We start from the raw sequence: 144,179 nt of genomic DNA on the forward strand, positions 1-144,179 counted from the left end.
AGCCCCGTGCAGAGCTCCCTGTGCTCTGCGGCAGTGTCCCACTAGCTGCTCGCTTACACGTGGTCGTGTACACACGTCAGACCTCATCTCCCAGTTTGTCCTGCCCTTCCCCCAACCGTGGTGTCCACAAGTCCCTTCTCAAGGGCGGCCTCTCTATTTCTGCCCCAGCAAACAGGCTCATCTGTATGTTTCTTAATTATTGACTTGTCATTTCCTATCTCATTTGGTGACTCATCTTTCTTTTCGCAGCCTTGGTTTTGGTGTGCTTCACCCCCACTCATCTTTCTCTAAGTTCTTCCTTTCAACTAGGTTTCAGTATCTTTAGCCATCACCCCTGAGTTCATAGTTCTCAAATCCCCAAGTTTACAAGATTCAGTCTCTGCTTTCACCTCTCGGGTGTCTAGAAATCATTTGTCTCCAAACGGATACCCTGTCCTCTCTTTATATGCGTCAAACAAACATACCCTTTATGTCTTACAATCATACAATCTTTAGTCTTCAAAATTGGCTTGATAACTCAGGTCTTTTGATTTTCATATAAATTCTTGAAACCCTTTGTGAAATTTTACACGCACACACACAAATCCTAGAAGGATTTTGATTGGGGTTGTGTTCAATGTATAGACTGATTTGGGGAGAAGGTGGCTCAATGGCAAGGAATCTGCCTGCCAGTGTACGAGATGCAGAGACTTTGGTTCAATCCCTGGGTCAGGAAGATCCCCTGGAGAAGGACATGGCAACCTACTCCCATATTCCTGCCTGGAGAATTCCATGGACAGAGGAGCCTGGTGGGCTACAGTCCACGGGGTCGCAGAGAGTCAGACACGACTGAGTCAGATACACACTCATACCTCTATTTATTTTCCTTATTTTATTAAAGGGGCAGAACCACCAGTACACTGTTATATAAAATTCGTAAGCATAGGCATGATTTTTTCTTCTTCTTAGGATGTTATAACATGTAGGATTACATAGAATGCTTCCTGTAGGTTTTTTATGGCTATTTATCAAGTTGAGGGGTTTGTTTATTCTTAGTTTGCTAGAATTTTTTATATTAAAATATGCAGTTTTTATATTTTAAGTATATAAATAGAATTTTCATATTTATTTAATTTTCATTAAATTTTAAATTTTATAATGAGTAGACCCTGAACTTTGTTGACTGCTTCTTCTGCATCTTCTTTTTCACTTGGCTTAAGCAGTCTTCTTCTTCTCTCCCTTCCTTTTTTATCATTCTTATTTGAGGACTGGCCATTAATTACAAATACCAATAGAGACTGAGGCGTATGGGCATGTCCTTAATCACTAAGTTGTGTCTGACTCTTTGCAACTCCACGGACTATGGCCCGCCAGGCCCCTCTGTCCATGGGATTTCCCAGGCAAGAGTACTGGAGTGGGCTGCATTTCCTTCTCCACCACCCAGGGATCTGAAGCCGCGTCTCCTGTGTCTCTCGCACTGGCAGGTGTTGGCCGCTGCACCATGTGGGAAGGTCAGAGACCGCAGGCACCACTAGCATGCGTACTAAGTCGCTTCACTCGTGTCCAACACTATGCGGGCCCATGGACTGTAGCCCACCAGGCTCCTCTGTCCATGGGATTCTCCAGGCAAGAATACTGGTGCCACGCCGTCTCCAGGGGATCTTCCTGACCCAGGGATCGAACCCGCCTCTCCTGTGTCTCCTGCATTGGCAGGCGGGTTCTTTAGCGCCACCTGGGAAGCTCCAAGGACTAGCACCTTTGCCCTTAATGAGTACACCTGTCTTTTCCCAGAGGGCTCCAGTGGGTCGTGGAGCCCCTCTAGTTACTAATCAATCAGACTAGGCTTGGCTGTTGCTAACTGCCTTCAGTGGACAGAGCCTTGAAATTCCTCTGGAGCTGAGCAGCCAGAACCAGGGGCGTGCGCAGCCTCTATGTGGCTCAGGCTTTTCCTCTGCGTGCCGGCCCGACCTCAGCTCCCTGCGGGTCCTGCCTGTCGTCCACAGGTCAGAGTCCTCTTCAAGTTCTTATTCGGCTCTCTGAGACATTGCTGTTGCTGGTTACCCGGTGCAGGACTTGCGGTGGGCAGGGAGTCAGTGCCCCGGTCTCCAGTCTGAGCCTCGGTCTCAGGCAGGCGTGGAAGACCTGCAAGTTTGGGCATCGCTAGCGTTCTTGCTCTTCTGCTGGGCCAAGCAAAGTCTGCCTGGTCCCTGAGGCAGGGGAGGGCGTTTCTCTCGGGCAGGAGGAATTTTCCTGTCTCACAAGGGCTTTGCTTCTCTTTCTTCTCCAGCGGCTGGGTACCAATGCCCTGAGCCGGGGATGGTGAGGCCTCTACCCCGGGACGGGCCTCCCTGCCTCCATGCTGAGGTCCCCTTTGCACGAGGGCTTTCTGTCTGTCCTGTAGCCTTCAGGAGAGGACGCCTTTTGTTGTCCTTCTCTCTGAGGCAATGAATCTTTAACCCTTTGGGATTAAAAAGGCTGTCGGCCCTTCCCTAGCGACTAAGGATGGTTATTTCACAGGAAAGAAAGTTCCAAGAAAGGCGGAAGTGGTCTCACGCCGAGGGCCTCTGAAGGCAGGTGGGGGTCCCCCCGGGTCTCCAGCCCTGTCTCCACGTCTGAGGAGCACCGCGGCTGCAGGTGCTCCTGTGGGCTCCCTTCGGGCCGGGGCTCCTGTGTATTCTCAGCGGCCCGATAATTGGCTTTTAAAAACTTGCTAAAATTTTGGCTGCTTCTTACTACCCTTATGGTGGCTGGTGTGTTGTCTTTACTCTGCCCCAGGGGGAAATGTTTTGTTTGGTCTCTGCTTCCAGTTGCCGTTAATTCTGCTCATTCAGTTGCCATGTAAACCTTTACTCTCTGATAAGCTCAGAAAAGCTTATGATGTTATCAATTATCTGGCTTCCTCACCCCCGTCCCCCATCCTTAGGGTGGGAGCCACATTCAGTTGCATCTTCATTTTAAGAGCAGGCAGAACCTGAGTGGTTTGGCCACTATGTTTAAAGTCTGTACATGGTAAGGTTTGCCAGGCCAGTCAGAATTTACTTTTGTGGTTTTCTTTTTTTTTTTTTGGTTCATCTCTCTTCCACATTCTGGTAAAAAGTATTTCTTATGGCTCTGTATGTTTTTGTTTATCCCATTGCCTTCTATAATCCAACTGAATTTCTCTTTCTTAATGGTTAACTAATGGCTTCAACACCATTTATTAACTACTTTCCCCAATGATTTGGATCGTACAGTTAAACACGTACTAAATTCCTGCATGTATTCCTCCCCTCCCCCACCACCCTGGCCCCTGTGTGTGTATCTCCAGCGCTCTTGCTATGATATATGTGGTCCGTTGTCTGCAAAGATAAATGCCAGTCATTCCTCCCATTTTTGTATGTGGATGTTGCTCTCTCTCCAAGAGATGAAGACTTTGGCCTCTTCCCTCGAGTATTCTCTGGCCTGAGAGTTGCTTTGGCTGGGATTAATAGAAGGTGGTAGAGGTTATAGATGCCCTTTCTGGGCCTAGGGCTTAAGAGGATTGGCGGGTTCTGCGTTTTGTGGCTTCGAGTCTTGATTTACCATGGAAGTAGGTTTGGCTACTGTGATTGAGGGACCAGGTGGAATAAATGATGTCCTGAAGGGCGAGAGCCGCAGGAGGAGGAAGGATCTAGAAGATAAAAGGGGATGCATGGCCTGAGGCACCCCAGCGGGCTCGGCTGAGGGACCAGGTGTGTGCAGGAAGCCATCTTGGCTCATCCAGACCAAACTGCATCCACCTGACCAAGCCCGCTTGCAGTTAAGGCTGAAGAGGGGCTTTCCCAGCTAATCCTGGGCAAACCAACCCACTGGTTTTGTCTTGCTTTTAGTCAGTAAGTTTTGGGAGTGGGAGTGAGGGCTTCCCTGGTGGCTCAGTGGTGAAGAACCCGCCTGCCAGTGTAGGAGATGTGGGTTCAATCCCTTATTCAGGAAGATCCCCTGGAGAAGGAAATGGCAACCTGCCCCAATATTCTTGCCTGGAGAAGCCTATGGACAGAGGAGTCTGGCGGGCTACAGTCCATGGGGTCACAAGTGAGAGACTAAACAGCAGCAAAGTCTTGGGAGTGTGGTTATGCAGTGATAAGTAATGTGGCCTGCATTTTTTTCAGTAAGGAACCAGAAATTGAAAGTGAGAGCTGATGAATCAATGGTAGGAAATAGACCAGCACTGGAAATATTTGTCAGTAATTTTGGGGGAAATTGCTAGAGGAATTCAAAGGAAGTCCTTGTGAAAGCCCTCAGGATTAGTCAAAACTCAGAAAAGATGGAAAAGAGTCATTTGCAAAAGACAGACCCATGCAAATTTGGGGGTACAGTTATACCCAAATAATCACAAGACAAACCAGAACATCTTGAAACCAGATACATCAGCCCTTGGTTTCAGCGAGCAGAAAATGGTGTCGATGTCCTTCTGTTCCATTGTGAGAGAGGTCCCTTCACAGTTGGAGATCTTGACTCCACTTGTTCTCCAGGTAGCTGATTACAGGTGTGGGGGTTTTCTTCAGATAAGGCTGACCCCTGGCCAAGTCAGGCCTTGTTCTCAGTCATTTTTAAAAGAAGATTTTCATTGGAGTATAATTGCTTTGCAATGCTGGGTGTGTTTCTGCCGTACAACGGTGCGCATCAGCTGTGTGTGCACGTATGTCCCCTTTTCCTGGAGCCCCCAGCCCAGCCCAGCAGGTCCTCACAGGGCAGCGCGCTGGGCTCTGCACTCTGCTGCAGGCTCTCTTTCGTCACCTGTTTTGCACATGGTGGTGTGTATACATCAGCGCTGCTCTCTCAGTCCATCCCACCCTCCCCTTCCCCGCTGTGCCCACAGGTCCGCTCTCTAGGTTGTCTCTGTTGCTGCCCTGCAAATAGGTTCATCAGGACCATTTTTCTAGTATATTGTATATATGTCACAGTACATAAGCGTTAATATACGATGTCTGTTTTTTTCTTCTGACTGACTTCACTTGTATGACAGACTCTAGGCTCACCCACATCACTGCAGCTGACTCCGTGTCTTTCTTTTATATGACTGAGTAGTATTCCCCTGTGTGTATGTACCATGGCTTCTTTATCCCTTCATCTGCTGATGGACATCTGGGTTGCTTCTGTGAAGTCCCCATTTTTTAAAGGACTCTGTGTATGCGGAGCATCAGGCACGATGTGAGGGGAGAGACTTAAAAACCGCCTGCGTCCCCAGCTACAAAACTCAGCAGCCTGCCGGGTGGCGAGGCGTACACGGGGTTTGTGAAGGCAGGTTTAGGCGTGCCCTCTGCTCCTGTCCCCTGAGGTGTTGAAACGAGACAGCAGCCCTTATGAGGCAAAGCCGGGCAGCTGGCAGCTGCAGGGCCTGCCCCTCTGACAGCTGAGCCGTGCGGGCACTGAGTCACCTCCTCCACCCCCAGCACAGCCCAGAGCCCGACGGAGGATCCTGAATGCCTGGGTTCCATGCAGCTGCCTCACAGCATAGCAGCCCTGGAGTCATGAAGGGAAACCGATGGTCTCTGGGAAGAGTTCCAGGGGCCTCGTGAGACGTGCTGTGGATAAAAAGGGCGGGGGTAGGGAGGGTGGATTGTGTTTGCCATCACTCAGGAGTTATTTCCCATTTACAAGCCTGCGATCGGATCCTGGCCATTTGTTCTACCCACAATGACACGCCAGGAAAGGAGACTTGTAATGGAAAATTCTTTTCGACCTGTTTTTTTTTTTTTTTTTTTTTACGATTTCAGCAAAGATATAAACATCCTCATTTTTCACAGGAGAATAAAACTTGTGAAACATACATCCAGCGAGGCTTTACAGCCTTTCAAGTGAGAAGGATTACAAAAGTTGCTGCTTCAGAGTCTGAGCCTTTTCAACCTAAAAGCTGCTACTCTGAGGTCATCTACTTTTCATGTTACCGAAGGCATGGGTGAATCTTTAAAAAGCAATAAAATTCAAATAGCACCCACTGGGGACTAGGAAATAGGCTTTCAGAACAGGTGGATTCATTTAATTTCAGTCATGTTCAGTTTAAAAAGAAAGCAGGAGAGGGAAGTCCAGACAGAAGCTGAGCGGAGAAAAAGCAGTCGGATTTGAACGAGATGACCTTCAAAGGTCCTCGCCTTGGATACAGCTTCTCACAAACCCACAAAGGTAGACAGAAAACCAGAGCCACTGGGGAAGAAAAAACTCTGATAGGGCACACCCATAACAAACATCTCCCACCCATCACAATTTGTGCATCTTTTATTTTTCTCTACCTTTTTGTTTCATATTGGCATATAGACTCTGTGGCGTCAACCAAAAATATGTAGTTAGAGAGTTGCTTTATTTGGTGGGAATATTTAGGACTCTGATCCCAGGAGCCCCCATCTCAGTAGCTCTGAGAAAACTGCTCCAAGGAGGCAGGAGGGGGAGTCAGGCTGTATACAAGTTTGCACCAAAGGGAGCAGGCAGCCTGAACATCAAAGATCAGGTGTCTAGTTAAGGAATTTAATGCAAGCCTCTGGGCTTACTGAATTCTTTCTTTTCAAATGCACCTAAGCTATCTGAGGCCTATCTGTTTGCTTGTTCACCTCACTTCTTGAGTTCCCCTAGTTCCTCAGGAATCACCATTGGGAAGTGGCAGCCTCGGCTAGATCAGTTTTGGAAGCCCTCATTCCCATTTGGAGGCCAGAAATCACTGAAGGCTGTGACATTTCTTGTTTGTTAATAATGGTAGGAGATATTTTCATTCCACACACGTGTTTATGTACAATATTTGCTTTTCTGATGTCACTCTGTATGATGGTCTCCGGGTCCATCCACATCTCCCAATTTTGCTCCCTTTTGTGGCTGAGTAATAGAAGGAATTCATTGTTGAACTTGTGTTCTACAGGGCCTAGGAATTTAGACTTTGAGATTCGCTGGAGCAAGCTCTGAGTTTTCCAGCCGTGACACAGTGGCTCAGAGTCACTAAATGCTTGTCTAATTTTCTCATCTAAGAAAGGCCCTGATTCCCTTGCTACAGATTCAACCAAATTTTAAACATGGAGACCATAATTCTGTCATCAGAAGTCTTTTCATTACCACGCATCCACCAAAGATCCCGAAATAATGGCGCTGAATTTGCCTACGAACAGAACATGTGTTTCATGGGTTGTGAAAATGCCCACAGAAATGGCTTTCTCCATACGGTCAGCCTGCAGTTTTGGAGGACGCCGACAACCCTGCAGAGACGAGATGAACTGCCCGGGCTGGCAAGCCTGTATGCTGCGGCTTTTGCATGAAGTAGTCGAGCAGGATCTTAACCTGAGTTTTGCATTTGAGTTCCCTACTAATGCCAAGAGGTCTTTAGGAGCAAATGTGTATCTGACATCTATTTAGCCCTGTCAGGGGTTGTCATGGAAGCCAAGGTGATATTGATTTCAGCAAGGTCCTTTGAGGAGAGGTGTTGCGGGGGGTGGGGGAACTGGATGTAGCTGCTGCTTCTATTTTCATGTCTGTCTGCCATTTGCCAACAGGTTAAGTTTCTCCCACCTCCTTGTCAGCACTTCCCAAGGTCTCCCCTCCTGCAGGGCATCTGGTGATATTAGAGGAGTTCGGGCTTAACTGGTGGTAGTGATGACAACGGATATGCCAGAGATCCACACTTCCTCTCCACTTGCTGTAGTTGCAAGTTTTTTCCCCCCCTCGGCCTTTTAAATTTTATGATGGTTTAGAAGGAGAAGGCTCAGTCTTTTAAAAGAATATCCTGTGTCATATTTCTCAAGTGTGAAAGAGCAGAAAAAGAAAGATAACAGATGTCAAAGAAGTTTGAAAGCTGAAGATGTCCAGTGGAACTGAAACGGATAAAGACTCACAGTAGCCTGTGCATAATAGCCGGAGCAATCTATGAGGGCAAACATTGGAATTATAAGAGCAGCAATTTACCGACCTATCACTTAGAATCTAAGTCTTTAGGATTGAGATTTGAAAACTCTGACATGGCTTTATTTATTATTGTAATTCACTGCTGGGTAATGCATTTAAACCAAGTTTTCAGTCTCAAGTTCCAAATTTGTAAATGAGCTCTCCAGAGCTGTTTCCTGAGCTTAAACAATGACTAAATACTCTCGTTTTCTGAAAGCAAACACCTGAGATACTTCTAAAGATGAAGGTTATTTTGCAGCACTCTGGGCTTGAGTACCTGCAGGGGCACACTCATGCCCATAGCCGCTGCCTTTCCTCCTCCTCCCCTAGCAGGGTTTTGCTCCTACTTCTAAGTTTAAATTCTTAATATGTGCTAAGTCCTCGCAAAATGGGTTACCCAGCTTGTCCCAGGAATCCTCCAAGGTATCCACTGGCTGTATCTCCATTTTACAGACGAGACACCCAAGGAATAGAGTGGTGACCCAGCTAATAGGGGAAAGCTATTTCCTGAAACTGTGTTTTCACTACCATACAGCTGTCCTTCCCAACCAATAAGACTAGCAACCCATACTCTGATAGTTGCCTTTATTTTCATTATAAACTGCATTTAAAAAACCTAATATTTTAGGAAATTGTTTTAAAAGGTTTTCCATCTATTTACCTGTGGAAAAGTGGATTTTTACCCATCATCTCCCAAATGGTTAGGTATATAGGTATGTAGATTTATAGATCTACAGCTCGATATAGCCATATGAAAGTAACTGATTGTCTTCAAAGAAATAAAAGTTAAGTAACATGGATGAGGGTGAGAGGGTTAATATATTGAAATTTTATATATATATATATTATCAGATGCTCAGTTGTGTTCGACTCTTTGTGACCCCATGGACTGCAGCACTTCAAGCTTCCCTGTCCATCAGCAACTCCTGGAGTTTGCTTAGACTGAGTCCATCGAGTTGGTGATGCCATCCAACCATCTCATCCTCTGTCATCCCCTTCTCCTCCTGCCTTCAATCTTTCCCAACATCAGGGTCTTTTACAGGGAGTCAGTTCTTTGTATAAGGTGGCCATTTAAGTACTGGAGCTTCAGCTTCAGCATCAGTCCTTCTCAAAAGCAATTTAAAATCTAATCAAATAATAACAACAACATAGCAATGTATTCCCCTAGAAGAATGTTGGCTTTCCAGTAGATAAGAAATTACAACTGGGATACTCTTTATGTACCATCAGTAACACAGTATTAGTCACATTTCTTCCCAACTTAATTGACATTAACAATTCAATTCCAGGGATCAATTCATTACATTTTAATTATTCTAGCACGTGTCATACTTTCTTACCCTTAAAAAGAAATGAGTTTTTTTTTTTTTTTTTCCGTGCCTTGGCATTTACCATTCTACAAACGAATGCAACTCTATTAAATCTCACTCAAAGAATGCAAGCTTCTAACTCAGAGTTCAGCTTGATAAGCTGGATTTCAGCAAAGCACTACCCAGTGCCTACACAGTGCCTGACACAGGGCGGAAACTCAGGGCGGGTTTCCTGGAGGGCTTTAGCTAATGTCACCATGCTGCTCTCGGTTCTCTGAACGTGTGCTCACTCACTAGTTCACTCACTTTTTCAGCTTTGCTCAGGAGTAATTAGGTTCTTTTCAGGTGTCCAGTCACCCTCAAGTCGTGACAATATATGGAGAGTTATGGGAGCGAAAGAAGGCGTTTCAGCAGACACAAAAGCAGTTCTGCTAACCTATTGCATTCCAGGAGCTTCAGCCGCTCCTCACTCTGGGTCAAATGGTGGGCATGGCAGGCTCCGTCTTAGCATAAAATGCCAGGCATTCTTTTAGACTCAGATGCAACTTCGTCTAGCCTTCTATTTGATCACTGCATCATCCTTTTTGTGACCAGCTGGAGTTTTGGGCTATAATACAGAAACAATTTTTGGATGAATCATGCTGGAGCCACTATAGACATTTCATCTGAGTAACTCGATCTGTTTACCAGTTTCATCTTTAGAGGAGTTGAGCATGCATCACTTCTGTTGTGCCTAATACAATACGCATTTGCACAATATTCTCCAGGCAGGAAAAACAAATTGCATATCTGTTCATCATGAGCAACACTTGACAAAATGGCTTATGACCTCTGGGCTCTAGGACTTCACGGGCTGCATGTGAATGCTGGATTTGCCACTAGTTTGTCCCGTGTCCTGGTACGAGATCATCCAAGCTCCCTAAGTCACACCTGACTCATTTCTAAAGAGGGTTTCTTGTGAGGATTAAAGCATACAAAGTAAATACGGCTCTTAGTACAGAAGCAGGACATCTAGTAATCACTGAATACGTAATAACTCTGACGTATGTGGTTGATGCTCTTTTTTTTTTAACCCCCTCCAGTTTTAATGAGAGAAAATTGACCAGACAGTATCTAAGTTTAAGATGTAGGATGGTTTGATTTGTATATATTGTGAAATGATGACCCTTAATTCCTGGGGAGTACCCTCAGATCCCACGTTCTTTTCCTCTGTGGTTCGTCACAGGACGTTGAGTATAGCCCCTGTGCTACACAGTCGGACCCTGTTCATCTATCCTGTATATCATGGCTTGCCTCTGCCGATCGCAGACGTCCAGCCTGTCTCACCCTACCTCACCCCCCACCCCCTGGCAACCACAAGTCTGTTCCCTCTGTCTGTGAGTCTGCTTCTGTTTCATGATTATGTTCACTTGTGCAGTATTTCAGCCTCCACATATAAGTAATATCATGTGGTGTTACTCTTTGTCTTTAATTCACTTAGCGTGATAATCTCTAGATCCATCCATATTGCTGCAAATGGCATTATTTCACTCTTTTTATGGCTGAGTAATATTCCACTGTATATGTCTGTGCTGTGCTTAATCGCTTAGTCATATACACACACATGCTACATTTTATCCATTCATCTTTCAGTGAACATTTGGGATATTTCCATGTCTGGGCTATTGTAATTAGTGCAGCTGTGAACATAGGAAAATATTCAGACTCTTAATTTGAGATCTTAAATAGTCAAACTTTTAGAGGATTATTTTATAACTGGGAGAATAATCTGAAATGCCTTCTGCTGCAGAGCTCTTTTTTTTTAGGCAAGTGCCATGAACATGACTATGCTTGCACGGACTTAAGTGACAGGTGTCATGATCTTGAAACTGAACGTCAAGGTTGAGTGTACTGGCTGAGAAATGCTTGCTGAGGCAGATATATTAAACTCATGCATTGCAACCATCACAAAGGAGAGTTTTCATTGCGTGACAGACATTTCTTGCCCAGGAAATTGTATTTAAATGTCCTTCATGTTTACACAATTTACGAGTGGGGCACCCTGAGTAATCTGTTAAAATACTAGACCCTCCCTTCTCGGCCTTTCCTGCTGCTACTCCCCGCTAATTCTCCCTACTGTCCTTGACCCTAAATGTGTAAAGCAATTAAGAAGGATTTTTCAAGGTTTTACACAAGTTTTTTTTTTTTTTCCCCCTAGAATTTTATTTCTTCTCATTTCTCACCAGGAAAGCTACTGTCTGTTGAAACCCCACTAAAGTTTTTCCAGAGGGAAGCCTTCCTTTCTACCTTCTTACCTACATAAAAATAGAATGCACATCAGAGTTATCTTGAGTTCCTAGAAATGAATGCCATATTAACACCATAAATACAAAATATGTGTGTGTCAGTTGACTAACAGCTATCGTTGAAACCTGAACAAATATAGGGTCAAGGTTACATCTTTCGACTTTTGCTTTAGAATGGTATCCTAACCGGGCTTCCTTGATAAAGAATCCATCTGCAATGTAGAAAACCTGGGTTTGATCCCTGGGTTGGAAAGATCCCCTGGAGAAGAAAATGGCAACTCACTCCTGTATACTTGTTTGGAGAATTCCATGGACAGAGGAGCCTAGCAGGCTACGGTCCATGTGGTCACAAAGAATCAGACAGAACTGAGCTAATTAATTGTTGGCTTTTCCTCGGTGTGATATTAATTTGATTTTGCTTTTTTGCTCAATATTTATAAGAATTCTTGGAATTATGGGATCTAACAACTTTAGAGAAATTTTTCTTCTATTGAAGACCAATTAAAAACACTATTCTAAAATATTCTCTTGTGACACAAATAAATATTAGATCTAGTCAAAGAAACAGAGTGAAACTATTTATCCCAAAACTAATAAAGAACTCTAATGGTCAGTTCACCTGATCTATGACTGAGCGTCTATGACAAACTGCATCTCACCCTCTATGTAAGATGGAAATGGCCTGAGTCATCACAGACTAGTATTTATCACTCTGTGGCCAGTGGACGCCCATGTTTAACCATGGCAACCTTTCATCCTAGGTTAAATTTTTTAAAAAGTAGCTTGGATGTATCGTATCATTTTGCATCTTTCCAATGCAAAACAGATCTACGGTTTGACTTTTTAGTGACCTTTTATTTTTACATTTTTGTTTATTTTTGGCTGTGCTGGGTCTTCACTGTGGCGTGGGCTTCTCTCTGTGTGAGTGGGGTCTGCTGGGACGTCTCACTGCAGTGACTTCCCTCGGGTGCTCGGGCTTCAGTAGTTGCGGCTATGGGCTCAGTGCTCGTGGCTCCCGGCTCTAGGGCTCAGCAGTTGTGGTGCAGGGGCTTAGTTGCTCTGTGGCATGTGGGATCTTCCTGGATCATGGATCTAGCCTGTGTCTCCTGTGTCGGCAAGCTGATTCTTTACCACTGAGCCACCAGGGAAGCCCCTGAATGACGTGTTAAGTTCCCTTGTTAGGAGTTGGTCAACTTTAAACATTGGGAGGTGGAATGGAGTGAAAGGTCTCCATATAAAAATACGTATTTGCTTACTAATTAATTTCTGTAGAACATTCTGTTCCAAGGCAAACCCTCCCTATAATAAAATCATTTGGGGAAAAACACCTACTGCCAGCTTGCACTTGGCGAGTGACTATAGATCTGAATATTGTATTCTCCCAGAGACCAAAAAAGAACAATGATCTCAGAAAGGCCTGTTGTTTTGGCAAGCAGTGAAATGCAATTGCATTTCTACATGTGGCATAGCAGTTGGTACTTTATAAATGGTTAATGCTGGTATGATTCCAGGAGGCATTAGAAGTAGTAGTTGGTAGCACGTTACAACTCAGCAATTCTGCACATAACCAGAGCTGGGTAGCATCCATAGAGAATATTTACTATGTAGCCAGGAACTTGAGAATATGCTTCTGGAAGCAAAACAAGATAGTGATGAGAAAAATGATGTAATGAACAGTGTGCCAAAATAGCTATAAAAGAAAATTATTCATTGGAAAAATAAACGCACGTGGACATGGATGATAGTTCTAATGATCATTATACCTGTTCAGATTTTTAAAAAATAAAATGGTTTTAACAATGGCTATCCAAGTACTGAAGTCTAGTTGACATTTGACGTTTTTCCCCAAATTTCCCACTTTGGAATTTGTACATACACACATGCATATAGGTGTCTGAATACATAGGTACATGCATGTACCCTTCTGAAATTTTATATTTTAATTTTTTAAAAATGTTACTATTGTGTGATAATTAATGGAGGAGAGTAGAGAATCTAGAAACACACAGATAGTCTTTCATTTTTACTAGTGTGGTCAATTTAATGCTACATGTTTTAAATATGTGCTACTTTCAATAAATGTTTACGATTTTATCATAAATACTAATATATGTGTATTCTTTTTTCACTTATTTTTATTGGCGTATAATCACTTTATAATGTTGTTAGTTTCTGCTGTACCTCAAAGTGAATCAGCCATATGTATACACATCTCCCCTCTCTTGGATTCCTTCCCATTTAGGTCACCACAGAGCACTGAGTTAGAGTTCCCTGTGCTATTCAGTAGGTTCTCATTAGTTACCTATTTTATCGGAGGAGGCAATGGCAACCCACTCCAGTACTCTTGCCTGGAAAATCCCATGGACGGAGGGGCCTGGAGGGCTGCTGTCCATGGGGTCACTAGGAGTCGGACATGACTGAGCGACTTCACTTTCACTTTTCACTTTCATGCATTGGAGAAGGAAATGGCAACCCACTCCAGTGTTCTTGCCTGGAGAATCCCAGGGACGGGGGAGCCTGGTGGGCTGCCGTCTATGGGGTCGCACAGAGTTGGGCACGACTGAAACGACTTAGCAGCAGCAGCAGTAGAAAGGAAAAGACAAATACCGTGGGATATCACTTATATGTGAGATTTCAAATACAACACAAGTGAACCTATCTGGAACGAAAACAAAATCACGGACCCAGAGAATAGATTAATGTGCCCAGGGAGGTGGATGGGGGATTGGGGAGGGGTAGAGAAGGAGGTTGGGGTAGAAGATGTAAGTTTTTACATATATGGATAAACAAGGCCCTACTGTATAGGACAGAGAACTGTCCTCAATACCCTATATAAACTATAATGGAAAAAATGTAAATGTAAAAAACTGGATTGCTTTGCTGTACAGCAAAAATGAAGACAACAATGTAAATCAATTACACTTCAATAAAAATTGATCACAAAAAGTTCTTAAAAGAGAACATCTATGTCTTGACTGAGTGCTTGCTCCTCCTACTCTGAATGAAATTGGTTAATTACACCTCCTGCAATCAAATTAGATTATATCCGTCTACCAGTTCCTTTTATATTTGGCGTATATTCCTTGGGCAAACATAATTTCGACAGTATTTTCCTTGTTAATAGCAGTTTGCTCCTAGAACTAAAATTCTTTACTCTGTCTCTCAAGCCAGGCAAACTAAGGCTTCACACACACACTTAAAAAAAAAAAAAAAAACAAACCCTGTTTCATACCACTGATTACTGCTTAGGCTGGAAAGCCCACAATTTAATTATTGGATTAACCACACTAATCATCTCCTTGAACCAGCTGTCCAATTGCCAAATTGTCCAACAGAGAGGAGTAGCATTCAGCTTACAGAGAAATTCTAAGTCATTACAAGCAATTAGCAGGAAGCAGTATAGCAATGACTAAAGATTTATTTTGGACTCAGACTCGCTGAGATGAAATTCTGGCTGGCTGCTGCTGTGGGCTTTTGAGCATTTACTGTACCTTGCTGTATTGGCTTCTGTTTCATTTTTTTTTTAATCTTGAACAATCACTCAAGTGTATAAAGTGTTAGTCGCTCAGTCAAGTCTGACTCTTGAGACCCCATGGACTGGAGCCTACCAGACTCCTCTGTCCATGGAATTCTCCAAGCACGAATACTAGAGTGGGTAGTCATTCCCTTCTGCAGGGGATCTTCTGACCTAGGGATTGAACTCGGATCTCCCCCACTGCAGGCAGATTCTTTACCATCTGAGCCACCAGGGAAGCCTGAAGTGTATAAGTGAAGTATCTATAAAATTACTCAGCACAGGTTCTGTCATTTAAGCATGTAAAACCTAAATGATGTTATAATTATTATGATTTATCCAAAGCTATGTTATCTCTGATGGCAGTTCCTAAATTCTGTTCTCTTTCCTGTAGAGTCACAAGTTTCTCCCTTTTCCTTATATTTTTCTAATGTGAAATTAAAAAAAAAAACAAATTGGCACAATTTCAAGCGAGTCAACCCCAATCTTTTGGAAGGCAGTGGGGGGCAGGACCTACAGCAGTGGGTGAAAGGGCTTCCCGAAAAATGTCTGCACTTAGGAATACTAGATATGGAGCTAAATGACTTTAAAAAATCCGTTACTGCATAAATACCAAATTAGGACACCTGTTACGGGTGGTATCTGAATACGTGTCTACTAACAATGACTAGAATGTTCTTTGCCTTTCCATAGAGGGACTCTTGTTACCCTTGGGGCTGTACTAAGAGTTGGCAAATCAGTGCCCTTCTGGAGAATGTAACCATGCTTTGTGGAGTTGGCCCACAGGCACTCAATTATTTCGAGACTCTCGGGCACATGGCCTATCAGCTCTTGGATGGTAATTCAGAAGTCACGGGGGCGGCCTATCTGAGCTGCTGAGAAGAGGACTGTTCTACATCAGACATTGATGTGCAGCACGTGATGCCCTGAAGTCTCCAGTCATGCTCTGGTCTAGCCTTTGCCTCGATTGTGTAGAGATTCATAGAGCGCACTGTGGATTCTGTAGTTCCCTACGGTATGAACTTCTAAGTCACATGTGGCTCTTTGGTCAGATACATTTCTATAGGATTAGATCTGCTGTACTATTGGGTTGACCAAAGAGGTCATTTTAGCTTTTTGGTAAGATGTAATAGGCTTTCCAGTTGGCAAAGTGGTAAAGAATTTGCCTGCCAATGACAGGGGGATGTGGGTTTGATCCCTGAGTCGGGAAGATCCTCTGGAGCAGGAAATGGCAACCCACTCCAGGTTTCTTGCCTGAAAAAGCTCATTAACAGAGGAGCCTGGTGGGCTACTGTCCATGGGGTCACAAAGAGTCAGGCATGACCGAGCACCAGAGCACACACGCATGCATGGAAAAACCCAAACAAACTTTTTGGCCAACCCAATTTTTAAAAAAAATGTATTTAGAAACATGACATTACATGGAAGATAATCATTATCACTTTACATATTTTTGACCCCCGCCTAGTCAAAGCTATGGTTTTGCCAGTGGTCATGTATGGATGTGAGAGTTGACTATAAAGAAAGCTGAGTGCTGAAGAATCGATGCTTTTGAGCTGTGGTGTTGGAGAAGACTCTTGAGAGTCCCTTGGACAGCAAGGAGATCCAACCAGTCCATCCTAAAGGAAATCAGTCCTGAATATTCATTGGAATGACTGATGTTGAAGCTGAAATTCTAATACTTTGGCCACCTGATGCAAAGGGCTGATTCATTGGAAAAGCCCCTCATACTGGGAAAGATTGAGGGCAGGAGGAGAAGGGGATGACAGAGGATGAGATGGTTAGATGGCATCATCGACTTGATGGACATGAGTCTGAGTAAACTCCAGGAATTGGTGACGGACAGGGAGGGCAGGCATGTTGCAGTCTATGGGGTCACAAAGAGTCATCCATGACTGAGCAGTTTAACTGAACTGAAACCTTTGTATAATGAGTTCTGCTGCTGCTGAACTTTATCCTTAAAATCATCTTGGATGTGTGGCAGGTGTCTTGCCAAAACAATGCAGCCAATAAGTGGCAAACGGTGCTGTGAATCCAGGACTTTGACTTGAAATTCCCTGTGCTTCACTATGGGCTTCCCTAGTGGCTCAGATGGCAAAGAATCCCCCTGCAATGCTGGAGGTCCAGGTTCAATCCCTGGGTGGGGAAACATCCCCTGGAGAAGGGAATGGCTACCCACTCCAGCATTCTTGCCTGGAGAATTCCATGGACAGCCCAGTCAAGAATACTGGAGTGGGTTGCCCTTTCCTTCTCCAGGGGATCTTTCCGACCCAGGGATTGAACCTGCATCTCTTGCGTTGACAAACAGATTCTTTACCAACTGAGCCACCAGGGAAGCCCCTATCTTACCTCTCCTCCCAAATGTCCATGCTCTCTGCTACCTGCCAAAGTCATGGCATTCATTGACTTCTCCACTCCCTTTTTAGCGACCAAGATACCTGAAAACTACTGTAGAGGAAGGAGGTTTGCAGTGCTGAACAGAATGCAGGTGTCTAGAGCTTTGCGATCCAGACAGTCTGGTACCACTTCCTGAGAAACCTGCAGTCAGTGCTGATGCTAATGACTACGCCTCTTGACCTCTGCCTCCAGGTAGATTCCCAAGCCCTCAGTTTCAATACCGCCGCCTCTCCTGACTCACTGCGCTTCTGACTTCCACAAAGGTCTAAACCAGCATCCTCCTCTTCCTCTTCATTCCACCTCTGCTTTCTGTATTTCCATTCTAATATACAGTGAAACACTTTCCGAGAAAGAAACCCGACCTGTTACAAGCAAGATAATCAGGTTTATGTCTTCTTAATTATAGTTGATTTATTATTGCCTTCCTTTTCAAACCAGTCAATCCTAAAGGAAGTCAAGCCTGAAGATTTCCTGGAAGGACTGAAGCTGAAGCTCCAGTCCTTTGGCCACCTGATACAAAGAGCTGACTTACTGGAAAAGACCCTGATGCTGGGAAAGATTGAGGGCAGGAGGAGAAGGGTGAGATGGTGGATTTGAGCAAACTCTGGAGATATGAAGGACAGGGAAGCCTGGCACTGCAGTCCATGGGATGGCAGAGAGTCAGACACAATGTAGTGATTGAATGCCAACAAAGTATTGGCCTCAGAATCTCATCCCCTAGGAGCTGGTCCCCTCTTTCCCTGGGCCTTCGCAGTTCCCTCAAGGGTAATGATGCTCTAGACCAGGGGTCTCCAGCCCCCTGGATCTAATGCCTGATTACCTGAGGTGGAGCTGATGTAATAATAAAAGAAGGAAAGTGCGCAATGAGTGTAACGTGCTGGAATCATCCCCAAACCACCCCCACCCAGGTCTTCCATGAAACTGGTCCCTGGTGCTAAAAATGCTGGGGAGGGATCTCTAGGGCTTCCTTTTAGCTTCTTTTGGAAGGTCCAAGGAATATGCAGCCTTTCATGGGCAATTGCACCCTAGTCAGAGATGCATGAAATTGTCAGCCTTGATTCTTGGACCACTCTCAGTCCTGCTTACAAAATGCCCCAAACCAGAGACCCGCCACGTACGAGAAAGTATAAGATGTTAATGTTTTCAAACAGGGCCTGAGTGTCCTTTCGGCTCTCCTCCGTGATGATTCATTAGTCATTCAGCTTCAGATCATTGTCGCTGTCTGTGTGTTTTCCAGGTCCTAATTAAACATGTTGACTGTACATCTGATGAGCCAAAATCACTGATGCCTCATCCACAGGTTATGTCTCCCATAATTACCAAGCTGCATCGGTCAGAGGAGGAGCCCAGCAGCAGCTTCATCTTTCCAGATTGAGAGTTTAGAGTCACATGACTGTATCCCTGTTATTAGCACACCCTGACATCGGCTGTGGATATCCCCTGCCCACTGAATCACGATCAAGTCCTCTTCTGACATAGTGACTTGTTGGATGGACTAGATTTCTGCTTTAATACCCCACCGAGATATGCACTGGAACTTCTCTGAGCTTTTTTTTTTTTTTTGAATAAACACTCAAAGTTCATTATTTAGATCAGATATAACTAGAAGAATAGATACATTGACAGGCCACTAAATTTATACAGTAGGTACTAGCTCAGTGACAAGGTGCTCTGGTTGTTTGGAGGGGCTGAACCCCAAATATAGGGCTGCTCCTGAAGGCTTTCACGGAGGTTTCTTCTCCTAGGAAGGTTTCCCAGATCTTTCTCCTCATTTCCCTTCACCAAAGTGAAGTAAACTGTCTCCTCAAATGTTCACATAACTTGATTTCACCTGCTTTCCTGTACTGGAGTTACTTATTCATGTCTTACCTCTCTATTACAGAGAAGTTGCCTTAGAGAAGATTGTCTCTTTCACTTATCTCCCCATGGACACCTTGATTAGCACAGCGTGATGTAAGTTGAGTAGATATTCTTGAATGAATGAATGAATGAGTGAATGAATTGATAAGCATTTTGAGCTGGAACTTGAAGGACAGACAGGCAGGTTGAGATGCTTTTTATTTATTTATTTTTTTCTGGGAATTCAATCTATGTTGCTTTATTATACATCTTTTTTTAATTTAAATTTATTTATTTTAATTGGAGGCTAATTACTTTACAATATTGTATTGGTTCTGCCACACATCAACGTGAATCCGCCACGGGCATACACGTATTCCCCATCCTGAACCCCCCTCCCACCTCCCTCCCCGTACCATCCCTCCAGGTCATCCCAGTGCACCAGCTCCAAGCATCCTGTATCAAACCTGGACTGGCGATGTTTCTTAAAAGATATTATACATGTTTCAGTGTATTGGGGTACAGCTGATCAACCGTGTTGTGATGGTTTCAGGTGAACAGAAACGTGACTTACCCATTCGTATACCTGTATCCATTCTCCCCCAAACTCCTCTCCCATCCAGGCTGCCTCATAGTACTGAGCAGAGTTCCCTGTGCTGTGAGTAGGTCCTTGCTGATTATCCATTTTATATAGAGCAGTGGGTACCTGTTCTGGTTTGGCAAGGACATCTGGTGACTGGGATGTGCGATACTGCACTTTTGACTTGGGCTCTATTCTACAGACCAGAATTCCGCTTTTCATGTCCTACTAATAAGATGCAGCATCACAGACCAACCCAACATGAGGTGGGAGCCCTCCATATTTCTCCCTTAGACACTCTCCACCTTAGAGGGTGTGGCTATCTTGGCAGAGTCATGTTTTAGACCAAGGTGAGCCCCCTTGAACCTCTATCCCACCCAGTTTTTCCTTTCTGACCAAGAATTGGGTTGGCCAGAATGTTCATTTGAGGTTTTCAGAAAAACCAAAACGAATTTTAGGTCAACACAATGCCTAAAGCCCTGGAATCACTCTCATCTAGTGATGCTGAATTTTGAGATAAATTGCTCATCTTTCACATGTATCATCAGCAGATACCATCATTTAAAAAAAGTAAATGTAGCCATGTAACTTGGGTCTAATGTCTTCCTTAAAACAACGGTGGGCTGAGAACTTGGCCCTGTCTCGTGTTCCAAGAGCTAGAGTGGGAATGGAGTATGTTTGATTGGCTGACCGTGGCTAAGATACGGAGAAAAGGGCAAGATCACTTCTGGCCCAAGAGCATGAGTGAACTGAAAGGCAGTTAATTGTAAAATACCCAGAGCGGCAGAGGAGTTAGTGAAATCCCAGAAAGGCACCTAAAATCATACGATTGGCTAAAACAAAAGTTGAACTGCAACCTGTGGGGGAATGGGTGGGTTTAAAATAGTGAATTCTGAAGGCAGAGCAGAAATGTTCCAGAAAGCTACAAAGCTCACAGCGGGTCGGGTTTTTAGGGAGGGCTCGTGGTGGATCCCTTGACCTGGGAGGCTGAATCCAAACCCATGCACCAGCTTGAAGAAGGCTGGATGCCTCGACTCTCAGAGAAGCATCTGATCTTTCTAGAGCTTTCTGATTACTTGCCTAAACCGATTAATTTCAGTTGATCAAACCACACCACTGGCCAGGGTATTTGGCAAAGATCTCTAAAGTGACATAGTCTCAACTGTTTGAGAAATGGATTTCAGTGACTGGCTGAGCTTTGATCCTGTAGTCTTCTGGTACTTTGGTGATGATAGACTTAGTCATTTTCAATGTACTGGTACTATGAGAACTAGACATTTCTACCTTTCTCTTGCATTTAGGTCACTTATATTTCATGTATTTGCACAAGTAATTGTCTCTAAGAGTATTGACTCCCTGTCATCTTGAAAAATACACCAACAACTAGCAAAGAATTAACAGGTAAGGGCCATTAATCTCAAGAGAGACTATGTGTGGGCAATTATTCCCTCTTCTGCTTCACTGGCCCCAAAGGGATTTCTGTATGAGAAATTAGGAAGTAGCTGCTAGTCAGTGTAACGGTTCCATTGCTTTGTTTTGACAACTTCTACCTACACTGTATTAATTTCTTCACAGTTGTGCTAGCCGTCATAAATTTCCTAGTGGAAGCTACTTAGGGCTCTACAGCCTACGTGGTTCTTTATTCCATTCAAAGATCTTCATTGTTGATCACTACCATTGGGGGGGGCTGTTTTTGAATAGATGTAGAATTAGCACATATAAATGGGATCTGGAAAAATGGTACCGATGAACTTATCGGCAGGGCAGGAATAGTGACGCAGACATGTGTGGCCCCAGCGCGGGAAGGAGAGGGCGGGGCGAGGGGGGAGGAGAGGGTGGGGGGGCGGGGAGAGGGCGGGGGGGGGGAAGAGGGCGGGGCGGGGGAAGGGGGGGCCGAGGGGGAAGGAGAGGGCGGGGCGAGCTGGGAGATGAGGGTTGACAGGCACTACCATGTCAAATGGCTAGAGGGAAGGTGCAGTATAGTAGAGGGGGCTCAGCTCGGGGCTGACCAACAGGGGTAGGATGAGGAGGGGATGGGAGAGCGGCTCCAGAGGGAAGGGATATATGTACACCTAGCCTGGAAAATCCCATGGGCAGAGGAGCCTGGTAGGCTGCAGTCCATGGGGTCTCTAAGAGTCGCACACGACAGAGCGACTTCCCTTTCACTTCTCACTTTCATGCATTGGAGAAGGAAATGGCAACCCACTCCAGTGTTCTTGCCTGGAGAATCCCAGGGATGGGGGAGCCTGGTGGGCTGCCGTCTATGGGGTCACACAGAGTCGGACACGACTGAAGCGACTTAGCAGCCCCAGCAGCAGCAGAGCTGATTCAGGTTGGTGAACAGCAGAAAACGAACGTAACGTTGAACGTCAACTACACTCCAATAAAAAAAGGAATGAGTCGGCATTGCGGATAAGATCAGTTTGCTATCACTGACAGCAAAGAGTTTCTTTCTTCCTGTGGTCACTTACTTCCCACGTTGATACTGCTGCATGCAGGGAGTTCACAACTGAGAAGATAATGAGTTGCCTACAGTGTCATCAGCCTTATTTTAGATAAGTGGCTCAAATGACGTATGTATACAGAGCTAAGGTCAGCGTGTGTTTATATTGTTTGTCATAAACGGAGCATCCCAGGAGACTCGCGATCATGACAAAGAAACAGCTTCTGATCCAAAACAGAGATTACGTGTACCCCACACTGGGGCCACTCCCCCGTGAGTTGTGTGTCACAGCACGGCACTCCAAGGCCAGCGTGACTGGGTGACTGCTATCGCTGTCTTGGACTCTCGGCTCTACCCAGAGGAGACTTCTCTTTCTCCATGGTTTTATCATAGTGACTATTCCAGAAACTACCAAGCCTTATCATACATATACAACTAAGCAATTGCTGATTCTACCTGCTGTCCTCCAAGTCTGAGAATGGCTGTTTAATACACAGCAGAGTCGAAACTGTCATTAAAGCTGAACCAACAGTAAAGTTATGACCAACCTAGATAGCATATTCAAAAGCAGACACATTACTTTGCCAACAAAGGTCCGTCTAGTCAAGGCTATGGTTTTTCCAGTGGTCATGTATGGATGTGAGAGTTGGACTGTGAAGAAGGCTGAGCGCCGAAGAATTGATGCTTTTGAACTGTGGTGTTGGAGAAGACTCTTGAGAGTCCCTTGGACTGCAAGGACATCCAACCAGTCCATTCTGAAGATCAGCCCTGGGATTTCTTTGGAAGGAATGATGCTGAAGCTGAAACTCCAGTACTTTGGCCACCTCATGCGACGAGTTGACTCATTGGAAAAGACTCTGATGCTGGGAGGGATTGGGGGCAGGAGGAGAAGGGGACGCCAGAGGATAAGATGGCTGGATGGCATCACTGACTCAATGGACGTGAGTCTGAGTGAACTCCGGGAGTTGGCGATGGACAGGGAGGCCTGGCGTGCTGCGATTCATGGGGTTGCAAAGAGTCAGACATGGCTGAGCGACTGAACTGAACTGAACAGTAAACAGCGAGATGAGAGATGATTTCAGGAGCTACTAGACGTGGTCACTCTGCTTCGGCTGAGCTTCGTTTCACCACCTTATAAGCACATGGAGGGACATGACTCACTGTTGTCACTGGAGCTCGGCGGGGAAGGCAGGGCAAAGACCGTCGTCTCTATAGTGTCGGTCATAGGGGATTCACGTATCCACCAGCCCTTTACAGTGAAACTACAGAGTCAAAATCCTACAGAGGAAATCTGCAGCTCTGAGGTAGAAACAGACCTTTTAATTCTGCTTGAAGAATTACCTGGTGAAATCACAGCTCAAAATTATAGAGCTAGGAAGTGGTTCAATTGAAATGGAAACCCAGAAAGTAAGGCTTCAGAGTGTCTGCAGTTAACTTCTATTTTGCTTCGAAATAACAAATGTTTATTGAGCAATTCTTGGTTCCTCACATGAAACATACAATGCCTGTTTGAATTTCTGGTGGCTCAGATGGTAAAGAACCTGCCTGCAATGTAGGAGGTGTGGGTTCTGGAGAAGGGAATGGCTACCCACTCCAGTATTCTTGCCTGGAGAATTCCATGGACAGAGGAGCCTGGTGGGCTGTGGTCCATGGGGTTGAAAAATCGGACAGGACTGAGCAACTAACACCTTCCCATATTCTGTGTCAGATGCCCCGAGGTAGGCACTGATGATAAAGCAAGAAGCAAGGTGTAACCACGTATGCAGGTACCTAGTTATTTCTAACCCACTGCAATTCTGATGGCGCTCTGGGGAAAAAGAAGACGATGCTAACAAAAATGCAGCCTTAAGTTCTGACATAGGTCAGAAGAAGCAAATTTCCAGGTGTGTCTTCGAAGATAAGTTGGAGTTTCCTGGCAGGGTGAGAGGAGGGAATGCAGAGGCATCAGTCAGTGTGAACACATGTGACATAAATAATTGTGGAAGATATACATTCTCCCAGAATTCAAACTCTACCACACACTCTCTTCCTAGTTCCCGATCCAGTCACTGCGTCGGGTACTGTCTGGAGTGCTTTAGTGTTACAGACCCAGTTAATGTTCCCAGACATAAATAATTGTGGAAGATACACATTCTCCCAGAATTCAAACTCTACCACACACTCTCTTCCTAGTTCCCGATCCAGTCACTGCGTCGGGTACTGTCCGGAGTGCTTTAGTGTTACAGACCCAGTTAATGTTCCCAGAAGTACTATGAGCTAAGTATTACAGATTCACTTTATGGCTAAGAAGCAAAGGAACCCTTGCAAAAATTGCTTTGTCACTGGCCGTGACTAGGGGTTGACAGTACAGGGTTCTGAGCTCTTTGTGCTGCTCTGCTGAGTTTTCATTCTTTGCCTGAGGTCCTGTCTCTGTCCTCATCCATCCTTACCAGGCACTGACCCCAGGGTTTGTGCAGTTCAAGCTGAGATGAATGTTTCTCTTCTGGCATTCAGTGTCTCATCTGAGACATGTGTTACTCATTCTGCTCTGGGGCCACAATCCTTGGAAGTTCAAATATTCCAGCCAACTCCTCTCTTCAAATAAGAAACGGGAGCATCCATTGAACAGAAATACAACAGCACTCCCTAGGCTGATGCAGTTTGAAAAATTGTAGATGCCATGATTGTTCTGAACATACACGTGGCTATCCTAAAAGTGGGGTCTTCCCTGGTGGCTCGGTTGCTAAAAAATCCGCCTGCACTGCAGCAGAACCAGGTTCTATCCCTGGGTCGGGAAGATCCCCTGGAGGTGGGTACGGTAACCCATTCCAGGATCCTTGCCTGGGAAATCCCAGGGACAGAGGAGCCTGGCGGGCTACACTCCATGGAGTTGCAAAGAGAGGCACAACTTGGTGACTTATCCACCACACATCCTGCAAGGCTGTTTCTTTTTCTTCTTTTCGGTCAGCTTTGTTCTCTACATCTTTTCTTGCTCTTTTGCTTCTTAGGATAAGCATAGCATCAGTAGTGGACAGTTTCCTGTGCAAGTGAAACCACTCTTCTGTTTCATACTGAATTCTGTTGTAAATGTCGTTGCTATGTACCTCCGTATATTTGACTCATTTATGGAGGTGTTTAAAGCTCATGCTTCCTGAATCAGATGTTAAAAACAAAAAAAAAGTATATGCCAGTAAAATTGAAGCTCTGGGAAAAAATGCAGGGAAAAAAGTGTAAGTCTGTTTGAGTGATGTTCTACAAGCAATGTAAATCCAGTTGAATAAACCTCTGCATGCTTTGGGGTGAAATGAGATTCCTACACCTTCGAGGTGGTTCTGCAGATGAAATGGAGTTTCCCCGGCTCACTGTGACCTTGGGAAGTCACCAGGCAGAACTGAAACTTCCTTCTCCCACCCAATCCATTAAGATTTCTGTTCTAATTCCTTTATCAAAGCTTCCTTTCCCATGGTGCAGATACAGTGCAAAAAGCTTTGAAGATAGACTTTGTTTAATCTGTATTTCCTGTTACCCTTGAGATTAGGGGCTGTGCTAAGGTACAGAAGGGGAATCAGGTTCACAATTATTCTAATAGACCTCAGAGACAGGTTTAATCTTTACTTCAATCAAGTTAATCAAGAAAATCATACTAAAGTTCTTTTCATTCTTTTTTTTTTTTTTTCCCTCTTGAGGAAAAGAGAAAGAAATAATGTCCCACAACTCTGGAAAACATACAAAAGTCCTCTTGGGATAACAAACATATTTCATTCTCACTTGGGCAACCACTGAGATCACTTCCTGGTAGTTGGGCTTATAGGTTATTGAAACCACTGGGATTTTGTTAAAAATAGCCATCCAATGAATCTGGCCCTTCTTTTAATTAGAATCCTGGTAATAACTTTTTTGTGGGTTGTTTTCTCCCTTTCAGGATAACTTAAAAAATAATCCCTCATAATGCATATGTCATATAGAGTTGAGTGGAAAAAAAAAAAACAAACCCTGACATACTGATTTCTGCAGATTGCTGAGAGAAGGTTCTAAGTAATTTAAGGGCTAAGTCAAGACAATGCACTGTTTCCTTTGAGAGTATTTAAACTTTTCTAAGTGGCTTCCCTAGTGGCTCAAGTGGTAAAGAATCTGCCTATGAGTATAGGAGACACAGATTCGAACCCTGGGTAAGGAAAATCCCCTGGAGAAGAAATGGCAACCCACTCAGTATTCTTGCCTGGAAAATCCTATGGACAGAGGAGCCTGGTGGGCTATAATCCAGTGGGTTACAAAAAGTAAGACGTGACTGAGTAGCTGAGCACACATATCCTGGCTACCCTGAATAGTACTTTTGTGAACAGTGGGGTTCATATATTTTGTTGAATTATGATTTTCTCCAGGAACCAATAAAAATGAAAGACAGAAAAAACAAAACCCCACCTTATCTACAAGGGGAAAAACCATCTTCTCATATTTTCAGGCCAAATACAGGTGTTTCCCTCACTGTACATGTTCAGTTCACTTCAGTCGCTCACTCGTGTCGGACTCTTTGCGACCCCATGAATTGCAGCACGCCAGGCCTCCCTGTCCATCACCAACTACCAGAGTTCACTCAGACTCACTTCCATTGAGTCAGTGATGCCATCCAGCCATCTCATCCTCTGTCATCCCCTCTCCTCCTGCCCCCAATCCCTCCCAGCATCAGAGTCTTTTCCAATGAGTCAACACTTTGCATGATGTGGCCAAAGTACTGGAGTTTCAGCTTTAGCATCATTCCTTCCAAAGAAATCCCAGGGCTGATCTTCAGAATGGACTGGTTGGATGTCCTTGCAGTCCAAGGGGCTCTCAAGAGTCTTCTCCAACACCACAGTTCAAAAGCATCAATTCTTCGGTGCTCAGCCTTCTTCACAGTCCAACTCTCACATCCATACATGACCACTGGAAAAACCATAGCCTTGACTAGATGGACCTTTGTTGGCAAAGTAGTGTCTCTGCTTTTGAATAAGCTATCTAGGTTGGTCATAACTTTCCTTCCAAGGAATAAGCATCTTTTAATTTCATGGCTGCAGTCACCATCTGCAGTGATTTTAGAGCCCCAAAATATAAAGTCTGACACTGTTTCTACTGTTTCCCCATCTATTTCCCATGAAGTGATGGGACCAGATGCCATGATCTTCGTTTTCTGAATGTTGAGCTTTAAGCCAACTTTTTCACTCTCCACTTTCATCAAGAGGCTTTTTAGTTCCTCTTCACTTTCTGCCATGAGGGTGATGTCATCTGCACATCTGAGATTATTGATATTTCTCCCGGCAATCTTGATTCCAGCTTGTGCTTCTCCCAGCCCAGCGTTTCTCATGATGTACTCTGCATGTCAGTTAAATAAGCAGGGTGACAGTATACAGCCTTGACGTACTCCTTTTCCTATTTGGAACCAGTCTGTTGTTCCATGTCCAGTTCTAACTGTTGCTTCCTGACCTGCATATAGGTTTCTCAAGAGGCAGATCAGGTGGTCTGGTATTCCCATCTGTTTCAGAATTTTCCACAGTTTATTGTGATCCACACAGTCAAAGGCTTTGGCATAGTCAGTACAGCAGAAATAGATGTTTTTATGGAACTCTCTTGCTTTTTCCGTGATCCAGCCAATGTTGGCAATTTGATCTCTGGTTCCTCTGCCTTTTCTAAAACCAGCTTGAATATCTGGAAGTTCATGGTTCACGTATTGCTGAAGCCTGGCTTGGAGAATTTTGAGCATTACTTTACTAGCGTGTGAGATGAGTGCAATTGTGCAGTAGTTTGAGCACTCTTTGGTATTGCCTTTCTTTAGGATTGGAATGAAAACTGACCTTTTCCAGTCCTGTGGCCACTGCTGAGTTTTCCAAATTTGCTGGCATATTGAGTTCAGCACTTTCACAGCATCATCTTTCAGGATTTGAAATAGCTCAACTGGAATTCCATCACCTCCACTAACTTTGTTCGTAGTGATGCTTCCTAAGGCCCACTTGACTTCACATTCCAGGATGTCTGGCTCTAGGTGAGTGATCACACCATCGTGATTATCTGGGTCGTGAAGATCTTTTTTGTACAATTCTCCTGTGTATTCTTGCCACCTCTTCTTAATATCTTCTGCTTCTGTTAGATCCATACCATTTCTGTCCTTTATCGAGCCCATCTTTGCATGAAATGTTCCCTTGGTATCTCTAATTTTCTTGAAGAGATCTCTAGTCTTTCCCATTCTGTTGTTTTCCTCTATTTCTTTGCATTGATCACTGAGGAAGGCTTTCTTATCTCTTCTTGCTATTCTTTGGAACTCTGCATTCAAATGCTTGTATCTTTCCTTTTCTCCTTTGCTTTTCGCTTCTCTTCTTTTTACAGCTATTTGTAAGGCCTCCTCAGACAGCCATTTTGCTTTTCTGCATTTCTTTTCCATGGGGTTGGTCTTGATCCCTGTGTCCTGTACAATGTCACGAACCTCCGTCCATAGTTCATCAGGCACTCTGTCTATCAGATCTAGGCCCTTAAATCTATTTCTCACTTCCACTGTATAATCATAAGGGATTTAATTTAGGTCATACCTGAATGGTCTAGTGGTTTGCCCTACTTTCTTCAATTTAAGTCTGAATTTGTCAATAAGGAGTATGATCATGATCTGAGCCACAGTCAGCTCCTGGTCTTGTTTTTGCTGACTGTATAGAGCTTCTCCATCTTTGGCTGCAAAGAATATAATCAGTCTGATTTCGGTGTTGACCATCTGGTGATGTCCATGTGTAGAGTCTTCTCTTGTGTTGTTGGAAGAGGGTGTTTGCTGTCACCAGTATATTTTCTTGCCAAAACTCTATTAGTCTTTGCCCTGCTTCATTCCGTATTCCAAGGCCAAATTTGCCTGTTCTCCAAGTGTTTCTTGACTTTGTACTTTTGCATTCCAGTCCCCTACAGTGAAAAGGACATCTTTTTTGGGTGTTAGTTCTAAAAGGTCTTGTAGGTCTTCATAGAACCGTTCATCTTCAGCTTCTTCAGTGTTACTGGTTGGGCCATAGACTTGGATTACTGTGATATTGAATGGTTTGCCTTGGAAACGAACAGAGATCATTCTGTCGTTTTTGAGATTGCATCCGTGTACTGCATTTCAGACTCTTTTGTTGACCATGATGGCTACTCCATTTCTTCTGAGGGATTCCTGCCCGCAGTAGTAGATATAATGGTCATCTGAGTTAAATTCACCCATTCCAGTCCATTTTAGTTCGCTGATTCCTAGAATGTCGACGTTCACTCTTGCCATCTCCTGTTTGACCACTTCCAATTTGCCTTGATTCATGGACCTGACATTCCAGGTTCCTATGCAATACTGCTCTTTATAGCATCGGACCTTGCTGCTATCACCAGTCACATCCACAACTGGGTATTGTTTTTGCTTTGGCTCCATCCCTTTGTTCTTTCTGGAGTTATTTCTCCACTGATCTCCAGTAGCATACTGGGCACCTACTGACCTGGGGAGTTCCTCTTTCAGTATCCTATCATTTTGCCTTTTCATACTGTTCATGGGGTTCTCAAGGCAAGAATACTGAAGTGGTTTGCCATTCCCTTCTCCAGTGGACCACATTCTGTCAGACCTCTCCACCATGACCCTCCCATCTTGGGTGACCCCACAGGCACGGCTTAGTTTCATTGAGTTAGACAAGGCTGTGGTCCTAGTGTGATTAGATTGGCTAGTTTTCTGTGAGTATGGTTTCAGTGTGTCTGCCCTCTGATGCCCTCTTGCAACACCTACCGTCTTACTTGGGTTTCTCTTACCTTGGACGTGGGGTATCTCTTCATGGCTGCTCCAGCAAAGCGCAGCTGCTGCTCCTTACCTTGGACGAGGGGTATCTCCTCACCACCACCCCTTCTGATCTTGCATGTGGAATAGCTCCTCTAGGCCCTCCTGCACCCGCGCAGCCACTGCTCCTTGGATGTGGGGCTCTTCCTCCTGGCCACCGCCCCTGGCCTCGGGTGTGGGGTAGCTCCTCTCGGCTGCTCCTGCGCTGTCGCAGCCTGGCAGTCTTGGCTGCCGCCCCTAACCTCGGACACGGGGTAGCTGCTCCCGGCCGCCGCTGTTATATGTGTTAGGAGTATTCTAAATGGTGTGCCAGCAAAAGTCAATGTAAATGGCCTACAAGAACATCGGGGTACATTCTTGTTTAGAGGAGGCAGGTGGTGAAACTGAAAGCTGATTTCTTACAGGAATTCACTAGACTCCTTTCCCCGGAAGTGTGGCAGCTACAGCACAAGGCACTGAACCTCTCTGTGGAGTTCCTAGTCCAAAGCCGCTCCCACATTTGGGACTTGGGTAATGGCCAGACCTCCTGGCCTGGAGCCTCTTCATCTGTAAAAGGTGAATAATAGTACCAGTCTCAATCTTTGGGTAATACATATCCATCATTCAATATTGAGCAACCAGTAGAAAAAGATACTTCAGTGGAAACTAAGCTTTATCAGGGCTTCCCAGGTGGCACTAGTAATAAAGAACCTGCCTGCCAAGGCAGGAGACTTAAGAGATATAGATAAGAGATGTGGGTTCGATCCCTGGGTCAGGAAGATCCCCTGGAGGAGGGCATGGCAACCTACTCCAATATTCTTCCCTGGAGAATCCCATGGACAGAGGAGCCTGGCGCGCTGCAAAGAGTTGGATATGACTGAGTGACTAAGCGCACACATGCTCTTATTTACCAACCCTTATTGGAATCACCATTAATCATGTCTATCAGAGAATTCTATTCAATAGTTCACTGCTGATTTGCAAATGGCCCTGTACACAGAGGGCAGAGAGAGGCCCAAGAGAGAGGCAGCTGCTCCAGATCCGTAGATGGTATGTTTAAGAAGGAAAGAAACTTCTATACAAGGTTTGTTTTGGTCGCTGCAAACAAGGAGACACACCTACCCACCAAATTATAGAAGTTTATATAGAGGCCTTAACTGGGTTCAGTCATGTATATCAGGGGTCCCCAACCTCTGGCATCTAAACCTGGGGATCTGAGTTGGATCTGATCTAATAATCCTAGAAATAAGATGCACCGTAAGTGTAAGGCCCTTGAATCACCCGGAAACCATCCCCTTCTGCCTGTGGAGGGGGGAAATTATCTTCCATGAAACCCGCCCCTGGTGCCAGAAAGCTGGGGACCACTGGTGTAGACCATCCACATGGTCTCAACAACCCCTACCATTCCAAGGTTGTGCCCTTAGAACAGCTTCCACTATGGAAACAGTGGGCAGAATGGACATTCCAAGGATGGGGGGTGTGCTGAGGAGCCTCTGAATGCAGGGTCCAGGCCACAGGTCATCCACTGGTGAGGCTGTCTTGCTGACTTTATTCCTTCCTCCTCTGTTGCTATTGTTCAGTCACTCAGTTCAGTTCAGTCGCTCAGTCGTGTCTGACTCTTTGCGACCCCATGGACTGTAGCACATCAGGGTCCACTGTCCTTCACTGTCTCCCAGAGTTTGCTCAAACTCATGTCCATCGAGTTGGTGACGCCATCCAGCCATCTCACCCTGTCGCGCCCTTCTCCTCCTGCCTTCAGTCTTTCCCAGCATCAGGGTCTTTTTCAAATGAGTCTGCTCTTCGCATCAGGTGGCCAAAGTTTTAGAGCTTCAGCTTCAGTTCTTCCAGTGAGTATTCAGGGTTGATTTCCTTTAGGACTGACTCGTTTGATCTCCTTGCTGTCCAAGGGACTCTCAAGAGTCCTCTCCAACACCACAATTCGAAAGCTTAAGGAAACTGACAGGATTTTACTTCTTGCCTAGTGGAGGTAGCTTGGCCCAGTGAAGGGAAGTGACCCGACTCAGTTCTGCGTTGAGACTTCAATAGCCTCTTGTCATTGCGGCAGGGATGACAAAAGGCCGGGTCACGGTGATGCCAAGATGTCAACCCAAGTGTCATCTGGACAGACCACGTTGGGTAAAGCCGTTTTACCTAGTGCTTGTCATGTGACCTAAATGTACACTCTGGTTGTTAAGACACTAAGGCTTGGAGGAGGTTTGTAACCACAGCCCAGGCTCTCCTGAGACAGCCAGCCTGCTGCCGAATGTATCGTAAGCTGTCAGCATCCTGCCAGTAACCCATCCTCAGCGGGGGAGGCCGCCTTCGTCTGTAACACTGGGCGGCACTTACGGTGCAAATACTCCCACTGGGGCTGGTTTCAAGCTGATGACACGACCACCCCTAACGTAGACTTGGGACAAGAGGGACAAATCCAGATCTGACAAGCCAGGAGGAGGCCGACTCCAGGTCACCACTGCCTCAGGATGCAAAGTCACCAGGGAAAGAGAGGACTTACTGGTCCTTTGAGCTTGCAGCCTGGAGAAGCAAGCCTAAATGGGAGAGTAGAGAAGATTGCGGAGGTGCCCTATCCTATCCAAAATACAGTGACTAAAGTTAGGATCTCTTCTATCCTTAAGAACAAATCTTTCTTAACCTGGCATCCACCGAGAGGAAGGTGCTGAGACTGCTGCTGTATGACCTACTGACAACATCATCAATTCCAGACCCTAAGGTTCACTCCTGGGATAAGTACCAAGCCCAATTTTAGCTAGTGGCACTAGAAATAGACAGTGCCCAGATGCATACTGAAGCACTCATGTTTTCATGACACCAGATTCTCTTTTGGATCCAGTTGAACGATTGTATGGACCTAACAGAAGCAGAAGATATTAAGAAGAGGTGGCAAGAATACACAGAAGAACTGTACAAAAAAGATCTTCATGACCAAGATAATCACAATGGTGTGATCACTCACCTAGAGTCAGACATCCCGGAATGTGAAGTCAAGTGGGCCTTAGAAAGCATCACTATGAACAAAGCTAGTGGAGGTGATAGAATTCCAGTTGAGCTATTTCAAATCCTGAAAGATGATGCTGTGAAAGTGTTGCACTCAATATGCCAGCAAATTTGGAAAAGTCAGCAGTGGCCACAGGACTGGGAGAGCTCAGTTTTCATTCCAATCCTAAAGAAAGGCAATGCCAAAGAATGCTCAAACTACCGCACAATTGCACTCATCTCACATGCTAGTAAAGTAATGCTCAAAATTCTCCAAGCCAGGCTTCAGCAATACGTGAACCGTGAAATTCCAGATATTCAAGCTTGTTTTAGAAAAGGCAGAGGAACCAGAGATCAAATTGGCAACATCTGCTGGATCATGGAAAAAGCAAGAGAGTTCCAGAAAAACATCTATTTTTGCTTTATTGACTATGCAAAAGCCTTTGACTTGTGAGGATCACAATAAACTGTGGAAAATTCTGAAAGAGATGGGAATACCAGACCACCTGACCTGCCTCTTGAGAAACCTATATGCAGGTTAGGAAGCAACAGTTAGAACTGGACATGGAACAACAGACTGGTTCCAAATAGGAAAAGGAGTACGTCAAGGCTGTATATTGTCACCCTGCTTATTTAACTTATATGCAGAGTACATCATGAGAAACGCTGGACTGGAAGAAACATAGGCTGGAATCAAGATTGCCGGGAGAAATATCAATAACCTCAGATGTGCAGATGACACCACCCTTATGGCAGAAAGTGAAGAGGAACTCAAAAGCCTCTTGATGAGAGTGAAAGAGGAGAGTCAAAAAGGTGCAACATTCAGAAAACTAAGATTGTGGCATCTCGTCCCCACCACTGATGGGGAAACAGTGGAAACAGTGTCAGACTTTATTTTTTGGGCCCCAATATCACTGCAGATGGTGACTGCAGCCATGAAATGGAAAGACACTTACTCCTTGGAAGGAAAGTTATGACCAACCTAGACAGCATATTGAAAAGCAGAGGCATTACTTTGCCAACAGAAGTCCATCTAGTCAAGGCTATGGTTTTTCCTGTGGTCATGTATGGATGTGAGAGGTGGACTTTGAAGAAAGCTGAGTGCCGAAGAATTGATGTTTTTGAACTGTGGTGTTGGAGAAGACTCTTGAGAGTCCCTTGGACTGCAAGAAGATCCAATCAGTCCATTCTAAAGGAGATCAGCCCTGGGATTTCTTTGGAAGGAATGATGCTAAAGCTGAAACTCCAGTACTTTGGCCAGCTCATGCGAAGAGTTGACTCATTGGAAAAGACTCTGATGCTGGGAGGGATTGGGGGCAAGAGGAGAAGGGGACGACAGAGGATGAGATGGCTGGATGGCATCATTGACTCGATGGATGTGAGTTTAAGTGAACTCTGGTAGTTGGTGATGGACAGGGAGGCCTGACGTGCTGCGATTCATGGGGTTGCAGAGTCGGACACAACTGAGCGACTGAACTGAACTGAACCTCCCCTAGACACACTTTTCCAAATAATATGTTGAAATCACAGTGTTAGGACAGACAGAGAATACGTCAGCACTTACATATATACAATGACTGTGTCGTCCTCTACAGTAGAGACTGGATAGATAAACGCTTATTCATTTTATTTTATTTTTCCGGACACACTAGAAGTCTATGCTTTCTAACCTCTCTTGCACTAAGTTCAAGGTTAGGAAAGAAGTGCAGGCCATGGCTGGATATGGCCCTACTCGACTTGCTGTCTGTTTGCTGGTTGCACAGCTGAAGGTAGGAGGCCCAGGAAAGGACTCCATGGAAACCCTGGAAGGGAATGGCAGCCACAGAAGAGAAGAGCCCGGGCTCCTGTGTCATTGGTGCAAGCCCAGTAACTAAATTCCAGCTGGACTTTCCACTGAGTTATTCTGTATTACTGTTGTAGTTAGTATTTATTACCCAGGGTGATATGTCTCTTATCTGGGAATCTTATTTGGCTGGAACTAAAAGGTTAGTATGTCATTTTGGAATTTTATGTGGATGAAGAACCTAGAATACAGACAATTACAATCAAACAAGTCGGGTAAGTGCTAACACAACTTAGATTATCTAAGGAGAAACAGAGGTAACTCAGAAAGGGTTAAGAATCTAATCTGGCTTGATTCAGAGAATTCATCATTACTGTGGGTAGAAATAAATAATTGCTTCATGCATTTTCCAAGTCAAAGAGTTGAGTTCTTTCACCCTCTTCATTAACTTTTAAAAGGTATCTGTGGAGCTTTAGAAGATGAAGTTAATTTTAGAAATATTTCTATTGTCAATGGTTAGAAGAACATGATGGCCTGTTGTTGAGACCAGCAAATGTTGAGATTAATCAAAATGTTCCAGTTTCTAAATGAAAAGTTACTGCTTAAAGACTCCTGATCAGTTCCTTGCAGGCTCACAAGATAAAGCAATTACTTGCTAAATCTTTGTAACAAAAAGGATTCTTACGCATTAAATAACTAATAGCCAATGGCAGGCAGTGTTGCACCACCCAGATGGCCCTTCAAGGAAGGACCTGCTGACTGGTTGAAGATGGTGTGGTCAGTCAAGTCCTCCACCCATGGGTTCCTGCAGTGGTAGCTGCAGACAGCTGCCTCACCCGTGGCTGGGCAACACCTGAATGCCATCCATCCAATGACCCACAGTGGCTGAAGTGACCCAGAGCTCCCAGGGGGCTTGACTGAGGTTGTGTCCAGCCACATCCCACCTGTCTTCTCCCTCCTCCCAAGTCTGCCTTCTGCCTCTTTCAAAGAGGTGGACCCCTAACAGACATCATTCACCCCAAATTCCATCTCAGCATCACCATCCGGAGAACCCAACCTCTGACAGAGACTATGAGGAACTAGAGAACTGACCGGGAAATGTATACTTACAAATCCAAAGGAGAGGTGGGACAAATTAGAGTAGCGTTGATATATATGTCTGTCTGCATCTTCAGTCGCTAAGTTGTGTCTGACTCTTTGTGACCCCAAGCAGCCAAGCCTCCCTGTCCTCCACTGTCTTCCGGAGTTTGCTCAGATTCATGTCCGATGAGTCAGTGATGCTATCTAACCATCTCATCGTGGGCCGCCCTCTTCTCCATTTGCCCTCAATCTTTCCCAGCATCAGGGTCTTTCCCAGTGAGTTGGCTACCCTATGAGACAGAGACAGCAGGTGGAAAGCCGCTGTAAATCACCAGGAGCTCAGCTCAGCACTCTGTGACAACCTAGGGGGTAGGATGGGGGATGGGAGGGAAGTCCAAGAGACAGGGAGATGTGTGTACGTATAGTGGATTCATGCTGCTGTCCAGCAGAAATTAACAAGACATCGTAAAGCTGTTATACTCCAATAAAAAATAAATGGATAAGCAACAAGGAAACAGAATTGAAATTTAAACATAAATCCTGCTCCACAGAGGAGACACAGACCAGTCTCAGGCCTCCGCTGCTTGCTCTGGTCACTCTGGTCAACAGAGGATGAGAGGGCTGGATGGCATCAAGAGCTCAATGGGCATGAGTCTGGGCAAACTCCTGGAATGAGGGGAGGACAGAGGAGCCTGGCGTGCTGCAGTCTGTGGGGTTGCAAAGAGTTGGACACGTCTTAGCAACTGAACAACTGGAATACAGGCTGGAGATTCTTAGTCCTATTTCAATATTTGAGTGACTTTTTCCCTTTACATTTCACAAACCAAAGTGTTAGAACATGTTTTGAAGAGGTTTCTAGCAAAGGATACTATTTTCTTCTCCTGTTCCAATGGAGGGAAGGAAAGTAGTTGACTGACTGACCGATTCAGCCCAGAGCCAGAGTCTGTAGCTATAAATGGTATATTGGTATCTCATTTCTTTTTAATTAAAAAGACGAGCTCATAGATGTTGATGAGAGTCATTTTTACTTAGATCTATGCTTTGGTTTAATTCTTTCTCCTTGTAATGATTGTACATAAAAATATAAGACAAGAGAGATCTATATATATCTTTAAGTATTTGTCTTTACCATGATTTTAAGCCTCTATTCATATAATGGCGTATGATGGTTGCTCTTGGAATTACAGCCACTGAAGCCTGACTTGGTTTTTTGTTCAAATAATCTTTTTATCCCAGTTTGTCACTACTGTGTATTTCTGGAGATTATGACTGAGACCATTCTTCTACAGAGCTAAGAAATTTATCTATAACTTATGAAATGGAGAAAACTGTGAACTATCCCCTTTGCAAAAACAGTCTCTAAATTGTCAGTTATCAGCTCAGCTCAGTCACTCAGTCGTGTCCGACTCTTTGTGACCCCATGGACTGCAGCACGCCAGGCTTCCCTGTCCATCACAAGCTCCTGGAGTTTACTCAAACTCATGTCCATTGAGTCGGTGATGCCATCCAACCATCTCATCCTCTATCGTCCCCTACTCCTCCTGCCCTCAATCTTTCCCAGCATCAGGGTCTCTTCAAATGAGTCAGCTCTTAGCATCAGGTGGCCAAAGTATTGGAGTTTCAGCTTCAGCATCAGTCCTTCCAATGAATATTCAGGACTGATTTCGTTTAGGATTGACTGGTTGGATCTCCTTTCAGTCCAAGGGACTCTCAAGAGTCTTCTCCAACACCACAGTTAAAAAGCATCAATTCTTTCGTGCTCAGCTTTCTTTATAGTCCAACTCTCACATCCATATATGACTACTGGAAAAACCATAGCCTTGACTAGACAGACCTTTGTTGACAAAGTAATGTCTCTGTTTTTGAATATGCTATCTAGGTTGGTCATAACTTTCCTTCCAAAGAGTAAGCATATTTTAATTTCATGGCTGCAATCACCATCTGCAGCAATTTTGGAGCCCCCCAAAATAAAGTCAGCCAGTAGAATTATCAAATTATCTACTGTTGCCTTGGGAGGCTGGGATATGGTAAAATATGATTTAATTTGGATGGGGAGGAAAGAAAAGGGGGCAGGATGGATCTAGAATATAAACATCTCTGGAAAAGGGAGCTTGAATAGGTTTGAAGATGGAGCTTGAATAGGAACCACACTGAACAGGTTTCTTGGAGCCAGGAGGGAAAAATCATGAGACAGTGAATGTCTTGTGATGTAGGTGTGGAATTCATTCAATGCACAGAAGGAAAAAGCACTCTGCCTAGAAATGATTTTCATCCTGGCTCCTCTTTTCCAACACGGTTTCCATTTCTTTCCATAGCCCTGAAGCACAGTGACAGTACGATGAGCCACCTCGGGTTCAAATATGTTTGAAATTCTGAATCTATAGAGTAATGTTATCTTAAAACAACAAAATCTGTAAGTATTTACTTTCCCTACATGCCTACTAGAACTTGGGCATGCAAGTGACTTTCAATAGTTAGGTAATGGGAGGTTATTTAAATAGAGTTTGAATGGAGTTTGAGTCTACATTAGAGTGTCGTTTCTAACCAAATTCAAAATGCAAGTTCTATGGATTTTGGTGTTTCCTTGTTCAATATACACTTCTTTACAAGTCATTCTGTAATTCTTTGAGTTTCAACACTAGATGAATCACATTTTACTGAGATCATGTGTTAACATTTCAGCACACTAGATCCTGAGAAATTAAAGGTATGTTTTTTCTTTTGATTTCAAACAGAACCAAATCTCAAGACTATCAGGTGGGTTTTTATATCTCAGATCATCACTTACCTAAGGTATTCAGTTCCGCTTTCCTCAAAACATTTTTATGATTGAGCAAGTGCTTTATTAACTAGCTTTGCAGAGGGGGGCGCTTTTTGTAGGGGATGATTACACTGTTGATGTAAATTACTTTGAAGTTTGGCAGCTCTCTCTAGAGACAGGGACTCTTCCTGTTGTTCTTTTGCCAAAACCTGCCTGACTCTCTGATCTTTGTATTATAAAAACAAAATGCTTAAATTGAATCCTGACACGTCATAAGCTTGACAGTGTTAGATTACCTTTCAAAAGCTGCAAATGTTTCAGCCTGTCTTCTTTAGAAAAAAGGAATCTGTTCTAATTTCTTAACTGCTGAAAAAGAGCAGAGCTCACATCAAGTGTGACTCATGATAACAAATCTGATGGCTTTCTTCCTCCTCTCCCTGTCCCTTGAACATTGATCAAATACCCAGTCACTTTCTGACTAGAGAGAAATTGTACAAAATTCTTGAGCAGGAGGGAAGGAATGTTTGGCTCAATTTTCATGATAATTCAGCCAATCAATCCAAGAATTGGGGGCGGGGAGGTAGTACAATCACTGTGTAATGATATTTCAAGGTGTATTCTGGTCATCTCCCATCAACTAATTGCTAAACAACCAGTTAGCTCTGAGATGGGTGTAAAGCCCATCTAAACTGTGGTTTAGTTTACCCCAGTTCCTGCTTTAAACTCAAGTCTCCAGGATAGAAATGCACACATGTGGCAAATAGTTAAACCAGCTTCTCTCCCTTCCCTTCAGCGATTCTGTCCAGAAACACTGACAGCTGTTCAGATGGACAGCTGCTCTTCTCTGAATCATGGGAACTGGTATGATGGTTTAGGAATAAAATTGTGTGTATGCTTCCGGCAGCTCTGGGATGGGTAATTCTGACAGGTAACCAAAGCTACTTTAGAGGTCTGCCTCTCCTGCACATAGGAATCTGTGTTTTAACTGACCTTTGATCAGGAAGCTGGTTATGGTAGATAAATATGCTCTTTCCATTTTAATGTCAACTTATCCACACTTTCATGCTGATGTATACTTAATGTAATTCCTATATTAAAATTTTAACCAGTACTTAGTATTTACAGTTTGACAGTTACTGGGCTGGACTTTATTGTTGTTCAGTTGCTAAGTTGTGTCTGACTCTTTGCAACTCCATGGACTGCAGTTCAAACTCTATTGATAAATGCATAAATGACGGGGATGTACTGACTCATAGAGTCAGATGCATCCTCAGCTTGAAGAATGTCCATGGATGTCCCTTCCAAAATCTACTGGATCTATCTAAGGGGCCATGAACAAGGAAAGGACTTTGTCTGTGTTGTGGGGGGCAACATGTGTCAGTGTCTAGGGGCATTTTGGACATTTTGTAACAGCTGGGGCAGGGTTAGTACCATGGACATCTAGAGGCACAGGCCATGGATGTGGCTAAACATCCTGCGATGCACAGGAATGTCCTCCCTAAGATGGAAAGATCTGGCCCCAAATGTCAGTAACAATGAGCTTGAGGAAACATGTCATAAAATTCCACAAACAGTAGGGGTGGTGTAAAGAACATCTGGCATTTCTCTAAATAAAGTTCTTTTGAAAGAAGGAAATAGTGATTGCTGATGGACAAAGGAGTGGACAAGGGTGCAGAGCAGCCTGCCTTTCTCAGGTGTCTCACTGGCAAAGAATTCACCTGCCAATGCACGAGACATGGGTCTTCCTGATCCCTGGTCCAGGAAGATCCCCTGGAGGAGGAAAGGACAACCCACTTCAGTATTCTTGCCTGGGAAATGCCATAGATGGAGGAGCCTGGAGGGCTATAGTCCACAGGGTCACAACTTAGCAGCTGAACAACAACACTACCTTGATTATCAATTCAGTTCAGTCACTCAGTCACGTCCTATTCTTTGCAACCCCATGGACTGCAGCACACCAGGCCTCCCTGTCCGTCACCAACTCCCGGAGTTTACCGAAACTCATGTCCATCAAGTTGGTGATGCCGTCCAACCATCTCATCCTCTGTTTTCCCCTTCTCCTCCTGCCCTCAGTCTTTCCCAGAATCAGAATCTTTTCAAATGAGTCAGCTCTTCGCATCAGGTGGCCAAAGTATTGGAGTTTCAGCTTCAAAGTTAGTCCTTCCAATGAACATTCAGGACTGATTTCCTTTAGGATGGACTGGTTGGATCTCCTTGCAGTCCAAGGGGCTCTCAAGAGTCTTCTCCAACACCAGAGTTCAAAAGCATCAATTCTTCGGCACTCAGCTTTCCTTATCATCCAACTCTCACATTCATACATGACTACTGGAAAAACCATAGCCTTGACTAGATGGACCTTTGTTGGCAAAGGAACGTCTCTGCCTTTTAATATGCTATCTAGATTGGACATAACTTTTCTCCCGAGGAGTAACCGTCTTTTAATTTCATGGTTGCAATCACCATCTGCAGTGATTTTGGAGCCCAGAAAAATAAAGTCTGACACTGTTTCCACTGTTTGTCCATCTATTTGCCATGAAGTGATGGGACCGGATGCCATGATCTTTGTTTTCTCAATGTTGAGCTTTAAGCCAACTTTTTCATTCTCATCTTTCACTTTCATCAAGAGGCTCTTTAGTTCTTCTTTGCTTTCTGCCATAAGGGTGGTATCATCTGCATATCTGAGATTATTGATATTTCTCCCAGCAATCTTGATTCCAGCTTGTGCTTCATCCAGGCAAGCATTTCTCATGATGTACTCTGCATATAAGTTAAATAAGCAGGGTGACAATATACAGCCTTGACATACTCCTTTTCCTATTTGGAATCAGTCTGTTGTTCCATGTCCTGTTCTGACTGTTGCTTTCTGAACTGCATACAGGTTTCTCAAGAGGCAGGTCAGGTGGTCTGGTATTCCCTTCTCTTTCAGAATTTTCCAGTTTATTGTGATCAACATAGTCAAAGCCTTGAGTACAGCTGGCAAGATCCTTGGTATTTTCGCCATTTACATGCATAACCCGTGGTCCCGTCACTATTTCTCCATCATCCCGTCCACCTTAGTCTCTTTCTCAAACAGCTTAGCTTGCAGATCTCAAAACTCTTTCAACTTTCTCCCCAGGCAAAACCTTCCTACATTCCCCTGCAAATTCTAACCCTGGCAAAACCCAATTATGCCTATTCTGGGCCTGGACCCAAGAAGTCATACATGTCTGGAAAAACAAACATCCAGGCTATCTGTTTTCACTTTAAATATATGATAAAAATAATTCTCAAGGGAGGTTTAGCACAGTTGTAATCCAGTTCTCTGTTTTGGCAGCTCGGAGCTGGGTAAGAGTTGAGAGGGATACTCAAAGCCTCAGAAGGAGGCAGAATAAAATGGTAGCCAGATGGGATTCAGGAGTTGATTATTTCTGAGTCTAAGCCTGTCTCTGACATTTACTAATTGAGTGGCCTGGAGCAAGGTATCTACTCTCCTTGTTGCTTTGTTACCTTATCAAGAAAATAGTAAAGTTCAGTTCAGTTCAGTCACTCAGTCGTGTCCAACTCTTCACGACCCCATGAATCGCAGCACGCCAGGCCTCCCTGTCCATCACCAACTCCCGGAGTTCACTCAGACTCACGTCCATCGAGTCAGTGATGCCATCCAACCATCTCATCCTCTGTCGTCCCCTTCTCCTCCTGCCCCCAATCCCTCCCAGCATCAGAGTCTTTTCCAATGAGTCAACTCTTTGCATGAGGTGGCCAAAGTACTGGAGTTTCAGCTTTAGCATCAGTCCTTCCAAAGAAATCCCAGGGCTGATCTCCTTCAGAATGGACTGGTTGGATCTCCTTGCAGTCCAAGGGACTCGCAAGAGTCTTCTTCAACACCACATTTCAAAAGCATCAATTCTTCGGCGCTCAGCCTTCTTCACAGTCCAACTCTCACATCCATACATGACCACAGGAAAAACTATAGCCTTGACTAGGCAAACTTTTGTTGGCAAAGTAATATCTCTGCTTTTGAATATGCTATCTAGGTTGGTCATAACTTTCCTTCCAAGGAGTAAGTGTCTTTTAATTTCATGGCTGCAATCACTGTTTCCCCATCTATTTCCCATGAAGTGATGGGACCAGATACCATGCTCTTAGTTTTCTGAATGTTGAGCTTTAAGCCAACATTTTCTCTCTCCACTTTCACTTTCATCAAGAGGCTTTCTAGTTCCTCTTCACTTTCTGCCATAAGGGTGGTGTCATCTGCATATCTGAGGTTATTGATGTTTCTCCTGGCAATCTTGATTCCAGCTTGTGTTTCTTCCAGTCCAGCGTTTCTCATGATGTACTCTACATATAATTAAATAAGCAGGGTGACAATATACACTCTTGATGTACTCCAGAAAATAGTAAAAAAAAAAAAAAAAAGAATTTTTTTTTTTGGAGGTGTGAAGAATAAATGGTATAAAAACATATAAAGCACTTAGCATACTCAGATTCAGTCTCTAGGTCAGAAAGATCCCGTAGAGGAGGAAATGGCAACCCACTCCAGTATTCTTGCCTGGAGAGTCCCAGGGACAGAGGAGCCTGGCGGGCTATGGTCCGTGGGGTCACACAGAGCCAGACAGGACTGAGCACATGCATTCAATCAATTAAATAAGCACTTGGTAAAAACAGGCTGTTGTTGTCGGTTATGTCACTGAACTTAGAACCTGTACCTTGGGACTTCCCTGGGGGCCCAGTGGTGAAAATTCTGCGCTTCCCCTGCAGTGGGTACAGTTTTGATCCCATCAGGGAAGTTCCACATGCTTCGCTGTGTGGCCAGAAAAAAAGCCAGAATCCCTACCTTCATTTCTTACCAGGGCAGACTCAGTGTTGGAACTTTAAAGTCTTCACTAATTACGATCCTTCCTTATTTCTCATATTTCCAATATTGATTCCTGTAAATGGTGTCTCAGTGTTTATGGGTATTGTCACAGCACAAATCTAATTGGCTAAACAGAAGGATTCAGGTGCTTGAATGTTCTGTAGTTTGGAATCAATTTTACAAGTTGGTTTTTGGAGAGTCAGTGTCTCAGCACGTCTATGAATGCTTCTCCTGGGATGGTTAAATATTTCTCAAGCTCAACAATGCCTCCCCCACCGTCTTCTAACAGAGCAAAGTGACAACAATTTAGAGGAAGCAGTGATGCACAATAGGCCTTTCTTTACGTGGTAGTAAATTCTCGTTTCCTTAACAACCATTAAGAGCTCCGTTCATGAAATGTAGTCACATCTTTACGAAAAGAGATAACAGGTGCAAAACCATTTCCAGAACCCTGCACCATCCACACAATCGGATGATGTAAGTCAGTTCGCAGGTGACGTATGAAAAGGGGGCGGTGGGGGATTAGGGACAGCTAAGAGTGGACAGAGGTCTGGCAAGAATATTTTTTTAAATGATCAGGACCTGACATATATACACTGCTTTATTGAAAATGGATAGCCAACGAGGCCCTACTTTATAGGACAGGTAACTCTGCTCAATGTGTTGTGGCAGCCTGGATGGGAGGGGAGTTCGGGGGAGACTGGATACATGTATACATGTGACTGAGTCCCTTGCTGTCCACCTGAAACTATCACAACATTGTTAATTCGCTCTACTCCAGTAAGCATGTAAGCAGTAAGTTAAAAAAAATAAATTTAAAAAGTGATCAGGAGAAAAAGAGAACATGGAAGGACACTGCACAGGTCAAATTACAAAGGGTCACCGCTGGGAAATTCCCATTACTGATGGCAAGAGAAAGATGCGGAGGTAATGATTAGTGATAATGGCTACGGATTTACTAATGGCTTTTCTCCCATCTGTCCTCAATGCCAGGGAGCCACACTCATCTAATTATACTACATTTAATGCCTTGATTAAAAGCCCTTGTTTATTCCTTTGTTCTTTCAGAGAGCAAATATTTCACTTGGGCAAAGGTTATTATATAATAGAGACACTGTGGCTTGCTTTGTTAAGCAATAGGTTTTCTCAATAGATCTTGGGGAGTGGAGGAGGGGAAACAGCTGATAATTTTAATGAGGTTTAGAACATGACCATATCGTAATCTATAACTACAACATGAAAAATCCCTGCAATTTACAAATGCTTTCTCTAGTCACAAAACAAAAAAGAAATTAATATACCCAAGAAAAAATAAGGAGACTAACAAGAGAAAAGCAAATGAAGGAACCCCTGTGTTCAGGGCAAAGCATAGTTAAATTGACTGTAGAATAAACAACTTTTATATTGGTAAAATCATTTTTGTGATAGAAATATATTTCTTACTTAGTGTTACACATCGTTTTTATATTTTTCAAATGCCCTAAATACATTAAATCAATACAAAACTATATAAAAAAATAACCCAATCAAAAAAATGGGCAGAAGAGCTAAATAGACATTTTTCCAAAGAAGACATACAGATGGCCAAAGAACACAGGAAAAGATGCTCAACGTCACTAATTAACAGAAATGCAAATCACGTCTTTAATGAATTATCACCCCGCACCAGCCAGAATGACTATCATCAAAAATCTACAAACAGTACGTGCTAGAGAGGGTGTGGAGAAAAGGGAATCCTCCTACGCCATTTGTGGGAACGTAAATGTTCTACTAGGGAGAACGATATGCAGGTTCCTTAAAAACCTAAAAATCGAACTCCCGTATGACTCAGCAATCCCACTCCTTGGCATATACCCGGAGAAAACCATGATTCAAAAAGAGACATGCACCCCAGTGTTCATTGTAGCACTATTTACAGTAGCCAGGACATGGAAGTAACCCAAATACACATTGAAATATGAATGGATAAAGAAGAGGTGGTGGTGTATGTACACAATGGAATATTACTCAGTCATAAGAAAGAACAGAATAATGTAATTTGCAACAACATGGATAGAGCTAGAGACTGTCATACTGAGTGAAGTCAGACGTAGAAAGACAAATATCATATGATATCACTTATACGTGAAATCTTAAGGGGTGTAAAAATGAATTTATTTATAAAACAGAAGCAGAGTCACGGATGTAGAAAACTCATGATTACCATGGGGTAAGTGGGTGGGAGAAGGATAAATTAGAGATTGGAACTGACATGTAGCACTACTCTATATAAAAGAGGTAACTAATAAGGACCTACTATGTACAGCACAGGGAACCCCTGCTTAGTACATGGATAATGGCCTCCCTGGGAAAAGAGTCTAAAAAAAATAGTGGATATATGTATATGTGTAGCTGATTCACTTTGCTATACACCTGAAACTAACTCAACATTGTAAATCAACTATCAGTTCAGTTCAGTTGCTCAGTCGTGCCCAACTCTTTGTGATCCCATGGGCTGCAGCACGCCAGGCTTCCCAATCCCTGGAGTTTGCTCACACTCATGTCCATTGAGTCGGTGATGCCACCCAACCACCTTATGCTCTGTCATCCCCTTCGCCTCCTGAATCAACTCCAGTCCAATACAAATTAAAAAACAAAACTAGCAAGTAGCAGGACCACTGATATCTTTCGAAGTGTGTTCTTATGTCACTGAATGTTTGCAAGGATAACAAGTTAATATATGAAGGTGATTTGAACACTTGTGATATAAACTACCAGCAAACCAGTGAAGTCGCTCAGTCGTGTCCGACTCTTTGTGACCCCGTGGACTGTAGCCCACCAGGCTCCTCCATCCATGGAATTTTCCAGGCAAGAGTACTGGAGTGGGTAGCCATTTCCTCCTTCAGGGGATCTCCCTGACCCAGGGATCGAACCCAGGTCAACCACATTACAGGCAGACGCTTTACCATCTGAGCCACCAGGGAAGCCCAATATATACTAAGTGGTCGATAAGTTATTTTTTTTAACAAGTTGCCATCTGAGCTTCATGATCATCATTGTTCACTGTGAACAATAAATATATCCTGCCTTGTCAGATAAACCAAACAATTACCATCTTTTAAAAGATTGTAAATGTATTTTCCCTTATGATGACATTTTTAAAAATTAAAGACATTTAAGGAGGTTCTGGTCTGCCAGGCAATAAATGGTATTAACAGAACTTGTGTGAGTGATAAGATAAACAAGCAGAAAAAAACATTATCCTACAGAGAGCTACTATCCACAACATAAATTCCTACTATTGTGAGCAATACTTTGAAGGAAAGGAAAGTATTTAGAGATATACCACCAATTTCTTTTCCAGGGTTTTTTCTTGTTTTTAACTGCAGTATAGAGCAGTTGCAGACAATTGCACAAAATCACAAATACGTTTGATGAAATTTTATAAGACCGTGAAATCATGACTCAGATTAAAATATAGAACATACTGGCACCTCAGAATTTTCTAAGGATCTCTCTGTAATTACTTCTGCACAAAGATAATCACCATTTTACTTTGTAGTGCACATATTAATTTTACTTAAAAAAAAATTCTTAGGCAAATGGGATCTTCTGAGTCAGACAACTTTTCTCAACATTGATCTTCATCATTTTTCATTTCCATTGTTATATAATTTATTTTATGTATATGGAGTAGCCATCATGGTCAACAAGAGTCCAAAATGCAGTACTTGGATGCAATCTCAAAAACAACAGAATGATCTCTGTTCGTTTCCAAGGCAAACCATTCAATATCACAGTAATCCAAGTCTATGGCCCAACCAGTAACGCTGAAGAAGCTGAAGTTGAACGGTTCTATGAGGACCTATAAGACCTTTTAGAACTAACACCCAAAAAAGATGTCCTTTTTATTATAGGGGACTGGAATGCAAAAGTAGGAAGTCAAGAAACACCTGGAGTAACAGGCAAATTTGGCCTTGGAATATGGAATGAAGCAGGGCAAAGGTTAATAGAGTTTTGGCAAGAAAATGCACTGGTCATAGCAAACACCCTCTTCCAACAACACAAGAGAAGACTCTACACATGGACTTCACCAGATGGTCAACACTGAAATCAGATTGATTATATTCTTTGCAGCCAAAGATGGAGAAGCTCTATACAGTCAACACAAACAAGACCAGGAGCTGACTGTGGCTCAGACCATGAACTCTTTATTGCCAAATTCAGACTTAAATTGAAGAAAGTAGGGAAAACCACTAGACCATTCAGGTATGACCTAAATCAAATCCCTTAAGATTATACAGTAGAAGTGAGAAATAGATTTAAGGGCCTAGATCTGACAGATAGAGTGCCTGATGAACTATGGAATGAGGTTGGTGACATTGTACAGGAGACAGGGATCAAGACCATCCCCATGGAAAAGAAATGCAGAAAAGCAAAATGGTTGTCTAGGGAGGCCTTACAAATAGCTGTAAGAAGAAGAGAACTGAAAAGCAAAGGAGAAAAGGAAAGATATAAACATCTGAATGCAGAGTTCCAAGGAATAGCAAGAAGAGATAAGAAAGCCTTCCTCAGCGATCAATGCAAAGAAATAGAGGAAAACAACAGAATGGGAAAGACTAGAGATCTCTTCAAGAAAATCAGAGATACCAAAGGAACATTTCATGCAAAGATGGGCTTGATAAAGGACAGAAATGGACCTAACAGAAGATATTAAGAAGAGATGGCACTAATACACAGAAGAACTGTACAAAAAAGATCTTCACGACCCAGATAATCACAATGGTGTGATCACTCACCTAGAGCCAGACATCCTGGAACGTGAAAGTCAAGTGGACCTTAGAAAGCATCACTAAAAACAAAGCTAGTGGAGGTGATAGAATTCCAGTTGAGCTATTCCAAATCCTGAAAGATGATGCTGTGAAAGTGCTGCACTCAATATGCCAGCAAATTTGGAAAACTCAGCAGTGGCCACAGGACTGGAAAGGTCAGTTTTCGTTCCAATCCCAAAGAAAGGCAATGCCAAAGAATGCTCAAACTACCACACAATTGCACTCATCTCACATGCTAGTAAAGTAATGCTCAAAATTCTCCAAGCCAGGCTTCAGCAATATGTGAACCATGAACTTCCTGATGTTCAAGCTGGTTTTAGAAAAGGCAGAGGAACCAGAGATCAAATTGCCAACATCTGCTGGATCATGGAAAAAGGAAGACAGTTCCAGAAAAACATCTATTTCTGCTTTATTGACTATGCCAAAGCCTTTGACTGTGTGGATCACAATAAACTGTGGGAAATTCTGAAAGAGATGGGAATACCAGACCACCTGACCTGCCTCTTGAGAAATCTGTATGCAGGTCAGGAAGCAACAGTTAGAACTGGACATGGACCAACAGACTGGTTCCAAATAGGAAAAGGAGTATGTCAAGGCTGTATATTGTCACTCTGCTTATTTAACTTATATCATGAGAAACGCTGGACTGGAAGAAACACAAGCTGGAATCAAGATTGCCAGGAGAAATATCAATAACCTCAGATAAACAGATGACACCACCCTTATGGCAGAAAGTGAAGAGGAACTAAAAAGCCTCTTGATGAAAGTGAAAGTGGAGAGTGAAAAAGTTGGTTTCAAGCTCAACATTCAGAAAATGAAGATCATTGCATCCGGTCCCATCACTTCATGGGAAATAGATGGGGAAACAGTGGAAACATTGTCAGACTTTATTTTTCTGGGCTCCAAAATCACTACAGATGGTGACTGCAGCCATGAAATTAAAAGACACTTACTCCTTGGAAGGAAACTTATGACCAACCTAGATAGCATATTCAGAAGCAGAGACATTAGTTTGCCAACAAAGGTTCGTCTAGTTAAGGCTATGGTTTTTCCTGCGGTCATGTATGGATGTGAGAATTGGACTGTGAAGGCTGAGCGCTGAAGAATTGATGCTTTTGAACTGTGGTGTTGGAGAAGACTCTTGAGAGTCCCTTGGACTGCAAGGAGATCCAACCAGTCCATTCTGAAGGAGATCAGCCCTGGGATTTCTTTGGAAGCAGTGATGCTAAAGCTGAAACTCCAATACTTTGGCCACCTCATTCGAAGAGTTGACTCATTGGAAAAGACTGATGCTGGGAGGGATTGGGGGCAAGAGGAGAAGGGGACAACAGAGGATGAGATGCCTGGATGGCATCACTGACTCGATGGACGTGAGTCTGGGTGAACTCCGGGAGCTGGTGATGGACAGGGAGGCCTGGCATGCTGCGATTCATGGGGTCACAAAGAGTCGGACACGACTGAGCGACTGATCCCATCTGATCTGATATGCCTAATTTGATTATCCATTATCACTGATGGATTGCTTCCAGGTTTTCAACATTACATTTACAGTTTGGAGTATTATTTATTTATTTTGTTGCTGTTAATGTATTGTTGTTCAGTTGCTAAGTTGTGTCCAACTCTTTGTCATCCTGTGACCTGCAGCACGCCAGGCTTCCCTATCCTTCACCATTTCCTGGAGTTTGCTCAAACTTACGTGCATTGAGTCGGTGATGCCATGCAGCCATCTAATCCTCTGTTGCCTTCTTCTCCTTTTGCCTTCAATTTTCCCCAGCATCAGAGTCTTTTCCAATGAGTCAGCTCTTCCCGTCAGGTGGCCAAAGTATTAGAGCTTCAGCATCAGTACTTCCAATAAATATTCAGGGTTGATTTCCTTTAGGATGGACTGGTTTGATCCCCCCTTGCTGTCCAAGGGACTCTCCAGCACCACAATTCAAAAGCATGGGTTCTTCGGCTCTCACCCTTCCTTATGGTCCAACTCTCACACCCATACACATGAGTACTGGAAAAATCATAGCCTTGACGATATGGACCTTTGTCGGCAAAGTGATGTCTCTGCTTTTAAATACACTGTTTAGGTTTGTCATAGCCTTTCTCCCAAGGAGCAAGCTTCTTTTAATTTTATGGCTGCGCTGCAGTCACCAGTGATTTTGGAGCCCAAGAAGATAAAATCTGTCACTGTTCAACATATAGCTGCCATGCTTTGCTTTTCTTTTAGTGATCAAATACTTCTTTCTTTTCCTCCTCTATTAGCTTGTTAGCTGTATGTAATTCTACCACTCTGTTAATTTTCGGAGTACAACCTGCGTCTATAACAAAGAATTAGTGCTCCTCACTTTTTGGGCAATGCAAGGACTTCGGGATCCTGTTCATTATTTCTCTTCCTTTTTGTTCAATGTTATTTCATCACATGTTTTTAAGTATATCTTGGCTCCCATGTGTCATTATTTATTTACACTTATCCAATTACTCTTCTTTTGTGCTTTATTTTTTAATCGTAGTGCTTCCAACTTGGATTCTATTCCTGCCAAGAACCCCTATTCATCTTGTTTGGAGTTGGCTAAATTTTTTTTTTTTTTTTAATTGGAGCATGCTGCTGCTGCTGCGTTGCTTTAGTCGTGTCCAACTCTGTGTGACCCCATAGATGGCAGCCCACCAGGCTTCCCGTCCCTTGGATTCTCCAGGCAAGAACACTGGAGTGGGTTGCCATTTCCTTCTCCAATGCATGAAAGTGAAAAGTGAAAGTGAAGTCGCTCAGTCGTGTCCGACTCTTAGTGACCCCATGGACATAGTTGATGTATAATAGTATGAGTTATAGGTGTACGGTGTAAGTAATTCGTTTTTAAAGGTTTTGCTCCATTTATAGCTATTATAAAATATTGGTTATGTTCCCTATGTTGTACAACATATCCTGGTAGCTTATTTTATACATAATGGTTTGTGCATCTTAACTCCTAGCCCTGGTTGCCCCTCCCGCATGTTCCTCTTCTCCACTGGTAGCTGCTAATTTGTTCTATGAGTCTGTTCTTTTTTGTTATGTTCACTGGTTTGTTGTTTTTTTGTGTGTGCCCACATGTCAGTGATATCACACAGCATTTGTCTTTTTGTCTGATTTGTTTCACTTAGCATAATACCCTCTAGATCCATCCGTGTTGTTGCGAATGACAAAAGGTCATGAAATGGCTAAGTAGTGTTCCACTGCATACAGATGCACATCTTCCTTATCCATTCATCTGCTGATAGATACCTGGGTTGCTTCCGTGTCTTGACGATTAAAAATAATGCCGCTGAACTACTGAATATGTGGATTAATGTATTTAATCATTTTAGGGAAATTATCAGCCAGTATTTCTTCAAATGCCGTTTCTGACTCATTCTCTTTCATCTATTATTCTTGGAATATATTCTTGGACTTTTCCACCTCTTATCTATTATGCCCTTTTCTGTATTTTCTCTTTCTGAGTTTGTCTGATATTTTACTTATCTTAAAATTGAATCATTCTCTTCCCTTCTATCTAATTTATCACAGTCTATTGGGTTCAATTACATTTTTTTCAGTTCAGGGACTTCTGTTTGATTTTTAAAGTAAGTTCCAGCTAATTTTGAAATTGTCTAGCCTGATATATAGCGTTCTAAATATCATTTTAAGATATTTAACATGATATTCCCCTTTGGAAACACCAATGACTGTATCATCTGTTTTCTGTAACCTTTTTCTGATCCTGTTTTATGGCATGGCTCTTGGATTTTATTTTTTTATTGGATATCAGCTATTGTGTACGAGCAATTACTGAAGCTTTGGAAGACATTCTCCTTCTATAGAACATATTTACTTCTCTTATGTCCGCCTAAGTTTTTAGAGGTTATGAGAGCCATCTATTTCCAGAGGGTCTGTTCTCTTCATGTGTAGACCTTTAGTGGATTCACCACTGAAAGCCTGGCTTAAACCCAGATTATTATTTCATGTGGTGACATGACTACCAACGTCGGCGCTGTGGAGCCTGAAACTGCTGCTTTATGCTTGGTTTTTCAGGCTCTCCACCTGCCATATGTGATGTAAGCGAATGCCAAAAAGGAATATCTGTGCAGAACGTTGGCTTTAGATGGCTGTGACCCTTTTTTCTGGAATCTGGGTCCCTCACGTCCTTGCTGCCTTGGTAGCCCTGATCTTTGGCTCCTGTTATAAGACTTCTGAAAGTTCTAAGCCTCCCCTGCTCATGGATGAGCCTCGGATGGAAAAGTACCAGAGAATGTCTGACTCACCTCAGTGTGTGTGAACCTCAAGTTCTTTCTGCACTGCTCGCTTCCCGAGCACTTCCCAGAGCTTTGTTTGTGTTGTTAAATGTTATACAGCTTTTGTAGTTGCTCTGGATTCTGATCAGTGAGTAGGAATGATTTTGCTGTATCAGTGTATACCTACCTACTCTCAGGGTGATGCCTCTTACATCTGTCAGGCCACAGGAAAAGCACATGTTTACTAAAAGAATTTTTAATCCTAAGCAACTAATATGAATAATAGTTTTACTCAGAGGGCATAATGCCCTAGGAAAACTATGTGAAGTGAATTAACTATGTGAAGTGTGGCGTTAAAGACCCTACAAATGTCAGTGTTATAGCAGCAACTGCTGTAAATGTGCCCAAGTGTTGATTGCAGTCTTTCAATGCCTTTAATTGTGCCAAGATAAATTCAGCTCTTCAAGAAAGCACCAGAAAATGAGCGAGTATCCAAGAATGAGTGTCTGTTTTAAATCAGTGTCACAATGTAAGAGTGTATATGAATAAAGGAAATGTCAGATAGCAGGAAAGGATTATTTTATACAGCATTCTAGGACAATTCATTTAGTGTTGGGGGGCCTTAAAAAGATGTGGAAATACTATACTCTATACCAAGATAAAGTTGAAATAAAGAATAAGATATCTAAACTTAGTCATAGACTTTTTAAGATAATTATTTATAAAATTACTGTGGCAAGGATTACTTTCTGCACTTAAAGGATTTTGTTTTGTTGTTGAGTCACTAAGTCATGTCTGACCCTTGTGGAACCCCGTGGACTGGAGACCACCAGGTTCCTCTGTCCATGGAATTCTCCAGGTAAGGATACTGGCGTGCGTTGCCGTTTCCTTCTCCAAGGGCTATTCCTAACCCAAGCATCAAGCCCGTGTCTCCCGCACTGGCAGGCAGATTCTTTACCACTGAGCCACCAGGGAAACACAAAAGAAAGGGTGGATCCCCTGAAGTCGTAAACAAACGGGACCTTGTTTTTCTGGCCTTGTATAGGGCAAAGAGAAATATTTGCAATATGCAGAGAATTCATACAAGCTTACAATAAAAACATTCAATGGGTAATAAGATAGCACTGTAGACAGATCTATTTTTACATAGATATGATCATTCCATAATTTGTGAATTGCCGTCAAAATCAACACATCTTCACCACTGTTAATTTAAGCTCATTAGTGGCCAATCCAGGGCTTCCAAAATTCCAGTTTTCTCGCAAAAGCTCAAATTTTATCACTGGCAGCAAATACTGTCAGTTTAGTTCCTTGAACTGACAGTCTTACTTTTTTCATTTTCAAGAAAATTTCTGCCAAATACCAAAGTCTGAATAACCATAGCTGTCTGTCAGCTGTTCTTTCAAGTAAAAATAGTGTTTCTTACAAAAAAAAAAAAAGGAGGTAGTTCAGCTCGTCACTCAATTGCATAAGCCAAAGACAACCACTGTACTTTAGTAGGCAGATGATGTATTTCAGAAATGTTTCCAATTGCCCTTACACATATAATTTAAAATATATATACTGAGCAGTGGGAATTTAATGAAATTAAGTGTATTGCTTATACTCAAGGATGTCCCTAAGTGAAACTGTTTCTTGTTTTTGTTTTTTTTTCAATTGGGAGTATAGTTGTTTTACACTGCTGTCAGTTTCCGTTGTACAGCAAAATGAATCAGCTGTATGGACACACGTGTCCCCTCCTTTTTGGATTTGCTCCCCACTGGGGCCACACACAGCACCGAGGAGGTCCCCTGCTACCCAGCGTGCTCCCAGCGGCTCTCTGTTCTACGCGCACTATCTGTAGTGTCCGTACGTCAATCCCAAGCCCCCGGTGCATCCCGCCTGCCCTCTTCTCCCTTGGTGTCCATACGTTTGTTCTCTATGTCCGTGTCTCTGTTTCTGCTTTGAAAAAAGATCACCTCTACCATTTTCCTAGATTCCACATATGCGCATTAATACGTTTTTCTCTTTCTGACTGACTTCACCCCGTTAGTCTCTAGATCATCCACTTCTCTGCAAATGACACAGTCTCATCCCTTTTGGTGGCTGAGTAATATTGCATGTGCCTGCGTGGCCATGCAATGGCAGTGACTCCAAATACAGTGCAGGGCCCCTGCCCCACATTTCACACCCGCAGCTTCAGCCCTCGTTGTTTTCCTACCATCAGGAAAGACATGTAACATCTTAGTATTATCATAAAAATATTTTGACTTCTTGGACTTCACGAAATGGCCTTGGGGATGCCCAGGGTTGGGCAAATCAAACTTTGAAAACTGTTGAAATAATTCACTGAGTTCTATAATAACAACATCCCTGTTTAACAGATGAGGAAAGGGTCACGGAGGAGGGTTAATACGCACCCCACGTCACAACGGAGTGCCCTAGTGTTAATAATATGGTGCCCTGCACCCCAAAATATAAAACAGTCGCTCTCATGTTCAGTGTCCATCTCTCTCTTCCTCTGCCTCTCTCTCACACACACACAGACACACATGGACATAACCCAGGGAAACTCGGGGCGATGTTGGGTGTGTCTATTACCTTGACCATAGTGATGGTGTCCTAGGTGGGGCCATGGTAATGGACCCGGCTGCCAATGTAGGAGACCCAGGAGATGCAGTATTGAGCCCTGGGTTGGGAAGATCCCCATCCCCCAGTAGGAAATGGCAACCCACTCCAGTATGCTTGCCTAGAAAGTCCCATGGGCAGAGGAGCCTGGCAGGCTACAGTCCATGGGACTGCAAAGTCAGACACGACTGAGCAACTGAGCGCACCACAAGTGATGGTATCACGGCATTTTTTGCACATGTCCAGAACTCATCAAGTTGTGCTCATTAGATATCAAGTATGCCTCTAAGTATAAAGAAAAAACAAGACTTTAAACCAGGAAGCCTGGCACCACTGTTAGCTACTGTACTATATGACCACTCATCGCTCAGTTAGTAAAGAATCTGCCTGCAATGCAGGAGACCCCAGTTCGATTCCTGGGTCAGGAAGATCCCCTGGAGAAGGGATAGGCTACCCATTCCTGTATTCTTGGGCTTCCCTGGTGGCTCAGAAAATAAAGAATCTGCCTGCAATGTGGGAGACCTGGGTTTGATCCCAGGGTTAGGAAGATCCCCTGGAGAAGGGAAAGGCTACCCACTCCAGTATTCTGGCCTGGAGAATTCCATGGACTGTATAGTCCATGGGGTCGCAAAGAGCTGGACGTGACCGAGTGACTTCCACTTCACTTTCACTTTCATGACCACTAAGAGCTGGAGGTTCTAAGACCGAGTTAAGGAACTGAGTTTTGGGTACAGCTCATGGCCATGATTCTCAGAAATAACGTAGATGGTGACGAGAGGACTTGGCCTGAAAGGAAAATAGGAGCTAAATGTGGAAACAGTGGAGGAAGATGAATATGTGTCTTGGGGCCTGGCTTTTGCCAATCATCAAATGTTTGAAGAAATTATAGACTTCACAGGAAGGCATGTGATTGAGCTGGGGCCAGGGAACAATTATTCACAAGTGGGAATAGGACCGGGGGCTGAGCTTTTCTCCCCAAAAGATCAGAGGGGCAATAAAAAATAACTGGAGAGAATTGTACAGGAGATTTTCTTTGGAGACGGTTGTCTCAGGTGAAAGAGTTGTGAGAAAGGTCCTGGGCACGGGATTTGCACATTATTAGAACAGGATATAAATTACAGTGGTTCCATATGTTGTATATTATGGTAATGGTGTATATATAAGAATGCATATTGTATATTATAGTAACACTTGTATGCACAGCATACAGGAATAGCGTGTGTGTGTTGGAATTTTCCCTTCACTGGACATACTTCTTCTGAAGAGAGTTGACCAACCGTCTACATGTAGCCTCTCCCCTCTAACATTTGATGGAAGATTTTTGGTTTAAGAGTAAATAAGCAGAAAATAGCCTCAAGGAAGAGAATTTACATAAGACTTTCAGTATCTTGAAACCTGTGCTTATTGGGACTAAACAGCTGGTAAACCAGTTCTCTTAATTATATACAAACTAGCTCATAATTATACACCAGCCTAATCCCTGGTAATCTTAGTAGATGTTTTTGCTTATGGAAGGTATACTACACAAAGGTACTGTTTTTTTTTTTTTTTTAAAGAAAAGACAAAAAAGTTTGGAAAGTCTCAGTGATCTCCTTGTTCCCTCATTTATTTTTCCACAAGCTCTGTCTAAACTCACAGTTATCAATTTACCATTTGATGATATGGTCACTTAAACGTACCACAGTCCTAACAAATAGTCCTTCATTTCAGCTTGTGCTATACATAGTTTCCGACAACGTTCTTTCCATGCCCTGATGTTTCCAATATTGAGATTTTGCGCCATTTGGACTCCAGCTAAGTGTTATAGGACTATCTCCACTATGATTGGGATTCTTTTCCCCCAGATTTATTTCTTTTTAATTCTATTTCCATTGTCTAATGGCAGCTCAAAACCTAGAGTAAGTTCTGTTTATTAACTTGTAAGATTTTAAGTTTTCCATTGGGCTTTTAATATCTGCCATAATTTTCCATTATGGAAATAAAAATATCAGCTATGTCTTTTGTGAGCTTTTTTAAAAACTTAATTCGTGCCAACATCCTCCCTTTATCCTTCTCGGCGGCCCACAGATATGTCCTGCCTCTCTGGGGGCGTATTTTTCTCCCATCATGCCTCAATTGCAGCATCTTCATTTTGCTTCTCTTTCTGATCAAATCCTCATTTTCTCCTTCACTCTTGGAACTGTTTCACCTAGCATCATTGGTGACAATTTTGAGACTTCACAGTTTAAGGGCATGCTGTGCTCTTCATTTTTACTTCCTACATTAAAAAAAAAAAACAAACAAAACTTTTTATTAAGTATAGTTGATTTGCAATGTTATATTAATTTCTGCTATACAGCAAAGTGATTCCTATATGTATATATATATATATTTTAATATATTTTCCCCATTAAGGTTTATCACAGGCTATTGAATGTAGTTCCCTTTGCTACACAGTAGGACCTTGTTATTTATTTCATACATTTTAAAACTTGCCTTTAGGGTCTGCCCCATGTGGTCATGGAGTGTCTATCTTCCTGTTGGAGGATCTGTCCATCCCTTATCCCTTTCTCTCCCATCTTTGTCCCTACAGGGCCCAGGTCCCTGTTAGTCATAATACACTATCTGTTATACTCTCTAGCCATGGTTGCCTGGATTGTAGTCAACCCTTGGTCAAGACCAGGCCAATCAGATACTCTCCTTGAAAAATCTGGATATGTATATATTATATTGGGCTTACCTGAGAGGTCAGACAGTAAAGAATCCACCTGCAGTGCAAGAGACACAGGTTGGATCCCTGAGTTGGAAAGATCCCTTGAAGAAGGAAATGGCAACCTATTCCAGTATTCTTGACTGGAGAATTCCATGGACAGAGGAGATTGGTGGGCTATCAAATTGATAATAACCTGCCTAGAAAAGAGTCCTTGCTTTTTAAACTTGGCCACAAGTATTTTTTCCCAGAATGGAAATTATAATAATTAGCTTTGTTTCATATGTCTATTAAGTAAAAAGTGGTGTACCCATTTCAATTTTTAAAATCTACCTTATAGTCACTTGGTAGCTTATGTTAGCTGGTATTAATTACTTCCATGGTTAACCTTATCTATGCCAAAAGTAATGGCTAAAATGAGTTTTTGGACAGCATCTGTCCCTTTAAAAAAATTTTAAAGTAAAGATACTGAATGATGAGTGAATTAAAATAGTTTGAGCCTGTAGCTGAGAAAAGAATGATGAAAAAGCAAATCGTGCATAGGAAGGGATGGTAACAGTAATAAATTAGTATAAACAGATATAGAAAAATGTAGTTGATGCCAAAAATACAGATGGGAGTGAAACCATTATTTTCAATGGTCTAGAGCCAAAATACCATATAAAACAGACTCCAAGATTGGCAGATTTATGAGAGAATCATAAAAACTAGTGATCATAAAGTTGTTAGAGGGAAAAAAAATCTAAACACGGTCTACTTTGATTAGATTCAGGGTTGAACTGAACTAAATCTCAGAGGAAAAGAGGAATTTCGCGGTCTAGTAAATGTCTCCGTATTATTCACAGGCTGTACCAGCCTTTCTGAGAAAGACAGCCAGAGGAGATGTCAATTTATCAGCTACTTCCTTAACATGGGAGTAACTAAGAGCTGATACTTACCGAGTGTGAATTTCAGGCCAGGCTCTCTTGTGTCAGTTCTCTGTGTGTATCCCCACCTTGCACTGGACCCCTATCATCCCTGGCTTAAATTACTTAGCTTTCAACATGTTCCCTGCTTCTGGTCTATTATCAACAAAACAACCAGAGGAATTATTGAAAACCATAAATCATGGCTTTGCTAGAACCTCGTGATTGTTTTGTACTTCGCTTGGAGTGAAATAAAAGTCCTCTCCCAGGAAAGGGGAGCAGAATACATGAGTCCAAAATGTGCCACTTGGGCAGGTGGATTGTTCTGACCTGAAGGCAAGCTAGACCCAGCAGACTTGAGAAGAACTTTCACCTCTCCCTTAACTACCTAGAGAATTTAGATTTGGGGCCTGTCTCAGAGAGCTGATACCAGAGATGACGTTTACCTGAATGACCTCTACATGGCAGGGCAAACATCTAACCACCAAACACCTGCTGTTATTGCCCTGCGAATTGCCCTCCTCCTCTTTGAAGTCCCAGGCCCCATTGCATTCTTTGTATAAGGCTTATGATCCAATGCGTCCTTGGGGCTCATATTTTTATGGGGTGCCATGCATAACGAATTTGTTTTTCTCTTGTTAACCTGTTTTATGTCAATTATCAGACCAGCCAAAGAACCTAGCTGGATAGAAGGATAAGATTTCCTACCCAACAATGGCCTTTGAGGTCTTTCCGACCTGACCCTTCCTTAATTCTTTGATTAGATCTACGGCTCTCTCTCTTGGCTCCAAAGACCTTGGCTTCCTGGCTGTTCCTCAAACAATGGGAGCTTATTGTTAACTTAGATCTTTAGTTGTCTTCACCTGGAACACACTTCCTCCAGACACCTTTACTATTAACTCTCTGACCTTCAATTGGTTTCGCTCAAATGTCACCTTTTCAAAGAGGACCATAGCTATTAATAACTAATAGGCTAAATAGTTACGTAACTGAGCAAGTGTTACCCCAAAACTGGGTTTGCCTCTTGGTATGTGCCAAACCAACGGACACAACCAAGCCAAAGACTGGGAGAGGAAAGGGTTTATTATTACTCATGGCAAGTGAAGAGAACGCCAGGGATCTTTCCCAAAGGTGTGGCTCCCAGAGCAGCAAAATTAGGGAACTTTTCAGCAAAAAGCATATGTATGTTCATGAAGGGCTTGAGCAGAGGAGAATTCAGGCTAGAATTGGGGCAAAGGTGGGCAGAGTCCAATTTCTAGTTGGCTGCAGTCTTGAGGGTCAACATCATTCTGTCCTCCGCCTGGCTGGGGGCCCAAGTTCCTGTAGAACTCAAAGGTACATTATTAGCTGATTCCGTCGAGGAGGAACTAGGACTGTGCTTTATCGCTGAGCTGTTGTTTGACTGCCCTTTCTCGGTTCCTGCATTCCTTGGTTCCCTTACGATCATGGATCACTGAGACTGTTCAAGAGCAAACACTGAGGTCAGGCTTAGGTCACAAAGCTGCACAGGCCAAGATGGGTTTTCATGTCAAGGAATCCGTGCCTGTGTCCCTTTGTCTGGGGCCCCCTGTCCTCTCTGCTTACACAAGGTTTCTCATGTGTGAGGTTCAGAAAGCCTTGCTCTGACAAAGGGTGTTTGCAGCAATTAAGGGTTTGTTTGTAAGGTGCCAAGCAAGGGGAATGGGTGGCTCATGCTCATAAGACCTGAACTCCCCATGACTTTTTAGGCAAGAGTGTTTGAAGATAGTGTCATGGAAGAGCATCACAGGTCAGCCCCTAGACCTTCTTCTGATTGGCTGGTGGTGAGATACCATAATGCTTCAGGAATCTCCATCACCAGCCTTCTGGTTCCAGTCCAACCAGTCTGGGCTTTATGAGCTTATGGTCCGCTTATAGTAACCATCCTCCACCAGGTGGGGGCCGGTCTCAGGTGTTTTTAAAATGTATTTTTGATTGGAAGATAATTGCTTTGCAATATTGTGTTGGTTTCTGTCATACATCAGAATGAATCAGCCATAGGTATACACATGTTCCCTCCCCCTTGAGCCTCCCTCCCACCTCCTGCCCCTCTAGATTGTCACAGCACTGGATTTCCGCTCCCCGTGTCATATAGCAAGCTCCCTCTGACTGTCTATTTTACACATGGTAATGCATATGTTTAATGCTACTCTCTCAATCTGTCCCACCCTCCCCTTCCACCACTGTGTTGACAAGTCTGTTCTCTATTTCTGCATCTCCACGGCTGCTCTGCAAATAGGTTCATCAGGATTATCTTTCTAGATTCTATATATATGTGTTAAGATACAGTATTTGTTTTTCTAGCTTACTTCACTCTGTATAATAGGCTCTAGGTTCATCCACCTCATTAGAACTGACTCAATTGTGGTTCCTTTTTATAGCTGAGTAATATTCCATTGGATATATGTACCACAACTTCTTTATCCATTCAACTCTTGGTGGAATTACTAGGGCTAACCAATTAATATAGTAAAGTTACAGGATATAACATTAATATACAGAAATCCCTTGCACTCTTATACACTAACAATGAAAAATCAGAAAGAGAAAGAGACAATCACATTCACCACTGCAACAGAAAGAGTAAAATACCTAGGAATTTATTTACCTAAAGGGGGTCTTAGCTTTTGCAGAAGAGTGCCTGATGAACTATGGAATGAGGTTGGTGACATCGTACAGGAGACATGGATCAAGACCATCCCCATGGAAAAGAAATGCAAAAAAGCAAAATGGCTGTCTGGGGAGGCCTTACAAATAGCTGTGAAAAGAAGAGAAGTGAAAAGCAAAGGAGAAAAGGAAAGATATAAGCACCTGAATGCAGAGTTCCAAAGAAAAGCAAGAAGAGATAAGAAAGCCTCAGCGATCAATGCAAAGAAATAGAGGAAAACAACAGAATGGGAAAGACTAGAGATCTCTTGAAGAAAATTAGAGATACCAAGGGAACATTTCATGCAAAGATGGGCTGGATAAAGGACAGAAATGGTATGGATCTAACAGAAGCAGAAGATATTAAGAAGAGGTGGCAAGAATACATGGAAGTACTGTACAAAAAAGATCTTCATGACCCAGATAATCACGATGGTGTGATCACTCACCTAGAGCCAGACATCCTGGAATGTGAAGTCAAGTGGGCTTTAGAAAGCACCACTATGAACAAAGCTAGTGGAGGTGATGGAATTCCAGTTGAGCTATTTCACCTGAAAGATGATGCTGTGAAAGTGCTACACTCAATATGCCAGCAAATTTGGAAAACTCAGCAGTGGCCACAGGACTGGAAAAGGTCAGTTTTCATTCCAATCCCAAAGAAAGGCAATGCCAAAGAATGCTCAAACTACCGCACAATTGCACTCATCTCATATGCTAGTTAAATAATGCTCAAAATTCTCCAAGCCAGGCTTCAGCAATATGTGAACCATGAACTTCCTGATGTTCAAGCTCATTTTAGAAAAGGCAGAGGAACCAGAGATCAAATTGCCAACATCTGCTGGATCATGGAAAAAGCTAGAGAGTTCCAGAAAAACATCTATTTCTGCTTTATTGACTATGCCAAAGCCTTTGACTGTGAGGATCACAATAAACTGTGGAAAATTCTGAAAGAGAAGGGAATACCAGACCACCTGACCTGCCTCTTGAGAAATCTGTATGCAGGTCAGGAAGCAACAGTTAAAACTGGACATGGAACAACAGACTGGTTCCAAATAGGAAAAGGAGTACGTCAAGGCTGTATATTGTCACCCTGCTTATTTAACTTCTGTGCAGAGTACATCATGAGAAATGCTGGGCTGGAAGAAACACAAGCTGGAATCAAGATTGCCAGGAGAAATATCAATAACCTGAGATATGCAGATGACACCACCCTTATGGCAGAAAGTGAAGAGGAATTAAAAAGCCTCTTGATGAAAGTTGATGAGGAGAGTGAAAAAGTTGGCTTAAAGCTCAACATTCAGAAAACTAAGCTCATGGCATCTGGTCCCATCACTTCATGGCAAATAGATGGGGAAACAGTGGAAACAGTGTTCAGACTTTATTTTTGGGGGGCTCCAAAATCACTGCAGATGGTGATTGCAGCCGTGAGATTAAAAGATGCTTACTCCTTGGAAGGAAAGTTATGACCAACCTAGATAGCATATTCAAAAGCAGAGACATTACTTTGCCAACAAAGGTCCATCTTGTCAAGGCTATGGTTTTTCCTGTGGTCATGTATGGATGTGAGAGTTGGACTGTGAAGAAGACTGAGTGCCTAAGAATTGATGCTTTTGAACTGTGGTGTTGGAGAAGACTCTTGAGAGTCCCTTGGACTGCAAGGAGGTCCAGCCAGTCCATTCTGAAGGAGATCAGCCCTGGGATTTCTCTGGAAAGAATGATGCTAAAGCTGAAACTCCAGTACTTTGGCCACCTCATGCAGAGAGTTGACTCATTGGAAAAGACTCTGATGCTGGGAGGGATTGAGGGCAGGAGGAGAAGGGGACAACAGAGGATGAGATGGCTGGATGGCATCACTGACTTGGTGAACATGAGTCTGAGTGAACTCGAGAGTTGGTGATGGACAGGGAGGCCTGGTGTGCTGCAATTCACGGGGTTGCAAAGAGTTGGACACGACTGAGCGACTGAACTGAACTGAACGGAACTGAATGCCATTATTACTTCCATGCCTATGGGAGGGACAAGGGATCCTGTAGTTCTCTTGTCCTGATCATTAAAACCTTGACTCCTGCTTTGGAACTCAGGGAAGGCCTAGGAGACTGAAACCTTTTTTTCTACGAACAAGAAATGGGGGACACAGATCGAATTTTGTTCCCAGGAAGGTCCCCCAGGGTCCTGCTTAGCTTTAGTTACTTTTACTTAGGAGATTTCTTTGGGAGGTTCTAGTAATATTATGCAAAAAGGCAAATGGTTGTCTGAGGAGGTCTTACAAATAGTTGAGAAAAGAAGAGAAGCTAAAGGCAAAGGAGAAAAGAAAAGATATACCCATTTGGATGCAGAGTTCCAAAGAATAGCAAGAAGAGATAAGAAAGCCTTCCTCAGTGATCAGTTCAAAGAAATAGAGGGAAAGAATAGAATGGTAACGACTAGAGATCTCTTCAAGAAAATTAGAGATACCAAGGGAACATTTCATGCAAAGATGGTCACAATAAAGGATAGAAATGGTATGGACCTAACAGAAGCAGAAGAGGTGGCAAGTATATACAGAAGAACTGTACAAAAAAGATCTTCATGACCCAGTTCATGATGGTGTGATCACTCACCAAAGCCAGACATCCTGGAATGTGAAGTCAAGTGGGCCTTTGGAAGTATCACTTTGAACAAAGTTAATGGAGGTGACGGAATTCCAGTTGACCTATTTCAAATGCTAAAAGATGATGCTGTGAAAATGCTGCAGTCAATATGCCAGTAAATCTGGAAAACTCAGCAGTGGCCACAGGACTGGAAAAGGTCAGTTTTCACTCCAATCCCAAAGAAAGGCAATGCCAAAGAATGTTCAAACTACTGCACAATCACACTCATCTCATACACTAGCAAAGTAATGCTCAGAATTCTCCAAGCCAGGCTTGAAAAAGTATATGAATGGTGAACTTCCAGATGTTCAAGCTGGACTTAGGAAAGGCAGAGGAACCAGAGATCAAATTGCCAACATCCACTGGATCATTGAAAAAGCATGAGATTTCCAGAAAAACATCTACTTCTGCTTTATCCCACTACACCAAAATTTTTGATAGTGTGAATCACAACAAACTATGGAAAATTCTTAAAGAGATGGGAATATCAGACCACCTGACCTGCCTCTTGAGAAATTTGTATGCAGGCCAAGAAGCAGCAGTTAGAACTGGGCATGGAACAACAGACTGGTTCCAAATCGGGAAAGGAGTATATCAAGGCTGTATATTGTCACCTTGCTTATTTAACTTATATGCAGAGCACATCATGTGAAATGCCAGGCTGGATGAAGCACAAGCTGGTTTCCAAATTGCCAGAAGAAATATCAATAACCTCAGATATGCAGATGACACCACCCTTACGGCAGAAAGTGAAGAACTAAAGAGCCTCTTGATGAAAGTTGATGAGAGTAAAAAAGTTGGCTTAAAGCTCAACATTCAGAAAACTAAAATCATTGCATCTGATGCCATCACTTCATGGCAAATAGATGGGGAAACAATGGAAACAGTGAGAGACTTTATTTTGGGGGGCTCCAAAATCACTGCAGAAGGTGATTGCAGCCATGAAATTAAAAGACATTTGCTCCTTGGAAGAAAAGCTATGATCAATCTAGACAGCTACTTTGCCAAAAAAGGTTTGTCTAATCAAAACTGTGGTATTTCCAATAGTCATGTATGGATGTGAGAGCTGGACTATAAAGAAAGCTGAGTGCCAAAGAATTGATGCTTTTGGACTGTGGTATTGGAGAAGACTCTTGAAAGTCCCTTGGACTGAAAGGAGATCCAACCAGTCCATCCTAAAGGAAATCAGTCCTGAATATTCATTGGAAGGACTGATGCTAAAACTGAAACACCAATACTTTGGCCACTTGATGCGAAGAAATGACTCACTAGAAAAGACCCTGATGCTGGTAAAGATTGAAGGCAGGGGGAGAAGGGGACGACAGAGGATAAGATGGTTGGATGGCATCAATGACTCGATGGACATGAGTTTGAGTAAGCTCTGGGAGTTGGTGATGGACAGGAAAGCCTGGCTTGCTGCAGTCCATGGGGTCGCAAAGAGTCAGACATGACTGAGTAACTGAACTGAACTGAATAATATTATATCACATATGGTTTAGAACTTGTAGTTAGGGTTCCTGACTTCTCAATGATTTTCAAGTAAACGCAATGTAAAATTCACCCCCATGACAAACCATTTCTATAACGTAGTTTTTCCGAGAAGAATTTGGATGCATTGAAGGAAATGTTTCCACACAGGAGATAGCTGGATTACTTAATTAATTTTTTTCCGCAAGCAGATTGTAAAATTTCTGAAGCTAGGATACAGTCTTTTATTGACATTTTTGCTTTGAAAATCTTAATACCATGATGAAAATTCCTTGCAGAAGATGATAATACATCTTCCACTTCTGTTTACCTCTGAGAATTCCAATTCCTCACTTCCACTAAAGCTCCTAACTGGGCTTCCAGCGCACTCTGTCCCAGCTGCAGGGGGAAGCTGCCTGCAGCATTTCATTACCGAGGCAGAGGGCTGGCAATAGGCATCTTCTACAGCCTGCACTTCTGCCAGGAAAGGGCTTTGCTCCTTTGTCTAGCTAATGGTGTTCCAGGCTCCTAATTGTCCTACATCAGAGATCTCCAAATACTTTAGTGTCCTCATCAGAAAAACAAAAGCAACCACAATTTCAGGCTCACAGCTCCGTCACATGTTCCAGAATGAGGAAACTTGCCTGCCTTGGCAGGCTACACCAGGGAAACGAGGAAGCATCGTAGAGTTTGCGTCAACCTGGGGGGAGTCTCTACCTGAGCACAGGACCTGACTCCCCTCCCCACTTTCTTTTCCCTTCTCATTCTTTCCATGGTACTTAAAGCTTTTGTGGCTGGCTAAATTTGTATGCAGGTCAGGAAGCAACAGTTAGAATTGGATATGGAACAACAGACTGGTTCCAAATAGGAAAAGGAGTTCATCAAGGCTGTATCTTGTCACCCTGTTTACTTAACTTATATGCAGAGTACATCATGAGAAACGCTGGACTGGAAGAAACACAAGCTGGAATCAAGATTGCCAGGAGAAATATCAATAACCTCAGATATGCAGATGACACCACCCTTATGGCAGAAAGTGAAGAGGAACTCAAAAGCCTCTTGATGAAAGTGAAAGTGGAGAGTAAAAAAGTTGGCTTAAAGCTCAACATTCAGAAAACTAAGATCATGGCATCCGGTCTCATCACTTCATGGGAAATAGATGGGGAAACAGTGGAAACAGTGTCAGACTTTATTTTTCTGGGCTCCAAAATCACTGCAGATGGTGACTGCAGCCATGAAATTAAAAGACGCTTACTCCTTGGAAGGAAAGTTATGACCAACCTAGATAGCATATTCAAAAGCAGAGACATTACTTTGCCAACAAAGGTCCATCTAGTCAAGGCTATGGTTTTTCCTGTGGTCATGTATGGATGTGAGAGTTGGACTGTGAAGAAGGCTGAGTGCCAAAGAATTGATGCTTTTGAACTGTGGTGTTGGAGAAGACTCTTGAGAGTCCCTTGGACTGCAAGGAGATCCAACCAGTCCATTCTGAAGGAGATCAGCCCTGGGATTTCTTTGGAAGGAATGATGCTAAAGCTGAAACTCCAGTACTTTGGCCACCTCATGCAAAGAGTGGACTCATTGGAAAAGAGTGTGATGCTGGGAGGGATTGGGGGCAGGAGGAGAAGGGGACGACAGAGGATGAGATGGCTGGATGGCATCATTGACTTGATGAACATGAGTCTGAGTGAACTCCGGGAGTTGGTGATGGACAGGGAGGCCTGGCTTTCTGGGATTCATGGGGTTGCAAAGAGTCGGACACGACTGAGCGACTGATCTGATCTGATCTGAAAAGGCCAGCAAGGGGCTTCCCAGGTGGCTCAGTAGTAGAGAATCCACCTGTCAAGCAGGAGACACCGGTTTGATCCCCAGTTTGGGAAAATCCCCTGGAGAAGTAAATAGCTACCCGTTCTAGTGTTCTTGTCTGGAGAATCCCAAGAATAGAGGAGCCTGGCGGGCTACAGTCCATGGGGTCACAAAGAGTTGGACATGACTGAACATCAACAAAGTCAGCGATGGTCAAGGGATTTCCATGGGCTGCTTCCACAAATGACAAGCCCTCAGTTCAGTTCAGCTCAGTCGTGTACGACTCTTTGCGACCCCATGAATCACAGCACACCAGACCTCCCTGTCCATCACCAACTCCCGGAGTTCACCCAGACTCATGTCCATCGAGTCAGTGATGCCATCCAGCCATCTCATCCTCTGTCGTCCCCTTCTCCTCCTGCCCCCAATCCCTCCCAGCATCAGAGTCCTTTCCAATGAGTCAACTCTTCGCATGAGGTGGCCAAAGTACTGGAGTTTCAGCTTTAGCACCATTCCCTCCAGAGAAATCCCAGGGCTGATCTCCTTCAGAATGCACTGGTTGGATCTCCTTGCAGTCCAAGGGACTCTCAAGAGTCTCCTCCAACACCACAGTTCAAAAGCATCAATTCTTTGGTGCTCAGCCTTCTTCACAGTCCAACTCTCACATCCATACATGACCACAGGAAAAACCATAGCCTTGACTAGATGGACCTTTGTTGGCAAAGTAATGTCTCTGCTTTTGAATATGCTATCTAGGTTGGTCATAACTTTCCTTCCAAGGAGTAAGCGTCTCTTAATTTCATGGCTGCAGTCACCATCTGCAGTGATTTTGGAGCCCAGAAAAATAAAGTCTGACACTGTTTCCACTGTTTCCCCATCTATTTCCCATGAAGTGATGGGACCAGATGCAATGATCTTCATTTTCTGAATGTTGAGCTTGAAGCCAACTTTTTCACTCTCTACTTTCACTTTCATCAAGAGGCTTTTGAGTTTCTCTTTACTTTCTGCCATAAGGGTGGTGTTATCTGCATATCTGAGGTTATGGATATTTCTCCCGGCAATCTTGATTCCAGCTTATGTTTCTTCCAGTCCAGCGTTTCTCATGATGTACTCTGCATATAAGTTAAATAAACAGGGTGACAAGATACAGCCTTGATGAACTCCTTTTCCTATTTGGAACCAGTCTGTTCCATGTCCAGTTCTAACTGTTGCTTCCTGACCTGCATACAAATTTCTCAAGAGGCAGGTCAGGTGGTCTGGTATTCCCATCTCTTTCAGAATTTTCCACAGTTTCTTGTGATCCACACAGTCAAAGGCTTTGGCATAGTCAATAAAGCAGAAAGATGTTTTTCTGGAACTCTCTTGCTTTTTCCATGATCCAGCGGATGTTGGCAATTTGATCTCTGGTTCCTCTGCCTTTTCTAAAACAAGCTTGAACATCAGGAAGTTCATGGTTCACATATTGCTGAAGCCTGGCTTGGCGAATTTTGAGTATTACTTTACTAGCGTGTGAGATGAGTGCAATTGTGCGGTAGTTTGAGCATTCTTTGGCATTGCCTTTCTTTGGGATTGGAATGAAAACTGACCTTTTCCAGTCCTGTGGCCACTGCTGACTTTTCCAAATGTGCTGGCATATTGAGTGCAGCACTTTCGCAGCATCATCTTTCACGATTTGAAATAGGTCAACTGAAATTTCATCACCTCCACTAGCTTTGTTCATAGTGATGCTTTCTAAGGCCCACTTGACTTCACATTCCAGGATGTCTGGCTCTAGGTCAGTGATGACAAGCCCTACTAAATCAAAATAATTTTGATAATATTGTCAATATTTCCAATCTAATATTCATTTGATTATGTTAATATATCAATTATATTAGTTGTATTAATATATTTATATAATAAATATTTAATGTATTTAATAAAATTATATTAATTGTATTAATATTGTGTTAATGCTATATTAATATTTTGAAAATATTAATATTTCCAAATAAAAATAATTTTCAAAAAAAATCCAGAAGTAGCTTCTGTATACCCCCTGCTAGAGAGACTCTTAAGAGATTTGAATTTTGCAAGAATGGTTTAGAGAAAAAAAGTAAATTAGGGTTAGTCACTCAGTCATATCTGACTCTTTGTGACCCAGTGAACTTTAGCCTTCCAGGCTCCTCTATCCATGGAATTCTCCAGGCAAGAATACTGGAGTAGGCTGTCAGGGGGCTTCAGGGGGCTTCTCTGGTGGCTCAGAGGTTAAAGCGTCTGCCTGCAATGTTGGAGACCCGGCTTCGATCCATGGGTTTGGAAGATCCGCTGGAGAAGGAAATGGCAACCCACTCCAGTATTCTTGCCTGGAGAATTCCATGGAGAGGGAGCCTAGTGGGCTACAGTCCATGGGGTGGTAAAGAGTCGGACATGACTGAGTGATTTCACTCTTTTTTTCATTTTTTTACTTTTCCTTCTCCAAGGGATCTTCCTGACCCAGGGATTGAATCCAGGTCTCCTGCATTGCAGGCAGAGTCTTTACCATCTGAGCCACCAAGTTTAGAGGAAGAGGCTTAGTCCAATTTTGTTTATTAAATGTAGTCTTAAGGAGCCCAAGTTCTCAACCTGGGAGTGCACTTATCACTGTAAACACACTCATACACTGGTTTCTTGGTGTCTACAGGGCTTTGGGATTTGAGGTGTCTGGCTGCCAACCTCTGTAGATACTCAAACTGCTTCTCTAATATGGCACATTTTGCATAAAACCTTTGCATATAAACTACATACAGCCTCCCACACGCTTTAATTCATCTCTCAATTACTTATTGAACCTAATATACCAGCCCACCTGACCTGCCTCTTGAGAAACCTGTGTGCAGGTCAGGAAGCAAGTTAGAACTGGACATGGAACAATAGACTGGTTCCAAATTGGGAAAGGAGTACATCAGGGCTGTATATTGTCACCCTGCTTATTTAACTTATATGCAGAGTACATCATGAGAAATGCTGGGCTGGAGGAAGCATAAGCTGGAATCAAGACTGCTGGGAGAAATATCAATCACCTCAGATATGCAGATGACACCACCCTTATGGCAGAAAGCAAGGAGGAACTAGAAAGCCTTTTGATGAAAGTGAAAGTGGAGAGTAAAAAAGTTGGCTTAAAGCTCAACATTCAGAAAACGAAGATCATTGCATCCGGTCCCATCACTTCATGGGAAAACAGTGGAAACAGTGTCAGACTTTATTTTTGGGGGCTCCAAAATCACTGCAGATGGTGACTGCAGCCATGAAATTAAAAGATGCTTACTCCTTGGAAGGAAAGTTATGACCAACCTAGATAGCATATTCAAAAGCAGAGACATTACTTTGCCAAGAAAGGTCCATGTAGTCAAGGCTATGGTTTTTCCAGTGGTCATGTATGGATGTGAGAGTTGGACTATAAAGAAAGCTGAGCACTGAAGAATTGATGCTTTTGAACTGTGGTCTTGGAGAAGACTCTTGAGAATCCCTTGGACTGCAAGGAGATCCAACCAGTCTGTCCTAAAAGAGATCAGTCCTGGGTGTTCATTGGAAGGACTAATGTTGAAGCTGAAACTCCAATACTTGGCTACCTCGAAGAGCTGACTCATTTGAAAAGATCCTGATGCTCGGAAAGATTAGGGACAGGAGGAGAAGGGGACGACAGAGGATGAGATGGTTGGATGGCATCACTGTGTCAGTGGGCATGATTTGGGTAGACCCTGGGAGTTGGTAATGGACAGGGAGGCCTGGCGTGGTGCGGTTTATGGGGTTGCAAAGAGTCAGACACAACTGAGCAACTGAACCGAATACTGTCAATGCTACATAAACTATTGGTGTTATGCGGAAAATTCACGTTTTGCTTTTTGAAACTTTCTTGAATTAAGGCTTTTTTCTACTTGCAGCTGGGTTGAAACTTCAAATGTAGGACTCGTGGATACGGACCTCTGACTGTAGACATACTGTTACTATTATTGAACACCAATTGTGTGCTAGGAGTTTGATTAACTCTTATTTCACCCTTTCAATAATCCTATACAGGCTTCATATATGCCTCATTTCGTATACCTATATACCTCATTTCGTTATACTTTATTGCACTTTGCAGATATTGCTTTTTTTTTTTTTTTTTAACAATTTGAGGGTTTGTGGCAACCCTATGTTGAGCAAATTTGTCAGTTCTGTTTCTCCAACAGTATTTGCTCACTTCTATTCTCTGTGTCACACTTTTGATGTTTCTTTCTATATTTCCAACTTTCGTTAGCATGGTGATCTGTGATCAGTAATGTTTGTTTCTATGATGACTCTCTGAAAGCTCAGACAATGGTTAGCGTTTTAAAAATAGAGTATTTTTAAATGATGGTACATAAATTGTTTTTAAAGACATATTGCTATTGCACACTGAATAGACTACAGTATAGTATAAACCTATTTTATATGCAGAGAAACCAAAACAGTCATGTGACTAGCTTTATTGCAATATTTGCTTTATCGTGTGTGTTAAGTCACTTTAGTTGTGTCCTACTCTTTGCAAACCCATGGACTATAACCTGCCAGGCTCCTCTGTCCATGGGATTCTCCAGCAAGAATACTGGAATAGGTAGTCATTTACTCCTCCAGGCGAATCTTCCCAGCCCAGGGATTGAACCCACATCTCACAACCCATTGAATAGCACCACCCGGGAAGCCCTGCTTTACTGTGGGTATCTGGCACTGACCCCACAATATCTCTGAGGAACGCCTGTAATCTAGGCGCATTTTTTTCTTCTTCTAATTTTACAGCTGAGAGAATTGAGACTCACATCCTTATATATCAGGAGCTCGTCCATGGTCATTCCACAAGATGGAAAGGGGGCCCACTGCTGTAGTCACATATCTGTACATTACAGATCTGGGCCACCAATGCATTCTTGTTTGGTTCAGAAATAAAAATATTTCTGTTTCAACACTTTGAGTCAGAATCTGTATTCTTCACTTGGATGCCCTCACGGTCACTTCCTACTGTGCTGCCTTTCATCATTTTTGTTTTACTTATCCTGCCTGTCTTTTCAACAAATATTTATGGAGGACCTCTTGTGTGGAGGGGCTACTGTAAGGATGGAGGTTAGAGTTTTTAACACAATAGAAAAATATGTATGTTTTTAAGGAGTTTGCAAAACTTTGCTGCAGTGCATAATCATTTCGCAGCAGGGATATAGGCTGGCAAATATTTAACAAATAAAGACAACATTAAATATGTTACCTTTCCAATTTAAAATTAGAGCCTGGTATATCTGAGTTTCTCAACAGCTCCTCTGAAAGTAAAAGCACAGTTGGCAGCCTGAGGTCTAATTTGGGATGCATCAGATAATTTTTGTCCTTAAATAGCTTTTGGACTTACTTGTAAAGCTCTAAAAATCACCACCTCTAACACATTTCTTTGGGCTAATGCAGTCTCCCTCTGCTAATGCCATGCTAAAATGAACATTTGTGAAAAATGTTCACATTGATGCAGTGACCATGTTTTCTATGCAGAGTTAATAGATATGGATAGATACAGTCTAGTGTCAGACTTTATTTTTTTGGGCTCCAAAATCACTGCAGATGGTGACTGAAGCCATGAAATTAAAAGACACTTATTCCTTGGAACGAAAGTTATGACCACCCTAGATAGCGTATTAAAAAGCAGAGACATTACTTTGCCAAAAAAGGTCCGTCTAGTCAAGGCTTTGGTTTTTCCAGTAGTCATGTATGGATGTGAGAGTTGGACTGTGAAGAAAGCTGAGCACCGAAGAATTGATGCTTTTGAACTGTGGTGTTGGAGAAGACTCTTGAGAGTCCCTTGGACTGCAAGGAGGTCCAACCAGTCCATCCTAAAGGAGATCAGTCCTGGGTGTTCATTGGAAGGACTGATGCTGAAGCTGAAACTCCAATACTTTGACCACCTCATGCGAAGGGTTGACTTATTGGAAAAGACCCTGATGCTGGGAGGGATTGGGGGCAGGAGGAGAAGGGGACGACAGAGGATGAGATGGCTGGATGGTGTCACCGACCCAATGGACATGGGTTTGGGTGAACTCTGGGAGTTGGTGATGGACAGGGAGGCCTGGTGTGCTGCGGTTCATGGGGTTGCATAGAGTCAGACACGACTGAGCGACTGAACTGGACTGAAGGGTTTAATAGGTGCACAGTAACTACGATCAATTTATGACCATGGGGTTTTTATTTGCAAAACGCATGTTGATGGCAGAATGAGATGAGAAAATCACAGGTTGAAGTTGGCGAAGCAGAGCAGTTGAGAGCACCTGCGGGGGTTATCAATGGTACCAGGACCAGCCGTAGAAGGGGAACTGGAGCAGGTATGGTTGGTGTTTCTTTCCTCTGTTATAGGAATAGGATTGGTGGTGACTAAAGTTCGGGATTTAAGTGGTACTTAAATGGACATCAGCCATTGACTGTGGAATGGGTTTTGCAGGTTCCTTTTATTGCGGTCACATGGTTTTTGTTGGGAAAATGGATGTTGAGGAAATCTGGTAGATAGGCTAGATGGCTTCCTTTGGTGGCCAAGATTCATTTCTTCTCAGGGCATACCTTGCTCTGAGCCTCTTCCAAAGGTTACAGCTCTTGTCAGTTAGCTTTACCCCATATTTCCCTCTGATTTTCTGGGCCTACTCCCTCATCTCGGGATAGTAACAATCTAATAGTCCCAGGGTACTTCAGCATCCCTGATGGTTTCCCTTAACCTCATATATTTTCATAAATATCCCCTCTTTTTTAAAAAACTTTCATTCATTTCCCCATTTGTTTTCAGACTTGTCCCTGAATGATTTATACACTATTAACAAAATCAGTTATTCCTGACACTTGTTCAGTTGCCCAGTCATGTCCGATTCTTTGTAACCCCATGGACTGCAGCAGGCCAGCCTCCTCTGTTCTCCACCGTCTCTGAGTGTGCTCAATTTGATGTCCATTGAGTCAGTGACTCATTAAAACCATCTCATCCTCTTACCGCCTTCTCCTCCTGTCCTCAGTCTTTTCCAGCATTAGGGTCTTTTCCAACAAGTAGGCTCTTCGCATCAGGTGGCCAAAGTATTGGAGCTTCAGCATGAGTCCTTCGATGAATATTCAGGGTTGACTTCCTTTAGGATGGACTGGTTTGATTCCTTACACTGGCGTACTTCTGACATTAGCTAATACTGATGGAGAAAATGCAGTTTGATATCTATGCATTATCTTTCCCTAACATTGCTATTTATGCGTTGCCTCATTTCACTCTGAGAACAGCTGACAAAAACACATTTTGTTTAGTTTTACCACTTTCCATCTGAATGAACAGAAGCAAATTAAATAATCTACCCAACGGGAAGCAGATTGCTGGGTGCAAAGGGAGAAATCCAAGTTTTATTTCAAATCCACAGTGATTGGTAGAAGACCTCATAGTTGGAAGGGAGGTAATAACTCTGAAAACAAGACAGAAAATTAAGGGACCAAGGCCAGCAAGTGGTGACCAGAAGGAACAGGAGTCTAAATTTATAAGACAAATGAAGAGTACTCAACACCCTGCCTGGATAGGAAAATCCATAAATGCATTAGGATGAAAAACTAAACTGTGCTCAAGTGCCAAGTGGTTCTGGAGCAAAGCCATCTCAGAGCTGAGACACAATTGTTTGCAAAGTGCACAGTTTCCAAAAAGAAATCTGAGTTATTCCAGGATTAAAATCTTGTCTGAGTGGTGTCTTCACACTCTTGCTCTCTTTAAAAATGTCCTCTTAAATTCTCTGCTTATCCCGAAACATAATCTCTCTGCCTAATGAGACTAGCAGAAAATTTAAAAGGAAATAGCAATATTTCCAGATTCAACTCAGATTTAAATCATCTTTTATTTCTCTTATTTTTAGTGATCTAACGTAAAACAGATTTTACCCAATTTTCCATCATAAAAGGAAGTAATCCAATGGACTATCTGTGCCTTTGAATAAGACGTGATACAATCAGAATTGCCAGACAAATGAAACTTTCTGTTTCACAAGAATTAAACAGTTCTGCCTCCTTATCTTGAAAATTATTTACAGTTATTTACAAATGATTCTATCTCCTTTTCAGTATGATAAATATAATATTATTTGTAAAAAAAGATAAGTAGTTTGAATTTTCATTGTTATAAGCAAGGCAATAGATATAAATTCTCTAAAACATAGAAATAAGCTCTAAAAATACATGCCAAATGTCATTGGAGATTTTTGTTTTATTGTGTGCAGATTTAAATGATCATTGAAACCCAGAATTTCCTGTATGCAAACTTCTTTACATTAGTTAATAAATACAATAACAAACCATAACTTTATAGTTTTGTATTAAATTTAATTTGTATGTTACCTCATATAAGGTTAGAAATACTTTCATGTATATTCGTTTTCTCTTTTGTGAAAGTGAAAAAGTGAAAGTCACTCAGTTGTGTCCAACTCTTTGTGACCCAGGCCAGAATACTGGAGTGGGGAGCCTTTCCCATCTCCAGGGAATCTTCCCAACCCAGGTCTCCCGCATTGCAGGTGGATTCTTTACCAGCTGAGCCACAAGGGAAGCCCAAGAATACAGGAGTGGGTAGCCTATCCCTTCTCCAGTGGATCTTCCCAATCCAGGAATCAAACCGGAGTCTCCTGCATTGCAGGAGGATTCTTTACTGACTGAGCTATCACAGAAGCCCTCTCTTTCGTAAAGGCTGACAGTTAAGCAAGCACATGAGAACTTTGTTTCTCTCTAGGTTCTTGTACAATTTCTCCCCTCTCCCCCCTGCTCTCCAGGTTTGTCTTTTCTCTTCTTGTTTTCTCTACATGTGATGGTGGTGGTGGTGATTTAGTCGCTCAGTCAGATCTGACTCTTGTGACCCCACAGACTACAGCCTGCCAGGCTCCTCTGTCCATGGGATTCTCTAGGCAAGAATGCTGGAGTGGGTTGCCATTTCTTTCTCCAGGGGATCTCCCCGACCCACAAGCTAATTCTAGCTAAATGGGCATCCTCTCCTGTTTCAGTTCCACATTCTCTGCCTAGAGAAATGGACAGACTCAATTTGGGTTGAGAAGCTGCACACGATCTTCTCAATTATGGTCAAGTCACAGTATGAAGAACCACCAAAGAAGGGCCACCTCTTATGAAAAAGGTACATAACAGGAAAAGGAATCCTGGGGGCCCGTGGGAAGACACAGATCTTTATACCAGCCTGGTCGTTAATGGTTTCTGAATTCAACCATCAACTGTTATTTTAAGTGTTCTGCTTTAAATATGTTTTATTGCCAGTCATTTAAAATTGCTTTTGAAAATAAGTGGACCATAAACCTTTTAAAAGCAAAGGTTAAATGGGATCACCTTAGATTTGGAGCTGAAATATTTGAGGAACTAGATCTTAAGTGGGGGCTAGTTGGGAAGGTGAATATTTCTATGGCTGATTAATATCAATTATAGTGATTTATTGTAGTTTATATAAATGCTCTATTACCTCACATTTAAGATGGTTTTCTTTTCTCACTGCACTACTTAACACTGAAGTAACACATTTTATATAACACTTTCTCTGTAGCTTTTTTTTTTTGTCTTGATCAAAAGTATACATGCTGGATCGAAACTATCAATGCCTTTAGTGAAAAATTCCAAAAATATTTCCATTAAGTTTTCAGCTATCATGCACAAGTGTCTGTTTTCCTACACCGAATGGCATAAGGGTATTATGGCTTTTTCCCAAAGGCTGCGAAATAATAAATTAAAATTTCACATTTTAATTTGCACATCTATTTTTAACAGGTCATAACTGGATCATGCTTTACTAATTTTATTCCTGAATCTGCAAATTTTATAACTTTACATGTGTGTTTTGGATAAGTCACGAGGGGCTGGGTCATGCAGTGATAATGCACTAACCTCAAAATAGTAGTGTCTTCACTTGTCAGTGTTAATTTTTCTCAGTTATAGAAAACCATTTTGGATCCAACCGATGTCTTGGGCACTTTGATTCAAGCAGGCTATGGAGCAGGCTGCTTCCAGCTTGCAGGTCTAAGATTTGGAAGCCATGAGTCCCAGGGTTGCAATCAGGGGAAGAGATCCTCCCCACAGGCTTTACTGCCTTGATCTGGAAGGAACGGGCTTCTGGCACTCTTACAGTCCATGGCAGGATTCACTGAGCAGCTCCACCCAGATGCAGAGCACAGAGAGGCACTGGGTGTCTCTGAATACCAGAACCCCTGACAGACGCAGTCTGTTCTCCATCCTCTCCTAAAGGGCAACTGCGGATGCCCAGCCTTATGGAAACATAAGTCACTGACCCGCCTTTGCTGCAGATCTAAGTACGTTGTGTTGCCTTTTTAATTTATATTCTCTTCTGAGTTTGCCAAGAGAGCTTTCTGTCACAAGAACCGAACTGCTTACGGCAGGTCAGTAAATGTCATTATAGTATTTGTAAGGAAAATACATATCAAAAAAATAATAATAAGCAGGTCAAAGTTTCAGGGAGGGTTTCTTTAAAGTACTGCCTGGATTAAGTCCTTAAGGAGGTGGAGGATCTACCCAGGAAGGGCTGATGGAGGGATCGGGGGGAAAGGAGAAAAGTGCATAAAAAACCGGAGGGCAAGATCAACCTTTTCACAAGCGGGTATATGACTCGGAAATGAGCAGCTCAAGGGCTTCACTGTTCTGGTTGGTTCTGGAAGGTGCTTTGCTTTCATTACAGCTGAAATATTCCCTGGAGATCATTTGGATTCTGTCTTCACAGAAAAAAAAAAAAAGAGCACCCACACAAGTGAATTAAAATCTCAGCTAAATTCAGCTTTGTTCAAATGTGCCTCCACACCGAGTCTCCTCTGCTCCTCAACCTCCACCCCACCCACACCCCCAGGAAGAAAGAAAGACAATATGAACTTATTCGTGCTTAAAAGTAAAGCGAGCTATGCAATACGTGTGCCTCCTTGATATCTTTACTGACTACTGAGAATAATGATTGCATTGAAACATGAATGCCGATTTAAACTCAATAGCCATCTCTCTACAACACAAAGGATTTGATGCAAACATTATTTTTGTATCCTACAGATTAGCTTTGCTAAGATACTTCCCTGAGCTTTTCTTCCGTTCCTTTTTTTCTTCCTAGTTCCTTACAACAAACATGAAATTTAACATGTCATCTCCCTGCAAGATTTATGATGCAGTTCAAAGTCACATGCCATTTTTTAAAGGAAAATAGCAATTTCAGATGAAATAGCTCCATGCATTTAGCCTGAGCTATTTCGTTGCAGATTTTTGACCTAGAACATTTTTGATTAATTTGAATTTAGATTGAACACTTTGTTTCTGAAATTGCTTCCTTGTCCTTTTTAAAGTCATCTTTCTCTTGATTTCCATCACCTCTGTGGGTTCATTAGCTACCGATTCTTTCTTAATTTCATTTGTTTCTTTTCTTTATTATAGTAGGTTCTCATTACTTACCTACTTTATCCATAGTATCAATAGTGTATATGAAGCAATATCTTCCAATTCTCCCCACCCCCATTTCCCCTTTGGTATTCATGTGCTACTGATTATATAGAGTAACCAAGGATCAAAAATCTCTCCCCTGCTTCCAAATGCAGCTCATCACTGACTCAGTTTTGCTAAAGGAATGATTAAGTAGGAAAAAAGGAATAAAAGCTCAACAAGGCAGTGACTCACATGAGTTAGTACCAACTTTTACCCAGCAGTGAGCTGATTAAAATCAGACTTGTTATCTCCTAGTAGGAGGTGTAGGCACAAAGAAGGCAGTTGCCCTAATGCAATAGAAGGTATTAGGTAGCTGAGTCTTACGGAATCTATTCTCCTGAAATATGCTCTCTGCATTCACAATATTAAAGGGAGAGTGCCCAGTGATATTCCAACTGAAGACAATCAAAGTTAAATCTCAAATGCCTAAAAAGACTAAAGAGGAAAAATCTGGGGATATTCTGTTTTCAGAAAAAGGAGACATTTTTCCTATGAAGTGAGTCATGGGTGACTATGGCTGATTTTGTTATAAATTAATATTAGGCCACTCATTGTCATGAACATAGCGATACTAGGCAGTGTTTAATATATGAAAAACTACCAGAAGGACAAGTAAACCTTCACCTCATTGGGTAACACGGTTCTAGAAAGATAGGTCACAGACTTGCAGTTCACATAGATTAGGTCAAGGAAGCTCGTTAAAATCTAGGATCCTAGTCGGAAGAGTAAGAAAATGGAAGTTTGTAAACTTGCCAAATTCCTAAGTGTTTTTAGCTCTTTGGTGGCAAAGGGGAAGAGAGTTTTGTTCACAAACATATGGCCAAAGGTGATAAGATCTAATTATATGTTTGCAGCTGTTTCGAATCTGTAAATATCTGAAGTTGGTCAACATTATCGACGCATGACAAAAGCAGTATAAATAAAGGAAATCAGCTAAAAACTGAAACAACAACAACAATTCCTTTTGAAGGGAGGAAATTGGGGGCTGAGCTTTCTAAGTGTGACTTAAACAGGATAAAGATGGGAACAACATTGCTCTATGTGCATAAAAAGTTTCTGCCTTACTGACAGTTCTGGGACCAATTTTTGTGTACTGGCAAATCTCCGACAAAAATCTCATCAGTTTGGATACAGTTTTAGCAAATATATTTTATTTGTGCTACTAAAGGACTCCTTTGGGCATTTGGATAATTTATATGAATCCATTAGTTATGGTATAATTCAAGGCGTTAGTCTCAGAATGTAAGTCACATCAAGCTACTTGTGGGAGACAGGGTGGCTCCCCATCTTTGTGGCTCTGCAAAGATGTGTGCACCCCAAAAGAGAGACTTTGAATATGTGGTTAACACTAAAAAACTTTAGACAAAGAGATTATCTGGTTTATCCACATGAGCCCAGTTTCATCCCAAGAGTCTTCAAGGTGGAGAGCCTTGTCTAGAGATGTGATGATGGAAGAAGTTCAGAGAGGGGTCACGGGAAGGACTAGACTTGATTGGACTTGACCTGTCCATGTTGATGGCTTTGGCAGTGGAGGGAGGGTCCATATGTCAAGGCCTGCAGTCATTTCTAGAATCTGGGAGTGGTCCTCAGTTGACAGCCATCAAGAAAACCAATTTATCCCCCACCGCCCTCCCCCCCCCCCGCCCCCGCCCCGAGGGATACTCTGTGATGGATTATATGGAGTGTTGATTGTGCAACTTGAAAGTTGTGAGTTAGGATTTATCCTATGGGAATGTTAGGACTCGAGCCCAGGAGACAGCGTCTCAGGCTGTGCTGGGACAGCTGACTCTGAGGAGGCGGGGAGGAGCCAGGCCATATACAAGCCTGCAGCAAGGGGCAGGAAATCTGAATAATGAGATTCCTGTTGACACGAGAAAACTAAACCTCTCATATGAAGAGATTTAGTGGTCTTCCACGTATGGGAAGATGCAAGCATCCGGGTTTGCTGGAATCATCTCTTCCCTACCCATCTAGCTATCTGGGGCCAGCCCCCTTTCTTTATTGTTCACGTGCTAATCCCTTCTTTACCTTAAGAGATGGTGGATGTGGCTGAGCTGCCTCTCACCTCTGCCCCCCCAGCTCCTCAGCACTTACTGGGGAGGAAGTAGCTGATGACTTCCAAATAGCTGGCTGTGTTTCACCTGGGCTCAGAAACTTGTGTTTGGAAAAGGCTTGTTCACTGGTAGGGCATACAGCGGAGCACATTTCAGTTTACAGAGGAAAGGATCTTAAAAAGAGGAGATGTATGTACACGAATCCCATGGAAAGAGGAGCCTGGCAGGCTGCAGTCCACGGGGTTGCAAGAGTCAGACACGACTTGGCGACTACACCTCCACCACATGGACATGTATGGCTGATTCACTTTGTTGTGAACAGAAACGGACACAACAAGTAGATCAATAATACTCCAAAAAATTATAAAAAGAAACTGGAATGTTCATCCTAAAAGCACAAGAAACAGATGAAGTCTATGATCTGCCATTAGCAGATAGAAGAGAGCCGGCACATGCCAATTGGGTAAATAGAGGGTATATACGCACATGTATGTATGTATGTATGATATGCATATCTATGCACATGTGTGCACATGTGTGCATGTTTCAGGGAGGAGGAAGAAAATGAATGTCATTTACATATATATATATTTTTTTGGCTGTGCCACGTGGCATCTTTCCTGACTGGGAATTAAGCCTATGCCCCCTGCATTGGGAGCACAGAGTCTTAAGTACTTGACCACTAGGGAAGTCCTCCATGGCATATTTTTAAACCTTAATTATATATATATATATATATATATATGTAAGATATATCATGTCCATAAAATTTTATCAACTGAACACATTAAAGGCCCGAAGAAATGTCAATACCTTCTATTAAACATGTAATCCATATTCTCTAAGTGTAAAACACCTAGAAATTAATAAACTGGTTACAACTTTGCCCCCAATTTTGGGAAGCGAGAAAGTACTTGTAGATAACTGCAGATCACTGAGAGAACTAAAACTCCAATTGCAGTCTATTTAGTGATTAGCAGCAGTCAGAGTACCATGGGCTTCAGCCAAGGTTCACACTCACAGTATCACAAAGTGAACAAATCAATAGGTGTTTGTCTGTAAACATGTAAACACCAGGATGAAAACAATGTGAGCAGTGTAGAAAGAAACCCATAAATATAAAACCAGAAATTCATGGTTTAGGTAATATAAAAAGTGGACTTGGTAAAGAAATCCTTTTTCCCCCACTTTTAGTACAAAAAATTTATAAAATTTTAGGAACAAGGACGATGGTGAAATGCATAACAAGCATGAGGAACAATGAGTAACTTCATTGGAAAATGCGGTTGCACAGGATTAATGCCCAGAAAAATGTGTTATATAAATTACACAACTGTCTCATTAAAAATACAAAATGATATTAAACACAGAAAATAATAAAACAACAGGGAAAAAAATCAACAGAAGGAAAAGTAGCAGATACCAGATCTATTTTCCTCTGAAGGAATTAGCCTCAGTTTAACTGATAATGAAGTTATATTTAGACCAGGGACTGTACGGCTTCTATATTATTTAAAAATTCTGTGCTTGGGAAATCAGACAGTAATCAAGTCCTGACCTCTCAAAGACAGAGTTCTTCACGGATATGTTGACATTTGAAAGATGGCTAAAATCCCTTTCAACTAATTTTTATCTCCGTTCACTAGTTTTTTTTCCCCTCCCAGATACCATCACCACCCATGCCCAGATAAAACAGGAGGTGACACGGCAGCACTCAGATATGTGAAGGAAACCAACTCAGTAAAGAAAGCAAGATTTTTACCCTTGACTCTGAAAAGTCATATCTTGGCCTTTAGTATTGAGTCAACATTCATTCACTGAATAACTACTGAAGTGTCTATAATGAACAGACCCTGTTTTCAGCGCTAGAGATGGGTAATCGCCAAAGAGAACTAACTGGAACAGTCTTTACATTGCATATAATTCTTCCAATAAAGAGTTGATTCTCTGTTGTTTTTGGTTTTTGGTTTTTTGATATTTATTTATTTGACCATGCCGGGTCTTAATTGCAGCACACAGGATCTTTCATTGCTGCATGTGGATCTAGCTCCCTGACAAGGGATTGAACCTGGGCTCCCTGCTTTGGGCATGCAGAGTCTTAGCCACTGGACCACCAGGGAAGACCCAATTCTCTATTCTCAAACTAAGTTTCTGCAGAACCCTTACGTGCTGTGATTTAGGACATGGGGTTGTAGGCTCGAAAACTGAATGATAATGGTCAAGGCCATACTAATGGCAGTAGAAAGTATGTAATAATAACAAGAATCGCAGTCTCCTGTTAGTACATGCAGTTGAGGTCACTGGGAGAGTTTACCATGGCAGAAGGAGCTGTTTGCAAAGATGGGAGTTGAGCTTAGAAGAAGGAGCTAGGGGTGCTGAAGTCCTCAGAGGGCGTCAGGGGTCTGTTGTTCAGTCCCCGTGCCACGTCCGGTTATCTGGGATCCCATGCACTGGAGCATGCCAGACTCCTCTGCCCTTAACTGTCTCCCAGTATTTGCTCAAACTCATGTGCGTTGAGTCGGTGATTCCAACCAACCATCTCATCCTCTGCTGCCCCCTCCTCCTTTTGCCTTCAGTCTTTCCCTGCGTCAGGGTCCTTTCCAGTCCCTCAGCGATAAAGGGTCAGAGGAGGGAGTGAGAACCAGAATGAGAGTCCAGAGGAGCAAGGTGAGGCTCCTGAATGAAGCTGTGGATGCAGCCCCCTGTAGGAACAGGCCAGGCAGAGAGCGACGGACCCTACTCCTTCCCGCTCTTACCTCCAGCAACATCAAACCCCCCAGAAGCCCGACGGCAGTGGGCAGCCCACCTGGGTCCACCTCCCAGGGTGTACAGCAAGTTGGGCAAAGAAGAAGAGAATAGATCTACTGCAACAGTCTGTCCAAAACAGAATTACTGGAATTTTTTGCCCAAAATGTGGAACCAGCCATTACTAGTATATTAAAATACTAAGGAATCTTTCTACTTCAACAAAAGCTAAATTAGCCTAAAATAAGTTATATAACATAGTTAATATTGAAGTATTCCTTTAAAGACTGTTATGCCCTCCATTGCTTGGCCAAGGGACATAAAGAACTGGCTTATATGTTTCTAAGTATTGGTCCTTAGACATAAGCTGTAGAATATGTCTTTGATGAGCTTCCCTGGTGGCTCAGTGTTAAAGAATCCACCTGCCAATGCAGGAGACACAGGTTTGATCCCTGGTCCAGGAAGATCCCCTGGAGAAGGAAATGGTGAGCTACTCTAGTATTTTTATCTGGGAAATCACATGGACAGAGGAACCTGGTCAGCTATAGTCCAGGGAGTTTGAAAAAGATAAGGACCTGACTTAGCCACTAAACAACTACTAATGTCTTTGACACTAAGCCCGTTTCTGACACTTGCAAGGTCTGGGGCAAAAGTGAAACGTGAGACCTGCATTCGCTTTGTCAAATGTTACAGTTACATATCAAGGTTCAGTTCAGTTCAGTCGCTCAGTAGTTGCTGACTCTTTGTGACCCCATGAATCACAGCACGCCAGGCCTCCCTGTCCATCACCAACTCTCGGACTTCACCCAAACTCTTGTCCATTGAGTCAGTGATGCCATCCAGCCATCTCATCCTCTGTCGTCCCCTTCTCCTCCTGCCCCCAATCCTTCCCAGCATCAGAGTCTTTTCCAATGAGTCAACTCTTCGCATGAGGTGGCCAAAGTACTGGAGTTTCAGCTTTAGCATCAGTCCTTCCAAAGAAATCCCAGGGATGATCTCCTTCAGAATGGACTGGTTGGATCTCCTTGCAGTCCAAGGGACTCTCAAGAGTCTTCTCCAACACCACAGTTCAAAAGCATCAATTCTTCGGCACTCAGCTTTCTTCACAGTCCAACTCTCACATCCATACATGACCACTGGAAAAACCATAGCCTTGACTAGATGGACCTTTGCTGGCAAAGTAATGTCTCTGATTTTTAATATGCTATCTAGGTTGGTCATAACTTTCCTTCCAAGGAGTAAGCATCTTTTAATTTCATGGCTGCAATCACCATCTGCAGTGATTTTGGAGCCCCAAAAATAAAGTCTGACACTGTTTCCACTGTTTTCCCGTCTATTTCCCATGAAGTGATGGGACCAGATGCCATGAGCTTAGTTTTCTGAATATTGAGCCTTAAGCCAACCTTTTCACTCTCCTCTTTCACTTTCATCAAGAGGCTTTTTAGTTCCTCTTCACTTTCTGCCATAAGGGTGGTGTCATCTGCATATCTGAGGTTATTGATATTTCTCCCAGCAATCTTGATTCCAGCTTGTGCTTCTTCCAGCCCAGCGTTTCTCATAATGTACTCTGCATATAAGTTAAATAAGCAGGGTGACAATATACAGCCTTGATGCACTCCTTTTCCTATTTGGAACCAGTCTGTTGCTCCATGTCCAGTTCTAACTGTTGTTTCCTGACCTGCATATAGGTTTCTCAAGAGGCACATCAGGTGGTCTGGTATTCCCATCTTTTTCAGAATTTTCCACAGTTTATTGTGATCCTCACAGTCAAAGGCTTTGGCATAGTCAATAAAGCAGAAATAGATGTTTTTCTGGAACTCACTTTCTTTTTCCATGATCCAGCGGATGTTGGCAATTTGATCTCTGGTTCCTCTGCCTTTTCTAAAACTAGCTTGGACATCTGGAAGTTCACGGTTCATGTATTGCTGAAGCCTGGCTTGGAGAATTTTGAGCATTACTTTACTAGCATGTGAGATGAGTGCAATTGTGCGGTAGTTTGAGCATTCTTTGGCATTGCCTTGCTTTGAGATTGGAATGAAAACTGACCTTTTCCAGTCCTGTGACCACTGCTGACTTTTCCAAATTTGCTGGCATATTGAGTTCAGCACTTTCACAGCATCATCTTTCAGGTGAAATAGCTCAACTGGAATTCTATCACCTCCACTAGCTTTGTTCGTAGTGATGCTTTCTAAGGCCCACTTGACTTCACATTCCAGGATGTCTGGCTCTAGGTGAGTGATCACACCATTGTGATTATCTGGGTCATGAAGATCTTTTTTGTACAGTTCTTCTGTGTATTCTTGCCACCTCTTCTTAATATGTTGTGCTTCTGTTAGGTCAATACCATTTCTGTCCTTTATCAAGCCCATCTTTTCATGAAATGTTCCTTTGGTATCTCTAATTTTCTTGATGAGATCTCTAGTCTTTCCCATTCTGTTGTTTTCCTCTATTTCTTTGCATTGATCGCAGAGGAAGGCTTTCTTACATATCAAGGTAACAAACTGCTAAATATAATCTGTCCTATTCTTGCCAAATATATCTTCATAATTTTAAAATTGAAAGATATGTTTAAGGGTTTCATTTTTATATGATTGAAAGTTGGCAAAATACCAAAAATGAGTATATTCACTTATTATTGTGCATGCCTGGGGCTCTCATATGCCAGTAACTTTCAAATGAGTAATGAAATAAAGATATACACAATTCATAACTGATTCTACATTTTAATAACATTCACTTTTATTGTCTTCATCCTAGTAGAATCAGTTATTACATAATCATTATTTTCACCTAATTGGTATACTGTTGACTGATATGCTTTAAAATTTTAAAAGTAAATATAGACATAGTGAAAGTATATAAAATTATAGATATACACATAACTAACAACCATTTTAGTAATGATAACTTTATATAACATAATCAAAACATATTTTAAAGTTAATTTTCTTACAGTTTCCAAGTAATTTTTCTTCTACAATATCCAAAAGTATCTATTAAAATTAAAAAGACTATGGCAAATATCACTATTTAAATCAGAAAAGTTCAAACAAAGATGAAATTCAAGTTTATATTTCAAAAATTTAATCATGTTAAATTTGTTTTATAATGCTAATTAGGAATTTAGCATTCAATGTCTACTTGATAAAGTAAAAAATCTGTCTAATTGCATAACTGCATACGAGATGTAGATGTTTAGAGGTTCAAAGGTATTCAGCTTTATGACATTATGACTTATTTCCAGGACTATGAATTGGAAAACATGAAAAACAAGAAAATGAAGTCTAATCACTCGTGAGGAATAAATGCTTTATATATTTCAATTTTTTTAAATTACAGGTTATAAATACAAACACTTTAGTTTTAGTAAGCGTCCAACACTTTAAAAAAAATTGGTAATTTCCTGAACTTGAAATAAAACTATAGTCTTTCATCTTTTCTATCAACTACAGAAAAGAACACAGACTAATTACTTCTTTAAAGAAATACAAGATATTCCATTAAACAGCAATTTTATGTATACATAAAATAATCAGATCCTTAGTTATGGAGAGGAATTTGCTTAATCTGGAATCCCACATATGAGTAGTTAAAAATATATGTATATTTGGTTTAGAAGGTCATTTAGGGATTTGGGGTTGACCCAAATTTCCCATTAAAACTGTCCCCTTTCTCTGCTTTTACTCCTTTTTTTATGAGAAAAATTAAGCTAAAGGAAAACAGAACCAAACTGATGTAAATTGCAATCTATAAATCTTAGCCTTTTTGGTAGTGGTGGCACCGAGCATAAATCACACTCACGAATGGAGACAGCGGGAACAAAAGTTCAGAGTAGTTTTATTGCACAGAGTTCATGACCAAGAGCTGTTCACGGCCCTGGATTATGTAATGGATGTGGGACAGAGAAGAGAGGAGAGAAAGAAGTCTTCCTGCGGGCTTCCTTACTGACAATCAGCTGTCCTAACTCCCAGGCATTTAACAGGTAGAGAACACTGCTGCTAGTGACACGGACACCTGATGCTGAACACAGACGGCAGGGTCCAAGATGCAGCATGTGGTGCTTGACAGTGACCAGCCAGGCTCCTTATCAGCAGCTGGGCGTGTGTGGTTCCAACGGACACTGACATTTAGAGTGAACCAAGTTTGAATCTAAGAATTACCATTCTGCTGACTGTGGTAGGTTTTTCGTTGGTGTGTAGGGTTTCTATGGTTTCTTTTCCATGTTAATCCTTCACAAGTGGTATTTGCTCTAAGTTTTGAAAACTGGTAATCTACTGGCCAAATTTGTCCAGTATTCCAATTTTGTTTGGTTGTTATTCAGCTTTAAAAAAAAGTGAATTCAAATTCCTTTAGATAGTGCTGCAGTTCTTATTTTACGATAGCATTCTTATTGGTTATTTCTAGTATTGGTTTTTTTGAATTGATGAGTTTCTTCCTCTGTTTTTGTGAAATGTATTATCTATGCTTCTCTTTCATGTTTTGAATGGCACTATTTTAATCCCCTTTTAAGGGTTAATTGATTTATTGTTTAAAAAAATGTATTGAAATATAGTTGATTTAAAATGTGTGAGTTTCAGGTGCATGGCAAAGTGATTCGGCGACTTTATATATATATACACACACACAATGTTTTCAGGTTTATTTCCCTTATATTTCATTCTAAAATATTGAGTAAACTTCCCCGCGCTATACAGTTGGTCCTTGATGGTCCTCCGGGGTAATGTATATATGTTAATCCCAAACTCCTAAGTCATCCCACCCTCTTCCCTGTTGCTAACCATACGTTTTCCTGTGTCCGTGAGTCCATTTCTGTTCTGTGCACAAGCTCACTTGTGTCCTATTTTAGATTCCATACATAAGTGGTATCACATGATATTGTCTTTCTCTGGCTTACTTCACTTAGCATGATGACGTCCACATTCATCCGTGGTGCTGCAAATGGTATTTCATTCCTTTCTATGGCAGAGTAATTATCCATTATATATATGTACCACATCTTTAGGGCTTCCCTGGTGGCTCAGATGGTAAAGCGCCTGTCTGCAATGCAGGAGACCTGGGTTTGATCCCTGGGTTGGGAACATCCCCTGGAGAAGGCAATGGCAGCCCGCTCCAGTAGTCTTGCCTGGAAAATCCCATGGACAGAGGAGCCTGGTAGGCTACAGTCCATGGGGTTGCAAAGAGTCGGACAGGACTAAGAAACTCCGCTTTCACTTTTCATCACGTCTTTACCCATCCCTCTGTCAATGGACAGGTTGCTTCCATGTCTTGGTTTATTGCATATTTATTCCTAGGTATTCTGTTCTTTGTTTCCTTAATTTCTTTTCCTGGTTTTTCTTTGTTAGTGTATAAGAATGTAAATAGTGCTTCAACGAACACTGGGATGCATGTCTCTTTTCCAGTTAGTTTCCCAGGAGTTGGATTGCTGGGGCATAGGGTAACTCTGTTTCTGTTTAAAAAAATACTTTTTACCTCTTGTGCATTGTGGGTGAAATTATATGGGCCATCCTTCAATTCTTTGACTTTTCTCTTTGAAAATATGTTTCAGAGAATGGCATCCAATGAATCTTGTGTTTAATGACTACAGTTTTTATCTTTATATTTTTAAATTGGTTATTTTTATAGAGTCTAGTCAAGGCTGTGGTTTTTCCAGTGGTCATGTATGGATGTGAGAGTTGGACTGTGAAGAAGGCTGAGCGCCGAAGAATTGATGCTTTTGAACTGTGGTGTTGGAGAAGACTCTTGAGAGGCCCTTGGACTGCAAAGAGATCCAACCAGTCCATTCTGAAGGAGATCAGCCCTGGGATTTCTTTGGAAGGAATGATGCTAAAGCTGAAACTCCAGTACTTTGGCCACCTCATGCGAAGAGTTGACTCATTGGAAAAGACTCTGATGCTGGGAGGGATTGGGGGCAGGAGGAGAAGGGGACGACAGCGGATGAGATGGCTGGATGGCATCACTGACTCAATGGACGTGAGTCTGGGTGAACTCCGGGAGTTGGTGATGGACAGGGAGGCCTGGCGTGCTGCGATTCATGGGGTCGCAGAGAGTCGGACACGACTGAGGGACTGAACTGAACTGATAGAGCCCTCTTCTTGTTCCATTTATGCCCTATTTTTCTACTGTTCATGGTTATTATTTTACTTCATCTCTATAATAATCCTGTATTGTTTGTGTTGGACTCATTGGATCCTGGGTTTATACCAAAGGCTGAGCTGCATCACTACTGTGATAATAGACTTATTACAGGCTGTGTGGATAAACCAGCAGAGAATTGGGCCCAGAAGACTGAGTCTGAGGCATTTCCAGTTTTGCTCCTAAATATACTGCATTGTATATATTCTAAGTCTTACATAGAACATGTTTAGTTTGTGCTTATACTACAGGCTTTGAAGGTCCCAACAGCTTTTGCCTTGAAGCTCACTTCCTGCTCCTTGTATTGGGTTGAACCAACATTTTTGGCCAACCCAATACATGTTAACTCAGCAAATATTTGCAGATCACATCTCTTCTACTTCACCTTTTCTTGAAGTCCTTGCTAGTTTTTTACATTTTTCTCTGTGTGGTAATTTCTGGTCCAACTGGTCTCCTTTAGAACCATTTTAGTATATATATTGTTGATTCCAGAAACTTTATACATGGATTCCCCCCAAAAAAAATTTGTCTTGGCAAATATGAGGCGTTACCATAAATACTATATTGGTAAAATGTGATAGAACAAACACCATGTTAATAAAATATTCCGGGTGTGGTTTAATTGATAATAGTGTTGGATGTTGATTAGAAGGAGATTTAGCGCTAGTGGTAAAGAATCCTCCACCAGTGCAGGAAACTTAAAGACATGCAGGTTCCATCCCTGGGTTGGGAAGATCCCCTGGAGAGGGAAATGGCAACACACTCCAGTATTCTTGCCTGGAGGATCCCATGGACAGAGGAGCCTAGTGGGCTACAGTCCATGGGGTCACAAAGAGCTGGACACAACAGAGCAGCTGAGCACACACAGATAAATACTGTATTTGTAAGATGCAATGGAACATACATCATATTAGTAAAGTATTCCAGGTGTGGTTTAATTGATGAAAGTATTGGATGTTAATTAGAAGGAGCCTCAGCACAGGCTAAACTTAGTACCTGTGACCTTGGGCTTCATGATAGGTGAGCAGAACTGATGACACTGACAATCAGAAATTTCAGCACCCTCCGCATTTCATTCTACAGATGAACAAACCTGAACTTCAAACCAGTTCATTAGTGACAAGGCCAGAATCAAAACGGATGCCTACTGAATTTGAATCATTGTTTAATTCAGAAGACCAAACTACATGTAATACTATATATTCCAATATAATGTCTGTTCTTCATAGATTTCTAAGCACATTATGACAAAACATGCTACTTGATGTTGGACTTTCTAAAGTTTTGTATCTTTTCCATGTCACCCACAACATGATTTAGATTTTCTTCTGTTAACAAATAATGTTTGAAATCGGTATCTTCATTCAGTGTCTAATATTCGCCCTGGAGTTATTCTTAAATATCAGAAATGAGAGATGGAGTAGAAATTGGAGATGGCTTGACAGAACTATCAATTTGTGTTGGTGTTAACTGTTCATCATACATAAAGTGTAAATGGTAAAGGTCTTGAAGTAGGATGTCAAAAATAGAGTCAATATAAAAAGTGTTTTATCATTGTGCCATGTCTGTGACATATAAAGTATGTCAAGATAACATTAAAAATTAAAATATTAATCACCAAATACATTTTAAACATAATGGAACTGATTCATTATGGAAATCCAAATTAATATCACCATGTGATTCCACTGTGCATACCTTCCAGAATGTCTAAAATGAAAAAAAAAATGAGAAGTTTAGATAAAATTCCCCTGTGGAAGAATGGAAATATGACTAGAAAGAGAAAAAGACCTATCATATTTCTGGGCAGTGAAACACTGGTGTATGTGTTTCTTGAGTAGATAACAATGCTGACCAAAAACCTTTGGAGGTGAGATTCTATAGATGAAATTGAAACAATGGCATTTACAATGCACTAAAAGCACAGTCTATCCCACCGCTAAGACTTTAGATGAAAATTTACACATATAAACATGTCTACCTAAAATATGACTGAGGATTCATAGTTCTTTGCATGCGTGTGCTCAGTCATGTCTGGCTCTTTGCAACCCCACAGACTGTAGCCCACCAGCTCACTGTAGCTCCTCTGTCCATGGGATTTTCCAGGCAAGCAAACTGGAGGGGGTGGCCGTTTCCTACTCCACATAGTTCTTTAAAAATTACTTAAATTGATAGTTGAGCAAATAGTTTCAGCGGCGTTTACAGTCCGGGCGATGTCGCCTGTGAAACCTTGGCTCACTGAGACGCTGGCCTCCTCCTTAATCATGCCTGCATCAACAACCCCAGTCTATGAGCTGCCTGTCTGCACCATGTGGGCAGCTGCTCTTGAATTCCGGAAGAGGCCTCCTTGGTTTTTTTATTGGCAATAACTCAAAGCTTATTAAAACCTAGATGGAGAGGAACCTGTAGCATACTTAAGCCCATATGCCCGACTGGGCACTGCGCTGTTTAATTGCTTTCATTTAAACCGTAATTCCTTTCTCTTGTTCTACTCTGATTTTCTCCAAAGCATTTATATCATCTTTCAGTGGATGCCTCCCTATATTATATTAAAAAACTGGTTCTGGTATTCATCCGTACAGCACTTAGGTTAAATTCTATATTTGATATTTTTACTATTTTTCTATTGGTGTCAAATGAACACTGAGCCATGAAGAGGCAATTGGGTGAGTCATTTGTGACTCTTTCTATGTAGCTCTATTAAATTAAAAATGTCTGGTCTTTAATCCAATAATATTTCCCTAAACAAATTAAGGCTATTATGTACACATGGCATGCCATCTCGGTAGTTTGGATAAATTATTGTTGCTGTTTTTCAGTCGCTAAGTTGTATCCGACTCTTTGCGACCCCATGGACTGTAGCATGCCAGGATTCCGTCCTTCACCATCTCCCAGAGTTTGTTCAAAGTCATGTCCATTGAGTCAGAGATGCCATCCAATCATCTTCTCTGTCACCCCTTCTCCTGCCCTCAATCTTCAGCATCAGGGTCTTTTCCAATGAGTTGTTTCTTCATATCAGGTGGCCAAAGTATTGGAGCTTCAGCATCAGTCTTTCCAATGAATATTCAGGGTTGACTTCCTTTAGGATTGACTGGTTTGATCTCTTTGCTGTCCAAGGGATAAATTTCGGATAATTTGTGGGGACAGACCCTTACGGGGATTCTGTCATGGCAAATAGTGTGCCTATTAACTGATACCAACACCATAGCTCATATTAGGTTCGTCAAGCCAGTAGTGACAGTTGTAGTTTTAAAAGCAGGAAATGGAAGTAATTATAAATAAAAACAACTCATCCTGTCCCAATGACCAGAAACTGAGCCCTCATAAATCAGTACACAGTCATTGGCCTTCCTGCCCTCATCTGTGGCCCACTGGGTCAGTCCCCAGTTTCTTAAAAACAACCTCCTCTTTAAAATTTCCCCCAGAAGCGGACTTTCCTTTCTATCAACACCTATTACATTGAAAGGGTCTGAGCACTCTTTTCACAGTTAATCTCGCACTGTCCTGAGTTAGCTGTTGCTTTCCAATTTCGTCTTATCGCCCACTGCTGGAAGCCTCTGTTCTTCTGCAGCCCGCACGGAGCCTGTGTGTTCTGTGCATTACGAGCTGTGTACGAAGGTGCTGCCTTGAATGCATTTCAGAGCACTAGATCTGCTCCTGGAATAGCTCGTGCTATGTGCTAATGTATTTGTCCATTCACTACTTGGCAATGCTCATATGCTGGCATATTTTTTGAAAGCAGACTCTGTGTGTGTGTATATATGTGTGTGTGTGTGTGTGTGCAAATTTGTTTTTTACTATTATATCACTAGGCCTTAACCCCAGAGCTAGAACTATGAGCCACAGGGATCTCTCAGACACTTACTGAGTGGAAGAATGTAGGTGGCAATATCTCTTCTGAGTCTCCCTGACACCCTGGGAAGTCATGTTTTATCCGTGATCTGGGCACCCTTTGGTCGCATCCCATTGAAATCACCACAGAGTACTATTCTTACCAACCCTGTTTTATGAATATGGAAACAGCAGGGTAGATTGGTTCAGATATTCACCCAAGTCTACAAAGCTGGTTGGCAGTTTTGGCCATTTTAACTGAGGCTGCCTGTCTCCACTCTGCCTCTCAGCCACCTTCCTGAGGCCGATGCAGGGGTCTTTGTTTCTCTAGAAACACAGCCCTTGTTTTTTTCCTTGGAGCAGGTGGTGTTTTTAGACCCATTCCACTGTATTCAGGACCCCTGTTTTCTGTGTATCTTTGAGCCCATGAAACATTCTTGAAGCAAAAGCTTTCTCTCATTGCCATAGTCTGTTCGACTAGAGAAACCTGCGCAGGTGGGTCCCTGAACTCAGGCAGCGGCTCCCATCCGGACAGCCTTTCGAGAGCCTGGTGTTTCTGGTATACGTGTGTTATAAACCACCGGCTGGCCTCACCTTTCTGAACATTCTGGGCCTTGAAAGGGTGTCTCCCTGCTAGTCTTTCTCGGTGGTGGTTTTTTATGTTCTTTTCTGTTTAGTCATGAGCCAAACTAGGCAGTTTTCTTCTTTAAATCATTTTTTTTTTCTCTCTTGGGGAGCTCTCAAGAAGTAGAGAGTGGCCCAAAATATTTAACATAAATGCCTCTTGTAAAAAAAAACAAAAACTGTATTTTTTTTTGTTTACAATGTGTTTTTGTATTTATAGAGAGATATATTGGTTAAGATGCCTGATTCCAAATGCCAAAAGGAAGCAGGGTGGGTAGCTGCGAGGTGTTGCTAAGTTCAAGGTTTTTCTTTTAATACTAGAAAAACGAGAATAAGAGCAAATGAAAGTGAATCAGTGGGCAGAGGAAGGCTGGTCACACAACCGAGGGAAGAGAAAACCGGTAAAATAAAGTTCCTAAGAAGATGAGGGGCTTCCCTTGTGGCTCAGGGGTGAGGAATCCCCTCCAGACGCAGGAGATGTAAGAGACATAGGTTTGAGCCCGGGGTCAGAAAGGTCCCCTGGAGGAGAAAATTGCAACCCGCTCTAGTCGTCTTGCCTGGGAAATCCCATGGACAGAGGAACCTAGCGGGCTACAGTCCACGGGGTCACACAGACTCGGACACAACTTACTGACTAAGCAGCAACAGAAGTGAGGGTTGAGGGTGGCAGAGAAAAGTGAATTCAGCTCTTCTGCTTGTCAGAAGTGGAGAAGGGGATGAGGGAGGCCCAGGGCCAACTCACGTTGTGTGCGGATTCATGTAGCAGATGGAGGAGAGACAAGAGTTTTGCCACCCTAGGGCTTCTGCTCTGTCTGTAAAGCAACAAGTGAAATCGCTCATCCAGGAAAGAGAGCAGGGCTGGCAGAATTGGGAAGTATCACAGAGTTTAACAAAAAATCCGTTTCAGCCCCAGCGAGTGAGTTAACCTGAGAAACCCAATTGGAATTGATCACGAAAATATTCAAATATGCATGCGGAGCATGTGGACTATTATGTAACTTGTACTCGCTATTGGATTGAGTTTTAATTAACTTTATCACCAGTTTTCAATGAATTATCTATCGGTTCTTCATCTTTTTATGCCATCTTGTGTTTCTTTGATAGCAGAAGCTGGGGATCTATTAGGAGATCATTCTGGAATATTAAATTCTGTGGGTCAATAGAACTAATTATCTTGGAAAAAAGGCAGCATACCCAGAGAGGATTATACCGGTGGCTAAAGCCATCAGTCTAGAGCAGTGAGAAAGTATTCTTTGCTTTTGCAGAAAATCTTTCCCTTTCCCTTCTTTCTCTCTCAAAGTTCATTTCAGTTGAAGAGAGTCAGCCCTGTATAGCTGAGAACTGATCCATTAGTTTGTGGGTCTCTGGTTTTAACTTGAGGAGCCACATCTATACCTAATTAGTGGCTATTACTCAGCTCCTGGGCAAGCTTTAGCTAAGTTCTGAAAAACAGGGCTTTTTGATTTTGTTTTAAATCTGAAAGTCAATATTAATTTATTATCATAAGTCCCTTAGCGAATTACATTGGCAGGTAAGAAGATATGGTTTAATATTATCTATTTGACTATTCCATAGCATATGTGCAGATTATAAAGCAGTTTGTGGTTGCTAAATTCTTATTTCAGTCATAATTACTTCATACTGAATTACATATAGTGACTTTTCAATGGGAAATCATAGCATAACTCACCAAGATTATCTTTACTACACTGTTGTATGCAAAACACTTCTTACATGTAACCTCTGTTTTATGGAATAATAAAATCCAAATATTTTAACAGGTTTAGGGGGGAAAAGTCAATCTCCTGGTCACCCCTATTGATTCCTACTTCTCTGGCCCCATGGGAAATTGATAACTACCTGAAAAAACGTTTTTAAAGAACAACACAGAGAAACACCCAGTGGGCAGGGGTGGGAGGGTCTTGCCTTTCTGCCAGTTGCCTTGACTGCCTGAGAATCAAGCCCAGTGGACCAGGAGCTGAAAATATTATAACTTCAATTTGCCAGCTCCCCGGGCAGGGTCTTGCTTTCCATCCACAACCTGTACAATGAGGATGTCACCCTGAGCTGTGCTTTCTAACAGTTCAGGCTGCTCTCCTTTTAAGGGGAAGTTGGGGAGGGAATGAGGCGGAGGTGGGGCAGGGAAGAAAAACCCCAATACGTCATCTAACAGGTGAAGCCTAAAAATTTCACTGGAAAAAGTTATGGAAGAGGTAACAGCTGCAGGCCTGTTTGGAGGGACTCAGCAGAGTAGTTTCCATTTGGCGTTTGTTTTATCTACAGAAGAAACCTTTTTTTTTTTTTTTAATAAGGCTTGAGCAGAAAGCCCACTTTTTTTTTAGGAGATGTTAAGACCCGGGATACCAAGGGCTTTGTGAACTGCTAGCACACCCAGCCCCTCACTCATCTCCCACCAGCCCATCACCATGTTGCTCAGTGGAAAAATAACAGCCAGAGATTCAAATAGCTCTAGTGCAAGGTGACAGAGAAGGCAATGGCACCCCACTCCAGTACTCTCGCCTGGAAAATCCCATGGATGGAGGAGCCTGGTAGGCTGCAGTCCCTGGGGTCCCTAAGAGTCAGACACAACTGAGCGACTTCACTTTCACTTTGCACTTTCGTGCATTGGAGAAGGAAATGGCAACCCACTCCAGTGTTCTTGCCAGGAGAATCCCAGGGACGGGGGAGCCTGGTGGGCTGGCGTCTATGGGGTCGCACAGAGTCGGACATGGCTGAAGTGACTTAGCAGCAGCAGCAGCACAAGGTGAAAATCTTCAAGTCACACATGCCCTCTATCCTCCTCCATGAGAAGCATCAGCCCAAGATGCATCAGATTAGATCGGAAAGGTGTCAGAGTTCACCTTTGCAGGCAACACACAGCCGCGTCCACAGTAGACGTTCAGTCAGCTTCTGTGCTTGAGAATAAATAAATAAAAAACAACGGACAAACCCTCTATTTTGTATGACTAGGAAGAAAGAGCCAAGCCATTTTGCAAGAGTAAGCCAATATGCTGGGGCTTTGGGATAGAGCTGCTTTGAATGCAAAAAGTGATGGAGCAGCACGTTGGATGGTCTCTTCGAAAAGAGAAAGTCACTGAAGAATACCCAGGCTTCAAAATTCCATACATAGAAACCACTTCAAGCCTGATGCAGTAAGGGTTCATCAGAACAAAATCAAAACAGGCCACAAAAAGAACAGGAACATACTTAAAGAATTCAAGGCTATCTGAGAAAAATCTTCTACCCTATAATTTTCAGGATCAATGAAAGGAAAAATATATCTCATTAACTTAGGTACCATAGAGAAATGTAGATATCTTTTTTTTTTTTTTAAATATAAGTGAAGTAGCTGTTATGATTATCTTCAATCAACTTTAAAATTTCTCACTGACTATCTGAGGAAGCACAATGGCAAACGGCTTACTGGGCCTTTGTTAGACACACATAATATTTATTGCTAAAACCATGGGGAGACATACCAGTAAAAGGGTAAGTTTCATCAGAGATAATGCCATCAGATATATTATGATATCTACTTTGACTTAGAATATCCAAAATCATTATTTCTTCTTGAAAAACTGAATAAGAATTGACTTACCATCATCTTAAGCTTCTCAACAAGATTCTCTACCCTAGGGATATCAGAAATACCATTGTCACATTCTTCGTCTACCACTAATATATTTATACTTGGCACAGCTCAAACTTAGGGTCATCAAGCCAAGATGCTCCGTAGCTTTAATCAGCAGAACAAGATAAACTCACTCCTCTGGACTGCCTCTAAATCTATAATATGTCTTCCTTGCTTTGCTAGGATCATAAATCTGGGTGGAAATGAGTAAGACTCAGAAGAAAAATGAATGACCAGTAGTACTTCCTTTCTTCAGTATTGGGCCTCCCTGGTGGCTCAGATGGTAAAGAATCTGTCTGCAGTGCAGGAGACACAGGTGTGATCCCTGGGTCAGGAAGATCCCCTGGAGAAGGGAATGGCAACCCACTCCAGTATTGTTGCCTGGAGAATCCCATCAACAGAGGAGCCTGGTGGGGTACAGTCCACGGGGTCACAAGAGTTGGACATAACTGAGCGACTATTTCCCTTTCAAGGGTCTGAAGCAGGCTTATCGGATGGTAATGCTAAATATCAGACGGAAAACAATTTTTCAGAACTCCTGAGAAAAATATTTGTTTGGAATGGTGTTTTGGTAAGTTGTCTAGAGCTGTGAGCAAGACTGCAATTGCATACTAAAACAAAGCAAAAAACATCAGAGAAATATTCAAAGGAGAGCAATGATCCTTCCTCTGTGTGGCCACCCTATTCCGCACACAGAGCCTTGCTTCTCAGACCTCACAGTGTAGAGGAAACACGTGGGGGCTGGTCACAGCACGCATGCGCATTCTGACTCAGTACGGCTGTCCCGGACCCCAGAACCTTAGTTTCTAAAAAGGTCCCGATGACGCTTATGGTCACCAGATAATCACTTTGCAGAAAGCATTGATCTCGCTGTCTCTGTGCAGTTTGGGATAGACGTTGAAAGGGAGTTGCCGTCCTGTGTAACAGAGAACCTGCTCTGCGTACTAGAACTGAGTCAGAATTACTTGGGTGATGCCCGTCGTAACAGAATGATTGCCAAGGCGCCGCTGGGCGACAGAGGTCACTACATTGTTGACGCTATATGTTAACTATTTTCTCCTGCAGCTTTTTTCCAATCAGTGCTACATACAGTGTTACAGTGTCGCTCTGAAGTATGCACTGGAAAGTCCTCCATGGCTTTACAGTCAGGCTGGGTAGGGAAGATCCCCTGGAGAAGGGAAAGGCTACCCGCTCCAGTGTTCTGGCCTGGAGAATCCCATGGACTGTAGTCGCAAAGAGTCGGACACGACTGAGCGACTTCCACTTCACTTTCTAACTCTTACCTACAGAGCCCAGCAGCTATAACCTCGACTCTAGAGCTGACATATGTTCATTTTAAACTTGAATGAGGGAAAAGTCAGTCTTTCCTCCCCTCTCTCTCCCCTCCTATCCCACCCTTCATGTCTCTCTCTCCCTCCTGATCATATATATAAGAGGAAAGTGCTCTAAGAATTCCTGAGAACTGCTTTTAAATTTCTGTTTCCTCTCTGTATATAACATCTTGACGTTCTTCATCTTGTTTACCGTCACACCTTCAAACTGTATTAACACACCTTCGCGCTGAGTTAACTTGTACTTTCAGCAAGTTACAAGGCTCTTAAAGTGAAATGAAAGTGATCATCAAGGAATTACAGCGAGTCTTATAGATGAATATCTTTAAAAAAAAATTGCACCTACCACTCAGAGGAGTAAATGGAACACTACCAAGAGCTGTGAAACTCCAAAACACTCTTCTCTGAAAGGGGGCTGCTATCCTGAATTTCACATTCATCAGCCTGTCCTTTTTCTGTATACCTCGAAAATAAATCTGCATGGCCCTAAAAGAGGGAGTTTGCATATTTGAATTGTACATAAATGACACTGTATTAAATATTTTCTCCTGTAGCTTTTTTCCAATCAGCGTTGCATTTGTCAAATTTGCTGATATTGACTTGTATTGTTGGAGCCCATTTTTTCACCACTGAGTAACAAGGTATTGTGTGACTATAACACCAGTCCTACGGTGACTGGTCCACTTGCTGTCAGAGGACCTGACTTGTTTCTGGATTGTTCTGCTTTTGCTGTTACAGTTTTTTTCCCTTAAATTTATGAGTGCTACAACCTTATCTTCTCTCTACTTTCCATGTTGTATCTACTCCCACCTGCCTTTAGTTTGAGTTCTCTTTTTTTGGCTACATCAGAGAATCACCTGGGGGATGTTTTAAAAACCCATATGCCCACTGGATATGGCATATGGACCGCTTGTGTCAGCATCTCTGGGGGGTGGGACTCAGGCCTTAGGTTTTCCAGGTGTGCTGATGTGCGGACAAGGTTGTATAACATTGTATTAATTCCACATCACTTGGATGGAAAAGCTACTGCAGTCAATACAACTCCCCAACAACCTGTTCTAAAATCAGGAGCTAAAATGCCCTACCACAAACACAGAAAACAGTCCTTATTAGCTGGGTTTTCTTCCCCAGTTCCATGGTTTGCATGACCATCTATTTGCTTATGTCAGATGTTCCCAGGGGTGACATAACAGCCTTACAAACCTCTAAGCGCTGGCTTCTTGAGGAAGCCTTGTTGATTCATGGTAAGCCCTGGGTAACTGCAAGACAGTGATCTTATTTACTCAGGGCCCAAAGGTTAAAATCCAAAATTCAACCTAATCCTTTAAAAATCTGCTTTGGGAAAAAAAAATAAAATCCCAGTGTTTTGCTCTGAAGTCAAGAATGATTAAACCAGAGTCATGTGATCTGCCCCAAGCCTTTGCACACCACCCCCATACCATCCTTTTCCAGGAAATACATTCTTCTGGACACCAGCCATTTCTTAAAGCAGAACCCTTGGCGGAGGATGAGTCAATAGGGCAAATGGTGACTCAGGCTCCAAGGAAAACAGAGAACGAGTTGATTTAATGCCTTGAAGTAGCTTGTTACCCAATTATGCAAAATGTAGCTTGATATCCAAGAAAACCATTATCTGGCATGATCCATGGGTTGGAGCTAAGCTCTTCATTACCCCAGTGGGACAGCATTAAATAAAGAGCTGTTGTTCATTCTTTAGAGAGTTGATGATAACAGCACAGAGGTAATCTGGAGTGGTAAGAAACCGGGATGTTCTAGCAGCAACCCACAGCACCGAAATCAGCTGCCTAACCCCCTCCCAGCGGTGTGGGTGTGTCACTGACGCTCCTTGACAACCATGCCATGTATTTTCCGAGAAGGCTGAGAATCCTTGGTACTGAGAATTCTTCTTCTCCTTTCTAGCTGTCCAAACTCTTCTTGACTTCCATGCGACTCTTTTTAAAATCAATTTTTATACTCTATTTCCTCCAAGAATAAAAATTATTGGAAAAACAACCTGCTGAAAAATGTAATTAAGACCTAATTGATATCTACATAGCTCTATTACGGTTCTGTGAAGTTTACAGAATATCTGTGCTGTAATGAATCTCACATCCAGCCGAGGAGCTTCTCCAGGCATCAGATTTTATGCAGTTGATTATTATTTAATGCTAAGGAGACCGTAATTTGACTTCTTGGCCAAGTGACTGGTTTTTTTTGCCCATTAAATTCTCTCAGATATGGAGGTTTGCAGAGATCAGATAAAGGATGCATATAATTTTTCTAATCTCTACAATCAGAATGGAGCATTGCCTTTGCCTGTTTTCTCTGTGGTGCTATTTGTATCATGAGAAACTTAGTTAAACCTATAGATGATGATCATCGCCAACAGCTGCCACCCCAGTCTACTAGGGATGGAGGCCGTGGCTCAGAACTGTTTATCTCAATTGGCCATTTAACTTTAAAAGACTGGTTAATGATGCCAATGTAGGGTAAAACCTTTAGAGAGAAAGGAGAATGTTTTGTGGACACTTTGTTTTATCTGTGACAGTTTTATTAATTTTTAAAATCAGTACTTTTGAATAAAAACGACCAAAAATCTGTCATAGAATTTAAGATCCATTAAAAAAAAAAGCTTAATGAGGAAAGAAGCCCAAAGAAACTTAAATAAGCCTAGTTTAAAGGCACACTTACAGGCACAGATGCATTCATTCTTGGACAGCAGTGTTTTAAACCATTTATTCACACTTCAAAATATTAATCCTTAGTGACTAGACACTGAGAAGAAAAATAGAAAAATAAGAAGAAAAATAAAAATAACCTGGAAGGGGTAAGGCTGAGGGGTTTTGTTCACCTACTTGTTTTTCTATGATGAAAATTAGATAGATTATGAACATCCTGGTGTTATAAGAAACACTGGTGGGTGTCACAGTTTTTCTTCTTTCTTATACAGCTGAATGCCTCAGAAGTTTCAAGAAAGATTCAGCATAATTGCCCATGTGTTTCCTATACTTGGATGAAGGATAATAAGAAAAAGCGATGTACTAGATGCATAATATTAATATGATTTAGTTATCCACTAGATGGTATGTAGACTTATGTATGCTGTAGTATCTTAGGGTCATTTATCCACACAGAAAGTAAATAATTGAAATATATATAAAGAGATATATTTATACATATACATAAAAGGCCATAGAAAGAAAACATTTGAATAAAGGAAGGACAATCTCCATTCATTAATTTTTCTTTCTTTTTTTTCAATATACTGCCTTATTAATTTTAAGTATTTTCTGGTTTAAACTGTTGGTAGAGAATATAAGAATATTCTAGTCCCTTGGAAATTTATTTATATGTATTAAGACTAAAGAAAGGCCTACTCACATTTTTATCTGGAGGCTTTAGGATTTAAGTTTCTACCCCTGCACATCTCTGTGTAAAATGAGCAGAACAGCAAGTCACAGGTGTGTTCAGGCTTTTTCCATTCAGGGTTTCTGGACGTCTGCCTCTCTGCTGCCATTCAGAGGAGCTGTGAGTACTCATGCATTAAACATTGGCTTTCATCACTTCACTGATACCTTATTTACTACACGCTTGCTATGTGGTCTAAACTCTGTTGGGAAGATGAATAATAAGTCAGGGGTATTATTACAGATTCAACTTCCTATTTTGAAGATTAGCTATTGTTAAATCGTATATTTACTGATGTAGTTGAATAACAGATACAAATTACAGCAAGTCAGATTACTGTCTCAGGGAACTAGGAGAACATACATGGAGCATTAGGTTGCAGGTTCGACCCACATATTTGCTCCAAATGTTGCTCTCTCAGCCCTGCTGGACGCCTCTCAGATGCAGCTCTTTTGTTCCCTTGGAGGGTTCCAGTGAATGTAGATGAGGCAGCACACACAGAGACAGACACACACGCTCCCCTTAAATTAGGTGTATCATCTGACGGCTGGTCAGAATTACATCCATCCGTGTACGACGGCCCGATTAGTATGCGTCGTGCACCACGGCTTTGATTTAATCACCACACTACCTTAAAAATAGAATTCAGCCAATCCTTGCAACTTGCCATCCTCGCACATGTGACACACCTTATGGAAACCTGGACATATTCTTTAAAAACAAAATAAAATGGAAAATGGAGACTGATTCCAGCAAAATAGGTCGATTCTGGGGCCAGCACGTGTGCGTATGTTCCTCTGAGGTTTTGCTAATATCATGATCCAGAGTGAGGGCGCTTCCTTCTTTCTTCCTTTTCTCTTATCTCTCATTTTCTCTTTTTCCCATGATGTTAAAGAAAACTAGAATGAACTCTTTGGCCAACCTAATACTTACTGCTAGTGGTTATTAACAGTAGCAACACTTTATTTACTATGTTTCAGGCATTGTTCTGAGGCTGTTCATATATTGTGATGAAAGAGCCTCGTAACACCATCTGTAAGTAGGTAGTATTATAATCTCAACAGATTGGAAGGATAGGTCCCAACAAAGTAATATTCTTAGTGTTTGACTGCTAGCTAATGTCAGAGCTTGAATTTGAACCCATGCCATCTGATTTTGTCTGGAACCCTTGCTCCTAATCCTTACATTTTCCTGGATAAACAGATTAGGCAGAAGCACAGAATTAAAGTATATTTCTAGTTAATTTAACAGCTGGAATAAAATTCCTGCTTGAATTGCTGACACAGGTATGTTTTAAATTATGTGTGTTTTTATACTGTTATTTAAAAAACATGCAGTCATTTCTAACTTTACTATATTAAATAGAGTAATAGCTAAAAGTGTTATCTGCTAGGCACACTTTGCTGTGCTTAACTGCTCAGTTATGTTCAAGTCTGCGACCCACCAGGCTCCTCTCTGTCCATGGGGATTCTCCAGGCAATAACACTGGAGTGGGTTGCCATGCCCTCCTCCAAGGGATCTTCCCCACCCAGGGATGAGCTTCCCGGGTGGCTCAAACAGTAAATGCATACTTTGATAATTTTAATACAATATTCTTTCTGGTATGTCAATAGGTATTATTAACACAGACTTTAAAAGCTAAGAAGACTTATTGGTAGAGATTAAATATCTCCCTGCCATCTGTGTCCTAACTTCCATTGAAGAATGTTCCCCTGGAACTCCCTGGTGTTCTAGCGGTTAAGATTTTGCCTTCCAGTGCAGAGGATGTGGGTTCCAGCCCTGACAGGGGGACTAAGATCCCACATGCCACAGAGCAACCAAGCCCATGTGCCACAACTGAGACCCAACACAGCCCCAAACTAAATAAATAATAAATAAATATACAAAAAATGAAACCATTCCCTCCACATAGAGTACAACAGTAAATATTAACCTCACCTTTCTGAATTTTCATAACTTCTTAATTAGTAAGATCCAAATAAATGAGACTTAATTTGTAATTTTGCTACTAATGCTTTGGGGAAATCAAAATACATCAGACAAATTATAAAATTCAACAGTCTTAGGTATCTGGAGAAGCATGTATATATTGAGGTTTAATGAGTTCTAGGGAGACTTTTAATATTTGTGTGGTTTTTAGTGCTGCTCCGCATCATCTGTGATATGTGATAAAGCTGTATGCTTTATAGGTGGTGGGCAGGCAGAACTGTTAAAGGATTCCTTATTGCATCTACATAATGAAATGTGATGGCCATTTACAGCAACATTCTTTTTTTTTATCCAGAAGTTAAAAGTATAATATGTAATGAAACGTTTTCATTCCTTTCGAGCATGCATCTTGGAGTCACAAAACCACTTATTACCAGAGAGGCGTTGGTCTTTGAAGTCCATATAATTACAGGAGAAGTTTAATGCTCTCAACTTTGGTTGGTTGTACGCATGGTAGCAGAAGATAATTATAATTCTCTTTAATTAGCAGAGTGAAAAAAGTAGTTTGGAGAATATTTTCTGGTCTTTGCTTAGGGACTGTTGTCAGTGTTCCAGCATGGTAGCTGAATGTCCCTTGAAATGTGATATACCAAAATGATCAAGCAGCATGACGAGCGGAAAGTTTTATACAAAGGCCGGTACCAAACTGATCATGTTCACTCCATGACAATGAAAGCAAGTACACTTGAATAGTGCTCAGTAGTTTTTGTCTTAGGCATAATGAAACAGGTGCCCCAGCGTAATTCATCTCGTTTATACCTGAGTCGTGTAATTGAAATCACCCTGCCATCTGTATTTTTTATTGGAGTTTCATTTATTTCATAAAGCTTTGGAGGGAAAGAGAGAGACTTACCACACACACAACCATGCCAGCCTCTCTCTCTGCATAGCCTTGAATTGCCAAAGCACCTCCATGGGTTCCAAATACACTCCCTGGGCAATATCTCCCCTTGAGTCCAATTAGAGACCATTCTGTGTATTTACAAACAGGAAGCAACCAGGCTGTGACCTCTTGGTCACCACTCAGGGCCTCCTCAATTAGCAGGAGGCACTGGTTATATCTGGGAAAGGACATTGGGGTGATCAGAAATTCATATGTGACCAAGGGGAAAAGACTTATATTTTTTCTACCTTAAAGACGACAGTCATTATTCTGTTTTCATATCATTAACTTGACAAATAGAGACACTTTCCAGAAATGTTAATAACCTGATGTCAACAGTGTTGAGAAATGGGCAGCCAATAGTTGGGAATTATAATTCGGTAAATACCTTAAGTAAACTTGGCTAAGAAACTGACACACAATGGCATAGCCAAGATCCCATTACATAAAGATGGATGTGGACCCAGGTAACAAGTTATAAAAGCATGGCGCCTTTTAAAGGAGGAACAGGGACTTCCCTCGTGGTCCAGTGGCTGACAGTCCGCCTTCCAATGCCGGGGATGCAGATTCAATCCCTAGTCCCGGAACACGATCCCATGTGCTGTGAGGTGACTAAGCCGGCACACCACAGCTACCGAGCCCACACTGCACAGCTGGTCCACGTGGCACAAGGGAGACTCGGAACAGCCAAAAGGAATAAATGAATGGGTGCTTAGTTGGGTGGATGGAGAGATGAAGAAAGCAGTGGCCATGTATAAATTAATATCATTTTACAGTTTTTTGAAAATGCTTAGGTGCATAAATGTCTCCATGAATAACAGAAATCCCAAGGTGATTCTAGAGAACAGAAAAGCTTTTTCCATTGTTTAATGCAGACTCAGTTCAGTTTAGCCGCTCAGTCGTGTCCGACCCCATGGACTGCAGCACGCCAGGCCTCCCTGTCCATCACCAACTCCTGGAGCTTACTCAAACTCATGTCCATTGAGTCAGTGATGCCATCCAACCATCTGGTCCTCTGTTGTCCCCTTCTCCTCCCGCCTTCAGTCTTTCCCAGCATCAGGGTCTTTTCAAATGAGTCAGTTCTTGTCTTAATGCAGACTAGTTCTAGTTTAACAGTGCCAACTCCCATTGTTTACCACCTGAAACATTAAAGCAACTCTGATTTAACTGGCAGAAATGTTATCATTACTTTTCAAAATTTTTTTCTTTTAGGCCATAGCATATCTAGATACTTCTTGGAGAATATGTTTGTATTGGGGAAGTATTAACAAGGATATATACTACTGATGCAAAGAAAAGCCTGAATCAGCACTACTATTAATGACTATTGATTATACTTTAAAATAGCCATTTAAATATCAATAGTATTTATGCTGCATTACTAATTGTATCCCTAATAATGGACTTCAAGGCTCCTTAGCAGGATATTCTTTCTGTTTCACCCAAAGTAGAACAAATAGTAACAAACCTTTTCCAACTCAAACATTACAAGTTGGCAGTGGTTTGCCTCTCATTTAAAAAACCTAAACACCTCTCTAGGTTGGATTTGGTTACTGAAAGTGATGTTGTAGATACAATGTTCTTCAAAAATATTGCTGAAAATTAGCAAGTTAAACACTTTGTAAATGTCAAACTTATTCTTTTCCCAGTTGTGCTTGTTGAATTTCCACAATCCCTGAGAAGGTCAGCTCATGAATTTCTTGTTAGTGAATCAACTGAATATTCAAAAACAAAATTGCTCTGACTTTTAGCAGCTTTAGGTACATGTGACACAGAAAAGAAACCTTGGATTATTTATCTTTGGTTGCAGGAAAAGTCTACTATTGCAAACACATGGGCCAGATCTACATATTTTCTTTATACATTACACATGATTGGTACATAGAGATGCTTAATAGATTTTAAGTTGAAGTTGCTGATGAAGATAAAGTACCATTTCCCAGTATTTCTCAATGGACATGAGTTTGAGCAAACTCTGGGAGATAGTGAAGGATAGGGAAGCCTGGCATGCTGCTGTCCGTGGGGTCTCAAAGAGTCAGACATGACTGAGCGACTGAACAAGGACAGTATTTCTATGACTTCTAAATACTACATAATTACTAAAAACAATAAGGGTATATTATGGGCTGGAACTATGCTAAATTCTTTGCACGGGTTTTCTCTTTTTCACCGTTGAGAATGGTCACTACAGTTAACCTTGCTTTAGCCATGGAGAAGCTAAATTATAGAGAGAAGAAATAGCAGGCTTCAGGTCACACAGCTAGGAAGATGCAGAACCAGACCTGCACTCAAACACGCCCCTCTCATTTTCTGATCACTGTGTTGTACTAATTGCTAAATCTGATTGCTCATCTATGCACTTGACTATTACCTGACGTTCTATGAGGTTTACAGAATGATCTTTACGAAAGGCCAAAAAAACTCAGGCCGTACAAAACCAGAGAAAGAGGAGGGAGTTCCCATTGTGGATAGACTTTAAAATGATGCGAGGACAGCTGATGTTGCATGCAATAGATGGGCATAGAGAACTGCAAATCAGAAGGAAGGTCAGTGCTTTGGAAATCCAACCGCACTACAGATAAATAGACATCCATGTAGCTATAGATAAAACAGCCACTCGAAAGTTTGGAGGCTCAGATGGGAGTTTTAATGGTGGTGTTGGATCCAGAGAAAGGTGATGAAGAATTTGGGATAATGAAGATTGTTCCCTGGAGTGACAGGGGAAGGACAGAGGTCACAACAATTCGGTTACTACCTTTACAGAAATGAGCTTCTCTCAGCATTTTCCTAAATTATTGAAAGATGGGCGAATAGATACATACTATCTAATCTGCTTAACGTCAACTGAACTATTCCCCTTAGAATTGAGCCAAACTGGATATAAAGGTTATAAGATGATTATTTGAGATACACTTCTATAATCATCAGAATTTGGATGCTGTCCATTTTAGGGTATTATTAGTAAAAAATACATGTACATTAAACTCCCGGATGGCTTCATTTTTAAAATTCAGGATCTCTAAAGCAAAGGCTTGTTGGAAACCCTGTTCATCCTGTGATGGGTGAGTGAAAGTATAAATGAGATCGTGACATTTCTGGAAAGCATACAATCCAGAGAGCCAATTCATGAAAATGACTCACTGATACTATTTTCTGTTTATTTTGGATTATCTTTTAGGATTTGGAGGACTTTGTGCTATATTAAGACTAGTGCCATTCCACTGGCAGGGCTGAAGAAATTTTTCTCTGTTTTTGTTTTGGGCAATCTTACTGGTCTGCTCACCTCAGTTACTCACCTACTCACCACTGACCTTTGTATTATGAAGTATATAACATTTTGAGTGGTGCATTTATCTATTTACTGATAGTTCTATCTGCTAATTTGTTATGTGAGAGGGTATTATGAGACTGAGACCTTTTTGGTTTGGTCTGCTTCTCTCAAATAAGAAATAACTAGTAACATTTTACATCAAGTTTATAAAATGTGAATTTTTCCTCCATGGATGCAACTAATTTTTATAAGCAAATACTTGGTTTTATGAGCTTCCCCAGTGGCTCAGCGGTAAGGAATCCACCTGCAATGCAGGAGATGCAGAGACCTGGATTTGATCCCTGGGTAGATACCTCTGGACTCCTAGAGATGAGAGTTTTTAACACTGTAAAGGGTTAAATAACCTAAGTGAGATTTCTAGAGTTTTAGTACATCACATTAACTTTTTAATGAGCATTTTGTTTATTTTGAACGTTTTATGTGGTTTGGGGGAATAGCTGGTTAACAGTGTTGTGACAGTTTCAGGTGGATGATGGAGCGACTCAGCCACACACACACATGTACCCACTCTCCCCCCACACTCCCCTCCCATCCAGGCTGCCACGTAACACCGAGCAGGGTTCCCTGTGCTGTATAGAAGGTCCTTGTTGGTTATCCATTTTAAATACAACAGTGAGGAACATCATATTAACTTCTAAGGCAGCATCTGAATACAGCTTTGGAAACTGACGTTAATGTTGAAAGTCTGAGGAATTCCCTGGTGGTCCAGTGGTTTAGAGATCACCTTCCCAATACAAAGGATGCAGGTTTGATCCCTGGTCAGGGAGTTAAAATCCCACATGCCTCAAGGCCAAACCCACCCACCCCCCACCCAAATAAGAAGCAATAGTGTAACAAATTCAATAAAGATTTTACAAATGGAAAAAAAAAATAAACACTTGAAAAAAGCACTGAACGTCTAGAGCAGGTTCTTTCTCTAGCCACTTCCCCAGGTGAGTCTGAGGTAATGCATGAGATCACAGTGGAGGAAGGATGTTGTTGTTCAGTCGTGTCTGACTCTTTCTGACCCCATGGACCACAGCACACCAGGCTTCCCAGTCCTTCATGATCTCCTGGAGTTTGCTCAAACTCATGTCCATTGAGTCAGTGATGCCATCCAGCCATCTCATCCTCTGTCATCCTCTTCTCCTCCTGCCCTCAATCTTTCCCATCTTCAGTCTTTTCCAATGAGTTGGCTCTTTGCATCACAGGGCCAAAGTCTTGGAACTTCAGCTTCAGCCATTCCAATGAATATTCAGGACTGATCTCCTTTAGGATGGACTGGTTGGATCTCCTTGCTGTCCAAGGGTCTCAGGAGTCTTCTCTAGCACCACAGTTCAAAAGCACCACATTCTACCACCACATTTTTGGCACTCAGCATTCCTCATATCCATGCATGACTACTGGAAAAACCATAACTTTAACTATATGGACATTTGTAGGCAAAGTAATATAGCTTTTTAATACACTGGCTAGGTTTGTCACAGCTTTTCTTTCAAGGAGCGTCTTTTGATTTCATGGCTGCAGTCACCATCTTCAGTGATTTTGGAGCCCAAGAAAATAAAGTCTCTCACTGTCTCCATTGTTCCCCCATCTATTTGCCATGAAGTTGTGGGACTGGATGCCCTGATTTTAGTCTTTTGAATGTTGAGTTTTAAGCCAACTTTTCACTCTCCTCTTTCACTTTCATCAAGAGGCTCTTCAGTTCCTCTTCACTTTCTGCTATAAGGGTGGTGTCATCTGCATATCTAAGTTATTGATATTTTTCTCAGCAATCTTGATTCTGGCCTGTGAGTCATCCAGCCTGGCATTTCGCATGAGGTACTCTGCATATAAGTTAAATAAGCAGGGTGACAATATACAGCCTTGACGTACTCCTTTCCCAATTTGGACCCAGTCTGTTGTTCCACGTCCAGTTCTCACTGTTGCTTCCCGACCTGCATAAGGCTTCACCGGAGGCAGGTAATCTTGTGCTGGCATTCCCAACTCTTAAAGAATTTTCCACAGATTGTTGTGATCTACACAGTCAAAGGTTTTAGTGTAATCGACGAAGCAGATGTTTTTCGGGAATTCTCTAGTTTTTTCTGTGATCCATCAGAGGAGGAAGGATGGTGAGATTCCAATCTAAAGAGTCCTTATAGATGTCAGAAGGGGGAAAGCATAAGGAAATAACTCATAGACATAGAGAAAACATACATGTTGATTTTTTTTCTTCATACAAAGAAAATCCTATGTCAGTACCTGGGCAAATTATAGACACTGTTTTAAGAGGAAACGGGAAAAAAATTGGAAGAGTAAAGGAAATGTGCTAGTATGACTCTAGGAAGGATTTATGGACACTTGATATTGAGATAATGTTGGATTTTATTTATACTGTTTGTAAATCCGAGCCTTACTGGCTCCAGTGGCCTTTGCCTGGTTAGGGGAAAAAAAAAAATCATTTCAAAATACTCCGTTTTAACCTCTAAGGTTAACACTATGATTGATAGGAGTTTTTTTAGTATTAAAAAATAACAACATCAACAACAACTAACCTTTCCCAGGCTTATTTTAAGTGAATTGAAGCCGTCAGTGAAAGAGAACACAGAAAAAGAGAAAGCCATATGTATGACCTGGTGGATATTTCCAGTTGAAGATTTCCTTATAACACTGGATGTAACATAAAACTCACCTACAAGACTGCAGATTCCCATGGACAGAGGAGCCTCTGGGCTACAGTCCATGGGGTCGCGAGGGTCGGACACGACTGAGCAACTAAACCGCCAGCATCACAATCGGGTACACTTTATTCAATGAACTAACCCCCCTTCCATCCTTCATCCTGGGAAACACCAATTTAAGCAAAGTATTCTTACTTACACCTCCTGCTTGTCTATTATCAGCCCCTGATTGAGTCGAGCCTTGTAGTTTAAAGTGAAAACATTTTTAAAGTGGCTATAAGAAACTGACTCTGAAACCTGGTTGAAAAATCTAGAAAAGAGATCTGTCTGCAAATTATACTGAATAGTCAGGAAGTGGGCTCAACTGAAGTTTAAAAACCCAGCCCAAAGTTTGAATGGCAGTTCTCCATTTTACAAATTACTTGTCCTGTTAGGTGATTTAACTTCTTTAAGGAGCAGGTAAAAAATGCATATACACAGTGTTACAGCCTCTGATCTTTGGTGAGTCACTTAATATTTTGGAGCCTCAATCCCCTCATCTGTAAAATATGAGAAAATCATAGTTCTCATCCTGCAGATTTATGTGGATTAAGTGAAAGTTTTCCATAATGTGAAACTATCAGTATTGACGGTATCATGGTGCAAGGATTAAACACTACCAAAATAGTTCCGTTTAGTCGCTCAGTCATGTCTGACTCTTTGAGACTCCATGGACTGCAGCACACCAGGCTTCCCTGTCCATCACCAACTCCTGGAACTCACCCAAACTCATGTCCATTGAGTCAGTGATGCCATCCAACCATCTCATCCTCTGTCATCCCTTTCTCCTCCTGCCTTCAATCTTTCCCAGCATCAGGGTCTTTTCAAATGAGTCAGCCCTTCGCATCAGGTGGCCAAAGTATTGGAGTTTCAGCATCAGTCAGCATCAGAATATTCCAATGACTATTCAGGACTGATTTCTTTTAGGAAGGACTGCTTGGAACTCCTTGCAGTCCAAGGGACTCTCAAGAGTCTTCTCCAAAACCACAGTCCAAAAGCATCAGTTCTTCAGTGCTCAGCTTTCTTATAGTCCAACTCTCACATCCATGCATGACTACTGGAAATACCATAGGTTTGACTAGATGGACCTTTGTTGGCAAAGCAATGTTTCTGCTTTTTAATATGCTGTCTAGGTTGGTCATAACTTTTCTTCCAAGGAGTAAGTGTCTTTTAATTTCATGGAGGCAGTCACCATCTGCAGGGATTTTGGAGCCCCCCAAAGTAAAGTCTCTCACTGTTTCCATTGTTTCCCCATCTATTTGCTGTGAAGTGATGGGACCAGATGCCATGATCTTCATTTTCTGAATGTTGAGCTTTAAGCCAAATTTTTCACTCTCCTCTTTCACTTTCATCAAGAAGCTCTTCAGTTCCTCTTCACTTTCTGCTATAAGGGTGGTGTCATCTGTTTATCTGAGGTTATTGATATTTCTCCTAGCAATCTTGATTCCAGCTTGTGCTTCATCCAGCCCAGCGTTTCTCATGATGTACTCTGCATAGAAGTTAAATAAGCAGGGTGACAGTATACAGCCTTGACATACTCCTTTTCCTATTTGGAACCAGTCTGTTGTTCCATGTCCAGTTCTAACTGTTGCTTCTCTTTACGAATTTTCCACAGTTTTTTGCAATCCACACAAAGGCTTTGGCATAGTCAATAAAGCAGAAGTAGATGTTTTTCCGGAGCTCTCTTGCTTTTTCGATGATCCAGCAGATGTTGGCAATTTGATCTCTGGTTCCTCTGCCTTTTCTAAAACCAGCTTGGACATCCAGAAGTTCACGGTTCACATATTGCTGAAGCCTGGCTTGGAGAATTTTGAGCTTTACTACCGTGTGAGATGAGTGCAGTTGTGCGGTAGTTTGAGCATTCTTTGGCATTGCCTTTCTTTGGGATTGGAATGAAAACTGACATTTTCTAGTTCTGTGGCCACTGCTGAGTTTTCTAAATTTGCTGGCATATTACATGCGGCACTTTCACAACATCACTTTTACAATTTGAAAGAGCTCAACTGGAATTCCATCACCTCCAGTAGCTTTGTTCCTAGTGATGCTTCCTAAGGCCCACTTGACTTCTCATTCCAAGATGTCTGGCTAGGTGAGTGATCATACTATCGTGATTATCTTGATCATGAAGATCTTTCTTGTACAGTTCTTGTGTGTATTTTTGCCACCTCTTCTTAATATCTTCTGCTTCTGTTAGGTCCATACCATTTCTGTCCTTTATCGAGCCCATCTTTGCATGAAATCTTCCCTTGGTATTTCTAATTTTCTTGAAGAGATCTCTAGTCTTTCCCATTCTGTTGTTTTCCTCTATTTCTTTGCACAGATCACTGAGGAAGGCTTTCTTATCTCTCCCTTCTATTCTTTGGAACTCTGCATTCAAATGGGTATACCATTCTTTTTCTCCTTTGCTTTTCACTTCTTTTCACAGCTATTTGTAAGGCCTCCTCAGACAGCCCTTTTTCTTTTTTGCATTTCTTTTTCTTGGAGATGGTCTTGATCCCTGTCTCCTGTACAATGTCACGAACTTCCATCCATAGTTCTTCAGGCACTCTGTCTATCAGATCTAGTCCCTTGAATCTATTTCTCACTTCCACTGTATAATCGTAAGGGATTTGGTTTAGGTCATACTTGGATGGTCTAGTGGTTTTCCCTAATTTCTTCAATTTAAGTCTGAATTTGGCAATAAGGAGTTCATGATCTGAGCTGCAGTGAGCTCCCAGTCTTGTTTTTGCTGACTGTATAGAGTGTCTCCACCTTTGGCTGCAAAGAATATAATCAATCTGATTTTGGTGTTGACCATCTGGTGATGTCCATATGTAGAGTCTTCTCTTGTGTTGTTGGAAGAAGGTGTTTGCTATGACCAGTGTGTTCTCTTGGCAAAACTCTAATAGCCTTTATCCTACTTCATTCTGTTCTCCAAGGCTAAATTTGCCTGTTACTCCAGGTATTTCTTGACTTCTCACTTTTGCATTCCAGTCCCTATAATGAAAAGGACATCTTTTTCGGGTGTTAGTTCTAGAAGGTCTTGTAAGTCTTCAGCTTCAGCTTCTTTAGCATTACTGGTTGGGGCATAGACTTGGATTACCGTGATATTGAATGGTTTGCCTTGGAAATGAAGAGATCATTCTGTCGTTTTTGAGATTGTATCCATGTACTGCATTTTGGACTCTTTTGTTGACTATGATGGCTACTCCATTTCTTCTAAAGGATTCTTGCCCACAGTAGTAGATATAATGGTCATCTGAGTTAAATTCACCCATTCCAGTCCATTTTAGCTCGCTGATTCCTACAATGTTGACATTTCCTCTTGTCATCTCCTGTTTGCTGCTGCTGCTAAGTCACTTCAGTCATGGCTGACTCTGTGTGACCCCATAGACAGCAGCCTACCAGGCTCCTCCATCCATGGGATTTTCCAGGCAAGAGTACTGGAGTGGGTTGCCATTGCCTTCTCTGATCTCCTGTTTGACCACTTCCAATTTGCCTTGATTCATGGACCTAACATTCTAGGTTCCTATGCAATATTGCTCTTTACAGCATTGGACATTGCTTCCATCACCAGTTACATTCTCAACTGGGTGTTGTTTTGCTTTGGCTCCATCTTCATTCTTTCTGGAGTTATTTCTCCACTCATCTCCAGTAGCATATTGGGCACCTACTCTATTGGGGAGCTCCTCTTTCAGTGTCCTATCTTTTGCCTTTTCATACTGTTTATCGGGTTCTCAAGGCAAGAATACCGATGTGGTTTGCCATTCTCTTCTCCAGTGTGTCTTAGGTGTGTTTTCCAAGAATCTTTCCAAGACAAAGGTTTTTCTATTCCTGGGTATCCCCAGGAGCACATATGGAAGAGAGAGAACTGGAAAAAAAGACAGTCAACCATGTTATTAAGCCTCTTCCCATTTTGGACAAGTAGATTCAATCTTGCTGGGAACACTGATCAACCATAACCACAGGAAATCTGCCTTCCAGGTCACCCAGCTGTAGCAAGGAACTGGAGCTACTCAGCCAATTGTCTGCTTATCAGCTGCTTTAGGGAACTTCCAGCTTGCCTTGGGCAAAGGCAGATCATGTTTCTTGCATCAGAAATAAAACCTCAGACCATAATTCAGTTGTTTACAGTAAATGATCTTTGATGAATAAAGGTAAATTCTGAGAGTAGAGGAAGGTATCTACAGTTTTTAATGAAAAGAAGTAACACACGCATTTTCTATGTATTTTACTTATCTGGCAAATAATTTTCATTCAATTCCTATAAACTGTAAATTAAGCCCTTGGGATCAGCAAAGGGAAATTGACCTAACACCAAAAGAGCAATGTTTCTAACAATGCCTCTCTCAAGGGAGAAAAATCACAGTCATACAAAATAAAGAACAAGAGCAGCAGGAAAAGTCGCCTAGTACCATGGTGACTCAGCAGTAAAGAATCCACCTGCCTAAGAAGGAGATGTGGGTTTGATCCTTGGGTCTGGAAGATCCCCTGGAGGAGGAAATGGCAACCCACTGCACTATTCTTACCTGGAGAATCCCGTGGACAGAGGAACCTGGCGCGCTACAGTCCAGGGGGTCGCAAAGAGTCGGACATGACTGAGCAGCTAACACAGAGAGAATCTATAGCCAAAGAGTTACTTCTTCTGAAGGATGTAAACTAGCCTGTGTCAAAGAAATCACAGAAAACCTGCTAACATCTAACACTTTCCAGGAAAGGGGTCAGAACTGGGGCCAGAGGATTTCCTTCCAAACATGTGACACATACAAACAATGAAAAGCAGTCTTGAGACCTTTATTTGAATTTTAGAAGCTTTGACAAAGAGCAGCGCTGAATGGAAAATCAGACTTTGGATGAAGTATCTCACAGTAAATGTTGACTGACTACCCAGAAGACTGGAAGCAGCTTTTTAATTTTCTCTGCGAATAAACCAGGAGGAGTGAAAAATTACCAAATACAGACATGCAAAAGTTTTAAATTCCCCAAGCCACATCCTGCATATAGCTTTTGGTTTTTGTTTTTCTTTTAGTGTTTTGGTATCTATTCCCCGTGGTCCTCCCCTGGTGGCTCAGAGGTAAAGAACTTGTCTGTCAATACAGGACCTGCAAGCTTGATCCCTGGATCAGGAAGAATTCCTGGAGAAGAAAATGGCAGCCCACTCCAGTATTCTTGCCTGGAAAATCCCATGGACAGAGGAACCTGGTGGGCTACAGTCCATAGGGTTGCAAAAGAGTTGAACGTGACTTAGCAGCTAAACAATAACAACAATTTTACCCCTAATTTTAGGTACATAAAGAGAAGAGAAACGAGATGAGAATGATTTGGGCCAAGATTATGAAGATCATGTAATATACGTCTTAAATACAAGGTGTGATGGAAAATAAGGTCACAGATCCAAACTCAAATAGACTCTGCTGGTGGTCTTTATCTGGGAAAGAAAAGAGGGGTCCCACTGATCAAAAGTCAGGTGATTCTACCCTTCCAACTCCTCAAAACAACAAAATACAGGCTTCCCTATATACACAATTACAATCTAGAGTCTGTTTAGGAACTGGATTGTGGTAATACTGTAGGGGTGGCCTTCAAGTCACAGGGTGCTAAGTCACTTCAGTCGTGTCCGACTCTTTGCAACCCCATGGACTATAGCCTGCCAGGCTCCTCTGTCCATGGGATTCTCCAGGAAAGAACACCGGAATAGCTTGCCATTTACTACTCCAGAGGATCTCCCCAACCCAGCGATCAAACCCACATTTCTTACATCTCCTGCGTTGGCAGGAGGGCTCTTTACCACTAGCGCCACCTGAGAAGCCCAGATCACAGGGTGCCGAACATTAAAAGGCTCTTTTAAGAAGTGCTGAGAACAGTTGTTTCTTACAGATCACAGGATTTATCCACTTTGAAAAGAAAATTAGGGCTTTAGCATGTCTCTGAGACCTCAGTATTCTTTCTCCAACCTGTAGACCACATTGGATATTGCTGTGTTCTGATGTCTGACTTTTTCACAAAGACTAAGAAATACAATACTTATGTGAAGTTTAATTAGAAGCCACCATGGGTGCATATCTGATATCATATTTCAAAGATTTCAAATGTCCTTGATGTGAGACACCTTGGTCAAAGCCATGACACACGTACATGAATTCAAGATGAGCATAGGGATTCCTCTTTACGAATTTGTTAGTCCCTTATGAAATTCACATTTAAATCTTTAGATCAATGAAATCAGATAAAACTGAGTTCAGACCCCAACAAGCAGAAATAAGTACAAACTTTTAAAGTTACTGCTGAGCCCAAACCCTTTCCTGGAAACTTTCTAAGGTATAAAAATAAAACAAGCCAATAGCATTATAGAAAATGCGCTATCCAAATAGAATTGTTTATAAATAGAATGTTTTACAAAGTTTCCATGAGGCATCAGCTGTCTTTTTTAACCCCCTGCATGCCGGCATTTTCCAGCCCACTGGCTAAATTAAGGTTTCGGAAAAAATTACCTATGCATTGTATTTATATGTGGCCATTAATCTATTTTTATATGCTGTGGATATATCACATGGGTTCATGATAAACATATCCAAAGACATTCCACCCCTAGTCAGACACCACAGCCTATGTATATGGGCAGAGATGAGAAAGAAGATGAGATGCTCTTTTACTTGTGTGTTGCCAAAAGCACTGTAAGCAAACAAAAATGTGAAATGAGCACGGTGGGCTGACATGTGCTTGATTTTCCAAGACTCTCTCTGTTGAAGCTGCACCCTGATCTAGTTACTAATAGAGCCCCCTTGTATACTCAAAAGTGTCCCACTTTGTGATAAATCCTGTGAGCACTCCAAGGACAGGGCAGTATATCAGTTATTTGTGAGTGTCTGTAGTATTCAGAGGAAACAGAATTAGAAATACTTGAATAAATTGTCTAGCAGAGAGAACGCCATTCCATTAAAAACAAATTTCAGGAGTCTTCCCTGGGGGTCCAGTGGTTAAGAATCAGCTTTCCAATGGAGGGGATGCGGGTTCAATCCCTGGTTGGGGAACCAGGATCCCAGTGGGAAACTGAGGCTGCGTGCTCTGGGGCTGCGAGCCACAGCCGGAGAGAAGGGCGCACGTGCAGTGCAAGTCCTGTGTACCGCCCCTAAGACCCCACACGGCCAAACAGATGACGTCTTTAAAAAAGCAGTTTTCAGGATGAGTAGAAGTATAAAGATAATGAACATCATGAAGAAAATGAAAACATACAGATGACTACTCTGTGGTAGTTTGATGATTCCCTTTGCAGGCAGGAAAGTGAAAGAGTTAGTCGCTCAGTCATGTCCGCCTCTTTGCGATCCCATGGACTCTAGCCCACCAGGCTCCTCTGTCCATGAGATTTTCCAGGCAAGGATAGGAGTGGGTTGCCATCCCCTTCTCCAGGGGATCTTCCCGACCCAGGGATCCAACCCAGGTCTCCTGCACTGCAGGCAGATTCTTTACCATCTCAGCCACCGGGGAAGCCCAAGCAAGTAACATGCCCAGATAAAATGAATTTACTCTGAAGGTACTCAGGGGAAAGAAAACAAAACGAAACACGATACTGAAGTCAGGAAATCAAGAGAGATGAATGGAAATGTTAAAAATTAATCTTTGTTCTGTCCAAAGCATACTGTCCCCATGTCAAAGCTGGCTATGTTATATTCATTTTCGGCCCATCTGTTCCTTTGTGTCTTTGGCATACGTGCACATATATATCCCAGCTAGGGTACAGTTTGCTACACAGTGATGCTTTGGATTTTTGTAATTATACTCTGGTAGATATAGTAAGTCTAGATACGGGAAAAACAAACCTTTGTTCTTTATATAAGAAGAGCAAATCTATCTCCAGGATGCTGACACCTCTGTTACTTCCACATCGCAGTAGACATCAAACACTGAACAAGTAACAGCAATTTTAGTGAGACTTACTTTTCTGGCTCTGGATGGCCAAGGTAGAAAATGAACAGAAGTGTGTGTTTATTTTGAAAAGTTTGTTAAGACGATTTTTTCCCCTTACATTAATTTAAAATTATTACATATACTTGGGCATGAGGATATGTTGACATACACCATGATCAAAATGCAAGAATATTTCAAATAATTTTCATTACTGTAATTCACAGTAATTACAAATTACAGGGACTTCCCTGGTGGCTCAGATAAAGTCATCTGCCTGCAGTGCAGGAGACCTGGGTTTGATCCCTGGGTGGGGAAGATCCCCTGGAGGAGAGCATGGCAACCCACTCCAGTATTCTTGCCTGGAAAATCCCATGGACAGAGGAGCCTGCCAGGCTACAGTCCATGGGGTCACAGAGAGTTGGACATGACTGAGTGACTGACACACACACAGTTTTTCAAAGGTGTGTGGTTTGTTTTACGACACCGTGTCTTGTTCTTTGCACTTAGACAGCTTGAAACAAGACAACTTGTCTTGTTGTATAGCCCTTAGAAAATGAAAACATACAGATAGCCATTCTGTGATATTAATAGCTAGATGATTCCCTTTGCAGTCAGAAGGATAAAGTAAATGATGTGCCCAGATTAAATCAGTTGACTCCAGAGATATTCAGGGAAAACAATCAAACATGATTCCAAAATCAGGAAATTCAGAGATATGAATGGAAATATTAAAAATTGTAATTGGTGGTAGTGGGCTGGAGAGATTGCATTTTGTGTACATGAATGTATTCCATGGGGAATGTTGCAAGCCGGGGGTCACAACCACACTGAGCCATGCCGGAAGATTCAAACTCGGTGTCAGAAACATCAGTTGAAAATTTGACATCATAGGATGTGCAAATTCCTTCCCATCAATTCCAGAAATAATTTTATTTTGAAAGGGAGCCTATGGTGAGCATTTTATAGGATACATGCAAGCAAAGAGCTCAGATGTTGGATTAAGCAGGCATGAGTTCACATCCTGGAACTCCAGACTTACCTGTCACATGCATTTGCCCCCAGTCTCACCTGTAAAGTGGTCTGAATGCGTTATTGATATAAAGGGTTTAGTACCATGAGGACTCAACAAATAATGAAAATTCTTTGCAGAATAGAGAGAATAGAATAGAATATTCTATTGAATAGAGAGAACCCTGCCATTCCTATCGCAGCAGACCTCCTAACTTTGGTTGCTGAAGGAGTTTGTAGAACAAATAGGGTCTCAGGCATTCAAGATTCTTTTAAAAGCCAGTTAGGTCAGCCTTGTTTAGTCCCTAAGTCACGTCCAACTCTTGTGACCCCATGGACTGTAGCCCACCAGGCTCCTCTGTCCATTGGGTTTCCCAAGCTACAATACTAGAGTGTGTTGCCATTTCCTCCTCCAGGGGATCTTCCCAACCCAGGGAATGAACCCACATCTCCTGCACTGGCAGGCAGATCCTTTACCACTGAGCCACCTGGGAAGCCCAGTTAGGTCAGTAGATGGATACTTATTGTCTCACTTTTACATGCCAAAAGTATTAAATCGGGAGGCATATTTCTTCCTTACCCACTTACTGGGCAAATGAGTAGGTCCCTGAAACTTTAAAAATTTTTTTTCAGACATCTGCTTTTCCTATAATCATTATAATTCTATTTTCTGGGCAGATTTGAATGTGACCTTGGCTTTGGGAAAGCAGATTTCAAACTATTCATAGAGAAAAAATAAGTACGATCCCATGTCATATTCTTAAAAAAAAAAAAAAAGACATAATCCTGATTTTGAAGTCACAAATAATTCCAATGAGAAAGAATTAGGGGCAGAAGGATTAGTCATCACAGCAGCTAGATAAAAGCTAAATAACTTTTCAGAAAGTATGCCAAGCACAGACTGATCCCATGCACGAAAAACGAGGAATTTAAAAAAGTAGAGGTGAAATCCAGTTAGAGAAAAGTTCAAAAAGACCCAAAAAGGTTCTTCGGGAGAGTAATAGGACCTTAAATGCATTGACTAGAATAAGAACAAAGTAGGAAGATGCCCACTGTTGGAAGGAGTCTGTGCCAACATCACAATGGACAGAGGAAGACAGGAGTACCAGAAGCTGGATTTTATTTGGGGCACGTTTAGCAAAGGAAAAAATGAAGAAAATGGGAGATACAGAGAGGAATTTGAAAGGAGGATGTCGTAGGTGGTCAGATTCAATTGAAATAATTTCCTATGCATCAAATAATAACGCTGAGAGTCATAACACAATCACGTTGGCCTTGGTATTTGCCCAGCATCGTTTTAAGTGCTTTACTAAGTGCTAAAAGCTTTTAATCTAACTGCTTTCAATTCTCACTGCAACCTCATGAGGTAGGATTTGCAAGTACTTTTCCAGCTTATCCGTAAGGGAACTAGAGTACTGAGATGTCAGACAGCATATCTAAGATGATGGAGAAAGCATCAGAGCTAAGTCAGCATCGGGCTGTAAGTTCAAGAAGCAGGCAATAGAATTTCCCACCTTTTGGTCGCTTTTTAAAAGGTTTTTATTTTGTATGGGAGCATGGCTGATTAACAATGTTGTGATAATCTCAGGTGGACAGAAAGGGAACTCTGCCATACATACACATAATAATTCCTGTCCTGAGGGCACTGAAAGAGAGACATCAGGAATATATATAGTGCGCTTAACAAGCTTCCCGATTAACTTGGAGCCAACAGTGTGGTAAGCTGTGTAAAAAGTCTAATTGATAAGATAAGGGTCTACATCGATAGAATTGTCATGTTCCAGTCATGAGTTGTAGTGAACCCCGTGGATTATTCCCAAGGAAGATGACGTCTTTTAAGATGTAGACTGACTGACGTTTCTGATGAGAGGATTGGAATGGTTGACACAGTTGAAGGTATTAACATTGAAAATGGAAGAGTTATTTTTTTTATTTGGGGCATAGTTGCCCTGCAGTGTTGCCTTAGTTTTGTTGTACAACTAAATGAATCAGCTGCATGTATACATATGTCCCTATATGTAAAAAATAATATGTTATATACAGCCATAGCTTTCTCTGCTACTGCTGAAACTTATTTTAGGGAGGTAGGAAAGCCAAAACTGAAGGTCAAGGTTAAAGATCAAGGCGAGAGGATCGAGGGCAGGGGCAGCCCAGAGAAGAGGAGTGGGGAGGATAAGGACTGCAGAACTTGCAGAGACTCACAGCAGCAAGGTCAGGGAGGAGGGCTGCAGTGTAGTCATACTGCCCTGAATAAACTCCTCCAGCCTTATTTCTTTTAATTTTTTATTTTATATTGGAGTATAGCCCACGAACAATGTTGTGGGGGTTTCAGGTGAACAGTGAAGGGCTCAGCCATACAGATACATGTACGCCTTCTCCCCAAACTCCCCTCCCATCCAGGCTGCCGCGCAACACGGGGCAGAGCTCCCTGTGCTGTAGAGCGGGTCCTTTTTGGTTCTCCATTTAAAATACAACAGTGTATATACGTTGATCTCAAACTCACTCACTGTCCCTTCCTTCCCATCTTTCCCTCCTGGCCCCTTAATTCTGTGCTGTTCCAAAGGCGGGACTGTGACTGGCATAAACGTCTCTGGGAAGGCCGGTTTTCTCTCAGTACTAGGAAGGACTTTTAAACAATAGAGCCTTCCAGTGATAAAGTGGCTTGGTTTAAGAAGTAGTAATCAGCCTGTCCAAGACGGGCATGGCAACCTGCTCCAGTGTTTTTGCCCGGAGAATCCTATGCATAGAGGAGCCTGGCAGGCTACAGTCCATAGGATTGCAGAGTTGACTGAAGCAACTTAGCAGGCAAGCAATCACCTTGTCACCCAAAACTGTCAAGCAGAAGTTGACCAATTTCTGCTTAGACTCATATTGAAAGAACTTCCAGCAATGGGGAGGAACTTAGAGCAGGTGTTGTCATATCACTTCCAGCATGAAGATTGGACTGGGTGGAAATTCCATATATGGGCTTTTTTTTTTTTTGGAAGTTGTACTCAGTAGCTTCTTTTCCATGTGGTTTAAGTGGATATAAATTCCTCATAATTTAAAAGGTGAGTCAAAAGGAAAATAGCGTGTACAACGGCCCAGCAGCCCAAACAGCTCATCATGCATCTTAAAAACACAAGTCAGAGCAGCAGACGACTTCAAAGGGGACCACACCACTGCCAGGAGGGCTCGCCAAGAAGCCAGCTGCCCCTGGAAAAATACATTACGCTTCCCAGTTTGGCATCCGAGCCTCGTGATTGGTGTCCAGGGAGGTGGTAGAGAAATGGGTTTATGGGCAGCCATAAATAACCGGGGCACTGAGATCCTCAAAGTAGCCCAGTTTCTTCATTACCATTCAAGACCCAGAGAGGGATGAGCTACTATTCCAGCCTGAGGGTAAGAGAGCTTGAACTCCCCATTTTTAAATCTAATAAAACAAAGACTTCAAAACTCTGCGTTAGTCCATCAACTGCTCCGCCAAATTCTTCACACTAAGTCTTGAGTTGCTATTTCTCTCTCTGAAGATACAGGGAGGAGAGCATGGAGATTATTTATGTGGGATCTCCAGGGAATACAAGCAAGGAAGACGGCCTTGCTGTATCTGTAGGATCCGAGTTTAGATTGCAGGAATGCATGTCTGAAACTCGTTTGGAAATCTGTACCTTTGAACTGAGGAGTACTCAGGACACAGTCCCTAAGGGCTTCCGGAATCCTGGCATTCCGAAAAGGCGTCTTGTCGTTCACGTGGAATCCTTCCTGCCCATACTCACTCACTCAGTAATCTTTCAGCGTGCCCACTATGCTACAGGCACTTCTCGAGATATTGGCATTCACAAATGAAAAAGACCTGGTTCTCGGTATTGACAAATGCAAAAGCAGTGCTTATTCCAAGTTGCTTTAATGTCTGATAGTTACACAGTTTGTCTGAGTGGAGGGGAGTTGGTGAAAAGCAAAGAAAAATGAATGGAAAGTCACTTGCCTTCTCCTTTTTCTATCATATCATTTTGCAAATAGAATAAAGCCCTATGACTGATTTTTTAAAAATATGAGAGCCAGTCCAGGTTCAATGCACGATACTGGATGCTTGGGGCTGGTGCACTGGGATGACCCAGAGGGATGGTATGGGGAGGGAGGAGGGAGGAGGGTTCAGGATGGGGAACACATGTATACCTGTGGTGGATTCATTTTGATATTTGGCAAAACCAATACAATATTGTAAAGTTTAAAAATAAAATAAAATTTAAAAATAAATTAAAAAAAATAAAATAAAATGCAGTTTTAACTAGAGGCACATAAGAGAGATCAGTGGTTGTCAGGAGATGGGGAAGCACGGGAGGGGCTGACTGCAAAGGGGCATGGGGCGATTTTAGGGTTCTGGAACTGTCCTTAACTGTGGTACTGATTAAATGAATGTGTTCACTTCTCAAAATTCATAGGACTATACACTAAAATGGGAGAAACCTACCATATGTATATAACTCAGTAAAATAAAATTTAAAATAAAAAAATAAATAAAAATATGAGAGGCACCCACCATACCAGGTTTGCTGCTAATACAGTGAAAGACCAGTATGTTTTAAGACAGTTTACACAGCAAGATAATTTTTGCCTTTAGCCTTCTCCTGGCAGATAGAACCAGGCAATCCTTCTAATCCTCTTTTCTGCCCACGTGTAGTCCTCAATAGTGTCTTATAATCCTCCGGAATGTGACTTCAAAATAAAGATGTGTTCACCCTTGCCCTTTGCTTCATGGAAATAATTTAGTCTTCCCTAATAAGCACCTGAGGTTCCTTCAAAACTCAGGTAAGAGAAACTTGAGATTTTAACAGTCTTAAGCCAACCTCTCCAACCTGTGTTAATTTTACCCACCAAGGCTTGAAGCAAATTATTGTTTAATGTCGAGATATATAGAAAGGGCAAAGCAGAATGGTATCGACTCCATTTCCTTTATTTCTTTATCTAGTTTTATTTCTTGGCTGTGCTGGCTCTTCATTGCTGCATGGGATTTTCTCTAGTTGCGGCCAGCGGGGACTGTTCTCGAGTTGCTGTGTGAGGGCTTTGCATTGCAGCGGCCTCTTGTTGCAGGGCATGGCTTCTGAGGCATGTGGGCTCAGTAGCTGTGGCTCCTGAGTTCTAGAGCACAGGGTCAGTACTTGCACATGGGCTTAGTTGCTCTGCGTTATATGGGATCTTCCCAGACCAGGAATCAAACGCATGTCTCCTGCGTAGGCAGGTGGATTCTTTACCACTGAGCCACCAGGGAAGCCCTTCATTTCTTTTAGAACAGTGGTTTTCGAACATAGTACATCATCACATCTCCTTGTAGGTCCTTTAAACATGTCTGACATCAACCTCAAAAATTCTGAATCAGTAGATACTACAAGCACATCTAAGAATCTGTATCTTTTCTCTCTGTACCTGTATCTTTCTCTCCAGGTAATATTTCTGATGGTATATCCAGGGTTAGCAACCATTTCGTAAGGCAGGGTTCTCAACCCTGGATGTAGATCAGAATCACATAGGAAAGCTTAAAAATTGATGTCTAGGCTGTAACCAGTTAACTCAGGAGTTCCAGGGATGGGGTTAAGCATCCGTATTGGCTGTTTCTCTCCATAAAGAGAGATGCAGTGAATCTTGATTTTTCTGAATTCAGTTAATGGGAAAGAGAAGGGAAAAGATGACACAACAGAGTTTAGAAGGAAGAGAACTATGAACCTCCTTTAACTTTTTCAAAACTCTGTGTGTTTCTCAGCTGGAAGTCAGGCACTGGCTACTTTTTACACACAAATCTTGTCTTCCTTGGGGGTAAGAAGACAAAGGAAGCTTTTCAACAGGAACTCTGATGGCAGTTCTCTCACGCCTTCAGAAATGAGACGGACACAGTCACATAAACCCAGGAACAAAGTTAAAAGTCAGGAAACACGAGGCCTGCTCACGTTTTCCCAGATACTGAACAACTAGAGAGAAAACCTGTCATCACACAAAATTGGTCTTAAAGTCAGGTCTCAACATTTCAAATCCAAGGATTCTTTTCCATAAATAAAAGAATAGAACGTTTGCTCCTCAGAAGAAACAGTGATGAAAAATTAGTGGAAAGAAAAACCCATTCTTGAATTCAAACCACCTCAATACCTTTCCTCTTTTTTTTTTTTTCCACCTCATTTCCTTTTTTTGAGAACTTTTAAGTGCTACTGTTTTAGCAAATTTCAATTATATGATACAGTGTTACCAACTATGGTCACCACGCGATACTTGAGATGCTTTCCTCATGAGACCCTATTTATGTTACAACTGAAAGTTTGTCTTTTACCTATTTCTCCCTGTTTCCTACTCTGTTTCTATGTGTGATGTTTTTTTTTTTTTTTTTTTTTTTAAGATTCTACTATAAGTAATACCATGTTGTGTCTGTCTTCCTGATTTATTTCACTAAGCATAATGCCCTCCAGGTTCATCCATGTTGCTGCAAATGACAGGATTTCCTTCTATTTTAAAGCTGAATAATATACCAGTGAGTGAGTGTGTGTGTGTGCGTGTGTGCATCACATTCTCTTTATCCATTCATCTGTTGCTGGAGAGACAGTTAGGTGTTTCCGTCTTCCATACCTTGGCTTCTTTGGAGAATGCTGTAACTAGCATTAGCAATGCAGGGCAGTAGCTCCACTACAGCTCTGTCTTCAAGATGATGGGCTTGTTTCCTTTGGACATGTACCCAGAAGTGGAATTGCTGGATCATAAGGGAGTTCGATACTTTGGCCACCTCACGCGAAGAGCTGACTCACTGGAAAAGACCCTCATGCTGGGAGGGATTGGGGGCAGGAGGAGAAGGGGACGACAGAGGATGAGATGGCTGGATGGCATCACTGACTCGATGCACATGAGTTTGGATGAAATCCGGACTTGGTGATGGATAGGGAGGCCTGGCGTGCTGCGCGATTCATGGGGTCGCAAAGAGTCGGACACAACTGAGCAACTGAACTGAAGGGACTTCTGCTTTTAATTTCTTGAGGAACCTCTGTGCTCTGTTCCAGAGGGGCTGCACCAGCATACTCTCCTACCAGCAGAGCTCTGGGCCCCTCTCTCCACACTCTTGCCAAGCCAGGGCCCCCTGTGCCACATAGCCGCTCCCCACTAGCTACCATCTTACACGATGGTGCATATGTGTCAGTGCACAACTCTCTTCTTAAAAGCATGTGACCTGAGAACTAGACAGGCTTATCCATAACGAGTATTTGGGATACTCTCTTTTAATGCCTATTGGTTCATTCGGCGGCACCGAGTCTCTGTTGCAGCACACAGGACCTCTGATCCTCTTTGCGGTGCATGTGCTCTTTCAGTTTGGCCGGAAGAACCTTCAGGGGCAGCTTCTGGGATCTGGCTCCCTGAGCAGGGACAGACCCTGGCCGCCTGCATGAGGAGCTCAGAGTCTTAGCTTCTGAACCACCAGGGAAGGCCCTGGAATAATCTTTTGACTGCCAATCAGGGTTGTTTGAATCTTTTTTCTTTGTGTTTGGAAGGAGTTGAGCTCTTTCTATACATTAAATCATAAAATATTATTTTAAGGAACATATTTTTGAGAGGATGTTAAAAATGGAAACTCTTCCCATAATTATGAGAAAAAAAAAGTCCTCAGCAGAAAAATAGCCAAAGTCCTTGCCTGTTAATTAAATGTAGGTTAATGGTGTTTCGGGGACAAAATGTCATCTGGGGTAGAAATTTTAATTGGCTCCAAAAGAACATAAAATCAAAGATTCCTGCATGAGTTTTCTGTTGTTGCCATAACAAATTACCACAAATATAGTGGCTTCAAGCAATACAGAATGTATTATCTTAGCTCTGTAAGTCAGAAGTCTGATACGGGTCTCTTGGGCTACAGTCAAGGCATCAGGCAGCCCACGTTTCCAGCTGTAGACTTGGTTTCTTTGCCTTTTTCAGTTTCTAGAGGCTGCCTGTATGCTTGACTCAGGGGCCCCTTCTTGCATCGTCAAAGCCCACCGGTCAAGTCCCTCTCTGATAGCATCATTCTGACCTTCTCCTCTGCCTCCCTCTTCTACTTTTAAGGACCCATGTGATTACAGGATCTGCTGACCCAGAGAATCCAGGATAATCTCCCTATTTTAAGGTCAACTGATTAGCAATCTTCATTCTATTAGCAACTTTAATTTCCCTTTGCCGTGTAACGTAACATAGTCCATATATCCATGGATTCCAGGAATCAGGATGTGGTATCTCTGGGAGTCATGCTCTGCCTACCACACCGTGAAGTATGGTATTTATTTGCGGTGGTGGGGGACAGTGAGTGGAGCTACCCGTTCAAAAACCATTCTTGTCTTTTTGTTTGAAGGAATTCCCCATTATCTTGTTGTCATTGTTCAGTCGCTCAGTCGTGTCCAACTCTCTGCAGCCCCATGCACTGCAGCACGCCAGGCTTTCCTGTCCCTCACTAACTCCCAGAGTTTGCTCAAACTCACATCCTTTGAGTCAATGATGCTCCCTTATCTGAATCTGGGTAAAAGACAGGACGCTGACTTGCACCAGGGAAACACCATCTCCCATCCCCGTCAACTAGAGCATAGGCCGGTTTAGATGGACTGACCCTAGACGTTGCATCTCAGTGGATTGTTTCACTTTCACAGGGATCATTACCTATCACTCATGTGACAACGAGAGCAAGGGCAGCCAGAATTGCTGGTGGTATGGTGAATGCGGCAGCACCAGAAACTCTCAGGGTTGCTGGAGCTGAGTTTTGGTGGCTGAACCTCAGGTGTGGCCCCGGTAAGTCACCGAAGGAGAATGCTCTTTCAGGGTGATCTTGCCTCTGCTTCTTTCCACCTTGAGTAATACTCATTTTTCTTCCTTATAGTGGTAATGAACTATTTCTGTACCAGATTTCCCAGGCTGTGAGATACCCTGTATTCCTGCAATCCATCCCCTTTCTTCTTAAGTTAGCCATAGTCAGATTCTGCAGCACATAACTAAGAATCTTCACTGATAAATATTATTTTGGGTTGTTACTGTTCACATGCTAAGTCATGTCTGACTCTTTGTGACCTAGCAACGGAACAACAACAACCCAAAAGAATCTGTATCGTTGAAGATTCTTAGCCTTAATTTCTAAAAAAAAAAAAAAATGCATTTCCCATGTCTTTCGATCTGTAACACCACCTGACTTATAAATTAGGGGATTCTAGGAACACAAAACAAGCTGTCAGAATGACGAGACAGTTTCACTGGCCAAGTAGGAGCTAAGAGAAAATGATAAGGATGACCCTTTATGGGGGTGAGAGAAGAGGTTGACATGGGGCTTTGGAGACAACAGTAGAACCAAGACTGAACTGGACCAATCTTCCTAGCTAAAGAGGTGAATTTAGGATAAATTGCACCAGGAAGCTGGAGGAGAAAGATCACCTGAGGTGCAGATCTCCTTGATAACTGCATAGTTTGCAGAAGGGACGCTTCATTTAGGAGCACAAGAAGAGTCCAGCTACTTGGAGGAAGTGGCAGGCAAGCGTGAGATGGAGGCACTGCTTTAGAGTCTACAGTGATCCAGACAGTTTCAACAAAACCAGGGAGGAGATTCATCTTGTGGCATCAGCCAGCGAGTTGGGGGTGCAGAAGCTTGTGGGCTTGCAGGGACTGGTCACAACCAGATGGACTGTGGGTAGGTAGACGCCAAGTAGACTCGTTAAGTCCCTTGAGTGACTGGTTCCATGCAGCTGGTGTTCTAAGATTTGGTGGGATTTTTTGTTTGTTTTTTCTGAGACTTTGTATGTATTTTTTGCTGGGACTTTGAAATTGCACAAAGCTGAACCCCAGATGGGAAGAGTTTATCATTTTAGCCAAGATTTAAGAAGTGAAAGTGTTAGTTGCTCAGGCACGTGGGATCTTCCTGGACCAGGAATAGAACCATGTCTCCCGCATTGGCAGGCGGACTCTTGGCCGCTGAACCACCAGGAAAGCCCTGAAGTTCTTAATTCTTGATCAGACTTTGTTCCTGTTTTCTTGGTCATGCTGTATTTCTCAAGCTCTGCAAAGCAATGTTGTTATTTATATATCTATTTTTTTTTCCTTAGCCCATGGGATCCTCTGCCTTCTTTGGCATGGATTTTCCCTGGTTATGTTTTCAGGATATTCTGAAGGACACAAACAATCACATAACAGCAAAGGACACAATCCTCACTCGCGTTCCCATTAGGTTAAATGCACCTCGGTCGTGTTTCTTGTTCTCCTGTTGTTTGTTGTTATTACTTCCTGTATTTGTTCCGAGACACCTTAAAAACATGAGTCAAAATTACTTTTTTTAGGTGTTGGAAAGGTGGGAGAGGGGAGGGAGAGTTGGTAAGAGGGCAGGCGAAGTAGTTTTGCCTTATTTCCGGTGTCAAATTTATTAAACTTAAATTTTATCCCAGGGCGTATGCTTCGTATCTGCTGCATCTGTTCTTCAAGCATTTAATGTTTGCACCCCAATGTGACAGAGGATGAGATGGTTAGATAGCATCGCAGACTCGATGGACATGAGTTTGAGCAAACTCTGGGAGACAGTGAAGGAGAGAAGAGCCTCACCTGCTGCAGTCCACGGGGTCATGGAGATGTGCCTTGGCAACTGAACAACCATGCATGTTCTCCCAATACTTAGGCTATACTACTTTTATCATGATAAATCGTTTCCTCTTTTTATCATAGAAGGACTTCCTTCTCTATGCCAACATCCCATCTTTCATGGTTTTTGGATGATTCCTTGAAAGTAAATCTGTTGTTTATACAATAAGATCCACAGATTCTTATTCACTAGGAATGAATGCACATCTCTCTCCCCCTGGTATGTATGCACAGGTACATATATCATTAATAGTAAACAGATCACAAAGCCAGGTGATAATTGTCCCTGATCACATAGAATCTTGTAAGGGAGGGTGTTGATCTAGATTCTTGCCATCATCTTCACCTGGGCAGCAACCTTTTCCTGTAGAGGCCAGAGAGGAAATGTTCTCAGCTTTTCAGACCATATGATCACTGCAGCAACGACTCAACTCTGCCATTGTATGTGAATGCAGCATCAGAGCATGCTTACATCAACAGGTGTGTCTGTGTTACACAGATAGGTGGCAGGTTAGATTTGACGCTGGCTCGGTGTTAAAGAAGCTGCCTGCAGTGCAGGAGACGCAGGTTTGAGCCCTGGGTCAGGAAGACCCCCTGGAGAAGGGAATGGCAACCCAGTCCAGTACTCTTGCCTGGAGAATCCCATGGACGGAGGAGCCTGGTGGGCTGTAGCCTGTGAGGTTGCAAACAGCTGGATGCGGCTGGGTGACTAAACACAGCAGAAGCTGGAGGTGAGCCGGGTGGCACGGCGCCTTCAGGTGAGAAAGGGCATGGGCCCCGTGTAAGTGCAGTCAACCGTCCCCAAGTCCCACCCTCTCTGACATAAATGAGTCTGGGAAGCTCCTCTAATTGCTCGGTATCCAATACGTGTTGAATCTCCTCACCCAAGTCTCCTCAAGTAGAGAGAAGGCCACCTTGGCCTTGCTACTCAGAGTGAGCTCAGTGGCCCAGTAACCCTGGAGCATCTGCTTATTAGAAATGCCAAATCCGGGTCCCGTCTGGAGCTACTGGAGCATCATCTCTAGTTACTGCCCACCAGGTGGGGACTTCCCTGGCGGTCAGTGGTTAAAACTTTGCCTTCCCACGCAGGGGGTGCAGGTTCGATCCCTGGTCTGGCAGCTAGGATCCCATATGCCTCATGGACGAAAAACCAAAACAGGAAACAGAAGCAGCATTGTAACAAATTCAGTAAAAAGCATAAAAAAACTTTCAACAAATAAAGCTCCCCGGGTTATTCATATGCACATTAAAGCTTAAGTGATGCTAGTCCAAATAATCCAAATTTCCAGCTAACTGTTAATCATAGACAAGTCAAAATAATATAAACAAATAAATGGATTAACCAAAGAATGGGCACATGAATTTTGTCAGGATGAAATGGACACATGTTTTCGTGAATACATAAATGCATGAATGAATAGATAATTTTCCCTGAAATAGATAGTCAGGTTTATAGAGGGACTGGGTAGTTTTCTTAAGATGAAGTGAAGTCTATTTTGTGGAACTTGTTACTACACTGTGATGATCTATACAAATGGACAGTGAGACATTAACCATGCAAGCCGTCTGCTGACTCCTTACTGACAATGCGTAGAATCCAGTGACACGTTCTCAGGGAGGAGCTCTGACACTTGTGCGTATTTATCTGGCACAGAGTTTAAGATTCTCAGCCTTAAAAAAAAAAAAAAAAAGATTCTCAGCCTTCACTGGGAAAATGCCTGGGAAAAGTGTACTTGAAGGACATTGGTTGGCTACTGCACCAGTTATTGTGTATATGAGTGTTTCCGACTATTGTTTCTTCTGTGTGAAATGAAGAATGTTTTCCTGTGAGCACCCTCTCTCTCTGTCTCACTCACACTTACACATGTTCCAACAAATACACACAGCTAAGAAGAACCTGGTATCCCCATCTGGGTGGACGACAGAAAAATCTGGGCTGAACAATGTGGTTGATTGAAAAATGTCAGTTTCAGAAGATGACATTTTCAGTCCTTTGGGATAAAATGTACATACAGTTCAGTTCAGAAATACCATGATCTCCAAAAACACATTTCTCCTGATACGAGTATTTAGGCAAAGTTTAGTTCAGAGACAGAGATAAAACCGCAGTCACTCTTTTTAAAGATATTCAGCTTATGTTGATAGATTTGAGAACTGGATTAAAAGTAGACAAAGTGGCAAACGGTTAGTGTGATGTGAAGGAAGTTAGTCCTTCAGCTGCATCCAGCTCTTTGTGATCCCATGGACTGTAGCCCACCAGGTTCCTGTGTCCGTGGAAGTTTCCAGACAAGAATACTGGAGTGGGTGGCCATTCCCCTCTCTAGAGTATCTTCCTGACCCAGGGATTGAACACAGGTCTCCTGTATTGCAGGGAGATTCTTTACTGTCTGAGCCACAAGGGAAGCCCTTAGTGTGATATGCCCAGCGGTAAAATGAAGGTTATTTCAAAACTGACCTTGATCATATTAAGTAGTCAGGTGTGTAATAAAGAGCATTTATTCAGGGATTTTACACTGGAGCTATGGTTTAAATTTCATTCAGTCTGATAAATTGATTGAGCAGTGTTTCTCTCTCATTGACGGCTAGCTGAGGAAGGAACCCACCTTCACAATACAGTGAAATAATGCACATTAGCAAATTCTCCAGGTCCTTTTAAGCACAAGAGAATCCTGTAGGAATTGGAAAGCAGTAAACCTGAAAACATGGATGGACATTTGTCATCAATAAGAGCTAAAGATGGAGACTGTATTTCAGTATGAAACTAGAATCATATATTTGAAATATAAAATAAATGATACATCTCAGAGCACATGTTTTAAATGAAGGTACTGCTTTTATAGCTAGGGGAAATATCAGATTTTTAACACAAAAATATTAGGTAAATTGAACACAGTTGCTAGTCTTTCAAAATTATACTGAGCAGAATAAAACATTTATAAAAAGACAGTTGGTAATTCAAACTACAACAAGTAAAATCTATAAATACGATAAGCATTTGAGATATCAAAACTATTCAAAATTAAATTTAAGTAACTTTAAAATTAATTTGCCCTCTTCAAATTAACCACATTTAAAATTCACCTCTGATCAATGCTAAAAAAGGGTATAATAAAGCTGTCAAAGTTATTTAATTCTGCTAACACTGTAAATTGATTTAGCCATTTAAGAAATGCATTTTGAACTGCACTTTAATAACCCCTTTCTGGGGAATCACCCTAAAGTAAGAAAAATATACAAATCGAATAGACAAATAAGTGTCATAGAATGCATACTTCTTTGTTATAGAAGAATTCTATGAACACATATAAAAAGAAGGAAATGGAATATCCCCATTGGGCAAGCACCACAATAATTACGGTTGCAGACAAGATCTACAATGAACACTAAAATGAATGACCGTATTTTGGAGGAGAACAGCATATCAGCATAGACTCAATGTATCTTCCCTGGGATAGCTATGATCTTCCCCAGGATACAAAGGGGAAAATAATAATTGTACAGCGGATAAGCAGCAGTTGCCATCATAATCTAGAGATCAAGCTGAAATTATGAGAGTAACTCACAACTTCATGGAATGCTTGAGAAGGACACAATTTTACTTCTGTGCTGTCTTTGCCAAAGATACATAACCTCTTTCCAAGCATGAATGAAGAAAAAGCCTTCAGACAACCACAGTTGAGAGACTTTATACAGAATAACTGACCTGATGTCATCAAAAATATCAAAGTCTGAAAAACAGGACTAAGACATTGTTACAGATTTGAGTCAACCAAGGAGACACAAAAACTAACGATGACCTGGGGTCCTCCGTTAGATGTTGGAACACAAACAGGGCATATGAAGAAGTGGTAAAACTCAGATAAACACCGTGGTCGATTTAATACTACTGTACTGATGCAAGTTACTTACTTGATCATTTTAACATGCTGTATAAGATGCTAGGACTGGCGTGGTGGCTTAATGTAAAGAACGTGCCTGCAATGCAGGAGACGCAGGAGGCGTGAATTCAGTCGCTGAGTTGGGAAGATCCACTGGAGTAAGAAATGGCGACCCACTTGAGTCTTCTTGCCTGGAGAAACCCACGGACAGAGGAGCCTGGAGGGCTACACTTCATGGGGTTTCAAAGAGTCAGACATGACTGAGTACATGTACACACAGCAGATTATGTACATTTCCATGGAGAATCCAGTATTTGGCAATTAATTGTGAATCATAGAACACCAGGTTGCTGTAATATTTGGTTAATGTAGATTATTGGGAGGAGGGGTTAATCTTGGAATTAACCTCAAGAACACATTTACACATAATAAAAAAAAAAGGCTTCTGTTGCTCTCTTTTCACTGAAAACCTTCCCCCTTCCCCACTAGTAAAACTTAACAGCAATAGAATGGCATTTTCTTTAGGAAAAGTGAATTCAGGAACATTAAGTTTACAGTTTATGAAAGTAGAAATATTCCTAAGAAAGCATGACAAAAAATCCATTTATTTTGTTCCATCAAAAGTAATCAGTGCTTATTTTGTATAGTAAAAAACAAAAAAAAAGCTGACCTATGGAAGTGAGCCAGAGGAGGGCGTTCTCACAGCTCCACCCACTCTCCCCCCAGATGCATGGATGACGCTGCATGGGTACATTTTCTAAGTCACTTCTACTCCAGCTATCTTCTGGGGCTTTTTCTAGTAGATTCTTCTGACATGTGGCCACATAGATTTAATGTCTGGGAGAGATGAAGAGGAAACCCGACCTTGTGTTGCGTACAGGTATTGCGTTGCGTATAAGCAGAACTTACACGTTGCTCATGCGTTGCCTTGTATCATTACATGGCGATGCTTCTGTCGGCTGCCAGATCATACCCACCCCTTCCAGCTCCTGTGGAAGCTCTCCTTGGTCGACACGCTCACCTTGCCGACTCCCTTTCTGTTCCTCTGCTCCAGGAAACTTGCTCTTGTCCCAGGCCTTTCACACTTGCCATCTTCTCTGCAGGATTGATCTGCTTGCCCTTCCCCTGGTTTCGTTCTTTTCTCATCTTCAAGGTCAGCCCAAATAAGATTTCTTCAGACTGAGGCTCTTTGCATTCTTTCTCTATAAAGTGGCCCCCAACCTCATCTTTAGAAGTAGCCTTCTGTCACTGAGACGATACTGTTAAGGTGCTGGTCCATTCCAAAACCATCTACGTAGCTTTCATATTTTTGGTTTAGCACCCCCATAAGAAAGCAAGCATCATAAAAGCAGAAGCCATGCCTGCTCACTCTAGTTTAGACACGGTCCTAACAGTAACTCTTGGAGTTGAAATTCTTTACCATTTTACAGTTGAGAAAATGTTTCAGAGGCTACAGATAAGCTCAGAGTCCTAGAGCCAGTGAATAGCACAGTCAGAATTCAAACTCAGACAGAGAGAATAGAGCTCTTAACCACTTTATTAAACTCTCAGGATTCAATAACATCAAGTACGTAAAATACTTAGCACAGGATCTGACTCATAGCACTTCATAAATAATATTCGATCTCATAAAATCTTCAAAATCATCCTGGGGGAGAAACAGTATACTGTATCTTCATGTAATAAATAGGACAGTGGTTGCTACTCACAGGCGACATAATCTGTGCAAGACAATGACAGAGGTAGAGGGACTAAAATCCTGGTTTGCCGAGCTCTTTCCCGGGACACTTACCCTCTGATAAACCAGGACAGTGGGCAGCCTAGCAGGGTCTGTATTGAAATCAGCTATACTTAATTCCAAAATTCATTCTGTCTACCTCTCAACGTTACAGCAGGAAGGCTTGTGTCTCAAAGCCTATGTTGAATTTATTGAACTTAATCACTTCCCTTTATTAAGACAATGGGCAGCAACTCTTTGGAAATATTGGAACATTTGAGGTTGTCATTTTAAGACAGATGCATGGGAGCGGCCTTGTATTAAATAAATCCTTAGGACCCTGAAAATTCTGATTTTTCAAGCACAGCGGTAAGTTCCAGTGAACAGCCGGCCCCTTCTGACGGCCATCAAATCTTCCACAGTGAAGGGACCTGGTTGATTGCTTTTACATCCCCGATGTTGAACTGATATCTTTTCAGAAAGAACGAGATGTCCTGTGAGCTCTGTGCAAACCTACTCCCGGATGTCACAGAAATGAGCATGGTTGCTCCAGACAACAAAAGACAGCCCCATCACACTCCTCATGGCTGACCCTCCACATCACTGTCCTAGGGACCACAGAGGTGAGGAGGGTTTTCTTGGGCAAAGGCTTTTCAAAAAGATTGAAGAACGGAAAAGGAGGAAGCAGGAAATCGCTTAAAAGAATTTGTGTCTTGATAGTACCTCTTCATGCCACTTAAGTTATTTTTCAGTATCCCAGCAAGATGAATTAAAGACTTAAAACTATTGTATTCTGAATTCTGCACCAAGACTAAATTTTAATGATCAAGAATGCAGTCTCAGAGCACTGAATGTCCAGATTGATTTTCCTCACTATTTATAAGCACAGGATAATCTCAAAATCTCAGGTTGGCTTACTTAGGAACCATCAGAATACTCACTTTCTAAAGGATAATCAGTACAGTCAGGTTCTGGAGGCTGCTCGGTAAGTGGCTCTGCCTCTGGAATTATCCTGGGCATGGAGACTTTTATGTCACACACTGACTCATCACCCTCATTTGCACCCAACTAACCTTTGTGACCCTGGACTTTTTTGTGCACGTACCAGGCTCTTCATGGGCTTTCCAGTGGTAAAGAACCTGCTTGCAGATGTAAGAGATGATGTAAGAAGAAGATGTAAGAGACTTGGGTTTGGGAAGATTCCCTGGAGAAGGAAATGGCAACCCACTTTGGTATTCTTGCCTGGGGAATCTCATGGACAGAGGAGCCTGGTAGGCTACAGTCCATGGGGCAGCAAAGAGTTGGGCATGACTGAGCACATGTGCATGCAACAGGCTCTTCATATTTGAAATCTACTGAAGAGTTTGGAATTCCAAGATTCTCAAGGTTTTTAGGTTCTTAGGAAGAGATATTTCAAATAATTATATAATTACCACTCAACTTGTCTTTGCTGAACACATTTTAAGTCGTTCTAGCACTTTTTAGGACTTCTTTCTTGGGACTATTAATTCTGGATTATCTAGTAAAGAAACTCATCATATACGTCTATGGTATTTCTGAGAAAACTATATGATATAAGGTGTTCAAGAGTATAACCTACAGTTAAAGTGAAAGTGTTAGTCGCTCAGTCGTGTCCGACTCTTTTGTGACCCCATGGACTAGAACCCATCAGGCTCCTCTGTCCATGGATTCCCCAGTCAAGAACACTGGAGTGGGTTGCCAGTCCCTTCTCCAGGGGACCTTCCCAACCCAGGGATCGAACCTGGGTCTCTTGCATTACAGGCAGATTCTTTACCATCTGAGTCTCTAGGGAAGCCTGATATATAAATAAATGTTCAAAAGTTGGCAACAAAACCATGTTGCAAGTATAGATCCATGAAATAGTTATATGTAATGATTGCTATTTTCGATGCAGATGTATTAAAATGTACCATATAGTTATAGAATATGAAAATAGAGTGCATTTGATTTTTATATGAGTTAGAGAAAAATACTAAAATTATTTTGTGAAGTGAAAGAAAATATCAAATATTTTCCTGGAAAATCACTTAAATCACCCGGTGAACACTATGATTCATGTTCTTTAAGTGCTGACTAAGTCCCCAAGGCTGATGTTAGAATTAGCTGGTATATATACACATTGCTGCTGTTGTTGTTCGGTCGCTAAGTCGTGTCCGACTCTTTACGGCCCCATGGACTGTAGCACACCAGGCTTCCCTGTCCTTCACTATCTCCCAGGGTCTACTCAATTGCATGTCGGTTGAGCCAGTGATGCTATTTACACAAGTGGATACATACACATATCACCCTTTAGATTGAAGTATTTTGCATGTTTATTACTGTGAACATAAAATAACAATTGATGGGGATATCAGAGCCGTTCGTCCTTCCAGCAACTTCTATCAAATGTGCTTTCACTTTAGTTTTGTCCTGATCTGTGTGTAGGCCACTACGGATCTGTCTGGAGATTTCAAAACACTTTACATCATTCTTTCAGTCTTGCTTTCATTGGCATCTACCAGTATTCCTCAAATCAGGATTGCCATGTAAGAGGCAGGAATATTTCTGCACATGATTTTTCCAATTCAGTCACTGATAGCTTGTGACTTGGACTGAGATGCTGGTACCTAAGGATGGTTTGTAATTCCTTTACACGTATCTAGACCAAGGTGAAATTCCCCACTATCACACTTAATCAAAAGAAGAATCTAAATGAAATTAAACCTTACCTTGAGTAGGGGATGTGCAATTCTGCCTTAATCGTTTTCAGGGCTACCGCCCTCTGTCAGAATAAAACTGGGGAAAGATTCTCTTAAACAGTCCAGGGAGTCGAGGAAGTCTCTCCAGGCTTAGATGCAAATACAGTGGATGAAACATGGTCACTCTCCAAGCCGCTTCCCTCCTGTCTTAGCCAGAGTCACCAGCATTTTCCATGAGCAAGAAGGTCTGTCAGAAATAAAAATATCAAATATCCATCAAATGCAAGCAATCTACATATTTGAAAAATATTTAAAGAATATCAGTATTCAATATATATGTACGAGTGCTTGGCCTCCTGTAGCATAAAATTGAACTCTGAACCCAAGTAACTACTAAATAATTAGAACTACTCGTTTCTTTCACCTACCCCCAAAAGGAAAGCTGTTGATAGTTGACGAAGAAAAATCAGGAACCAGATAGGCCAAAAATCAGATCAATTATACTTACAATCTATGGACATTGAAATGAAACAGTTTTCTATATTTTTTTCCTACATTTTGAAAAAGATGATATCCATTTAAATGTATTTAAAATTGTTTTTCTGTTAATTTTGAATGGTTACCCAGAAACATTTTTTTTTTAATTTTACTTTTCATTGGTGGATAATTGCTTTGCAATGTTGTGTTGGTTTCTGCCATACAACAGCATCAATCAGCCATAAGCATACATATGTCCCCTCCCTCTAGTCAGGTTATATTTTTTAAGGGGAAATTATGAAAAATAAAACATTTTGCAGACGTTCTTACAAATAGTGTCCAGGGCAAATCAGAAATACATTTTGAAAGAAAGTAGAAATCATCCTCTTCTGACAGGAGACAACAGAGCAGGTTCAACATAAAAAAAAAAAAGGAGGATGGGGCGTCCGTGGCAGCTCAGTGGCAAGGAATCCGCCTGCCAGCACAGGGGACACAGGATGGATCCCAGTCCGGAAGATCCCACACAGCCAGGGGCAACTAGCCCCAGGGGCCGAAACTGCTGAGCCTGCACTCTGGGGCCCAGGGGCTGCAGCTACGGAAGCCCGCACACCCCAGAGCCCGCGCTCCGCAACCAGAGAAGATACCGCACTGAGGAGCCCGCGCAGTGCAGCTGCAGAGCAGCCCCCACTGGCCACGACTGGAGAAAGCCCACCTGCATCAGAGAAGACCCAGCACAGCCAGAAACAATTAAAAAAAAAAAAAAAGTATGTATATTGGAGAAGGCAATGGTACCCCCACTCCAGTACTCTTGCCTGGAAAATCCCATGGATGGAGGAGCCTCGTGGGATACAGTCCATGGGGTCGCTAAGAGTCGGACACAACTGAGCGACTTCACTTTCACTTTTTACTTTCATGCATTATATATAGGATGATGAACTTTGTGAAAGAGGAAAGACAAGGCTTCCTATGACTTTCAAATTTAAAGAATGTCTTCTGAGGACTCTAAGTACAAATGAATCTCTGAAATGAGCAGAAAGCTGGACACATGAATGTCATGGTCAGCAGACAGAAGGAGATTTGAAAAGATGCACAAAGTACCAAGGCTATCCCTTCAGCTTGTGTTCAGTTCAATTGCTCAGTCGTGTCCAACTCTTTGTGACCCCATGGACTGCAGCACACCAGGCCTCCCTGACCATCACCAGCTCCCCAAGCTTATTCAAACTCGTGGCTATAGAGTCGATGATGCCATCAACTATGTTATCCTCTGTCGTCCCCTTCTCCTCCTGCCTTCAATCTTTCCCAGCATCAGGGTCTTTTCCAATGAGTCAGCCCTTAGCATCAGGTGGCCAAAGTATTGGAGTTTCAGGTTCAGCATCAGTCCTTCCAATGAACACCCAGGACTGATCTCCTTTAGGATGGGCTGGTTGGATCTCCTTGCAGTCCAAGGGACCCTCAAGAGTCTTCTCCAACACCACTTGCGTTAGTGGCAGTTAAACACTGGAAGACGGTGAACACCAGGAGAAAGCCCGCTGTGCCTCAGGGCAGCCCCTTGTGCCCTTTGACGTAACCTGGAAGAGGGGCATGGCTGAGAGGCACAGATGTTCATTCCCCTTTCACATTTTCCATTTGTACAGAGTGATGAGTAATAAAAAGAGCATTTTTTCTTGGAATAGACATTATTGGCACAGAGTTCACAGCTATGAATTTATTGCCCCTCCCAACAAGTTTGTGCAGGTTGAGTTTTATTTTCTCTGTTTTGTGATAAACAAAACTGAAATTTAGGTGAAATGACTTACCTCACCTCCTCCACTCTCTGCGAACCCCTCATCCAAGGCAGAAAATAAGGTAATATGAGGAAGAGATTGAGGAAGCAATATTTCCAGCTCAGACATGCAAATCTTAGGACATTATTCTAAACTTGTCAAAATCTTGTGCTATAGGATTTTTTCTTTTTAACTTTTAAGGCTCAATAAATAAAAATTTCTGTGTCATTGAGCAGCTACAAGCTTCTTTCCGTGTCTCAGCTATGCCTAGAGAAAGCCTCTGTCTTCTAATTCAAATTAACACTATCATCCAAATAGTAAACGAGCATAACTTACCTGGCTTACTTACCTGGCTTACAGGGAAAGTCATTGGCAGGAAGTATACTTCCCTGCTATCCTAAGTCATTTATGAAAAGTACAGAAGAAACAGCAGATTGTGTGAAAACTATAATAACTAGAGGAAAACCTTGCAAATTTTAACTTCCTCTCTAGTTTTCAAATCAGAAACTTTTGGTAGAAAACAAGAATGATGTTATAGACGCCCTCCCCCCACCAATATTTATTTTTTGTGGCTAAACAAATGTATTTTTAAATTGCTTTTTTTTCAGGGGTTTTATTAATTTACACTATTCCTAAGCTTAATTTACGCTATTCCTGAAATATATGCACTGATTTCACTAAATTTACACCTAAATTTCGTTTATCTTCTTTAGTGAGGTGTCTGTTCAGGTCTTTTGCCCATTTTAAAATTAGGTATTTTGTCTTTTGTTGCTGATGAACTTTAAGAATTCTTTGTATATTTTGAAGTGAGAAATGTTGATGTAATTCTCAGGGACGTGATTTGTAGGGTTGATAAACATCATTTCGAGGCTAGGAGATCTATATTCTATTCTATATGTACTTTATAGGCATAGCTGATATAATTCTAATAACAGAAGTAATTCCTATTTGCACAGTTCTTGCATGTTCTTTTGATACTTATAAAAGGACCCCCTCAACACATGACCAAGCTCTTTCTGGGGGAAGTGATCAAAATATGGGTGTGTATAACCTAGATGGAAAATTTCCCTAATGGTGCTTTCTGATGGCTTTGTAGTATATTTTCAAGCATATGCATTTTGGGGGGGGAAAAAAACTGAACATATTTTTCTATATCATTCTCCTTTTTTGTTTGAAATTGGTGTTGATTTTATGTTACTTTTCTCCAGGATGGAGGACTTATTTATGATCAGGAAAACAGGAGCCTAAGACGTTTAGTGAGCCCCAGATTGAGTCAGCACAGCCGTTCTTACACTCATCATTAAAAACCGTTTATGGAAGTAGTTTCTGTTAGGTTGAAGCTGCTGTTCTTCATGTAAAACATTTTAGAATTTGAAGGTTTTAAGTCAACTCTCAACAAGGATGCAAAGCAAACTGGTTTCCAATCCCAGATAGCCAAGCCGATATAACCTGGGTTTCGGAATCTGAGAGGAAAAGAAATGTATCCCGGGCCATGTTGTGTCTACTGATCTGCGATCATCTAGTCATTCTCTGTAAATATGTGCACTGGGAGTGAGAACAGGGTGATTCTATAATTCAACATGCACTCTACTAAGGAAAAAAAATTTTTTAAGAAAAAAAAATTTTTTTTTTTTTTTAAGTAGAAAAGAGGCAGAGTTTGGCAGCTTTTAGGATTCATTTTTGGTACTTCAGTTCAGTTCAGTCACTCAGTCGTGTCTGACTCTTTGCGACCCCATGAATTGCAGCACGCCAGGCCTCCCTGTCCATCACCATCTCCTGGAGTTTGGTGCTTTATGTCTGGTCAAACCTAAGCAAGGATCATTTCCCACCTTACTCCAGAATGATTTCATTTGGAAAAGTAAATGTCATTATGATAGCAGTGGGGATTTCCCACATGCTAGGAATGAAGTTCAGTCACTCAGCTGTGTCCAACTCTGCAACCCCATGGACTGCAGCACACCAGGCCTCCCTATCCATCACCAATTCCTGGAGTTGACTCAGACTCATTTCCGTTGAGTCAGTGATGCCATCCAACCATTTCATCCTCTATTGTCCCCTTCTCCTCTCACCTTCAATCTTTCCCAGCATCAGGGGCTTTTCCAATAAGTCAGCTCTTCTTGTGAGGTGGCCAAAATATTGGAGTTTCAGCTTTAACATCAATCCTTCCAATGAATATTCAGGACTGATTTTCTTTAGGATGGACTGATTGGATCTCCTTGCAGTCCAAGGGACTCTCAAAAGTCTTCTCTAAAACCACAGTTCAAAAGCATCAGTTCTTCGGCGCTCAGCTTTCTTTATAGACCAACTCTCACATCCGTACATGGCTATTGGAAAAAACATAGCTTTGACTACATGGACATTTGCTGGCAAAGTAATATCTCTGCTTTTTAATATGCTGCCTAGTTTGGTCACAGCTTTTCTTCCAAGGTGTAAGTGTCTTTTAATTTCATGGCTGCAGTCACCATCTACAGTGATTTTGGAGCCCAGAAAAATAAAGTCAGCCACTGTTTCCCCATCTATTTCCCATGAAGTGATGGGACGGGATGCCATGATCTTCGTTTTCTGAATGTTGAGCTTTAAGCCACCTTTTTCACTCTCCTCTTTCACCTTCATCAAGAGGCTCTTTAGTTCCTCTTCACTTTCGCCCTAAGGGTGGCACCATAGGGTGGAAGGAATGAATGGCTGATGTGATTGGGGAAGTCCCGCCACCAAAACCATCATCACCCTTCCACCTTTCAGTCATCTACAGGGCACACTCTTGACAACGACCTCAAGAAGTTTCACTTCAAAAGAGATAAAGAATTCTCGGGACTTCCCC

General features: G+C 42.2%; 1 long non-coding RNA gene across 18 annotated transcripts; it reads left to right on the forward strand.

The window, feature by feature from the left end:
• The first annotated feature begins 1,153 nt into the window (after positions 1 to 1,153).
• LOC147350967 (uncharacterized) lies at positions 1,154 to 82,719 on the forward strand. 18 transcript variants are annotated; one of them, XR_015147095.1, is made up of 7 exons: positions 1,154 to 1,982; positions 17,393 to 17,555; positions 17,802 to 17,942; positions 18,601 to 19,316; positions 21,084 to 21,183; positions 38,151 to 38,248; positions 52,275 to 53,039. It is a non-coding gene; the product is annotated as an uncharacterized LOC147350967 (long non-coding RNA). The 18 variants fall into 18 exon arrangements; XR_015147104.1 differs by lacking the exons at positions 17,802 to 17,942; positions 38,151 to 38,248; positions 52,275 to 53,039 and adding exons at positions 76,248 to 76,375; positions 82,436 to 82,719 and having other exon boundaries at positions 1,155 to 1,982; positions 19,246 to 19,316; XR_015147096.1 differs by lacking the exons at positions 17,802 to 17,942; positions 38,151 to 38,248; positions 52,275 to 53,039 and adding exons at positions 76,248 to 76,375; positions 82,436 to 82,719 and having other exon boundaries at positions 1,157 to 1,982.
• The last annotated feature ends 61,460 nt before the right edge of the window (positions 82,720 to 144,179 follow it).

Source organism: Bos grunniens, chromosome 19 (genome assembly GCF_055505025.1).
Source record: "Bos grunniens cultivar Pamir isolate PY7600 chromosome 19, Bosgru_T2T1.0, whole genome shotgun sequence".
NCBI classification, from domain to species: Eukaryota; Metazoa; Chordata; class Mammalia; order Artiodactyla; family Bovidae; genus Bos; species Bos grunniens.